General features: G+C 40.8%; 4 protein-coding genes, 1 long non-coding RNA gene and 1 pseudogene across 10 annotated transcripts; 4 read left to right on the top strand and 2 right to left on the bottom strand.

Annotated features, from left to right (window-relative positions):
* Positions 1-1,376: 1,376 nt before the first annotated feature.
* TCEAL3 (transcription elongation factor A like 3) lies at positions 1,377-1,958 on the top strand (the record flags this gene model as incomplete). Its single annotated transcript, XM_045817467.1, is given in 4 exon segments — positions 1,377-1,612; positions 1,614-1,677; positions 1,679-1,894; positions 1,896-1,958. Coding segments are annotated over 4 exon segments (579 nt in total), but the record flags the coding sequence as incomplete, so codon positions are not given.
* Positions 1,959-39,688: 37,730 nt separating this feature from the next.
* On the top strand, positions 39,689-41,745 carry TCEAL1 (transcription elongation factor A like 1). Of its 2 annotated transcripts, none has more exons than XM_045817566.1 (2): positions 39,689-39,812; positions 40,673-41,745. In XM_045817566.1, the coding sequence occupies exons 1-2, from the start codon at positions 39,727-39,729 to the stop codon at positions 41,166-41,168; spliced, it is 582 nt and encodes a 193-aa protein (XP_045673522.1). In that variant the 5' UTR covers positions 39,689-39,726; the 3' UTR covers positions 41,169-41,745. The 2 variants fall into 2 exon arrangements, with proteins under 2 accessions (XP_045673522.1, XP_045673523.1); XM_045817567.1 differs by lacking the exon at positions 39,689-39,812 and adding an exon at positions 40,353-40,456.
* A 14,599-nt stretch (positions 41,746-56,344) lies between these two features.
* On the bottom strand, positions 56,345-67,855 carry MORF4L2 (mortality factor 4 like 2). Of its 2 annotated transcripts, none has more exons than XM_045817656.1 (4): positions 67,754-67,855; positions 66,317-66,388; positions 59,963-60,084; positions 56,345-57,890 (listed from the first exon to the last, which is right to left on the bottom strand). In XM_045817656.1, exon 4 carries the CDS (start codon positions 57,864-57,866, stop codon positions 57,000-57,002), a length of 867 nt encoding a protein of 288 aa, XP_045673612.1. In that variant the 5' UTR covers positions 57,867-57,890; positions 59,963-60,084; positions 66,317-66,388; positions 67,754-67,855; the 3' UTR covers positions 56,345-56,999. The 2 variants fall into 2 exon arrangements, with proteins under 2 accessions (XP_045673612.1, XP_045673611.1); XM_045817655.1 differs by having other exon boundaries at positions 59,963-60,064.
* A 276-nt stretch (positions 67,856-68,131) lies between these two features.
* LOC123804995 lies at positions 68,132-84,610 on the top strand. Of its 4 annotated transcripts, none has more exons than XR_006783266.1 (4): positions 68,132-68,415; positions 73,352-73,507; positions 74,059-74,197; positions 84,017-84,610. It is a non-coding gene; the product is annotated as an uncharacterized LOC123804995 (long non-coding RNA). The 4 variants fall into 4 exon arrangements; XR_006783263.1 differs by having other exon boundaries at positions 74,053-74,197; XR_006783265.1 differs by having other exon boundaries at positions 68,132-68,423; positions 74,053-74,197.
* An 8,752-nt stretch (positions 84,611-93,362) lies between these two features.
* Positions 93,363-94,405, top strand: TMEM31 (transmembrane protein 31). The gene is given in 4 exon segments (XM_045817635.1): positions 93,363-93,451; positions 93,994-94,197; positions 94,199-94,349; positions 94,352-94,405. Coding segments are annotated over 4 exon segments (498 nt in total).
* Positions 94,406-97,326: 2,921 nt separating this feature from the next.
* Positions 97,327-105,431, bottom strand: LOC123805037 (annotated as a pseudogene).
* Between the last annotated feature and the right edge of the window lie 38,748 nt (positions 105,432-144,179).

The following is a 144,179-nucleotide window of genomic DNA, read 5'->3' as shown; positions in this document are numbered from 1 at the left end:
TGCTCATGTGACCCACTGGGCCCCCACCCACCCGTCATCAGGTCCCAGTACCATCAGCTCCAGTTGCCTACACAGTACTAGCTCCCTGAGCTGTGGGGGCAGTGAGCAAGGGACAAGTGGGCTTCCAGCAGTTGGAGGAAGTGCAGGCCTGGCCTGGCACCTACAGGTCATTGTGGAGGTGGGCATAGCCTTTGGTCTGGGCAGGAGTGGGGGTGGATTCAAGATAGACCTGGGAGCAGGGGCAAGGCAAAGGAATTCCAGAGGTGGGGTAGGTAGGGGACACAGGAATAGCCAGGCAGGTGATGAGGAAGGAGCCTATCATAGACCCCACAATCTCCTCAATACCCCACTTCTGCTACCCTCCATACATTTTTAAACCCTCACCCCAGACATGCTTATTGATTTGAGAGAAATGGGAAGGGAGGGAGGGGGAGAGAAGCATCCATGCGAGATAGAGACTTCCATCTGTTGCCCCTGTGTGAGCCCCAACTAGCAGACAACCCACAACCTAGGCACATGCCCTGACCCAGAATCAAACCCTACCTTTTGGTTTACTGGAGGACCCTCCAGCCAAATGAACCACACTGGCTAGGACTAGGGCTCTCCATCAGCTTTTGAACCAGTGTGCGACAGTGAAACATAGGTATATTCTGGACATAATTCCCCTTCATACTTCACCTGTGAGGAAATACTGACCTCCAGGAAAAAAGGGATGAGTTTGGTGTTGGTTGTCTGTAAGGTTGGTGGACACAGGCTCAAATAGTTTGGAAAGCATCCTACTCTGGTGCTAGAGGCCTGAAAACTGATACGGGGATGTGGTGCAGGGCAGGTAGGGGAGAGTAATGTTGGATGTGGAGAGCCCAGGTTCAGGAAAGGGACATCAGTCCACTTAGCACGCAGCTACTGCCCCTATCTCCTGACTGCAGGTCTGAAAGTCTGACCCCAGTGCTCTAAAAGGCTAGAAAAGGAAGAACCTGTCCAGAATCCCTGCAGGTCAGTGAAAACAGAAAGGCACACTGGACATGGACTGGGGGTGATGGTGGAGGGCGCAGGTTGGGCAGAATTTTAGGGTTCCACTGCCCATCATACCTCCACATATAATATACACACACCCTGCCACACTGAAGGTTGGTACAGAAGATGGCAAGGCCTGCCAGAGAAATGGTTGGCTTATGGATGTGGGAGGAACAGTGGAGAAAAATGTGGCAGAAGGTGGGGTCAGAGCAACCCTGACCACCAGCTAGATTCCAGTACTACCTGAGCCTGCACTTCACCCCCAACCCTCAGTCTCCCTTGTCTCCTCTTTCTCGTCTCCCCCACCCAACTCTGCCCCACTCCCCAGAACAGGCAAAAGAGGAGACATCTCAATGTGAAAAAAACTCTACAATAAAAATGAAGGAAAGCTGGAAAATGAAGAAAAGCCAGAAGATGAAGTAGATACAGAAGATGAAGGAAACTCAAATGAGGGAGAAAAGCCAGGAGTTGGGAAGCCAAGGCACAAGGGGAAGCACCAGGAAGAGGGAGAGCCAGATGACAAGATTAAACAAGAAAAGCGGGGCAAATCTGAAAGTGAGGGAAACCCACACAGTGAGGGCAAGCCAGAACCCCAAGCTAGAGAGCCAGCCACAGGCTGCTGAAAAGTGCCCAGCTGAAGATTATGTGCCCCATATAGCAAAGCAAGAAAACAGACAGGGGAATGGATGATTCTCCCAAGGGCTATTAGGAGGACTTACAAGAAAGGCACTTGGGTAGTGAGGAGATGATGACAGAATGTGAAGATGTGTCAAGGGCTCAGGAAGAGCCAAGGAAAAAAGAGAAACACTCGTTGAGTGGTTTTCATTGGATGCAAAGAGATGTACAGGATCCATTTGTACCAAGGGGCTTATGGGGTATCTATCAGGGCAGTGAGGGGCAGAGGCAGGGGCTAAAGGGGCTTACATGATATCCTATATCATTAATGCCCTTGGACATCAATTCTGATTTCTTTGATGGGAATATTCCACCCCTGCTTTCCTGGTGGTCATTTGCCAGGTGATGTGCTCTAACCTTAAACTGATACTTTGCTTTAGGTGTCGCCCTTTATACCAGCAGCCTTTTGATCCAACTATACAGTGCTCTCAGTTTCAGTAGGGGATTTTCACCCTTGTGCATGGAAGAGGTGTTCATGGTACTCTGTAAAACAATAAAGAAAAAAGCTTTTCAGAATCATATATAGTGTCAGCTCATTTTTGTAAAAATATAACTGGTTGCATAATGCATTTGTACGCAGAGAAAACTCTGAAAGTGTGTACACTAAAAAGCAGTCAATAGTTTTTTCTGCATGGTAGCCAGAAAGAGGACTTGCCTGTACTAAAAAATGAGTCCACCTGATGGTTAAGTATCACCATGCCATTCCCCTGCAGGCATGTCCAACACCTTGTCACCTAGTTGTAACCATGTCAAGGGCACCGATGTCCCTTTTCCTGGGTCCTTCATTGTCCTATGCCTCCATCTGTGATCCCTTTGCTTTGCTCACTAATCTCTACTTTTTCCTAAAGGACATGGATTATGTTTGTCATAATAAAAAAAACCCACATATCAATACATGGTAAACAATTTAAATGTTCAGTGAACTTATGAGGGCAATGAAAATACTTAAAAATTCTTGTCAGAATGCAAAATGAGAGGTAGAGCACATTATCTATAGGGCTTATAGCTAGAGGAATCAATCTGGTGGCTATAACAGATCCAATACTGTAAGGGTCAGTCTTGTAGTCTGTGAAATGTAAATAAAATGCCTCACAGACTTTTGAGTGGATCAGATGAGGAGCTGAGTTTGTGAGCTGTGTTGGGCTGGCCCCTTTGCAGTAGTTGGACCCTGGACCCTGGACCCTGCCAGACACTAAGAGGAAAGCTGAAGGTAGATCTAACCTGTGCCCAAGAACAAGTCCAAGTACCTGAGAAGAGGTACCACCCTTATCTGGATACTACCAAATCCACTGGGCACTTCTGTTGGCTGTGCCCTGTACCCTCCGCTGACAGCTATTGATATGATGGATTCCTCATGGTGATAAAGGTCCTTTGATTCCCTACAGTCTTCAAAGTGCCAAAGTCCCTATTTTACTCCTACAGGAGTGTGGATAAAGCCTGCCTCCCAACTTCAGATTTGCACCCACCCAGGTGGTACTGCCCCAGGGCTGCTAGGGACCCACTGTATTACATAGTCATTAATATTTTTAGTTAATTTTATACTTGCTCATAGTTTCCTTTCCCTTCATAAGACTCATATATTTGGAGGCCACTGGGGGGTGGTATCCTGAGACTAATCTATGGACCAGGCAATGAATGGTAATTTGAGCAAATCTGCAGTACCCCAGGGAAACCATATCTAAACTTACATACCTTTCCTAGTGTGTTTACTCTCTAAAAATTCTGGCTGGCTTGCTATACAAAAGTAAGGGACTTGTTCACACATAATCACAGAGGATTATACAACTGAGTTTCAAGCTGAAAATATCCCTTCCCATTCCAAGCCAATTCCAACTGAAAAGGGTATAGTGCTCTTGAAAATATTAAAAACTCCCAATAGGAGGCATTTTTATTTAATCCACCAGTATGTTCCTTTTTCAAAACAGACTTTTTCTTATTCACTCTGATATTCCTTACTTTGTAGTTGACACTATGATTGAATGAGGAGCCCCAAGTTTAAAGGAATACATCATTTATGAATTTAGTAGTGTTAGTATGATAATTCTCTCCAAAATTGATCTATAAACTCAATGCTGTCCCAATAGAAATATCAGCAAAATAGGATTCTAAAAGTTATAGGGAAAAGCAAAGGGAATAGGAAAACCAAAATATTTTGAAAATGAATAACAAAGTTGGAGGACTCATTGCCTAATTTCAAGACTAATTATTAGGCTACAGTAATCAAGCCTGTATAGATATTGGCATAAGGATAGGCATACAGATAGATGCGATAAAACAGTCCAGAAACAGGCCATGTATATAGTCAATTCATTTTTTAAAAGGTCCCAACGTAATTCAGAGAAAGGTACACTTTTCAACAAATGATGTGTGAACAATCGGATGTTGTCTTAATTCAGCCTGCTATAACAAAAATACCACAGACTGGGTGGCTGAAACATTTATCTCTCAAAGTTATAGAGTAGGGTAAGTCCAAAATTAATGTGCCTACCTATGCGGTGTCTAATGAGGACCCAATTCTTGGTTCATAAAGTGATGTTTTCACATGGCAGAAGGGGCAAGGAGCTCTCTGGAGTCTTTTATAATGAAACTAATTCCATTCATTCATAGGGAGGATCTTGATATTTAAAGGCTACCAGGCCAAGTTCCCCTCTAAATAGCCCATACCTATTCAGATAGTGAGTGTACCTACTGGGGGCATCCACTACAGAGGAAACTGAATAACTGGGATAGAAAAATTACCATCTCTGCAAATATCATTCAGTCTTTCCTCCCAGCAATGCCAGTGTTTGCTCAATGAATCCATCCATGTACAAAGTGGACATGGAAGGAGGAATAGAGCTGTGCAAATGCTCAACAATATTTACTCCTCTGCCAACAGCAAAGGCCAATGTTGAGCCCCTAACATGGCACAATTTCTAGGGGTTACCCAGCCATCCACTTGGAAAAGGTTGATTACATTGAACCTCTTCCACCACAGACTGTTTTGTCTTCAAATGGAAATAATTACACTTTTTAAGAGAACAGCATTATTGAGATATAATTCAGTTGCCAAGAAATATGGGCCTTTAAAGTGTACAATTCCATTGTATTTATCATATTCACAGAGTTGTACCATTACCACCATGTAATTTTAGAATATCCCCATTATGTCCCAAAGAAACCCTGTACATTAGCAAACACTTCTTATTCCTCTCCAATGCCACCCTCCCCCTACCCAGTTACTGGCAACCACTAATCTACCTTCTGTCTCTATGGATTTGGCTATTGTGGACATTTCATATAAACAGAATCATGCAATAAGTGATCTTTTGTGACTAGCTTCTTTTCCTCAACAAAATGTTTTGAAGTTTCACCCATGCTGCACCATGTATCAACGCTCCATTCCTTTTTGCTGCCTAATAACATTCCATTAAATGTTATCCATTCATTTATCCATTCATCAGTTGATGAACATTTGGGTTGGCTTCATTTTTGGCTATTATGAATACTGCTATGAACATCTTTGTAAAAAGTTATTGTTTGAACACATTTCAATTATTTGGAGTATATACACCTATAAGTAGAATTGATGGATCATGTAGTAACTCTATGTTTGACATTTTGAGGAATTGCTAAATATTTTTATAAGGGACTGAAACATTTCACATTCCCACCAGCAATGTATGAGGTTCCAATTTCCTCTTACTCTCACCAGGACTTGTTCTTGTCTGTCTTTTTATTTTTTATTTATTTATTTAATTACTTTATTGTTGTTCAATTACATTTTTCTGCATTCTCTCCCCTCTACGGCCCCCACCCCAGCCAAACCCACCTCCCTCCCTTGCTTCCACCTTTGTCTGTCTTTTTAAAATCTGTCAGTGAATGTGAAGTGATATCTCATTGAGATGTGATTTGCATTTTCATAATAGGTAATGATATTGAATATATTTTCATGAGTACAGTGACTATTTGTGTATCTTCTTTAATGATAAATATCTATTCAAAACATTTACCCAGCCCTGGCGAGGTATCTCAGTTGGCTGGAGAACTGTCCCAGTGTGCCAAAATTGTGGGTTTGATTTGCAGTCAGGGTTCATATATAGGAGTCAACCAATGAATTCATAGACAGGTGGAACAAATTGATGTGTTTCTCTCTCACTCTCTTCCTCCCTCCCTCTCTCTTTAAAATAAATAAATAAATTTTAAGCAAACAAAAACCTAAAATATTTGCACATTTTAGAATTAGCATTATGCCCTGGCTGGCATAGCTCCATGGATTGAGCGCGAGCTCCAAACCAAAGTGTCACAAATTCGATTCCCAGTCAGGGTACATGCCTGGGTTGCAGGCCATGACACCCAGCAACCGCCCATTGATGTTTCTCTCTCTCTCTCTATCTCCCTCCCTTCCTTCTCTAAAAATAAATAAACAAAAAATCTTAAAAAAAAGAATTAGCATTAGGTTATTTGCTTTTTTATTGTTGACTCATAAGAGACCATTATATATTCTGAATACAAGCTCTTATCATATATATGATTTGCAAATATTTTCTCCCATTCTGTGGATTTCCTGTTAACTTCCTGGATGGTGTCCTTTGAATCATAAATTTTTTTCACTTTGATTAAGTTCAATTCATCTGTTTTATCTTTCATTGACTATGTGCTTTTGGTGTCATCTCTGAGAAACCATTCACTAACATATGGTAACAAATATTTACTCCTATGTTTATTTCTATGAGTTTTATAGGCTTAGCTCTTACACTCAGAAGTATGATTCACTTTGAGTTTTTACATCATTTGAATAAGGGCCCAAGTTAATTCTTTTGCATGTAAATATCCACTTGATCTAGAACCATTTCTTGAAAAACTATTCTTTCCCCATCAAATTGTCTTGGCACATTTGTTGAAAATGCATGGACCATAAATGTGTGGGTTTAGTTCTAGACTCTCAATTATGTTTTATTGATCTACATGTCTAAGCCTTATGCCAGTACCACACTGTCTTAATTACTGTAGCTTTGTAATCAATTTGGAAATAGAGAACTGTGAGGCCTCCAACTTTCTATTTCTTTTTTTCATGATCATTTTGGCTATTCTGGGTTACTTTGGATGTTCATAAGAATTTTGCTATCAGCTTGTCAAGTTCTGAAAAGATGTCAGCTGGAATTTTGATAGGGATTGCAATGAATCTGCAGGTCGGTTTGGGAAGAATTGCCAATTAAACAATATTAAGTCTTCCAATCCATGAACACAGTATGTCTTTGCATTTATTTATGTTTTTTTAATTATGTTAAATAATGTTTTTTTTTCACTTGTCAGTGTACAAATCTAGCACTTCTTTGGTTAGACTTATTATTCCATATTCTATTCTTTTTTTGATGCTATTGAAACTTGAATCACTTTCTTAATTTTCATTTTCACATAGTCCATTGCTAGTGTCTGGAAATATAACTCATTTTGTATATTGATATTGTATCCTATAACCTTTCTGAATAAACTTATTAGTTTTAAAACTTTTTTTGGTGTGGATACCTTAAAACACTATATAAAAGATCATGTAATCTATGAACAGAAATAGAATCACTTCTTCGTTCCAATTTAGATGCCTTTACTTTTTTTCTTTGTTCCTAATTGCCCTACCTAGACTTCTAGTACAATATTAAATAAAAGTATGGATGTTAAGCACTCTTGTTTTGTTTCCAATCTTAAGAGAAAAGCATTGAATCTTTATCCATGACATATAATGTAAGCTATAGTTACATTTGGGTATATCCTTATCAGGTTGAGAAAGTCCCCATTTTGTCAAATGCTTTCTCTGGGTCTAGTGTGATGCAGATGCCAGCCCGCAGTGTCCACATCATTATTGATGAAATGAGACATTCACATGAACTACTGAGTCCGGTGGAGGAAAAGGAACAGCATGGCTTTTCTCTCAAGAAGAGCAAAAGCTTTGGCCTCCACCATGGTAGCCCTTTATTTCTATCTCTAGGCACATTACACGATGGTCCTCACTTACTATGCACAGGTTTGCTTTAGGTGGTTACCTTTTACGGAAAACAAAGGAGCCAATGCCGCTAGTCACATCACAGAAGAGGGATATTTGCAAATGAAAGGCAAAAGTGGTTGAATCAGTTACACTCATCCTTGGAAAGTTTAGCATGGATTTTAGGAAGTTACTTTGCAGTAAATGTCCTCAATTCAGGGTGAAGGAGTGTTTTAGCAAGAGCAAGACTCAAATCGGCCTAGGCACATTGCAGGCCTGATTCCCCACAGGAGAACCTATCCATGGGCATGGGTCCTGTGCATCTCCGAGTGGGAACTGGGCCCACGCCACAGAGAATGGTCTCCTACACTAGTGAGATGATCAAGTGTTTTTCCTCTACTCTGTTAATATGGCATTTTATGGTTTGACATCTGAATATTGACTGAACTTTCAGATGTTGAACCAGCTTTGCATTCCTGGAGTGAATTTCATTTAATAATGGTATCCTTTATATATGATGCTGGATTATTTTGGCAGTATATTGGAGAGAAATTGTGTGCTTATATCCATAAAGAATATTATTCCATAGGGTTATTTTTGTAGTGTTTTTATATGTTTTTTTTTATATCAGGGTAATGCTCACCTCACAGAATACATTAATAAGTGTTCTCCTACTTTTGGAAGAATATTAAAGATTTGTTTATTTTTTTTCCTTCACGTTTGGTAGAATGAACTAGTAAAACTGTCTAGGCCTTGGCTTTTCTTTCTGAGGTTTTCTTGATTACTACTTCAATGTTTTTACAAAATATAGATCCATTCCAATTATCAACTTCTTTAGTTTCAGTACAGTATGTCTTTTTAGAAAATGTCTATTTCTTCTAGGTTATCTAATTTGTTAACATGTAGTTGTTTATAATATTCCCTTATAATCCTCTTTATTTCTGTAAGTTCAGTAGTGATGTCCCCACTTTTGTTCCTGATTTTAGTAATGAGAGTCTTGTTGTTTTTTCTGAGTTTGTTAACAGTATGTCAATTTTGTTGATCTTTTTAAAAGCATATTTTATTGATTACCTTACAGTTGTCCCAGCTGTTTTCTCTTTGGGCCCCTTACCCAGTAACCCCTTCCCTCCAACAATCCCCTCCTTAGTTCATGTACATAGGTCATACATGTAAGTTCTTTGGATTCTCCCTTTCCCATAATATTTTTAACATCCCCCTATTTTTTTCCTACCAATTATACTTCTTAGTCACTGCACCATTTTCACCATTCTCCCCCTCCCCCTCACAACTTATTACCCTCCCAATGATCCCCATACCTGATTCTGTCCCTGTTCTGGTTGATTAGTTTGTTTTTGTATTTTATGTTCAGTTGTTGACAGTTGCGACTTTATTGTCATTTTAATGTTCATAATTTTTATCTTATTTTTCTTAACTAAGCCCCCTTAACATGTTGTGTAATAATGGTTTGGTGATGAAAACCTCCTTTAGCTTTACCTTCTCTGGGAAGCATTTTATCTGACCTTCCATTCTAAATGATAGCTTTGCTGGATAGAGTAATCCAGGTTGTAGGTCCCTACTTTTCATCAATTTGAACACTTCTTTCCAGGACCTTCTACCCTGTAAAGTTTCTTTTGAGAAATCACCTGACAGTCTTGTGGGAATTGGTTTGTAGGTAAATCTCTGCTTTTCTCTTGAAGCTGGTAAGATTCTCTCTTCATATTTAATCCTTGGAATTTTAAATATCATGTGTCTTGGTGTGGTGCTCTTTGGGTCCAACTTGATTGGGACTCTCTGTTTCCTTGCCTTGCATGCTATTTCCTTTGCCAAATTAGGGAAGTTGTTTGTCATTAACTTTTCAAGTAGATTTCCAATTTCTATATTTTTAAAATTAATTATTTTATTGCTGTTCAAGTACACTTATCTCCACTGTCACCCAACCATGCGTGCCTCCCCACACATCCCTGCCACCCACCCTCAATCCTACCTCCCTTTGGCTTTATCCATGTGTCCTTCATACATGTCCCTTGACAACCCTTCCCCTATTTTCCCCCATTATCCCTCTCCCACCTCCCCTCTGGTCAGTGTAAGTTTCCTCTTTACTCTAATGTCTCTGGTTATATTTTACTTCTTGTTTGTTTTGTTGATTAGGTTGCACTACTAGGTGAGATCATATGATATTTCTCTTTCACCGCCTGGCTTATTTCACTTAGCATAATGCTCTACACATCCATCCATGCTGTCAGGGAGGGTAGGAGCTCCATTCTTTCTGCTGCATAGTATCCCATTGTGTAAATTTACCATAATTTTTTGATCCACTCATTTACTGGTGAGCACTTAGGTTGTTTCCAGCACTTGACTATTGTAAATTGTGCTGCTATGAATAGTGGAGTGCATAGGTTCTTTTGGATTGGTGTTTCGGAATTCTTAGAGTATAATCCCAGCAGTGGAATTGCCAAGTCAAAAGGAAGTTCCATTTTAGTTTTCTGAGGAAATTCCATACTGTTTCCCTAGTGGTTGCACCAGTCTGTGACTCCATCAACAGTGCACTAGGGTTCCCTTTTCTCCACATCCTCTCCACCGCTTGTTGTTTGTTGCTTTCTTTATGATGCCCATTCTCACTGTTGTGAAGTAGTATTTCTTTGTGGTTTTAATTTGCATCTCTCTGATGGCTAGTGATGCTGAACATCCTTTCATATGTCTCTGGGCTCTCTGAATGTCCTCCTTGGAGAAGTGTCTGTTCAAGTCCTTTGCCCATTTTTTAATTGGGTTCTTTGTCACCCTGTAGTGGAGTCGTGTGAGTTCTTTATATATCTTGGAGATCAAACATTTGTCTGAGATGTCATTGGCAAATATGTTTTCCCATACAATTGGTTCTCTTTTCATTTTAATGCTGTTTTCTTTAGCTGTGCAGAAGCTTTTTATTTTGATGAGATCCAATTTGTTTATTCTTTCCTTTATGTACTCTGCTCTAGAGGACAAACCGATGAAAATATTGCTGCATGGAATATCTAAGATTTTCTAGCCTATTTTGTCCTTTATGACTTTTATGGTGTCATGGCATATATTTAAGTCTTTAATCCACCTTGAATTTATTTTTGTGTATGGTGTAAATTGGTGATCGAGTTTCATCTTTTGGCATGTAGCTGTTCAACTCTGCCAACATCATTTGTTGAAGAGGCTATTTTTACTCCATTTTTAGCTTCTGCCCCCTTTGTTGAATATTAATTGAACACAGAGACTTGGGTTTACTTCTGGGCTCTCTATTCTTTTCCACTGGTCTATGTGTCTGCTTTTATGCCAGTACCAGGCTGTTTTGATTACAGTGACTGTGTAATATAGTTTTATATGAAGTATTGTGATCCCTCCTACTTTGTTCTTTTTCTCAAAATTGCCAAAGCTATTTGGGGATATATATGGTTCTCTATCAATTTTTGAAATGTTTGTTCTACATCTGCGAAATATGTCAATGGTACTTTAATGGGGATTGCACTGAATATTATACATTGCTTTGGGTAATATGGACATTGTGAGGATGTTAATTATTCCAGTCCATGAACACAGTACATGCTTCCATTTGTATGTTTCTTAATTCTTTGTTCAGTGTTGTATAGTTTTCTGAGTACATGTCTTTTACCTTATTGGTTAGGTTTATTCCTAGGTACTTTATTTTTCTTGTTGCTATAGCAAATGGAATTATTTCTGTTTATGACCTCTCATTTTTGGTGGATAAAAATGCATTTGATTTCTGAATATTGACTTTGATTCCTACAGTTTTGCAAATTCACTTATTAAGTCGAGTAGTTTTTTGGTGGAGTCTATAGTGTTTTCTCTGTACACTATCATGTTGTCTGCAAACGATGACAGTTTTACTTTCCCCTTTCCAATTTGGATGCCTTTTATTTCTTTTTGTTGTCTGATTGCTGTGGCTAGGACTTCCAATACTATGTCCAACAGAAATGGTGAAAGCAGACATCCTTGTCTTATTCCTGATCTTAGCGGGGAAGCTTTTATTTTTTGTCTGTTGAGTATGATGTTGGCTGTAGGTTTCTCATATGCGGCCTTTATTATGTTGAGGTATGCTACCTGTACTCCCACTTTTCTGAGTGTTTTAAACATACAGTGGGTGCTGTACCTTATCAAATGCTTTTTCTGTATCTGTTGATATGATCATGTAATTTTTGTCTTTCCTTTTGTTTATGTGATATATTGCAATTATTGATTTTCAAATATTGTACCAACCTTGCATTCCTGGGATGAATCCCACTTGTTCATGGTGTATGGTCATTTTAATGTATTGCTGCATCCAGATTGCCAATATTCTGTTCAGATTTTAGCGTCTATGTTCATCAGCAATATTGGCCTGTAGTTTTCTTTCTTTGTTGTGTCTTTATCTGGTTTTGAATTAGGATCATGCTGGCTTCATAAAAAGAGTTTAGGACTCATCCCTCTACTTGGATTTTTTGGAATAATCTGAGAAGGATATGGGTTAGCTCTTCCTTAAATGTTTTGTAACTTTCTTCTGTGAAATCATCTGGTTCCAAGTTTTGTGTACCAGGAGTTTTCTCATTACTTCTTCAGTTCCATCTGCTATTATCGGTCTGCTCAGGCTTTTTGCTTCTTCATTCAGTTTTGGAAGACTATACTTTTTAGAAATGTGTCTATTTCACCCTGGTTTTCAAATTTCTTGGAATATAATTGTTTGTAACAATTTCTTACAATCTTTTGTATTTCTGTGGTATCAGTTGTAATCTTTCCTCTTTCATTTCTGATTTTATTTGGGTCCACTCTCTTTTTTTTCTTGATGAATATGCTTAAAGGCTTGTCGATTTTGTTTATCTTTTCAAAGAACCAGCTCCTGGATTTATTGATCTTTGGGTTGTTGTTTTAGTCTCTATGTCATTTAATTCTGCTCTGATCTTGGTTTAATTTTTTCCTTCTACTCACTCTGGACTTCGTTGTTATTCTTCTGGTTCATGTAGATGTATGGTTAAGTTGTTTATTAGAAGAAATGTTTCTATATTTTTTAGGCAGGCTTTTATCACTATGAACATCCCTCTCAGAACTGCCTTCACTGTGTCCCGTAAGTTTTGAATTGTTGTGAGTTCAGTTTCATTTGTTTCCAGAAACTTTTTGATTTCTACCTTGATCTCATTCTTAACCCATTCATTGCTTACAAGCATGCCATGCAATCTCCATGAACTTGAGTGTTTTTGAATTTTTACCTTGAGGTTTGTTTCTAGTTTGAGGTCATTGTGGTCCAAGAAAATGCTTGACATGACTTCAATTTTCTTGAATTTGTTGAGGCTTGACTTGTGTTCTTTTATGTATTCTATTTTTGAAAATGTTCCACTGCATTTCAAAAGAATGTGCATTTTGTTTCTTTGGGATGAAGGTTCTATATATATCAGTTAAGTCAATTTGTTCTAGGGCATTGTTCAATGACACAATATCCTTGTTGATATTTTGTTTGGAAGATCTATTCATTTTTGACAGTGGGGTGTTAAAAGTCCCCTAGTATAAATGTGTTGCAGTCTATATCTTTCTTGATGTCCTCCAAGATTTTCCTTATATATTTGGTTTCTCATATGTTGGGTGCATATATGTTTACAATGTTTATGTCTTCTTGATGGATTCTTCTCCTGAGTATTATGAAGTGACCTTCAGTGTCTGTTTTTATGGCTTTTATTTTGAAGTCTATTTTCTTATATAAGTATTGCTCCCTAAACTTTATTTCCCTGTCCATTTGCTTGGAATGTTTCTTTTCCAACCCTTCACTTTCTATCTATATAGCTCTATTTTTCTGAGGTGGGTGTCTTGTAGGCAGCATATATACGGGTCATGTTTTCTCATCCATTCAGCTACCCTATGTACTTGGATTGGAGCATGTAATCCATTAATATTTAAAATTAGTATTGATAGGTATTTATTCATTCTTCTTTTGTACCCGTGTTCCTCTCTCTCTCTTTCTTCCTCTTCTTATATCACTCCCTTTAGCATATCTTGCTGTGCTGGTTTTGTGGAGGTGTATTCTTTCAAACTTCTTTTGTCTCAGATACTCCTTATTTCGCCTTCCATTTTAATTGATAGCCTTGCTGGGTAGAGGTGTCTTAGTTGCAGGCCTTTGCTTTTCATTACTTGAAATATTTATTGCCATTATCTCCTGGCTTGCAGTGTTTCTGTTGAGAAATTAGTTTCTAGCCTTATGGAATTCTTTGTATGTTACTTCTTGTTTCTCCCTTGCTGCTTTTAAGAGTCTCTCTTTGTCTTTGAAATTTGGCATTTTAATTATGATGTGTCTTTGAGTAGGGTTCTTTGGGTTCATCTCAGTTGGGACTTTCTGTGTTTCCTAAACTTGCATGGTTTTTCCCCTCCCCAAGTTGGAAAATTTTCTATCATTTTCTTTTTTAGTATATTTTATTGATTATGCTATTACAGTTGTCCCATTCCCCCCCTTATTCCCTTCCTCCCTGCACACCCTCTCCCACCCACATTCCCCCCTTTAGTTCATGCCCATGTGTTGTAAGTTCTTTAGCTTCTACATCTCCCATACTGTTTTTACCCTCCCCCTATTTTCTACCTACCATCTATGCTACTTATTCTCTTTTCCCCCCTATCCTCCTCCCACTCCCCTGTTGCTAACCCTCCATGTGATCTCCATTTCTGTGGTTCTGTTCCTGTTCTAGTTGTTTGCTTAGTTTCTTATGGTTTTTGTTTTAGGTGTGGTTGTTCATAATTGTGAGTTTGCTGTCATTTTACGGTACATGTTTTTTATCTTCTTTTCTTAGATAAGTCCCTGTAACACTTCATATAATAAGGGCCTGGTGATGATGAACTCCTTTACCTTGACCTTATCTGAGAAGCACTTTATCTGCCCTTCCATTCTAAATGAAAGCTTTGCTGGATAGAATCATCTTGGATGTAGGTTGTTGTCTTTCATGACTTGGAATACGTATTTCCAGCCCCTTCTTGCCTGGAAGGTCTCTTTTGAGAAATCAGCTGACAGTCTGATGGGAACTCCTGTGTAGGTAATTTTCTCCTTATCTTTTGCTGCTTCTAGGATTTTCTCCTTCATTTTTACCTTGGCTAATGTAATTATGATGTGCCTTGGTGTGTTCCTCCTTGGGTCCAGCTTCTTTGGGACTCTCTGAGCTTCCTGGAAGTCTATTTCCTTTGCCAGATTGGGGAAGTTCTCCTTTATTATTTGTTCCAATAGCTTTTCCACTTGTTGCTCTTCCTCTTCCCCTTCTGGCACCCTATAATTTGGATGTTGGAACATTTAAAGATGCCCTGGAGGTTCCTAAGCCTCTCCTCATTTTTCTGAATTCTTATCTCTTCATTCTTTTCTGTTTGGTTGTTTCTTTCTTCCTTCTGATCCACTCCATTGATTTGAGTCCCAGTTTTCTTTCCATCACTCTTGGTCCCCTGTGCATTTTCCTTTATTTCACTTAGCATTGCCTTCATTTTTTTCAAATTTGCCACCAAATTCAACCAATTCTGTGATCATCCTGATCACCAGTGCTTTGAACTGTGCATCTGATAGGTTGGCTATCTCTTCATCACTTAGTTGTATTTTTTTCTGGAGCTTTCATATGTTCTTCCGTTTGGGCCATTTTTTTTTGTCTTGATGTGCCTGTTATGTATGAGGGGCAGAGCCTTAGGTGTTCACCAGGGTGGGGCAACCCAATTGCTGGGTTGTGATACTGTATGTGGGGGTGGGGTGGGGTCTGAGAGGGAACAATGGTGCTTGCTCCACTCTGTCAGATTTCAGTCCCTTCTGCCGCTTCTTCCAAGCAAACTGGGCCCTTCTGATAGTAATCCCAAGGTGGGTTGGTTTGTGTACATTCTAGGACCCTGTGGGTCTCTCCAATGAACTCTCCTGTGAGTCTGGGAGTCTCTCCTGGCACCTCAACCCCCAAAGGTCTTTCGAGGCTTTATATCCCCATGCTGGGATCCTGGGTTGCGTGGTCTCTCTCTCCCCCCAGTTTTGCCTGGTTTATCTGTGCACAAATGTGGGACCGCCCAGTAAGCTGCCTTGCATGCTGCGCCCTGTTCCACAATCACCACCTTCATGGGTCCTTTAGCTGCTGCCGTGTGCACCTGGGGTCCACAAGCCACTGCTTTTTTTGCTGAGACCCCACTCCACCCAGCCGCCCAACTCTGCACCTCCTACAGGTCTGGATGAATGTGTCTATTTTAATTCCTTGGTTGTCTGACTTCCATATAGTTCAATTTTCTATCAGTTCTGATTGTTATTTTATTTCTAAATTGTTGTTGTTCTTATTTTGGTTGTGCGAGAAGGCACAGTATGTCTACCTACACCTCCATCTTGGTTGGATGTCCTGTCATTATTTTTTTCAGTCAGGTTTTCTACCACTTGCTATGTTTTTTCTCCTTCTGGTGTTCCTATGATTTAAATGTTGTTGCTTTTCATTTGTCTTGCAGTTCCCTTAAGCTAGCTTCATAGTGTTTTAGTGTTTTTTATGCAGCTTCTCTACCTGGGCATTTCTTTTCACCTTGTCTTCCACCTCACAAATTCAGTCTTATTCTTCATCCAGCCTCCCTGTAATTCCTTCTAGTGTGTGTGTGTGTGTGTGTGTGTGTGTGTGTGTGTGTGTGTGTGTTTATTTCAGAAGTTGTACTCTTCATTCCTTCCTGGTTCTTGCTTATATTCTCTACTTCCTTTTTAATACTGTTGTAGGTCTGAGTTCCTTGTAGTTGTCTGTGAGTTCTTTGAGCATCCTCATAACCATTCTTTTGAATTTTACATCTGATAGTTTGCTTGTCTCCATTTAATTTAACTCTTTTAGTGGGGAGTCTTCCATTCCTTTTGATTGCAGGTTCTTTCTTAATCTTCCTATTTTAGGTGAGTTTTTTGTTTGTTTCTGCAATTTCTGATGCTCCGCTGTGCTAGCTGTCTTTGTAGGGTGAGAATCTATGGTAGTTTTGTGGGGCTCAGTGGTGTGGTCTCTTTGATCTCCTTGTCTGGATGCTCTAGGGTTGCCCTTTCTTCTGTTTGTGTGAGCTTTCTTGTTGTACTTGGGTTTCACCTTTTAATGGCTCCTCTATTGGCAAGTTCTCTCCTCCAGTGTGTTTACTAGTATTCACAACTCCCACCTTATCTTGTTTGTAATCAGAGGCTTTACAGACTATTCTCAATGGATTCCCTTCTTTGCTGAGCTTCAAAGCTTCTAAGACCTTAGCATCTGGGAATTGAAAGGCAGAGCAAGAGAGCATGGGGCAGGAGCAGTGCCTGGGCATGTGCCCATGGAGGGTGCTGCCTGAGGGGACCAGTAACAGAGGGCAAAAACTCCCATAACCAGAGAGAGCAGAGTGGTAACTACCAAATTTTCAATATCTTGCTCTTCCTCTTCTGGCACCCTGTGATGCAAATGTTGGACCTCCTGATTTTGTCCCAGAGGCTGCTACTACCCTCATTTTTGTTTATTCTTTTTTCTTCTTGTTGTTCTGATTGGTTGTTTTTTACTTCCTTATGTTCCAAATCATTGATTTGATTCTTGGCTTCATCCAATCTATTGTCTCTCTGTAAATTGTTGTTTATTTCAATTAGTGAATCCTTTATTTCTGGCTGTATCTTTTTTATAATGATGAGATCCTCACTAAGTTCCTTGACCATCTTTATCACCAGTGTTTTGAACTCTGCATCTGATACATTCCTTATCTCCATTTTGTTTAGCTGTTTTTCTGGAGTTTTGATCTGTTCTTTCATTTGGGCAATGATTCTGTCTCTTTGTTTTGGCAGCCTCCCTATGTTTGTTTCTATGTATTCGGTAGATCTCCTTTGACTCTGTGTCTTACTAGCGTGGCCTAATATAGTAGGTGTCTTCTAGGGTACAGTGGCACAGCCTCCTCTGTCACTCAAGCTGGGTATTTGAGGTGTGCCCTTTGTGTGGACTGAGTATACCTTCCTTTTGTAGTTGAACCTTGGTCCCTGTTGGCAGATCAATGGGAGGGATTTACCCAGGCCAGTCAGGTGTAAGGATTGGCTATGACCACTTACCAGCAACTTCTACCCTCCATGGAAGAACAGCTGTGCAGGAGCAGGATAGCAGGGTGGCAGTGATACAAAGTGATCTGTAGTTGTCCACTGGGTGCGCTGGCCCTGGCATTTCCTAGGTGGTGCAGGGCAATGTCATCCCCACCTGTGTTTTTCCTGGGGCTACCCTGCTTGAGTTATAAAACAATCTGAGATGGCTGCTACTTGTGCTGGGCTTGGAGATTCCAATGCAAAGCCAAGTTGTGAAACTAATCTGGCTGTTGCTAGTGCCTGGCATGGAGCTCAATGAAGCCATCTGTTGCTTTTTTGAGAGGATTTAGGAAGTTGTGAAGCAGAACCCAAGACTAACTATTCATTTGGAAAAGCAGCTTGCGTAGGCCCATAAGTTGGGTGGCAGAGTCTCTGGGGATCTTCAAGGTGGGTCAAACAGTGTTGGCCAGAAAAGGGACAATGGCCTCTGCTTGCCCCAGTGCCAGACACTTCACCTCTCCCAGTATGCCACTGGTGTCCTTTAAGCTGCCACCTCAGCAATGGAGCTCAGAGCGAATGAGTCCATGTGGAGGCTCTTTTAAGAAGAACTGCTTGAGGCTCCAGCAGTTTCTTCCACCAACTCAATCCCTGCTGTTTTTTGCAGCCAGAAGTTGTGGGGACTTACCATCCTGACACTGGAACCCTGGGCTGGGGGGCCTGGTGTGGGGCTGGGCCTCCTCACTCCTGAGCTATCTCTCCTGAATTTTAATCCACCACATGATGGTGAGTGACAAGCTCATTCTGTGTCTGCACCCCTCATACCAGCCTCAATGGATGTGGTTTCTTTAATTCTATAGTTAGCAGTCTTCCATTCAACTCGATTTCTGATAGCTCTGAGTGGTGGTTGCTCTGTATTTTAGTTGTAATTTTGATGTGGTTGGGCAAGGAAGCAAGCCCTATCTGCCTATGCCACCATCTGGACTAGAAGTCATCAATTTTGTTGATCTTTTTAGAGAACCACTTTTGGTTTCATTGATTATCTCCATTGTTTTCCTATAATCTATTATGTTTATTTCCACTCTAATCTTTATTATTTCCTTCATTCTGTTTGCTTTGGTTTCATTTGTTCTACTTTTCCAGTAATTAAATCAAGCCATAAAATAAATCACAAGTTTTTAAAAAGACTGAAATAATACAAAATATGTTCTATAACCAAAATAGCATGCAATTAGAAATCATTAATATAAGGACATTTGGGGAGTTCACACATATGCAGGAAATAAAAAACCTCCTCAATAACCAATGAGTCAAAAAAAGAGCACAAAAGAGAAATTGCACATTAATTAGAGACAAAAGAAAATGAAAACACTACATACCAAAATTTATGGGATGTAGCTATAGTGGAGCTTAGAGGAAAAATTGCAGCAGTAAACAGCCATATTTTAAAAAAGAAACAAAGCACATCAAAACTACAACTGAAGTATAACAATCATCATTCAGAACCATCAGAAATCAAGCTGAATGGAATTCCTACGAGTATCGAATTAAAGAAGAAACCAACTATAGAATTAAAGAATAAACCAAATTGAGACTGGTACGAGAGGGCAGAGACATGGAACGGGCTGGTCCCACTTTTATGTGTGGTGGATAACAACCAAGGTGGATATCTCAGGAGAGAGGGGTCCCAGCTCCACACTAGGCTCCTCAGCCCAGGGTTCCAGTGTCAGGAAGATAAGTGCCCATGACTTCTGGCTGTAAAATCCAGCAGGGATTGAGGCTGTGGAAGCCAGAAACTTCTGGAGTCTCAGGAAGTTCCACTTAAAGGGACCATGCATAGACTTACTTGGACTGACTCCCTCTGAGCTCTACCATGGAGGCTGCAGATTGAAAGGAATCAGAGAGATAAGAGGTGAAACTGAATTGTTCAGCAGCAGGGTGAGAGCTGGGTGGCTACTTTGTTCCATACAGAAGTGCTAGTGGAGGCCATTGTTCCTTTTCTGAGCCCTCCCCCAAGAGGAACCACAGAGCTGTCAGGGAAGTGCCACATCTGTAATTCTATCACCCTGGCTCATACTATTTGGTCCACCTTGGATGTTCCCTGAGGTCCCACCCCACCCAAACTTCAGGCCCACCCAAGCTGTTTTTAGTGGCTTTTCCATACAAATGGCTTGTCTTAACCCATGCATCAGATTTTCATAAATTTTCTCAAACAAGCAGCATCTGACTTCAGCAAGCCCTGTATCTCTAGCTAAGTTGCCCTAGGCCCAACACTCACAGCAGTCAGCCTTGATTCACAGCTTGGCCTTGGCTAGGCACCTCCAAGCCCAGCACAAGTAGCAGCCATCTGCAGATTGCTTTGTAGCTTATGCTATGTGATCGTGGACAGAACACAGTCAGTGGCTTACCTTGAATGTGCCAACAGAGATCAAGGCTGGGTGTATACAGCCCACATGTGGGTGAACCTTGAGTACCTAGCTTGGGTAATATGGTAGGCTGTGCCATTGGACTTTAGAGGACACCTATGACATTAGACCACTCTACCAAGCCTGGAAGATGTAGCAGATCTACCTGATGCAGAGAACTAAACAGGGTTCTCAAAGATGGTGGCCAAGTAGGTGGAAACTGAGCCCACTTCCTCTTGCCCCCACTCAGATTCTTGGCTGAACTTCCAATATATAATGTGAACAATCAATGGAGTCTTAGCTGATATGAAGTTCTGAAGCCAAGGAATACAGAAGATGCTTCACAGTGAGCAGTAAGTATATTTTATAAGTTGAAGGGGAAATCCACCAAGCAGCAGCAGAGAGACTACTCAGAAATCACAGCTTTTTGGATCCCTCCCCTCCCAGGGCAGGGGGCCCTGGTCCCACACAGTGAAGCCCCAGACCCAGGATGGGAGAGACTTAGGAGTTTATATGAAGGGAGAACCACACACAACAAGGAGCGTGTCTATAGCTGCAGCACCAAATGCCAACCTGGAGAATGCCAGAGAAAGGACTCTATCTCCCAAAATAATCTGGGGCCTCAACTGAGTCAGGCAAAGGCAGGCTGAAGCCAGTTGTGACTGAGAGAGACTTTTGGCTTTTTGGAGAGGTGGTATGCATGGAAAAACAGACAGTAATTCGGTACTGCAATGGGTGTGCCACAGAGAGAGTTTTTAAATGGGGAGCTAAAGCGTTGCTTGGCCAAGACCCTATACACAGTTGCCCTGCCAGCAAAAGGACAAGACTGAAAATGCAGTTTGCTCCCAAAGATTGCAGTTGGTCAGGGAGATTAGAAAACTGCAAGTAAGGGATTTCTGGGCCCAAGCCCAGCACTGCTAGAAAGCCAGGGGCTGTGCAAAATGGAGATTTCAGGACTGTGTCTACTGCGAGGGCAGTGGGCTGGGAATTAGACAGGCAAGAGTTGAGTGCATGAGATTACTTACAGCCAGGCAAAACCCCCTTTTCCCAGCAGAGTTCAAGTTTCTGGGAAGGGAAGGACATACCCAACTCCCACCTCTTAGAGAACTGGAAGCACCACATCCAATGGGGAAGCTCTGCAGAATAGGCAGGACAAGCTCAAGAACCACCTGCAGGGAGCATATTTGCAGGAGAAAGACAGGAAGAGAAACCCAAAGGGGCCCATTTTGAATTTCTCTCAGAAAGATAAAATACACTGGTTCCTGGGGCCCTATTTCACTGAGGCCACCAAGGCATGCAGGTCAGAAATCAGTACAGCAAGGGATAATCAGGGCCCTGCCAAGTCATCGCTGTCACACAGAGTTGCCATCAGCACCAAGCAGGAAAGAGCTGATCTTACACAGATTGAGCCCTCCCTTGAAATAGATAGCTAGTTCATCAGAAGCTATACATTATTGGAAATAAGCTGGGACAGGCCAAGACAGGTGGCACAGGGGCAGAAGAACACACACACAATTTTCCCAGAAGACTGAACAGCACCTCTCAGGGGAGACCTAGGGGTCCTACCCTCCAAATCTCAATAGAAGCCCCCTCTAGAGACAGGTGAAAGTGGTAATGTGTGGTGCTGCCAGAAGTTGGACGACCCTGCACTGGACCTTGAGCTGATAAAAAGCCAAAGGCAGATCCAGAAGAAGACAGAAGGCAAACACCAAACTCTGCTGAGATGAATTGCACCTCATTCTTCTTCACTAATTGCATTATTTTTTCTCACATAGATTTTTAATATTTTCTATTCAATTGTATTCCAACTAATTCACTATTTTTGTCTTATTTTTTCTTTTATTAAGATTTTTATTTTTCTAATTTTATTTTTATTTCAAACCTCACATGGTACCCTACCCTTGTCTTACTCCATTTTGTTGTCTTCTTTTCCTTTCTTATTTTACTTTTATTTGAAAAATTTAAATGGACTTTATTGTTACAAGGGGGGATTCCTACTAAGCAGGGCCTAATAAACAGCAATATGTGGTCCCAGGATGTCACAATGGAGAAATCAAGAGGTCGTGATTGCAGGAGAGGTCACTGTAACTGAAGGATGTGATCCAGGGAAGGCCAGCCAGGAATGTAGCAGACATGATCAGGGCAGGTGAGGGTGGCCAGGTCACAGGGTGAGAGACAGGACAGCCCCTTCACTTCTTATAGCTCTCCAGGTAAGACAAAGCCCAGCCAGCCAGCATGAGGATACACAGAAAGTAGAAGGTGAGCCCAGGCACAATCCATGGTCCCAAGCTGCTCCCATGGCACCAGAAGCCACCAGGCCCAGCCTGTTAGGTCCCTCAGCAGTAGCAGCATCAGCACAGACATGACTGCACAGAACAGTCTCTTATTTTAAATTTTATTTCCCCATTTTTATGCCTTGTTCCTATTCCTTACTATTTCTCCTCCCTCTATCCTCTCAAAATCATTTTCCTTTCCTTTAGTCAGCTCACATTATTCTTCCCTTTCTTATAATATTCTTATTTTATTTCCATTTTTATTCATCATCGCTTGTTTCGCATAGATATTGCAGTTATAGCTTTTTTTCTTCAATTTTACACCTATTTGTTCACTATTTTTTTTTATTTCAAATCACATACATTACTCTCCCCATCTTACTCCATTTTGCCTTCTGCCTTCTCTTGCCTATTTGAGATTGGGATTTTATTTTTCCAATTTCTTAGCCTGGATTCTACTCCTTACTCATATTATGTCTCCTCCATCTTCTCAAAATCATGCTTCTTTACTGGAGATATCTCATATTCTCTTTTCTCTTTCTTATCATATTCTTATTCTCTTTCCACCTTTATTATTCTTTGCTCACATGTGGTTGTTATTCACCCTTTTGTGGATTTTCTTCAATTTTGTTCCTATTGGTTCACTATTTTTTCTTACTTTATTTCAAAGCTCATATAATACTCTTCCCTTTCCTTACCCCATTTTGCCATCACCTTTCCAATTTTGATCTGCATTTTAAAAATTGTTTCCTCCCTTTCTTAGACTTTCTATTCTGTACTCTTATTATTCCACACTCTTCCCTCTCAAAATCATTCTCTCTCCTTTAGTCATCTCATATTCTTTTTTCCTATCTTATAATATTCTTAATCTCAACAGATCCAGCCAAGATGGAGGCATAGGCGGAAATGTTTCACTTCCTTGCATAACCAAAAGAAGGATAACAACCAATTTAAAAGCAATTAATAATCAGAACTGCCAGAAAATCAAATTGCATGGAACTCCAATAACCAAGGAGTTAAAGAAATATTCATCCAGATGGGTAGGAGGTACAGAGAGAGGCTGCTGAGCAGAGTAGACAGCAGCAAGGTGGAGGACCATGTGAGCCAGGCTGGACTTGCTGACCAGGAAACTAAAGACTCAAAACCTCAGCTATAAAATACTGTGAGGGTTGTGAAGGCGTGAGAAACTCCCAGTCTCACAGGAGAGTTCATTGGAAGGTGAGGCTAGAGCCAAGGAAGCAAGTGGCATTGTTCCCACTCTGACCTCTCCCCCACAGACAGTGCCATAATGCAGCAAAGAGGGTTGCCCCACCCTGGCAATTACCTAAGGCTCTGCCTCTTATGACATTACAGGTGTGTTAAGAGAAAGAAATATGGCCCAAGTGAGAGAACAGATCAAAACTCCAGAAAAAGAGCTAAGCAATGAGGAGATAGACAACATATCTGATGCACAGTTCAAAACACTGGTAATCAGGATACTCACAGAATTGATTGAGTATGGTTGCAAAATGAAGAAACGAAGGTGACTCAAAATGAAATAAAGCAAAATAAACAGGGAACCAATAGTGAAGGGAAAGAAACCAGGACTCAAATCAAGGATATGGAACAAAAGGAAGAATAAACATCCAACTTGAACAGAATGAAGAAAAAAGAATTTAAAAAAAATGGAGAGGCTTAGGAACCTCTGGGACAACTTTAAGTATTCCAACATGAGGGTGCCAGAAGGAGAAGAGGAAAAGCAAGAAATTGAAAACTTATTTGAAAAAAATAATGAAGGAGAACTTCCCTAGTCTGGCAAAGGAAATAGACTTCTAGGAAGTCCAGGAAGCTCAGAGAGTCCCAAAGCATTCCCTCAATCCTTGAGTTCCAATCCTTGGACTCAAGGAAGCACACACTAAGGCACATCATAATTACATTACCCAAGACTAAAGATAAGTAGAGAATCTTAAAAGCAGCAAAAGGAAGGGAGACACTTACCTACAAAGGAGTGCCCATAAGACTATCAGCTGATTTCTCAAAAGAAACCTTACAGGCAAGAAGAGGCTGGAAAGAAGTATTTGAAGTCATGAAAGGCAAGGGCGTACATCCAAGATTACTCTATCCAGTAAAGCTACCATTTAGAATGGAAAGGCAGATAAAGTGCTTCCTAGATAAGGTCAAGTCAAAGGAGTTCATCATCACCAAGCCCTTATTATATGAAATATTACAGGGGCTTATCTAAGAAATAGAAGATAAAAAACTATGAACACTAAAATGACAGCAAACTCATAACTATCAACAACTGAAACTAAAAACAAAAACTAAGCAACCAACTAAAACAGGAACCGAGTAACAGAAATGGAGATCACATGGAGGGTTTTCAGTGAGGTGGGAGAGGGGGAGAATGAGGGAGAAAATTACGGGAATAAGAAGCATAATTGGTAGGCATAAAATAGGCAGGGGGAGGTTAAAAACAGTACAGGAACTAGAGAAGCCAAAGATCTTATATGTACAACCCATGGACATGAACCAAAGGGGGGGCTGGTGGGAATGCTGGAGAGTGGGGGGTGAAGGGTGGTAGGGGGATAAAGGGGAGAACAAAATTGGGACATCTGTAATAGCATAATCAATAGAATATGATTAAAAATCCTTTTTAAAAAGGCATACAAACTACTGCAAAATTTTAAGAGTCAACAGAGCATTGCTCTAAGGAAGAAGGGAATGGGGATTTGGGGGAGCACCATGAATTCCCCTAAATTCCTTCTAACTATCCCAGAGGAGAATCACTAGGACCTTGGAGCAAGGTACCCGAAGAAATTCAATGGAATTATATATGATGCTTTATATCTTTTCTGGAAGAAATGTGAGGGATGAGATACTTTCATATACTTGAATAAATCAAGTTTTTCCAGGTCTCCAAAAAATATTCTTAATACTTTCCACTTTATTGATCTTTGCTCATTTGCTGATGTGGTAGGGTGCTATTTTTGCTGGTGTGAGTATGCTTTTCTGGGTAGTTTTGCTTTGTTCTGCCAGCACCTGTAAAACAGCATACAAGATGTGGTGGAGGTTATGACTCTCAGTTAACCAGCTGGAATGAAGAACACACCAATGAATGAGCCATCAATTATCAAACCCAAGTTCAACAAGAGAGACTACATACCCTGAATTAAGGGCATTTCTAGAGGATCCATATCAGGATATCAAAGAGACTGCACCACTCAGTACCACAGAACTCCAATCACAGAAGGCTACACCATGAAGACAGGCAGTGAAAGCAGAGCAATTTGAGATGCAGAAACAAACAAAAAGAGTCACCTAAAAATGGGGAGAGAAAGAAACAACCCCCAATTGAAAGGAAAGGAGGAATCCCCAGAAAAAAAAAAAAAACCTAAATGAAATTGAGGCAAGCAATCTATCAGACACCACATTTACAATAATGGTTATAAAGATGCTCAAGGAACTCAGTGAGAACCAAAAGGAACTTTATGGGAGCTACAAGGGACTTAGTGGGATAAACAGCAGTATGAAAAAGGACACAGAATCTATTAATACGACCAGGAGGAAATGAAGAATACAATATCTGAAATGAAGAAAACACTAGAAGGAATTAAAAACAGGCTAGATAAGGCACAGGACCAAATTAGTGAGCTGTAAGAAAAGGTAGAAACAAACACCCAGTCAGAGTAACAACAACAAAAAAAAAACTAAAAAAAGGAATGAGGATAGTTTAAGAGAACTTCAGGACAACACGAAATGTAACAACATTAATATCATAGGAATACCAGAAGGAAAAGAATAGGAACAAAACATAGCAAACCTGTTTGAAAAAGTTATGAAAGAAAACATCCCTAACTTGGTGAGGGAAAATGTCATGCAAGCAAGCACAAAAGGCCCAAATCAAGAGGAATCCAAAGAGTCCCACTCTGAGATACATCATGATTAAAATGGCAAAATTTAAAGACAAAGAGAGAATGTTAAAGGCAGCAAAGGAGAACCAGCTAGTAACATATAAGGACACTACAATAAGGCTATCAGCTGATTTCTCAACAGAAACACTACAAGCCACAAGGGACTGGCATGAAATATTATAAGAAATGGGAAGCAAATACCTGCAACTAAGACTACTCCACCCACCAATGCTCTAATGTATTTATTTTTTTAATTCCTTTTTTTAAAGATTTTATTTATTTTTCAACAGAGGGGAAGGGAGTGGAAATAAAGGGAGAGAAACCTCAGTGTGTGGTTGCCTCTCATGCACCCCCTACAGGGGACATGACCCACATCCCAGGCATGTGTCCTGATTGGGAATTGAACCAGCAACCATTTGGTTTGCAGGATGGCACTCAATCCACTGAGCCACACCAACCAGGGCAGCAATGCTCTAATTTAAATTGGAAGGTGAAGAAAAGAACTTACCAGACAAAAGAAGGTTAAATGAGTACATTTGCATCAAGCCAGTATCACAAAAGATGCTAAAGGGACTATTTTAAGAAAAAAAGAAGAGAGAGGGAAACAGAATACATAGGGAAAAAAAAATATCAACAGACAACTACCTATCAATAATAACCTTAAATGTACGTGGATTAAATGCCACAATCAAAAGGCATAGGCTAGCTGAGTGGAGAAGCAAACATGATTCCAATGTATACTGCCTACAAGAGACTGACCTCAAAACCAAAGCTCTACACAAGCTGAAAATAAAGGGATGGAAAAAAAAAGCCCAAGCAAATGGACAAGAAAATAAAAAGCTAGGGTAACAATACTTATATCACACAAAATAGACCTCGAAACAAAGGCCATAAAAAGAGACAAAGATTACTACATAATAGTTAAAGGAGTGGTCTGACTAGAGGACATAAACCTTATAAATATATACAAACCTGATATAGGAGCACCTAAATACATAAGTAATATCTAGTCTTAGAGGACCTTAAGAAGAAAAGCAACAACAATACAGTCACCATATGGGATTTTAACACCCCACTGTCAACAATAGACGGATCTTCAAAAAAAAAAAAAATCACCAAGGATATTGTGGCACTGAACAAGACACTAGATCAACTGGAATTAACTGATATTTAGAAAATATTTCACCCCAAAGAAGCAAAATATACATTCTTTTCAAATGCACATGGATCATTTTCTAAGATAGACTACATGATAGGCTACCAAACAAACCTTAACAAATTCAGGGAATTTGAAATCATATTAAGCATCTTCTTGGATCACAATGGCTTAAAACTAGAAACAGCCCCGGCTGGAGTAGCTCAGTGGATTGAGCGCGGGCTGTGAACCAAAGTATCACAGGTTCGATTCCCAGTCAGGGCACATGCCTGGGTTGCAGGCCATGGCCCCCAGCAACCACACATTGATGTTTCTCTCTCTCTCTCCCTCTGCTTCTCCCTCTCCCTCTCTCTCTCTCTCTCTTCCTCCCTTCCCTCTCTAAAAATAAATAAAATATTAAAAAAAACTAATTTAAAAATGTTGAAAAAAGAAATTATTATGAAGAAATATATGTCATGAAACAGGACTACCTACATGAAGTAGAAAAATTTCTAAAAAAATATACTGTAATCTTCAAAAACTGAATCAAGAAGAAGTTGAAAACCTGAAGATACTGATAACAACTAGTAAAACTGAAGAAGTAATCAAAAAACTCCCGGCACACAAAAGCCCTGGACCATAAGGCTTCACAGGAGAGTTTTGCCAAACATTTAAGGAAGAACCAACTGCTATCCTCCAGGAAACATCATTTTAAAAAACCATGAATAGGGAAGACACCCAAATTCTTTTAATGGAGCCAGTATTATCCTAATTCCAAAACCAAGTAAAGACACAAGAAATAAAGAAAATGACAAGCCAATATTTCTGATGAACATAGATGCTAAAATCCTCAAAATACTGGCAATCCAGATTCAGAAATACATTAAAAGATCATAAACCATGATCAAGTGGGATTCTTCCCAGGGATACAAGGATGGTACCATATTCACAAATCAAAAAATGTAATATACCCCATAAATCAAATGAAGGACAAAAATCACACAATCATATCAATAGATGCTGAAAATGCATTTGAAGAAATCCAGCACCCATTTATGATAAAAAAAAAACCACTTAGCAAAGTGGGAATAGAGGGAGCATATCCCAACATAGTAAATGCCGTATACAAGAAACTTACAGCCAACATTATACTCAAAAGGCAAAAAGTAAAAGCTTTCCCCTTAAGATCAAGAATAAGACAAGGGTGTCTGCTTTCCCCATTCTTACCCAACAGAGTACTGAAACCAAAGCTCTACACAGGCTGAAAATAAAAGGATGGAAAAAATAGCCCAAGCAAATCAGACAAGGAAAATAATTAAAAGGCATCCAAACTGGAAAGGAGTAAAACTGTCATTATTCACAGATGACAAGATATGGAACATAGAATAACCTATAGTCTCTACCAAAAAAATACTTGACCTAGTAAGTGAATTTGGCAAAATAGTGGGATGCAAAGTCAATATTCAGAAATCAATGGCATTTTTGTACACCAAAAATGAAATATCAGAGATAAACTAGGAAAACAATCTCATTTTATATAGCAAGAAGAAAAATAAAATGTGTAGGAATAAACCTCACCAAGGAGGTAAATGACCTGTACTCAGAAAACTATACAACACTGAAGAAAGAAACTGAGGAAGATACAAATAAATGGAAGCATATACTGTGTTCATGGATTGGAAGAATTAACATCACTAAAATGTTCATACTACCCGAATTATATTTCACAGACCTAGAACAAATATTTCAAAAATGTATATAGAACCAAAAAAGATCTGAATAACTTCAGTATTCAAGAAAGAAAAAAATTAGGAGGGATAACAATACCTATTATCAAACTATACTACATGGCCACTATAATCAAAACAGTCTGGTACTGGCATTAAGAATAGATATATAGATCAATGAAAGAGAACAGAGAACCCTGAGATAAACCCAAAATTTGACAAAGAGGGCATGAGCATACAAGGAGTAAGATAATGTCTTCAATAAATGATGTTGGGAGAACTGGCTAGTACATGCAAAAAATTGAAACTAGACCACCAACTTACATCACACAGCAGAAAAACTCAAAATGGACAAAAGACTTAAATATAAGTCATGACACAAAAAAAAAATCCTAGAGGAAAACTTAAGTAGGAAATTTTCAGATATCCCATGTAGCAATATGTTTGCTGATATATCCCCTGGGCAAGGGAAATAAAGGAAAAAATAGGCAAACGGGACTACATCAAATGAAAAAGTTTCTGAATGGCTAAAGAAAACATCAGCCATGTGAAAATGGAATGGACTGTATGGGAGAACATATTTTCCAATGATACACTGGACAAGGGTTTGATCTCCAAAATATATAAAGAACTCATATAACTCAACACCAGAAAGACAAACAATCCAATTCAATAATTGGAAAAGGATCTGAATAGACACTTCTCCAAGGAAGACATACAGATGGCTCATAGACATATGAAATGATACTCAACATTTAGCCATCAGAGAGATGAAAATTCAAATCACAAGGAAATGTTACCTCTCAGTTGTCAGAAGATGAAAAATCAGCAAACACCAGATGCTGACGTGTATTTTGAGAAAAGGGAGCTATAGAGCACTCTTGATGGGAATGCAGACTAGAGCAGTCCCTATTGAAAACAGTATGGAATTTCCTCAAAAAACTAAAAATGGAACTACCTTTTGATCTGGCAATTCTGCTGCTTGGAATATACCCTAAAAATCCTGGATCACCAATTCAAAAGAACTTATGCATCACTATGTTCACAGTAGCACTATTTACAATAGCCAAGTGCTGGAAACAGGCTAAGTGCCCATCACTAAATGAATGGATCAATAACTATGGTACATTTACACAATGGAATACTACACAGCAGAAAGGAAGAAGGACTCTTACCTTTTGCAACAGCATGGTTGGAACTGGAGACTATTATGTTCAGTGAAATAAGCCAGTCAGTAAAAGACAAATAACATATGTACTCACCTATAAGAGGAATCTAATGAACAAAATAAATGACCAAACAAAATATTACCACAGGCATGGGAAAATGGAACAGACTAAAAGTGACCAGAGGGGAGGAGGAGGAGGTTAATGGCAGAAAGAAAAGGAAGGGACTAGACAAAGCTCATGTATGAATGACCTATGGACATGGACAAAAGTGTGGGAATGGACTGTGAGAGTGAGGGGTGGGATAAGCAAAAGAGGGCAAGGGGGGAAAAGTCGTACATCTGGAACAAAATAATAATAAAAATGATTTTAAAATAAAAGTTAAAGAAAAAGATACAAGACAAATGTGTACACTTTTATCACTCTTTTCCAACACAGTACTGGAAGTTCTAGCCACAGCAATTAGATAAGAAAAAGAAATAAAAGGAGTCCAAATTGGAAAGGAAGAAATAAAACTATCATTATACATAGATGACATCATAGTGTACATAGAAAACCCTATAGCCTCTATGAAGAACTACTCAACCTAATAAGTGAGTTCAGGAAAGTAGCAGGATACAAAGTCAATATTCAGATATCAAATAGTCTCTTCAGCAAATGGTGTTGGGAGATCAAGACAACCATATGCAAAAAAATGAAAATCGACCACCTACTTACATCATACACAAAAATAAACTGAAGATGGATAAAAAACTTAAATATAAGTTGTGATACCATAAAAGTCCTAAAGGAGAACATAGGCAGGGAAATTTTACATATTCTATGCTGCAATATTTTCACCAATATGTCCCCTAAAACAGAGCTTTTTAACCTTTTGGTGTCTCTGGCCACACTGAAAGACGAAGATTTGTCTTCGGGCCATACATTAAATACATTGCGGCATGTAATCACAAAAAACAAATCTCATAATGTTTTATGTAAATTTAAGATTTTATGTTGGGCTACCTTCATAGCCATCCTGGGTTGCATGTGGCCTGCAGGCCATGGGTTGGACACCCCTGCCCTAAAGCAAGGGATATAAAGGAAAGAATAAACAAATGGAACTTCATCAAAATAAAAAACCTTCTGCATGGCTAAAGGAAACATCAGCAAAATGAAAAGGGAACCAACCTTATGGGAAAATATTTGCCAACAATACCTCAAACAATGGTTTGATTCCAAAATATCTAAAGAACTCACACAAGTCCACACCAGAAGACAAATAATCCAAATAAAACATGGGCAAAGGACCTAAACAGACACTTCTCCAAGGAGAACATACAGAGGACCCAGAAACATATGAAAGGATGCTCAGCATCACTAGCCATCAGAGAGATGCAAATTAAAAGCACAATGAAATACCACTCCACACTGGTCAAAATGGCCATCATAAACAAATCAACAAACAAGCAATGAGGAGGTTGTGGAGAAAAGGGAACCCTAGTGCACTGTGGGTGGAATGCAAACTGGTGTAGCCACTGTGGAAAACAGTATGAAATTTCCTAAAATAACTACAAATAGAACTGCCTTTTGCTGTGATTATACCCTAAGAACCCTGAAACACCAATTCAAAAGAACCTATGCAACCCAATGTTCATAGCAGCATTATTTACAATAGCCAAGTGCTGGAAACAGCCTAAGTGCCCACCAGTAAATGAGTGGATCAAAAACCTACGGTACATTTACCCAATGGAATACTATGCAGCAGAAAGAAAAAAGGAATTCCTAACCTTCATGACAGCATGAATGGAACTGTAGAGTATTATGTTAAGTGAAATAAGCCAGGTGGTGAAAGACAAATACCATGTAATCTCACTTATAAGTGCAACCTAATCAACAAAACAAACAAGCAAGCAAAATAGAATCAGAGACATGGAAATAAAGAACAAAATGACAGTGACCAGATGGGCGGTGGGCAGGAGATAATAGGGGAAATAAGAGGAAGGGTCAAGCCAGGGAGCATGTATAAATGACCCACAGACATGGACAACAGTGTGGGGATTGACTGTGGAAGCTGGGGCAGGCACATGGGCAGAGCAAGGGAGAGCAATGGGAGAAAATTTGGACAACTCTAATAGAACAGCAATAAAAAAAATAAAATAAAAAACTCTAAAAAAGTAAAACTTTTTATTTGCAAGAATATCATGAGCATGTATGCAGAATGACCTAAGAATCTATAAAAAGCTGTTACAACTATTAATTGAATTTAGCATGGTTTCAGGATAAAAAAGCAATATGTAAAAATCAAGTATATCCCTTATATACTAGCAATAATTAGGAAGTGAAAAATTTTAAATACCATATGCAATGCCAACAAAAAGCCTAAAGTAATTTGGGATGTTTTATGCAATACATGAAGATTATGATATATTGCTAAGAGCAATTATGGAAGAACTAAAAAAATGACAAAGTATACCATGTTCACATATCAGAAGACTCAATACTGTCAAAGTGGCAATTCTCCTCAGATTGATCTGTATATTCAATATAATTTCAAGTAAGACCCCAGATGGCTTTTTGTGTGAAAATTGACAACTTGATTCTAAAATTTCTAAGGACATCCATATGATCTGTAGAAGTTAAAACAATCTTTAAAAAGAACAATATCAGAGGACTAACAATACCTGACTTTGAGCCTTCTATAAAGTTGCAGTAATCAAGACAGCCTGGTATTTGCAAAAGTACATGAGAAAAAAATGTAATGTGTGTGTCTGCCTTTCTTGCTGCCCCATTTATATATTGCATTCCATATGGCCCATAAGCACAAAATTCCAGTGGACCCTAGACATATAGGGAGTTCAGCAAGACGCAAAGCAAGTGAATGGTAAGCATATTACTTCTATCAAAAGGACTGCCGACAGCCAGGAGAGGCCACCCTTTTAGCTCCATTCAGGACTTACTTCCAACACAGAGTCTTATATTTAAAAAGACAAATGACCACGAAACCGAATCACATCCTTTCTTAACATGTGTTACTTCTCTGTATCTGCCAATCACTTACATTGAAAATGATGACAAAGAAAGGAAAGCTATAACAATCACAGTTCCTTTTCCTTTCAGTCCTGTATTATGTGTTCATGTACACATATCAAGAAATGAAATAAAACAGTTGACTTATTTTTGTGCAGCATTTCCACTGTTCTGGTAAGAAGTAAATATGCATATATGAGCTACAAAAATATGAATTATGCAATTTTGGTGATTTTGCATGAAGCAAATACTCTTACGCTTGCATTTAAAATTGGCATTGTACAATAAGACTTATTTAATTCATGTTAATAACTTAAAATTTTAATTTTCCTTTTCTTAAAACAACATCAAATAATAAATAAAAAGCACCATGACTATGTCAACATCAATGGCCATAAATCATATTGATAGCCTGTTGCCTTGATATGATGCAATGAAATGGCACTTATCTCTGTGATATTCCTCTCCAAACCCATAACCCTAGTCTAATCAAGAGAAAACCACCAGTCAAATCCCAATAGATAGGCATTTTACAAATACATGACTAGTATACTCAAAATTGTAAAGGTCTTCAAAATCAGAGAAAGTCTGAGACACTGTCACAGCCAAAAGGAGCCTAAGGAGACTTACAACTAAAAGTAACAGGGTATTCTGAATGGCATCCAGAAAAAGAAAATAAAAGGCATTATGTGAAAACAAAAGACATTTGAATAAAACATAGACTTTAGTTAATGACACTGTATCCATATGGATTCATTATTTATAACAAATGAAAGCTGCTACTGGGTATGGATTATATGGAGATTCTTTACTGTATCTTTTCACTTTCTCTGTAAATCTAAAACTGTTCTAAAAAATAAAGTCTATTAAAAAAACATGAAAAGTCAAAAGAGTAAGGAGTAAGAAAAAGTTTATACCTGTATTTTAGTGCCTTTTTAAAAAACATTTTTATATTCTCATCCAAGGATTCATTCACTGAGGGAGGAAGAGAAACATCAATGTGAGACAGAAACATCCATGTAAGGTGAGAGAACCAGGCCAGGGCTATAATGTATTTCACTGTATATAATGTGCACCCACATTTTTGGCCCAAACTTACACAAAAGCAAATCTTTCACTTTAATATTTTAATTCAATTATTTATTTACTTATATTCAGATACCTTTTTTTGTATTGTAAAGGAATTTTAGCATTTATTTTTGAACATATTATGCTACAAGAAACTTTATGTAATAAATAATTATAAAACACAAGAACAGATACCAGGTATAAGAAATTTGGTACAACAAAACCAAATATTGTATTCCAGGGTATTATTTTGCATATAGATATCATTACTGCTTTCTATGGTTACACTTTTAACAAATAAGCATAAATAAAATAATTAAAAACATTACCCTAGCTGGTGTGGCTCAGTGGATTGAGTGCCGGCCTGCAAACCAAAGGGTCGCTGGTTCAATTCCCAGTCAGGGCACATGCCTCAGTTGCAAGCCAGATCCCCAGTAGGGGGTGCACGAGAAGCAACCACATTGATGTTTCTCTCTTTCTCTCCCTCTTTCACGCTCCCTTCCCCTCTCTCTAAAAATAATAAAATAAAAAATAAAAAAGAATTAAAAACATTTATAATGATAGGGAATTAGTACTACCCATGTATAGTATGCATCCTTATTTTTCCCTCAAAAATGTGGGCAAAAAAGTGTGCGCTATGGCAAAATATGGTATTTTAGTACTTTAATGGTACTTTTTTCTGGTTTTTAAAAAGAAAGTATTCTGCAGTAGAGTTCATTTATTTGATTGTTTATTTTTGGTTTTTGAATAAGGGTACTTGCATTATCATTTTACCCTAGGCCATGCAAATTATGTCACCTGCCTTGCCTCTGTCCCAACCTGTCACCCAGACCTCCAACTGGAGTCTGAGACCTTTTGAGAGTCTCTGAAAAGCCAAGAGTAAGGCTGTGTTTCAAAGTTCAGCAGAGAAGGCCACCATATGTTTAGTTCTGTTCTGAGTGCTTCTGGGTCCTGGGAAAGGCAGCAGCACCCCAAGAATGCAAGATCTCCAGTCAGGCCAAATGGTGTTCCCAAGAGAAGCTCCTCATCATGGTAGGCAGGATGGAGTCATAGCATCCTAGAGCTGAAACAGATCTCATTCATTGTTCTACCACAGTCCCTTCCTCTACCTTTTAGGGAGAAGAAGGAGTACACAAAAGCACAGAGAGGGGTAGAAGGCTTCCAGGCCTCCAAAACCCTCCAGCAACAGCCCAAGTCCTGCCCTGTCCAGAGCCTGGTGCTGCCTCCCTTTGGCCCAAATTGACCATGCTTTCCCTGTCCCAGAGTGTTTCCCAGCAAACTGAATTGCTACCCCACCTTTCCACAAAGATCCTTCCTTGTTTCTGGGCATGTACAAGATGTTATGTGTGTAGGCACAAGTAGGATGAGGCCAGAAGCAAAAAAGAGAAGGCTCTAGTCATTGCATTTCCTACTTGACTATTTATTTCCCTTTGAGTGGTGGTGGGGGAGGAGAGCCTGAGAGCCACAGGCTGGACAAGGCCTGCTGCAGCCCACAGCAGCAAGTCTTGAGACCAAAGTACTGCCATGGGTGACATCAGGAAAGAATGCAGAGGAGGCAACAGCACAAGGAACTTCTGGGCTGGAGAGGGCAGAACTCAACTCCAGGCCAAATGGCCCTGCAAAGTGAAACAACCATACTTCCCTGGAGTCTGTGCTGTAGAGGGGCTCAGAGGGAGGGAAGTGCTATGGTCTTGCTGTAGAAGTGCAGCCTCACCAGGGTACAGGGATCTGGGAACCAGAAGCTCACCCTGAATTTCCTGAGATTCCTCAGAGAAAGGCCACACTCCTGGAGACTGTTGTCATGGCAGCAGCTATCCAAGCTGACAGTCTTGCCCCTGCATCCTGGCTGCCCTGCCTGCCTTCTGCTCCTGCTACATGAAAAGGCCTCTGCTGCCCACCGTGACTACACATAAAGGTGTCTAAAGCCCACTGCCCAGTTTTACAAAGTGGCTAAAGGTTCTATCTCACATCGCACTTCTGGGGTTTAAGTCCCACCTCAGCTGCTTACTATCATCTGTATTTCCATGGGAACAATTTGTAACCTTCCAGAACCTTGGTTATCTTACCTGTAAAGTGGAGTTCCTTAGACTTCAATCCTCACTGGCAAGAGTGAGCCCAGCAACACATCATCACAGGACCTTACATCAGCAGTATCAAATCAAATCCATCAGAAGGATTGTCTTACAGCTCCCACCCCAATTACACACAAACAAGTAGCTGATCATTCCTTTGTAACAAATGGTTGTTACCATGGCAGAACTACCTTCACCTATTCCTTTTTGAGAGCCCTTCCTCTCAAGGGAACCCCAAATCAGCTACTGTAAGGCAGAGACTGAGAGCCAATACCAAGACACTGTCTTCCTCCATTCCTGGTTCCAATTCCTCCTACTTCCTTTGTCTGTCCCCCCACCCACATGTTTACCAGGCTTTCATTAAGGATTAATTTATACTGGTTCGGGAGCCTTCAGGGACAACTGTATTCTATCAGCAACACTAGAAAGTAATTCTATCCTGAGAGAGGAAAGGAAGGGAACTGGCCTGGCAGGGAACACAATCCTGGCTGCCACACTCAACAGGGAAAATATTTTTTTTATTTGAATTCAGAGCTCTTAGCTGAGATCTCACCCAGATCTTTCCTCAGCTTGCTGGATTTACCATCCTATTTAGTACTAATGATGTGTTTTAAATTAGTATTTTGTAGCTAATGTACTGAATGACAGAAACCTGGATTCAAAGAATGAGAGAGAGAATCTAACAAGACAACATTTAACCCAGAAAAATAGAAGCTTCTGCACTTGGGTTAAAACTACAATGACTTATATAAGTGCATTAACAGGAATGTAAGAAACAGACCTGGGGGGGACTCAGTTGACTGCAACTTAAACTGGATTCAACTGTAATATGGCATCCACAACATCTTCTATGATGCTAAGATGCATCTATAGATGGATAATGGCTATTCTAGAATGAAGGATATGATAAGATCACTTCATTCTATACTAGTCAGAATATTCAGTATTTTCAGAGATATTTACAAATTCAGGATCATGTAGGATGGTGAATGACTTTAAAAAATACATCACATCAGAAAAAGGTGAAATAACTGGGGAAGTTTTTTGTTAAGAACATAATTGTTTAAGGATTAAATGAGATAGCATATTAAAGGTAGTTAGTGTAATGCCCAGCATAAGTGCTCAATTAATGTTAATAAAATAAAAGTGTTTTCTATATGCTAGGTACTGTTCCTGGCCCTTTACATATATTGACCCATTTATTCCTCTTACTAATCCTATGAGGTAGGTGCTATTATGCCTCCAACTTTGTAGATAAGGAAGTTGAGTCACCAAAAGGTCAAGTATATTGTCTCACAGACGGGAAGGGAAAAGAAACAGAACATTAACTGTGGTGGTATAAGACCATTGGGAGTAAAAGGCACTTTTGTATTTTATACTTGTTTTGTGCCACTCCAGTCCAGAAGGCAAAACCAGGATCAATGTGTGTAAATTACTGGGAAGAAGATTTCAGCTCAATGACAACAAAAAACCATGTCTGAACTTTCAATAGGGTATCTTTTAAAGTAGTGAGTTCTCCATCACAAGATGTAAGAAAAAAAGGATAGAAATGAAAAAAAAATGCATGAAATTGGGCTCCTTTTAGAAAGAAACCATGCAAATGATGAAGACAAGCTTTGATTAAAAAAATAAAGAAGGTATAGTGAAACTTGGTTTTGAAAAGTAACAGTTATGGCTCTGACTGGTGTGGGTGAGTGGGATGGATGGACATTGTCCCACAAACCAAAAGATAACTGGTTCAATTCCCAGTCAGGGCACATGCCTGGGTTGAAGACCAGGTCCCCCCAGTTGGGGGCACGTGAGAGCAACTGATGGATGTTTCTCTGGCACATCGATGTTTCTCTCCCTCTCTTTTTCCTTCCTTCCATTCTCTATGAAAATAAAGAAATAAAATCTTTTTTAAAAAAGAAAAGTAACAGTAATGGATACGATATAAAGGTTAATATCTTTCTGCTATCTCGGCACAAAGTAAATTCGATGTTGTATAAAAAGTAACACAAGGAAAATTTCACATATGAATGTGTTTGGAAACTTACTAGATAGATGGTCAGCCCAGGTTTAAGAAAAGCAATCCCGAGATCCTTACAGATCTGATTGCCACCTACCCTGAAAGTGTAAAATACAGAGAGGAGAGGTACAATCTGCTCTCTGGAAGAAAGGTATCTGCATGAGAAAGTAGCATTCAGGCTGATGTGAGTAGATGAGATGCAGGAATGAAGGTGAAGATCATAAAACACCATTAGATCCAAAAATACAGACTTCTAGTGACAACTGAGTGTGTTGGCATGATTTTAATTCCACTACTCCATGTGTGGTCAACAGAATTACCACATAGTTTACTATGAATAGCCTCTGTGCTGAATCTATCTTTTTGTGTCAAGCAGTCTTAAGGCCCAAGTACTTGCTGATTTAATGGATATAAACTTTCTCAAGCAGCAACACCAAGAGATGACTGATTAAAAATCTGAGTCATAGCAAAATCTCTTGCTTCTAGTATGAAAAATGACTGAATAGTATATATATATATATATATATATATATATATATATACACACACACACTATATACATATAGTGTATATGTATATGGTATATATAGAGTATGTATGTGCATTATTATATAATACTATATAGTACACACACACATACACATAGTAATGCTATAATCTCCACCAAAAATGCTCCTATTTCAGATAGTAAGTTTCCAGAGTATCTGTCCTTGGACAAAGGTGTAGTTTGATTTATGAAATTCAAAGTATTCAGTCTTTTTGGAGTTACATACTTTACAAACTTAATTCTTTCTAGAGTTCTAGAACTGAATGATTACTAATTTCAACTGGAGCTTCTATTTGCCATATAGGTCTGGTGGCTCACAAAAAAATATAATTCTTAAGTCATGGAAAAGTGAAAGCATATCCCCCATGAAAGTGACAAGAGATGCAAACAATGTTTACAGAGCCTTACATGCACACGATGGAGTTATGGATGTGGATTTAAACTGGGAGAGGAAGCACGTGATATTGAATTATTAAGGAGAAATAGTCAAATTCCAATGCAGGAACTGGACTGTAGGGGAAATAATGGGCCTTGGTGTCTGATGATGGCACAATGATGAAAGAGGTGTTATCAGGGGAAGCTGCTGAGAGGAATAGGTACTAACCCCTAAAACTGGATGCTAACTGTCTCTGGTAATCAGGAAAATGCAAATATAAGCAGAGAGGTGAGTGAGGATGTCTGCTGCGTTGTGGGTCAGGAAATACTGGAGGATTGCTACAGCACGGCTGCGGGTCAAAGCGGTAACTGGGGATCTGAGCTCGGTGGTGACGCGCGGCACTCACGTGACCAGGAGCCTATGTCTGCCCAAGTCCCTCTCGTCCTGGTCCTTTTTGCCAGTCAAGACACCGTCTGCCCTTTGGTCGAGGGGAAAAGCAGAAGGAAGTAAGTCCCCTCGGTCCTCTGAAATCTGTGTGTGTGTTGGTGCTTCCCCGTAACTCCTGGGATCGGGATGGCAGAGAGTCCGGGTCTTTCCCCATGTCAGTTTAGGCCTTTCCCTATGCCAGCCCCGCGACCACACTTCGGTACAGAAAATGGTGGTTTCGGGGCTGGGGTGGGGAGGTGAGTGGGCCAACCCCAGGCGGGAGCAACAGACACTTAGCATTAGTTTCTAAGTAATCTTTTCGCTTCCACGTCCTGCCTCACAGCACAGCGGTGAGGGCTGGTGGGGGGGACATGAAGGACAAAGCTTGAAATGGGTAAAGATAAGGGGGGTGGGGGGGAGGCCTGAAGAGAGAACCAGAGTCGGCGCAGAGGCGGTGTCGCTGGTTGCCAGAAAAAGGGCTTGAGTGTCATTCAGTCCTTCCTCCCTCCCCACTTGCCGCCGCCCCCTACCCTGTCTGGAGTCTGTCTGCAGGCCTGCAGGTTACAGCGGGGCACCTCAAGGAGGGAGCGCCTGGGAGAAAACAACCAGGAGAGGTCCAGTCCGGGAAGGGGTGGGCTGGGGACCGGCAAGGCGTGCGCAGAAGGACACCGAAGGGAGCCTAGTCGGCTGTGCCACTGCTCCGCCCCTGCCGAAGAGGCCTCAGGCAAGGCCTGCTGGGAAAATGGTGGGCTTTAGGGAGGGAGGGGGCTATTGGGGCGGGGTCCCCGGGGACAAGGCCTAGGCCAGTGTAGGTGGGAGGATCTGGACCCCGAATCAGAAGAAGGCAGATTTTAGAACCCAAGGCCGGGGTTTTGGTCCAAGCATCAAATATGCTGACTCAGTTCTGTTTTTCTTGTCTCTTCTGAATAATTGTGCTTAGGAAGACCATTCACAACATGGACAAATCCTGCCCAGCAAAGGAAGAACAGCCACAGAACGTGCACAAGTCGGAGGAGGAGCAGCCTCAGGCGCAGCACTCGCCTGAAGAGCAGTGTCCAGAGGAGCCGTCTTCAGAAGAGCAATCCTCCGAGGAGGAGTTCTTACCCGAGGAACTCCTTCCCGAGCTCCTTCCCGAGATGCTGTTGTCAGAGGAGCGCCCCCCTGAGGAGCGCCTTTCAAGTCAGGACCTGTTCCAGGCGCACCCTCCCATGGAGCAGCCTCCTTGTGGAGTGGGAAAACACAAGCTGGAAGAAGGAAGCTTTAAGGAAAGGCTGGCTCGCTCTCGCCCGCAATTTAAAGGGGACATACATGGCAAAAATTTGAGCAATGAGGAGATGATAAAAGTAGCAGAGGAGATGGAAGAGATGAAAAGAGTACGAAACAAATTGATGATCATGCACTGGAAGGCAAGACGAAACCGTCCTTATCCTATTTGATGTGTCTGGCCTTCATTGCTGGTTTGCCTGATTTCAGTATTGCCACCTGACCTTTGCGTTTTCTCAATCCCTTTTGCCATCTTTTTAATTTTAACTTTTTGGGTGGTTTTACTTAAGGTGTTTCTCTTGTAAGTGATGTAAAATTGGGCTTCCTCCCCGACTCTCCCAATATGCAAGTCTCCCTCTTTCAATCACAGTGTCTCACTTATTTGCATGGAAAGATGGACGTTATATGTTGTGAAGTGAAAAAAGCAATTTTTGAAAAGTATATGTAGTATAACATTTTGTAAAAAAAGTATATTTATATATTAATATGCAAAAACCCCTGAAGGTATGTACTGTAAACGCTTTAAGCAGTGGCTATCTGTGTGGTAAAGTAATAGATGATTTCTGGTTTTTCATTTTTGCTTGTTGGAACTTGTTTTTTTTTTTTTCAGGAGGAACACATTTTATTTGTGTTGCAAAAAGCACCCCCCAATATAATGGGAAAAATGTAAAGGAATTTAAACACTGTCTATCAGCTTATAAAGACAATGTAGCACTTAATAAATACTTGTCAGAACTTTAAAAAAGTAAATCCCATGTTTCTTCAGAATCTCTTAGACAGAAATATATATTTGTTTAAGGACTAATCTTTTCCCATTTAAATAGGAATAATACTTGACTTACAAGGCTGCTGTTGAACCAAATGAGGTAAAGATGCAATGAGCTGTTTTACCCCTACCTACAACATGCAGGACCCCAACCCCTAGAGAGTCCTTTCAAATTCAGTGGCTGAGAACCAAAGGAATGCTCACTTGCAATCAGAAACAATTCCTTTGAGACTCCAGGTGACAACCACATTCTATTCCTATCCTACTATTCCTTTCCCTTGGATACTGCCATGTCTGCTGGGCACAGCTACCCCTTCTCCTGGTCCTGCTCCTTCCATAGTGCCCATCAGAGGACACTCTAGGCGCAAAGCCTCACTGATTGCCTGAGAGTCCCTGCTGGGCCAAAGCTAAATTGTATTTCCTACAAATATTCAGTGAATGCCCTTTATATTGATAAGTATAATAATAATTATATTCCTCCAGGCGGATAGCATCCCAGGGCTACTTAAACTCAATATATGAAATAATTCTTAATAAAATAGTCCTTCCTTTTTTTTTCTGAAAGCCTCCCTTTTCTCCTCTGGACTCAAACATGAGTTCAGTGGGACCTGGGCTAGAAGACAAATTTGTGAGCAAGACACAATGCTGTATACTTGGAAATGGAATCTCCTTCCCAAATAATCTCCAAGGATTTTGGTTTTCATTGCCTAACACTCACTTAGGGTGAGTTCTCTTCTGTCAGGCTTGCCTTATCAATTCAGCTGACGTGCTCAACTTGTCTGCACTAAAGAGGAAGGTAACATTCAAGCTAAGACTTTTCCCTTATACTCTACCCACATCAACAAAAACACTTTGTAAGTCATTAAAGTAGTATATATATGCATATACATATATATATGCATATGTATCAGACATGATTTCTCTGTTAAACTACCTTTATAAAACCTATGGTGTTGTTCTATTGATCCCATTAATTCTATTTTATTTATTTATTTTTAAATACTTTATTTATTTATTTTTACATAGAGGAGAAGGGAGGGAGAAAGACAGGGAGAGAAATATCAATGTGTGAGAGAAACACCAATCTGTTGCCTCTCGCACATGCCCAGTCTGAGGACCAGGCCCACAACCCATGCATGTACCCTGACCAGGAATTGAACCAGGAGCCCTTCATTTTATGGGGCTACACTCAACCAACTGAGCCAAGTTGGTCAGGGCAATCAAGTTAATTCTAGAAACACAGGTGGTGGTTAATAATTTTTTAAAACTATGACTTGGTCATCAACTATAATTCTATTTACTTGACTATGTAAGCTTCACTGAGTATGTTAACTTCTATAGAAGGTATGATCTGCAATTTCAAAGGGATCACAGTAGGAGGAGGGATTGAGTCCTCATGTTTAAATTAAAATTGGTTACATATTTTTTATTTTAAATTGTATTTTATTGATTATGCTTTTATGGTTGTCCCAATTTTTCCCCTTATGCCCCCCTCCACCCAGCAACCAATTCCTTCAGAAAATCCCCACCCCTTTGTTTATGTCTGTGAGCCATTTGTATATGTTCATTGGCTACTCCATTTCTTATACTATCCTTTATATCTCTGTGGCTATTCTTTAACTACCAATTTGTACTTCCTAATTCCCTCACCTCTTAATCCATTCTCCCAAACCGCCCTTCCATCTGGCAACCATCAAAACGCTCTCCATATCCATGATTCTCTGTCTGTTCCTCTTGTTTGCTTAGTTTGTTTTTTAAATTCAACTGTTGACATGTATGTGTTTATTGCCATTTCATTGTTCATAGGTTTGATTTTTTTTCTTAAACAAGGCCCTTTAACATTTCATATATAATGGTTTGGTGATGATGAACTCCTTTAGTTTTTTTTTTTAAGTCCTTTTTTTAAGATTTTATTTATTTATTTTTAGAGGAGAAGGGAAGGAGAAAGAGAAGTAAACACCAATGTATGGCTGCCTCTTGCATACCCCATACCAGGGACCTGGTCTGCAACCCAGGCATGTGCCCTGACTGGGAATTGTACCAGCGACCCTTTGGTTCACAGGCCCACACTCAATCCACTGAGCTACACCAGCCAGGGCAAACTCCTTTAGTTTTATCTTTTCTGGAAAGAGCTTTATCTGCCCTTCAATTCTAAATGACAGCTTTCCTGGGTAGAACAATCTTCACTGTAGGTCTCAGCTTTTCATGACTTTGAATATTTCTTGCCAATCCCTTCTAGCCCGCCAAGTTTCTTTTTTCTTTATATATATTTTTATTTTATTTTTAAGTATATTTTATTGATTATTCTATTACAGTTGTCCTATTTTTTCTCCTGTTTATTCCCCTCTGCCCAGCAACCCCTCTCCCACCAGCATTCCCCCTCTTAGTTCCTGTCCATGGGTCATACATATAAGTTCTTTGGCTTCTCCATTTCCTATACTATTCTTACCCTCCTCCTGTCTATTTTGTACCTACCATTTATGCTTATTCCCTGTACCTTTCTCCCCACCTCCTCCTCCCCCCTCCCTGCTGATAACCCTCAATGTGATCTCCATTTCTGTGATTCTGTTCCTGGTCTGTTTGCTAAGTTTGTATTTTTTTGTTTGTTTTTTAGGTTCAGTTTTTGATAGTTGTGAGATTGTTGTCATTTTACTGCTCATAGATTTGATCTTTTTCTTTTTCTTAGATAAGTTTCTTTAACATTTCACATAATAAGGGCTTGGTGATGAACTCCTTTAACTTGACCTTATCTGGGAAGCACTTTATCAGCCCTTCCATTCTAAATGATAGCTTCGCTGGACAGAGTAATCTTGTATGTAAGTCCTTGTTTTTCATGACTGTGAATACTTCTTTCCAGACCCTTCTTGCCTGTGAGGTTTCTTTTGAGAAATCAGCTGATAGTCTTAATGGGAACTCCTTTGTAAGTAACTGTCTCCTTTTCTCTTGTTGCTTTAAAGATCCTCTCCTTTAATCTTGACTAATGTAATTATGATGTGCCTTGGTGTCTGCTTCCTTGGGTCAAATTCTTTGGGACTCTCAGAACTTCCTCGACTTCCTGGAAGTCTATTTCTTTTGCCAGACTAGGGAAGTTCCCCATTATGTTTTCAAATAGCTTTTCACTGTTTTGCTCTTCCTCTTCCCCTTCTGGCACCCCTATGATTTGGATGTTGTAAAGTTTAAAGTTGTTCTAGAGATTCCTAAACCTCTCCTCATTTTCTCAAATTCTTCTTTCTTATTCTGTTCTGGTTGAATGTTTCTTTCTTTGTTCTGCTCCAAACCGTTGATTTGAGTCCTGGTTTCCTACCCTTCACTGTTGGTTCCCAGTACATTTTCCTTTATTTCACTTTGCATAGCCTTTACTTTTTCCTCTATTTCTCGGCCATACTCAACCATTTCTGTGAGCATCCCGATTACCAGTGTTTTGAACTTTGCATCAGACAGGCTGGCTATCTCTTCATCGCTTAGTTGTTTTTTGGAGATTTTTTTTGTTTGTTTTAGAGAATCTTTTTTATTAAAGATTTTATGTATTTTATTTATTTTTTAAAATATTTTATTTATTTCCAGAGAAGGGAAGGGAGGGAGAAAGAGATGGATTGAAACATCAAAGTGTGGTTGCCTCTCACATGCCCCCTACTGGAGACCTGGCCTGCAACCCAGGCATGTACCCTAGACTGGGAATTGAGCCATTGATCCTTTGGTTCACAGGCTGGTGCTCAATCTACTGAACCACACCAGCCAGGACTATTTATTTTATTTTTAGACAGAGGGGAAGGGAGAGAGAAAGAGAGGAGAGAAACATCAATGTGTGGTTGCCTCTCATGTACACCCTACTGGGGACCTGGCCTGCAACCCAGGCATGTACCCTAGACTGGGAATTGAGCCATTGATCCTTTGGTTCACAGGCTGGTGCTCAATCTACTGAACCACACCAGCCAGGACTATTTATTTTATTTTTAGACAGAGGGGAATGGAGAGAGAAAGAGAGGGAGAGAAACATCAATGTGTGGTTGCCTCTCATGCACACCCTACTGGGAACCTGGCCCAAAAACCAGGAATGTGCCCTGACTGGGAATAGAATCAGTGATCCCATGGATGGCAGGCTGGCAATCAATCCACTAAGCTACAACAGCCAGGGCTGTTTTTCTGGAGTTTTGATCTGCTCTTTCATTTAGACCATATTTCTTTATCTCGGCTCACCTGTTACATTGGAAGGGGCAAAGCCTTAGGTATTCCCCAGGGTAGGGCAACCCACTTCTCTGAGTTGTGGCACCATATGTGGGGGAGGGGCCGGGGGACATTGTCACTTGCTCCGAACTCAACTGGCTTTCAGTCATTTCTCTCACTACTCACAAGCAAACTGGGCCTTTCTGGTGGTGATTCCCAGGTGGTTTGGTTTATGTACATTGTAGGCCCCTGTGGGTCTCTCCAACCAACTCTCCTGTGAGGCTGGGAGTTTCTCCCACCTCTACAACCCCCACAGGTTTTTACAGTCAGAGGCTTTGAGGCTTTATTTCCCTGCACTGGAACCCTGGGTTGTATAGTCTGTCTCACTTCCCAGTTGTTCCAGTTTATCCACACACAATCGTGGGACTGCCAGCCACCACCTCCCCTACCCTAGTCCTCCAGCCACAGCCTTGCCACAGCTCCTCTCTGCCCCAGCTGCCCATCTCTGCTCCTCCTACCAGTCTGGATGAATGTTTCTTCTTTAACTTCTTTGTTGTCAGACTTCCATACGGTTTGATTTTCTGGCAGTTTTGGCTGATTTTTGTTTTCAAATTTGTCATGGTTCTTCTTTTAGTTGTACTACAAAGCAAAGTGTAAATACCTATGCCTCCATCTTGGCTGGAAGTCTGCAAAGTTTCTTTTGAGAAATCAGCTGACAATCATGGGAACTCCCCTGTAGGTAACTAACTACTTTTCTGTTGCTGCTTTTAAGATTGTCTTTATCTTAATCTTTGGCATTTTAATGATGATGTGTCTTGGAGGGGCCTCTTTGCATCCATCTTGTTTGGGATTCTCTGTGCTTCTTGGACTTGCATGTCTATTTTTTTTTCACCAAATTAGGGGAATTCTCTTTCATTTTCTTTTTCAAATAGATTACCAGTTTCTTGCTCTTCCTCTTCTCCTTCTGGCACACCTATGATGCAGATGTTGGTATACTTGAAGTTGTACCAGAGGCTGCTTACACTGTCCTTATTTTATTGGATTCTCTTTTCTTCCCATTTTTCCAATTGTTTGTTTTTTGATTCCTTTTGTAAAGTATATTTTATTGATTATGCTATTGCAGTTTTACCAATTTCTCTCCCTTTATCAGCACTCCACCCTGCACCCCCCACTCTCCAGCATTCCCCCCACTTACTTTATGTCCATGGGTTGTACATGTAAGTTCTTTGAGTTCTCTGTTTCCTATACTATTTTTGACCTCTCCCTGTCTATTTTATGCCTATCAATTACTCTTCTTCCCTGTACCTTCCCATTTTTTCCTTGCCCAACCCCACTGAAATCTCTCCATGTAATGTCCATTTCTCTGATTCTATTCTTGTTCTAGTTGTTTGCTTAGTTTTTGTTTTCATTGATTTTCTTTTCTTTTAGTTTAATTTGTTCATAGTTGTGAGTTTGTCATTTTACTGTTCATATTTTTTATCTTCTTTTTCTTAGATAAGTCCCTTTAACATTTCATATAATAATGGCTTGGTGATGATGAACTGCTTTAACTTGACCTTATTTGGGAAGCACTTTATCTGCCCTTCCATCCTAAATAAGAGCTTTGCTGGATAGAGTATCTTGGATCTAGGTCCTTGCCTTTCATGACTTCAAATACTTCTTTCCAGCCCTTTCTTGCCTGAAAGTTTTCTTTTGAGGAATCAGTTGATAGCTTTATTGCCACTCCTTTGTAGGTAACTCTTTCCTTTCCTCTTGCTGCTTTTAGGATTCTCTATTTATCTTTAATCTTGGGTAACTTGATGATGTGCCTTGGTGTGTTCCTCTTTGGGTCCAACTTCTTTGGGACTCTGCGCTTCCTGGACTTCCTGGAAGTCTATTTCCTTAGCCAGATTGGGGAAGATTTCCTTCATTATTTGTTCAAATAAGTTTTCAATTTCTTGCTGTTGTTCTTCTCCTTCTGGCACCCCTATAATTCGGATATTGGAACGTTTCAGGTTTTCCCAGAAAATCATGAGCCTTTCTTAACTTTGGGGGGACTCTTGTTTCTTCATTCTGTTCCAATTGGATGTTTATTTCTTCCTTTTGTTCCAAATCGTTGCTTTGAGTCCTGGTTTCCTTTCTGTCACTGTTGGTTCCCTGAGTATTTTGCTTTATTTCATTTTGGGTATCTTTCATTTGTTTTTGTTTGTTTGTTTCATTTTTCGACCAGGCTCAATCAATTCTGTGAGCATTTTGATTACCAGGGCTTTAAATTCTCCATCAGATAAGTTGGCTATCTCTTCATTACTTAGCTCTCTCTCCGTAGCTTTGCTCTGTTCTTTCATTTGGGACATATTTCTTTGTCTTGGCACACCAGTCTAGTTGTTCTGTTTGATTGTTTCTTTAATTCCTTGGTTGTCAGAGCTCCTTGCAGTTTGATTTTCTGGCACTTCTGGTTGTTTATTGATTTTATATTGGTTGTTATCCTCCTTTTGGTTGTGTGAGGAAGCAAACGGTTTCTACCTACACCTCCATCTTGGCTGGACATTTTTTGCTTCCTTGTGTTCCATATCATTGCTTTGATTCATGGCTTCATCATTCTACTATTGATTCACTATAAATTGTTCTTAATTTCCATTAGTATATCCTTCATTTCTGCCTGGGTCTTTTTTATGCTGTTGAAGTAATTACTAACTTCCTTGTGCATCCTTATAACCAATGTTTTAAATTGTGCATTTGATCAATTGCTCATCTCCATTTTGTTTAGTTCTTTTCTTAGAGTTTTGATCTGTTCTTTCATTTGGACCATGTTTCTTTGTCTCATTATTGTACCCTCCCTGTATTTGCTTCTATGTATTGGGTAGAGCTGCTTTGACTCTGTGTCTTGGTAGTATTGCCTAATGTAGTAGCTGTCCTATAAGGTCCAGTGGCACAGCCTAAGCTGGGTAGTAAAGGTGGGCCCTCTGTGTTGGCTGAGTACACCCTCCTCTTGTAGTCGAGCCTCAATTACTGTTGTCAGGTCATTTGAAGGGATTTAGCCAGGCCAGTCAGCTTCAAGGACTGACTGTGACCACTGACCACCAACCTTCTCCCTCTATGGAGGATCCACTGTGCAGGAGTAGGGTGGTGGTGTTCTGATGAGGTCTGTAGCTGTCTACTGGGTGTGCAAGTTCTTGGTTTTCCCGGGTAATGCAGGCCAAGGTCAGCTACCATCTGTGTTCTGGCTGGGGCCACCCAGCAGGAACTACAAAGCAATGTATAAATGGGTGCTTTTTGTGCTGCACTTGGAGGTTCCCAGGTGAAGCCAAACTGTATTCCTAAGCCAGCTGCTTCTAGTGCTGGGCCTGAGGACACTTAGCCTGTGGTATGGGGGCTAAGGGCTCACTGAAGCTGTTTGCTGTTTGTTTGAGAGGACTGAGGAAGATGTGAAGCCTGAGCTGAGACCAGACATTCATATGTAAAAACCAGTGTTAACCCCTTGGGTGGGCTGTAAGTTGGGTGGAGCAGAGCCTCAAGGATTCCTCATGGTGGGGGCAAACAGTGTTAGCTGGGTTACTGGAATGTCAGATATGGCACCCGCCTGCCAGCTCTGTGGTTCTGTGGAGGGATGGCTCAGAAAAGGGGCAATGGCGTCTGCTTGCCTTTTTGTCTGGGAGAAAGCTGTCCCCCAGCTCTTGCCCTAATGCCAGACACTTCAGTTCTTCCCTGTATGCCCCTGGTGCCCGCAAGCTACTATTCTGGTGCTGGAGATCAGAGGGAGTGAATCTGAATAAGTCCTTGTGCTGGCCCTTTAACAGGTATGGCTTGGGACTCCAGTAGTTCCTTTCACCAATTCAATCCCTCCTGGTTTTTACAGCCAGAAATTATGGGAGCTTATCTTCCCGGCACTGGAACCCTGGGCTGGGGGGCCTGGTGTGGGGCAGGGACCCCTTGTTCCCAAGATATACCTCCCAAATTTTACCCACCACACATGGGTGTGGGAGCAGCTCATTTTGTGTCTCTGCATCTCTGCATCTCCTACCAGTCTGCATGGATGTCATCTTATTAATTCCATAGTTGTTGGACTTCCATTCAACTTGGTTTCTGACATTTCTGAGTGGTGGTTGTTCTACAGTTTAGTTGTAATTTTGATGTGGTTGTGCAAGGATGTGAGCTGTGTTTATCTATACCTCCATCTGGGCCAGAAGACCCCAACATCGGTTATATATTTTATATATTAAGTTTCTCTTATTAAAAGTGCAGAGACCTGCTCTGGCTGGTGCGGCTCAGTGGTTAAGCGCTGGCTTGTGAATCAAAGGGTCACTGGTTCGATTCCCAGTCTAGGGCACATGCCTGGGTTGCAGGCCAGGTCCCCAGTAGGGAGCGCATGAGAGGCAACCACACATTGATGTTTCTCTCCATCTCTTTCTCCCTCCTTTCCCCTCTCTCTAAAAATAAATAAATGAAATCTTTTTTAAAAAGTGCACAGACTTGGGCTCTACCCCATTCCCACTAAATCTGCTTTTCTGTAAATTAGTACATATGTCACAGAGCCAGTGCTGTATACAATATATTCCTGATTTTACTAAGAATACACTATGGCATAAATAGAAGATGACTGTATCAAATTAAAAGGGTGAAATTACGTCCTGGCTGGCGTAGCTCAGTGGATTGAGCGCGGGCTGCGAACCAAAGTGTCGCAGGTTCGATTCCCTGTCAGGTCACATGACTGGGTTGCAGGCCATGGCCCCCAGCAACCGCACATTGATGTCTCTCTCTCTCTCTCTCTCTCTCTCTCCCTCCCTCCCTTCCCTCTCTAAAAAAATAAATAAAATCTTTAAAAAAAAGGGTGAAATTATTGTGCAAGCATATTTTTCAAGTAAGAATCTAAAATCCTCACCAATTTTACTACCTAAAATTTAGATTTCTTGCAGCAAAACAAGACCATACACAGAATAAAAAGCTAAGAGAGATGAAAAAATAGCAAGATTTATTTTCCATGACAGACATTATGTAATGCCTTGTATTGCTCCCTTCCAGTGTGAGTAAAATGCATTGAAAATAAATTCAAAGTTCTTCTTTGGTAATCAGCCCACAAAATGGTAAGCCAGCATTATGCCCTTGAGCTTGTTTTTTTTTTTTTTTCACTGTGTGATGCCATTTGAGAGGACTTCGTTTTCTCCAGAGCAGTTTTTAAGGTTATGGAAGGTAGGACTGGATTCTGGCAGGAGAGAGATGAAGGTCCATGGGCTCATTGTGGCAGTTTTACAGGATGAGTTCATCTTTCTGGCACTCAGGCAGGATATGGAAAGGTTCAACAAAGCACACTCGTCTCCACATTGTCTGACTTTGGTTTCTTTGCTCCTGTCTGCAGCAGGCACCAGACTCTTCCAGGCTGATGGCTGGCTGTCCTTAACATATTTACCTGGAAGATGATGACTGTCCCCACCTGAATTCAGAGCATTTTGCCTTCCCATACTTCTCTGTTTCTCTTTTGGGGGAATGTTTTGTAGGGGAAGACATAAAGCCCCAAGGATTTCTAACTGGGAACATTGGTTGGGATCATCTTTGAGCCAGAAGATATCTGACCTGGGCCTGATCAGGTAACATGGAGCTGAAGCAGAAGGGGCTGGCCCTTCCCTCAGAGTTCAGTGAAGAAGCCCCCCACACCAAATAGGGATGGATTTCAGACAAGACCTCACCCATCACTCTCCTACCCACCTTGCTCAGACTTCCAGAAGGGCCTTGGATGTGCTCTGGCCTGTTGGGGTGGTTGTGCAGTGACTTTAGCTGTGTATGTACCTGGTGCAGTGCTTGTGATGTCTGCATCAGCCCAAGCCCAGAAGCACAGGAGACTATAGGTAAAGGGAGATTGCAAAAGCATGTGGCCCTTCAACTCAAGAGAAAAGGGTGTCACCACCTGTATGAATACCACCATGTGCTGCAAGTCCAGCTCATGACTTGGGGGCCAGGGCCATGAAGCTGTGAACTGCTGTGAAGATGCTTTTGAAGGTACTGATGGTAGAGGGTCAACAGCATTCAGAGCCTGGTTCTTGGATCCCTTACCCCCTCCCTGTCCAGATAGAAAGCTGGTATCTCCAACACATGTCCAAGGGCCAGTTTGCCTGGCCAACTCCAGAGCAGACAGCATTGAGAATCCTGGACCCTAGAGAGACAGCCCCGTCCAAACCAGGATGCCATGGCTCTAAGGAGACAGTACTTGAGAGTGGGAGCCCTGGTGGTGAGGCAGCAGAGAGGGATCAGGTTTAGGGTCCTTGCAAAATACCCAGAGATTCCTCTCTGCCCAGTTCAGAAACACTAATCAAAATTCAATTACTTTTACAAACAAGGAATAAGATTATACAAATAAGAGACCAGCCCTGTGCTCTAACACAGATTTGTCTGAATAAAATTCTACTTTTTCCCTACTCTACCATACTACCTTCAATTTTTTATTGTAGCTCTCCAGGGCTTAGGCAATGATTAATTTAGATGTGCTAAGTATTAGCTCAACTAACTGTTACCTTCATAATGAATTAGTGAATTAGGAAAAAAGGAAGAGGAGGAAAGAAATGAGAAAAGATCTCTTTAGCTTTTTTTCAATCCTGACCTGAGGACTTTTTTTCATTGCTTTTATTTTTTTAATTCCATTTTATCCATTACCATTTATTCCCCCCCACTCTCTTCCACCTCTGCATATCCTTGTCCCCCCTGCAATCACCACCCAGAGCTGTCAGCCTAGTCTCTACGCTCTTTCATTGCTTTAAAAGAGGGAGGAAGAGAAAAACATCAATGCAAGAGAGAAGCATTCATTGGTTGCCTCCCGTACACAACTGTAGGTGCCCCGACTGGGATTGCATCTGCCACCTAGGTGTGTGCCCTGACCAGGAATTGAACCTGCAACCTTTCCATTATAGGATGCTTCTCCAATTAACTGTACCATACCGGTCAGGGCAAGAGGTCTTTAGTTCTTAATGGTATCTTTGAAGACCTTAAGAGTGTTTGTACCCCAGGTTGAGAACCACAGACCTTAGGAATGTGTTTTTCACCTTTTCCTTTTGGGAATAGAGAATGATCATGTTTGAACATTTATTCTGTGCCAGAAATTTGTCTTAGGAAAGACAGGCCTTATATTTAATGGCTACCTTCTTTACTTTTTGGATGTTTTATGGGGTCATGAGTTATTTCATAATATGCTTCTGTACCAATCCACATACATTCTCCTGAACAGAAAATGGGCTTATGTTGATAATGATATTGATGAAAGTAACAATTATAGCAGCTATTTACTATGGACCCACAATGTCAGCTGGGTGCTAAACCTCATGGGGAAAATATACGGTACTTCAAAACCACCCTTTAGTTTTAGAAGGGAAGCTATTTAGGTATCTAGATGGTTAGATAAAAGCACATCACTTGTGTAGTTTGAAAATCGAGAACCTTGCTAAAACAACAGAGATTGGGTAATAGTTTGGGTATACTTATTATAATTGCTTTATTTTACCACTGGATAGCCTGATTTAGGTACTAATAAAGTACTTTAGGCCTCTCTTAAATGTTCCTATATATGGTGTTTTTTTTTTTTAAGGAAACCATCAACAAGAAGAAATCAGTTAAAATAAAAAGAAACCACCTATGAACTGAAAAATACTGAATCATCAGTCATTGAAATGCTAACATGTGTACTGTATTATTACATTTTTCTCTCCCATTTCCTGTAGAGATTCAGGAGAGGGAGATTTGTGTCAGGGCTAGAAAGGAGAAGCTGCTGGAAGCCAGTGTCTTTTATATTTTTAAAAGGATTATATTCCTTGATGAAATCAAGGCAGATAACCCTGGATGGTAATGGAGGGCACTTGAGGGCATTAAGAGAAGAGAGGTCAGGGTTTGTGGGTCTTTACAGCAGAGATGAGTATTTTTCCATGTCAGGACCCAAGGGAGACTGTGGTGGGCTAAGGGAAGCTGGACACCTAGTCTTGCCAAAGATTTCCCTAACCAGAGGATTGGACAGAGGCAACAGGAACAAGGGAGCTGCAGATACCGTAAATGAGCATCTCATCCCTAGTCAGTGTGGACAAACATCTGATGACAATGGGGAGTTCCTCAGGATTTGGTGCTAGATAACATTATAGGTCATTTGTACAGCTAATGGAGATGGGGATCCCCCATATTGACTTAAACAGATATCCCCCTAACATGCTATGGTTGGATCTCAGGGTCATATTAATGTTCAGTTAAAGACAAATTTAAAATGTGATATTTCTAACACCCATCTGTTTGCTAGCAGGCTATTCAGAGTTTCAATAACAATGGAAACAAACCTTCACAGAGTGTTTCATGAGTGTCACCACCTATTTTACAAGTGTCCTATGAGTTCTTAAGAACTCATCTAGTTGCAGGCCCTAGGTCCCACAGAGGACATAATTCTAAGAGTACACAGCAAAGTATGAAGTATGGTTATTTCAGAAATGTCTGTACTAAAAATGTCTCATTTTTCCTCCTGATCTACTTTTCCTCTGGACTGTGTCTATATAGACTACATCAAAGACTACCTGGCCCTCTGGCTTCCAGTTTGGCCAAAGGGCCAGCAGCAGATAAAAATGAGGGAAGAGTGAGGTTGGATATTTATTCTCCCCACTTCCATCCTGGGTTCTCTCTTTGATTCTTTTTAAGGTCTCTGTGAGCTGACCACATCCTTAAGATCACAGCTGATCACAGCTGCTGTTAGTTGGCCCTTTCTGCACAGCTACCATTCCAGTAAGCCCCCCAACTGCTCCCACTTCCTCTCCCCACCCTGCTTCTTCCTCTCATTCCCATTTGTACCCCTCCCCCACATTCCCTCTTCCTATACCCTCCCTTTACCTAGAGGTAGTAACACCATGTTACAGACTGAACTGTGTCACCTCCAAATTCTTATGTACAAGTCCTAACCCCCAGTACCTCAGAACGTGACTGTAGTTGGAGACAGAAGCTTTACAGAGGTAATTTAGTTCAAATAAGGTCATCTGGGTGGACCCTAATCAAATGACTGGGTTCCTTATAAGAAAAGGAGATTAGGTCAGATAGGTACAGAAGAAAAGACCACGTGAATCACAGGGAGAAGGTGGCCCTATACAAGCCACAAAAAGCTTCAAAAGAAACCATACCTGCTGACACTTTGATCTCACTCAGACTTCTGGAGTCCAGAACTATGAGATCATAAATTTCTGTGTTTAAGCCACCCAGTCTATGGTACTTGAATAAGGCAGCCCTAGAAGACTAATGCACACCATGACACTACTCCTCTGCTGATATCTTGGGGAAAAATTCATTATTAAGCCCCTCATACCATCCATTTTGAGTTCCATTTATTTCCTGCTGGGACTGAACTGATCCAGTTGTATTACATGTGATTCTTATTTCCATATTTGTTCGTATTGTGTTTTCCAAATTTTTTGCAGTAACCATGCCGCAGAAAATACTGTCATGAGAGAGGGGTGGGGAAATGGGCAAAAAGATGATAGGGATTAAGTACAAACTGCTAATTACAAAATAACTCACATGGATATAACATACACTATAGGGAATATTCATTATTGCAATAAATGTACAATGAGAGATGATTACTAAACTTATGGTGATCACTTTTATATGGTATATAAATGGCTAATCACTAGTTGTATACCTGAAAACTAATACTGCATGTCAACTCTAATTGAAAAATGAAGAAATATAAAACATGGTTATGAAACAAAAGTTGGTTTGACTGAGAAATTTCCATATAAGATAGATTTATAAGTACAGACACCCAACATCATCCCTCTCTTCCACAGATCCCCTACTCTAGGATTGCAAGTGCTATATCCAAGGGATTATAAAAACAATGAACAGGACATTAATGCTGAAACTAGGGAAAGCTATTCTCCTTGGCCCAAAATCTACAAGTATTTTTAAAAGATTTTTGTATTGATTTCAGAGAAACAAACATCGATTTCCACTTATGTATTCATTGGTTGATTTTAGTTTGTGCCCTGACTGGGGATTGAACCCACAACTTTGCTGTATTGGAACAACGCTCTAACCAACTGAGCTACTCAGCTAGGGACTACAAGTATTTCTGATGGCTATAATACTGAAGGGGGCTGCACGTGCTTCCTCTGGTGGGAAAGAGCAAAGCGGAAGTGTAAGGTAATGTTATATCCACTAAATATCCCATTATACCAGCCCAACTCATAAGGGACAGGAAGAAGAGAACAAAGATGGCTTTTCTAGGCAGCATTAGAAAGCAATGCCCACAGTGACAAGCCACACTAAGAGGAGAGAGGGGGCAACTGGCCTGACAGGGCACACTCCTGGCTGCCACACCCAACAGAAAAAGGAATTTACAAGGAGTCAGAACACCTCTTTGATAGCACACCGAGGTCTTTCCTGAGCCTGCTGACTTGTCAGCCTCAGTAGAATTAAAGACACACTGCAAATTACTTGCTTTCAAATTTAGAAACAGATTTTATTAAGATCTGAAATACAGTTCCTAAAATATCAACTTCTCCAGAAAACCGTGGCTACACAATAATGCATTGCCTCTAACATGTTAGAACGTGCATTAGACTCAAATACAAAAACCATGAGACAAACCACCATCCTTCAACAATTAGAGCAAAGATAGAATGCCTAAGGAACAACATAGATGGACTTGCAGAGGATGGGCTGTTTTACTTCAAGCACCATTTAAAAAAAAAGAGCACAAATGCATGGGTTTTCGGGTATATACATTAAGTTGAACCTTTGGCACTAGGAATCAGGGCATTTTATCACATAGCATTAACACATAATTAGAAAATTGTGTAGTGTCAAAGGGACAGAACCACCAGCATTTAAGCAATGTTGTCAACTATGCAAGAAAATGTTCTACTGAATGTTTCTTCTTTGCCTAATTACTGCATACACTGGTAGCAACTTTGAAGTGAGGAAATGAGCTTGCACTCCTTATATTCTGTTTCAAATGAAACAGAAAAACTCAAATATAAGCCCTGTTAAACATTAATAATTTTAAGGAACATCAATTATACAAGAAAAAGACTAAACGAAAAGAGTGTTTACAGATACCAGACATAATAGTTGAGTGGTCAGTAGACCCTCACAGGGCTTTGCGGTGGTACTCAGCAGAAGCCACTTTATAATCACTGGCAGTAAACAGAGATGCAGCATTCTTTGCCAGATACTTTAGGAAATCATGCAAATAACCCAACAATAATGCAAGGCTCTTCTCATCAAGGGGCGTATATGCCAGCATTGCCCCAATTCTTACAAATAATCTCAGTAGGTGTGGTGCGCCATAAACCTGGGACATTGGCGCATCAGGGTGAGCCAAGAGGATTTCAGCATATTGGGGCCTCTCAAATTTGTAGAGCAGCTGAGTGCCCAACATCACGTTGAAGTATTCTTTTATTCCTGCAACAACTTCATTCACTGCATATTCCTTATTGTCGACATTTCCTTGTGATCTCTTGCAACTTGCATACTCTTCTAGAATGGCATCTACATTTTTCTTAGCCGGGAGTTGAAACAGCTGCTTCTGTCTGGTAACTAAGTCCCAGTCCTCAACAAGCCATGGTTTTAATTCTTCAGGGATCTTCACTTTAACTTCCATTCTATTCTTAAATGCCTCCTCGCTTTCAACAGTGGGGTCAGCCCGGGCCCTTTTCTTCCTAGGTGGCTGAGGGGCTTCACTGGTACTGCCACCATCTCCATTTCCAGGAGTCTTCTGTTTATTCTTTCTGGTCTTCCTCACAGATCCTGAAGGGGGATTATCTGCAGAGCGACCCCCCCATCTGCCTGGGAGGGCTGGTTCCAGATTTTTCTGCTGTGGACCAGCTGTTTTCTTTCCTGACGAGGCCCCTCTCATCTTACTTCTCTGCATATTGCTTCTAGTTGGTTTTTTGAAGTTGTCTTCTTCTGTAGGTTGTTGTCCACGAGTTTGAGAACCCTGCTTTCTGGAACTCATTCAACCCTGTTTTTATTTCAACCACTGTAACATATAAAGTATTTTACTTGGTTGTTTTCTCTGGTGACTTTTAACACACTATGCTTCATAAAGCACATGCCAGTCTCTTGGAATTTGAATTTCAAATCCTATTTTAAGACCATTTCTAAGTGATTTACTACCTCCTCCCTCTCTCTTTTACCATCACCACCCACTATAACAGACTTGCCCCCAAATTTTTTTTGATACCACTCAAAAGACAGGAATATAATTTTGGAGAAAAAAATAAATTAAATGGGAAAGAAACTACAAAAGGCAGTGGAACTGAAATTCAAGATTTCCCAACAGAAAAAAGACAACATGAAAGAAATAAGAAAGATTTAGTTAACTGGAGGCAAAATGAGCAAGAGTAAAGGTTTTGTATAAGGTCTAGCTAGGTAGGCCTAAACTAGGGTGATGAGAGTCAAGAAAGACTGAATATAGAATTTGATAAATGAAGGAGAGGGAGGAGTCAAAAGTGGCTCTTCAATTTTAAGCCTGAGAAATTAATTGAATTAACAGAAGCACTGACTTTTAATGGTTTGTTTGGAATCAGCAATAAAATAATAAATAGGTAATTCATTTACTCATAAATCTAAGTAATCATAAATTACTGCGTATCTGCTTCAGAACAGGTACTATGCTACATGCTAGGGATTCAAATATTTAAAGTGACAATTATAAAACAACAAGGACATTGGTGAGATTGTACACTGGTGCAACCACTATGGAAAACAGTATGAATGTTCCCAAATAAATTAAAAATAGAACTACCATATGACCCAGCAATTTTAGTTCTGGGTATTTATCTGAAGAAATAAAAAACACTAACTCAAAAAAATATATGCATCCCTGTGTTTATGGCAGTGTTATTTACAATAGCCAAGATATGGAAGCAAACTAGGTGTCTATTGATAGGAAAATGGATAAAGATATGGTACACCTCTACAATGGAGTATTATTCAGCCATAAAAAGAAGTAAAATCTTACCATCTGCAACAGCATGGATAGACCTAGAGATTATTATACTAAGTAAAACAAGTTAGAGAAATACAAATACCATATGATTTCACTTACATGTGGAATCTAAAAAACAAAAGTCAATGAACAAAACAAAGAAACTCATAGATACAGAGAACAAACTGATGGCTGCCACATGGAAGGGGGATGGGGGGATGGGAGGATGGGTGCAAAAGGTGAAGTGGATTAAGAAGTACAAACTGCCAGTTATAAAATTAGTTATGGAAATGTTAAGTATAGCACAAGGAATATAATCAATAACTATGTATGGTGTCAAATGGGAGATAAACTTACCATGATTTCATCATAAGGTATATAATATTTTTAAAAAATTTTTAATTTTGTCTAATGTCTAATGATATTAGACATATCATAATATACCTTATGATATGCTCAAAATAAAACAACAAGGTTAGTATAATAATAGTTATAGACTGAATATTTTGGGAGCAAACAAGAAATGGTACATCATACCACTTTCAGTGATAGCTTGTTGGAGTGGGTAATATTGGTGAGGGAGAAGTCACTGAGTACTCCAGGTTCTGAGAATGGGTGATCATGTCATTAGTATTATCTCCAAATGAGACTGCATTGAGGAAAAAATGGATTAGAGAGGAAAGAATTTCAGTACTGGATCTAAATATTAAACATGAGGTGTACGGTTAAATATATGACCTTAAAGCTCAGGTGAGAGGCCAGACCCAGAAATGGAGATCTGAGTGTAATCATTACATAGACAGTAGTGGAAATTATGAGGCACAAAATCATTCATGGAGAATAGAGGAAGAAAAACTGAACCAAGTATGGGATTCTCAAACAAACTAGGAAAGAATGACATTTAAGGCCCAAGCAGAGAGAGACTACAAATAAAATGAAAATGGTCAAAGTAGCCAGAGGGGAATTAGACAAACATTATTTTAGAAAAGAAGTTGAGTTTCAATAAGGAAAAGAAACAATCTACAGTGTAAAATACAGCAGAGAGATCTAGTAATATAAGACAAAAAAAAGTGTTCTGTGATTCTTATGATGTGACAGATGCAACAATTTCCTAGACTTACGTAATCCTCTTCCTTCTTGCTCTTCCAAGAACTAGTGTTCTCTCAAATGGAATCTTACAGATCTTTCAGGATGGTCTGGAAGGATGAGGTGGGAGATACAACCTAGAAATGAAAGCAGGTATCTGAAATGAAGACAAACTTTTGTGAAATACAAGGAAAAAATAACCTAATTATAAACACACAGTTTACAACTACAGCATCAGAGAAAAAAATGAGTTCTGTTGTTATACTATTTCAATTAGGCTCCACCATATATGAGTTGTGAGGCCTCAGGCAAGCTATGTAAGCTCTGCTAGCCTCTTTTTCTCATTTACAGAATGTGGCAAATTACCCATAGCTTTCACAGGTTTGTTCATGTTAAGAATTTCATAAACACGATGTGGCTAAACAGCTAGCACATGACCTTGCAGGAATACCTGCACATGTGAACAAGGACACAAAAGATGTTCATTGCAGTGGTGTTTTTTAATACTGGAGAACTGGAAACACCTAAGTATTCTTCAATAGGGAAATGACAATATAAATTATGTATGCACACTATGGAAAAACATTCAAATGAATTAAGCAGAAATCCATGTACTGATATGGGAAGATGTTCAATTATACGTTATTAGATAAATAGGCAGACTGCATATAATTTGTACAATAGGATCCCAAAGAGAAAACAGAAAGGAGAGAAATAAACATCAGTCTTGGTTCTAAAGTACAGTGTGATCCAATTTCTGTAGTTTAAACTGACATGTCTAAGTACAAAGAAAAGTATCTTGATGGAGAAATACCAGACTGTTACTGTCAGGGTAATCTCTAAGAATGGTGGACAGTGGACCAGGATTAAACCAGGTTTCCCTGGTACTACAACATTCACTCACAGGAAAAGCCCTTTGGCCAACCCCTAGCCCTTAAGAATGTGTGCAGGTGTCAGGGAAGCCTTGAGGGAGGGCAATAAGAAGTAAACAATGCTAGAAAACTACAGCCCTGTATCACAGAAGTCAGTTATTGGGAAGAGGGACCTGGGTATTAGCATTTCCATTAGGCAAACAATATGCTCTGACTGAAATGACAAAGCTCTGAGCAGAACTTAAAGGGCAATTGTGGTCCTCAGAGAGCATCAAAACTTGTGAATATAGACAATGACCCTCTAGAAATCTGAAGCCTTCTGGCTGAGGGATATATACAGATACATCCTGTGAAGGATCACTGACCAGTGTACTATGACATTTTATTGTAAGCTATTATGGTGACAAAATAACGTTTCTAAAAAAACTGTGATGGAGCCCTGGCTGGTGTGGCTCAGTGGATTGAGTGCCAGCCAGTGAACCAAGAATCGCTGGTTCAATTCCCAGTCAGGGCACATCCCTGGGTTGCAGGCCTGATCCCCACTAGGGGGTGCGCAAGAGGCAACCACACAGTGATATTTCTCTCCCTTCCCCTCTCTAAAGATAAAATCTTTAAAGAAATTGTGATAGGGACACAATGTCTGAGGGCATCATAAAATTTAGTTAATATAGATTAAATCCAGAAACCCCACCTGGGGCTAATAATAAATGTAGTACAGAACATCCACAAAACAAGGGGATAGTTAATCTACAAACTAAATAAAGTTAAGATAGCCTAGTGCCAATCAGACTGTATGATACAAAGTAGACCCAAGCTGAACACAATTTTGGAAGCCACACTAGTTAAAAGGAACTTAAGAATGATAGCTGAACTTGTGTCCTTGGTATAGATTGTGTGTAAAGGAATTCTACCTGGCTCTCATTAAGTGGGTGAGTTTTGTCATTCTCTACAAACACTTCTATCATTCATGTAATGTCCCAAGTTGATTGACACCTGCACCACTAGTCAAGGCTTTGTGGCCGGTGAATAAAGCCAAAGAAAGCCTTTCTAAAGAATTGTGTCAGTACCTTCCTTCACTTTCACCAGAGTATCCTACAGATCAAGCAACTATTACTGACTGGGAGTCAGAAGCCAGTCGTCAAAAGGAAAGGAATATCCATCTTTTTGACGTCTGGTTCCTAGCTGTCATACAAATTTATGGATAACCTTACTCAAGTCACTGCACTCTGTACCTCCCTCCCCAGCTTACACGGCCTCCAGACTGGTGGTTAATTTTCTTGCACATCCTTCATTTAAAATGCTGCCTCTCTCTAGTGCTTTGAGCTGCCTTGAATTTTCGATCTGCTCATCCCCTTCTTCAATTTCAGGCTTTTGTCTACTAGCTTAGTACACCATAACCTCCTTTTTACTCCAATCATGCTTCCTCCCTTCATCTCCCTTCTCTATGTACCATTCAAGTCCCATTTCCTTTAAATCTCCCCTGCTCTAGCCCTCTCCCATCTTCAATACCATATGAAATTAACAGTACTCCAGAGCTTAGTATTTAAATGTTCCATGTGTTAGTTTTGCTTATGAAACTATACCATTAATTTCCATTTGCCATAGATCTTGTGTTAGAAATATTTTGCACTTATATCCCTGGTGAGGTACACTAGAGTGAATCCAAGTGAGGTGATTTAACCAAAGTAGGAAATGCAAGCACTATTTAGGAACAAGTCAAGCCTTCTTCCACTTGTTCTCTATACAAATCAAGCTCTAGGGTACACCAGACATTGTGAAAACACATCTGTTTGCCTGTTTCCTGTCTTTTAACTTTCGTGTAAAGGCTCACTTATACAGGTGAGCTCCTACTGGATATCAAATCTCAGATCTCCCCTTCAAAGAAATATTTTGCCCTGGCTGGTGTGGCTCTGTGGCTGAGTGCCTGCCTGCGAAACAGTGTCGCCCATGCTGATTCCCAGTCTAGGGCAAATGCCTGGGTTGTGGGCCAGGTCCCCCGTAGGGGGCATGTGAGAGGGAACCACACATTGATGTTTCTCTGCCTACCTTCAAGTGTTATTTCCACCCCAATTTATAATTAAACCATTTTGCTCTTTCATATTATTCCTTTAAGATTCCCAGATGGAGATTTAGTGGGTCAAGAGGTAATACAATACCAATTTCCCACCTCATACACTGGTCAGCACTCTTCAGCTGCTCTCATTTAAATGTGAATTTGGTACAGAATGGGTTCAATTTTTCAGCTTGCATTTTATTGATGTTCCAACACTGAAAAAATGTGCCTACTGGCCATTTTTATTTTAGATCTTATTTGAATTGGTTCTTAGTGATTTCAACTTTTATACCTCTGATGTTGATGAAATTTTATGCAATGTTTTTCCCTTTTAAGCCTAAAAACATTAAGATGGCATGCTTTTATGGATTATCTATTCTAGTTCCTTAATCTGCCTAGTATTATGTAAGTTATGGAATGAATCGATATACTTTCCCCCAAATATGGCACCCTTTATTGAGTGCTTTCTTTTACATACCTATGAATACCAAATATATATGTGGGTATTCTTACCATCTCCCCTCCCCAATCCCAGAATGTGTATGCTGTCAAATCTTTTTATGTACACATTTACTCAAATATTTTTAATATACACATGTACCATGCATTTACTTTATCTTGACAAAGGTAACACATTGCTGTGTACCTTTTCTCACTTTATCATGGACCTCCGTCTCCACATACCTAGGCTCATGCTTTTTAATATCTACATCATTCTATAATCTCTAGATACCATAATTTAACCCCTCCCATATTAATGAACATTCAGATCAGTGTACAGATACTAGGGCATTAGGAAGTGGGAACTGTTCAAAGGATTTCCTGGTTTATCTTTGGTACTATTAAGAGGCAAATTAATTTGTAAATAACCACTTTAATTTGAACCCCCAGCAAAAAATGTGAAAGCTCATTCACCTACACCTTCAGCAATACTGGATTAACTTTTATAAAAATTTTTTGGGGGGGGGGGGCTAATCCAGCATGTAATAAGGTATTTTATGTCAATTTATGTGATATTGAGCTTTTCATATTATCTTTGTTATGTGAATATTTTTGTCCCCCTTTCTACTAGGTTTTTTATTCTTAATAATTACTAAGTGTTTTTTGGTATGTTGGAAATACTTTATCCAATTGTCAATGTGTCAACCTTTTCCTTTGTGAACTTTGGCATTTTTGTGATGCCTAGGGAAAATGCTCCCCCCAAAGTGGTCTAAAATAACTTCCTGTATTTCTTGGTATTTTTAGTTTATTCCAAATATGTAACTCATTTTCCTAATATTAATTATTAAAGAGCCCACCCTTTCCCCACTGATTTGATATGCTATTTTATTATATTCTAAATTCCTAGAGGTATATGGGTCTCTTTTAAGGTCCTCTCTTCCCAATGATTTTTGATTATTCAATTTTTAAAGGTATCAATGTTTCCAGGTAATCTGTTCTGTCACAGCAATACATCTGTTCTCACACCAATATCACATTGGTTTACTTATCATAGTTCAAAGCCATAAATGATGCCATAGAGTAATATTTGTAAATGGGTTCCAAAGATCTTCCATGCTGCATTAGTTGAAGTAGCAAAACACTGGAGTCAACCTAAAGGACTATCAATAAGGATTTGGTAAAATAAAATGCGGTTTATCCATAATAGGGAGTATCATGCTAGTTAAAGGAATGCCATTGTGTAAGGAATAGAATTCTATGAATGGACATGAAGACATCCCATACAATTTGATTAAACACACCAAGTTGCAAAATAGTACCTATATAGTGTGATAGCATATTTATGTAAAAAACCACAAAACAATATTTTATGTATTTCCATTCACATTTTTTAAACAGGTACATAACTTAGAGATCTAAAATAAAATAAAGCTGATAATAATGGTTAACTGGGGAAGAGTAAGACAATTGGGGTGGTAAGAAAAGGAAACCTGAGCCTACTCTGTAATATCTAAATTTTTTATATTACAAAGAGATCAATCAATTATATAACAAATTTATACTGAAATATACATATTTAAAACCCACAATGATTTTATGACCTATTCTTATCCACGGATTTCACTACAGCTGGACTTTGCAGCTAATTATCATGGTGTACAGTACTCTTTGTGAGCATACCATTCAAACTGGTTTCCCTCCCTCCTTCTAAAGTCCGGTACATACTCTAAAGCCCAGGTCAAGGTCCTTTTTCTCCTTGAGGCTTTCTCCATTTCAGGTTACCCTGCTCTTGCCTTCTCTGAGCTCCTCCTATTGGCCTAACAGGCCATCTCTCTTCCTTTAGCCCTTCATCACTCTCAAATGGCCTCCTTTAAACGTTTTGTGCCTACCCATCTACTGCACATTTTCCACCAGGTAGCGCCCTCCTCTGCAACCTAGCTTTCAGAAGAGAGAAGAGAGGAGAAAAAAAGGAAAATATAGTGATTCCATGGGAAAATGAAGCTGTTAAGACTGAAAAAACTTCCTTCACCTCCTCATGCCAAGTGATGGGACATCCAGGAATGCAGACTCCAAATGCTAACATTTTTGTGTATGGGTGTGTCACAAATGAGTGTGAACAACATCTCCTACAGTTTGTTGGAATAGATCTTTAAATGCACCTGTATGTCAGTTACATTTATATCAATTCTTTCTTCTGGACCTTGGGACTACTTTATGTGTAACATGTTTTTGAGTCTGAAATGAAGGAGAAATAATATAAAAGCTGCTAGAAGACTGAATATGGTTATGATTTTCTGTTTAAATTTATAGATCCTCAAAATTTCTTTATCAATATACTCAATATTCTTTCTAGATTGTTAGGACAAGTTATAATTTCAGAATTCAGTTCTAGTGGTAACTGCTGCTTCTGGAAAATCAGGAGAGAAACCAAGAGTATTAATTTTTTCACAATTAAAAAAAGAAGTGTCCACTGCTTTTATTAGTGTACCAGAAGGACTGATAGAACCATAATTATTAAAGCAAACACTCATATGTCAAGCACTGCCCTGATACTCTATATGTAATCCCCTTAACAATCCTATGAAGTAGGAACTATTACTATCTTTATATTACTTTTGAGGTAATTTAGAAACAAAGCGAGTAAATATTTCGCCTAGGATCACACAGTTAAGTGGCAGAGCCAGGATTTAAATTGGGAAGTCTAGTATTTGCATTTAACCACTAAATTCTGCTGCCACAAGGTAAGAAAAAAATAATACATGAATATATGGGACTGACTATCAGGGATCAATTGTAGTATCTTTCATTAAGGAATATAAGATTACACAGTCCTTTGCTTTTTGGGCACTTTCTGTACTGGAAGCACCAATGGACTCAGGTCCATCCTTTTGCTCTTAGAATTTAGAGTGCTTTCCCAGATACACACTTATTAATCTTTAAAATATTCCTGGACAGTAAAGAATGGACAGTAATGTGGAATTATCTTGTTTGAGAACTGAGGCCAGGGCAAGGGAGGTACTTACCCAATATTCTGTAATCAGGATCAGATCTTCTGATCCTTATTATACAGCAAACTTAGCTTTTCTGATAGTGGCCTAGAAGGTCAAACAAGGGGACAGGAAAGAACAGAAAATAAAGGTATGAGATGATGGTCTAGTCCTCCATCAAGCTTTGCATTTTATCACACACAAAGGACACCAAAGCTGATCAAGTACATGTGTTTCTTTTCCCTTTTTTGTGGTTACATTTCCAAATTTACTTTATTGTACATTTACCCTGATTTTTGATAAAGTAATTTGCTTGGCCTTTTTAAAACTTATTAGTGAAAATTTCAAATGGATAAAAATGTAGAGGGAATATCACAAACCCATAAGAACATCATCCAGCTTCAACAATTACCAACTGAAGGCCATCTTGTTTCATCCATAACCCCACCCACTGCTCCCCCTAACTCCTATTTTTTAAAATAACTGACTTTCTGTATTTTACTGTGGAAAATTTCAAACATATACCAAATAATATATAATAATATAAGAAACTCTATATGCCCATCACTCAGCTTATGCAATTATTAACTTAGGACCAATCTTGTTTCACCTATGCCCTTTCCTTACTTTCCCCTATTGCTGAGATTATTTTGAAAAAAATCTTAGTCATCAACGTATTTTGAAGCCAATTCCACACATTTTACTATTTAATCTGTATTCTCCTATGTTTCTATAAGAGAAAGACCATTTGGAAACATAACCACAATACCATTATAACGTCTAAAAAATCGACATCAATTCCTTAAAAACACATCAAATAGCAAATCCATCTTCAAATTTTCTTGATGCATTTTAGGCAGTTTTTCTTTTTCTGTTGTTGTGTTCGAATCAGGATCCAAACAAGGCCTACTCCGCATGTGGTTCATCTCCATCCAGCTCGCTCTCCTCCATATCTTCCTACCCCTCCCCCATTTTTTAAACTTTTCAATATGGAATATTCCAATCCCCGCTATTTGAGGTAATTTCCCAAATAGCATACTATTCCATCAGTAAATATTGATACGCCTCATATCTCTAATTTCTTCTAGGAAAGAAGCTGATGTACAGGAAAAGCACTATAATGAACTAATTTACATAATTTATGTTTTTTCTCATTCTGTTACGCGGGTTTTTCTCGCCGCAATAACAGCTAATATTTTTCAGAGCTAGGCTTCCTATTAAATGCCTTATACGCACTAATATACAGTACACGCCTCTAAAGTAGGCGTCTCTGAGGTAGATACTTATTATTAACACCATCTTACAAACATGGAAACCGAGACACACTGAGAACAGGAGCCAGCCCGAGCTGGGCGTTGGCGTAGGAACCTAAATTCAGCTCTGCCCGATTGTGAAGCCATTAGTTAATCTTTTCTACATACGCGCTGAGAAAAAGAAATCGTCAACCTTTTCTCCCCACCCCCACCCCGAAACCTGAAACGAGAATCCAGTTCATTCCAGCAGCCGACGTGTGATCACTGCCGTCCCTCGAACAGCCATAGTAAAGCCAGGTTTCTCTGGCAACTGATATCCATAGGCAGACACGTCACCCAGGAGGCGGGCTTATGTCCTTCATCCAATCACAATCATCTTGTCTAAGTTTTAGAATGTTCCATAACTGAATGATTGGATGAGGCCCATCACGTCACAATGACATTTCGCCGCAGTAAAGGGGAGGTGCTAACGACCCGCTTCTTCACGGTTAAGGCTTGAAGCAAACCAATCGTCTTCCTCCTTTAGTGCGGACTCTGGCCAATGACTTTCGTTCTCTTAGGATCTTATCCCACCCCCCAAAAGCGCGACAGTCTTTGGGTCATATGTCTATAGGGCAGGGTGTTCACGTGGTCTATTTTTACGACCCAGAGTTCCCCTGAGCAGAGGTTTTTCTTTTTTTTTTTTTCCCTGCAGGGAGGCATTATGGGTTCCCCCCCAACCCCTCACTGGGAAAGGAAGTGTCTACGTGGCCTATAGAAACAGATGGGCGGAAATGAGCTAAATTTCCCGAGAATGGGGAAGTGCGAGGTCAAGTCGGAGGCCAGATCCTTGAACCACTTGCGCAACCCTTGGAGGAAAATAAAGTCGGAGTAGGAGTTTTGGTATGTGGGTGAGTGGCAGTGCCAGGTGCTTTGGGCGCGTGGAGGTGGGGCCAGTGTGGGTGTGCGCGTGCGAGCTTGCGTGGCTTTGGGGTTCGGGGATTTTGCGCCCGGGCGCGCGCACTAACCCTCAGGGCACAGGAGGTGGTGGGTGTGCGCAGGCGTGCGCCGCTGGTGTTGGGGGCGAGGGCGTGCGTTTGCTCGCTCGCTCGCTCTATGGGGAGTGTTCTGTGCTTTTATGTTTGGTATTTGTTCTAATGGAAAGGAAAATAAGCCAAGGTGATCATTTCAGAAATAAAGGGCCTTTGGTAGAAATATTTCCATCTCCTCTACTTAATTTAATTATAGACCCTGAGAATACAGTTTCTTCCCCGCGTTCGTACCCATGCCACAATGTTGTACAAAGCCATAGCCTCCCGATGGTTAAGAGCCAAAACCTCGCATGCACATATTAGCAATTCAAGGAGCAGCTTCTTTCCTGTTCCCTACTATCTTCCCCTTCTTTTCTACAGTGCTCCCCTCACCCCTTGGCCTTCCAGCAAAGTTGTGAGCACTTCTGGCACAAACAGAATTTTGTGCTGAGAATATCTATATATGACAGCCTTCCATTCCACTGTAGTCTTCGAATTCCTGAGGGCCTAAAGCTGGCCTACCTTTTTACCTTGATCTTCAAGCACAGTGTCCTTCACACAACTACGCACGCAGTTAATTTTCCAGAAAGTTCTGAGTGAAGTTTATACCTCTTAAGTCAGCCACCAGATGCCGCCAAATCCCAGCAAAGGATTGGCTGTTAGGTCCCTGGAATGATGGGATTTTTCTCCCCTCTTCTATTTGCCGAATTTTCCAATCTATAGGGAGATCTATATCTATATCTATCTATCTATATAAAATCTTTCATTGCTAGGGAAAATAAAATTAACTCTATAAATATGCATACCAGGCAGGGGACTATGCCCTAGATCCAAATGTTTGTCTTGGTTTCTTTCCTTCGTTAAAAAAAAGAACCCTACCTCCACACCTCTCTTCTTTCTTCCTTGCCATTTTTAGCGGGGCGGGGAAGTAGTGGTGGTGGTGGTGGTGGTGTGGTCAGAATTGATGAATGACCCCAGGCACTGATGCTAATGAAAATCTTAACCCTTTCTGTGCAGCTTTTCAAATGTTCATCACCGCCCCCCCAACAAAAAAAATGGAAAATACAGATGACTGGTCCCTAAAAGCAGATAAGAATTTGGATCCTGGTATTGAAAAGTGATTTTTTTCCTCTTAAAATTTTTATTAGATATATGTGTTTACACCCTATTTTCTGTAGTGATATTGCTAAACTTTATTATGTCTTTGGAATCAGGTACCAGATTTTAAACCCCATAGCACCATTTATAAGCTCTGACACCCTGGGCGACACCCTGGGCAAGTGATTTATGTTCTGTGATCCTTAGTTTTTTGCATGCTTTATGCATTTTAGGTGCTGTGTCATTTTGTTGTTACTCACAAAATTATCATTAGATGGGTACTAATAAATTAAAATTAAATGACAAAAGTTATATATTAGTTATCAATTACATATGCCTGCGTGTGTGAGTGTACAAACACACTGGGGAGGGGCATGGGAATTAGAGCAGTGGTACTTAAAGTGTGCTTTCCAGACACCTCAGTAACATCATTATCACTTTTCAGGAAGTTGTCAGATTTATATTCTTAGGCCCTACCTCAAAAGAAATTCTAGGGGTAAGGTTTGGGCATGCTATAACAAACTGTTCTGGTTATTCTAATGCACACTGGAGTTAAAACCACTGCTTTGGAGGGCAGAGATGCAATACTTTTTTTTTTTTACTCCACCAGAGGGTGCTACTGAATTTAAAGCAAAGTAAAAGATGTATGAGGTTTGTCCAGAAGGTATCCAGCCATGTTCTATGAAAAATACAGACATTTATTGAAGAAGATACCAGATACACTGTGCATAGGATAATGATGCCTCAGTCTCCTTCAAAGTAGGCACCTTGGGACCTCACACAGTTCTCCCAATCACTGTCAGCTGCCCCATCATATTTTCCTGAAACCCATCGATGGTCTGAAATCTCTTCCCTTTCAACGGTGATTTTAGTTTTGGGAAAAGCTAGAAGTCATAGGGCCCAAAATCTGGGCTGTAGGGAGACTGAGTAACCTGGGCAATTTGATGTTTTGCCAAAAAACTGCATGGCACATTATACATGAGCAGGCACATTTTCATGATGAAGCTGCCAATCACCAGTTTCCCATACCTGTGGCTTTCTGAATCATCCAAGTAGTTCCTGTGGAGGAATGTTCAAGCACAATGCAAAACTTGATGCAGATTCATTGCTCTATTCACTCAGTCATTTTGAATGTTATGGTCCTACAGTACATATGCTCACTCAACAGCATCTACTGCCCCTAGTGATTAGTACAGTAAAGTCATCATTGTTCATACAGGTGCATTCCAGTCCACTCTCCTTGGCTGCCAGGTTACATCAGTGTTGCACAAACCATCCTCTTTATATGACTAGACTTTTTCTGGACAGACTTTGCATATGCTTTATTGAGACATCCTGAATATTGTCAGTCCTGTCTGTACAGATTAAAAACTAATGTATAGAGGTGTCAAATTATTTTCTCAGTGCATACAAATATGGACACCAGGATATAAATTGTACCTACATCTAGAGTGCAAGTCCTTGACAGTACTCTGGTTCAGCAATAGTAGCTTATCATTCTGGGCCTCAAAATACATTGCAGATAGCTTGTTCCCTGATTTAGCTAATGTTGACTAGAATGTCAAGAAGAGGGCAGGAAAGCAAACTAAATAAATGGAAATATTTTGATGATTTCATTCCCTCCCTCATCTCCATTCTATATTGCTCTTTCTATCCTGCAGTTATATTTTGTTTAGTTTATATCTGAACCTCTTCTATGTGTGTGGGGATATTTAGAGTGGAGAGGAAACACAGTTTTTGGAAGCCTGTTTGTTACAGGCCACATTCTATATGGCTCCACACCCATTAATCCCAACAATGGGCCCGTAAATTAGCTGACAATTAATCATCATTTTGTACATGATGAAAATGGATTCTAGAGACTGTAATTATTTCTCTTTGGTCATATAACTTGTAAGTAGTGGAGCCTGGATAATTTCTGATATACCTGACAATACCACCCTGCTAAACTTTCTACTGCTTGGTTTTGAATCTAGTATAGTTGCTTACTGTTTATGTGACTTTCAGCAAGTTACTTTTAACTTTCCCAAGCCTTAGTCACTGTATACTAAGTGAGAATAATTATTCCTCCTTTATAGTCTCAGAGCTGCAGTATTCAATATGGTAGCCACTAGACATGTGCTTAATTAAATTTGAGTTAGTTAAAATTAAAAATTCAGTTCCTCAGTCGAACTAACCACATTTCAAGGGCTCAGCAGCTACTTATGGCTAGTATTAGTATTGTTGGGGGCCAAGGCAGGCCTCCCCAAGATATCCCACAATGACATATTGATTATTAAGAATTAAAATCACTTGAGAAGTGGGAGGAGCTCTCTGACTCTCCTCTGTCTCTCTAAAAGCAGGAAATTAATCTCCATGTGATGGGTGCCGTCCACCTGAGGAGTAAGAGACAACCTTATCACAAGAGTTATAAAATCCAGAGTCAAAAAAGCCTATATAAACAAACCTTGTGAAGGTTTTACTAATTTACTACCTATGCCCAAACCTTGCTTAAATTCCTTTCTAATGAGCACTAACTTTGTCGTGTCAATTGTTCACAAATTTATTGCTTCTTTATCTAAAAAAGTATAAAGGTGCCTAGTTTGATTGTTTTTTGAACATCATTTTATGATCTGAGCATCATAATGTGATTCTTCCATGTGCGTGTATTAAATTGTTTTTTCTCCTGTTAATCTAGTCTTGTGTCAGTTTTATTATTTTATTATTGGTCCAGCTATGAGAACTAAAGAAGGGTAAAAGTGGATAATTCTTCCCTTCCCCAATAATACTGTATTAGATACCAATAGATACAGAACACTCCTATGATTACAGAAAATTATAAGGGACAGTGCTGGTTTAGAATATGTAAGCTATATAAAAGGTCCAAAGCATACTGCATATTAATGGCAAGTACCCAAGAAAAGTGATTTCCTGTTCTTTCCTTTCATCATCAGAGCTAAGCATGTTCTCTTGTTTTATTATTGAGGGGATCAGGAGATGGAAGTAACTTACTCAATATACTGTAACAGGGGATGTGTCTGGCATTAGGACCCACACTGAGACCCACATCTGACTTTTGCTCCTATATTCTGTTTAGTAGACTCATCCTTATGCTCTACTGAGTGAGGTGTCAAGGCCAAGGGTGTTAATAATGTGAATTAACTTTGGAGTCAGGGTAGTAGCAGAAAAAGACATAAAAACTGAACATCTTCCATGTGCCAGGAAACACTGCTCAGCTCTTTACATCTATTGTCTTAGTGAATCCTCTGAAACCCAGAGGAGTTCAAAACTCCAAGTTGCCAGCTGGTAAATGTCAGAACAAAGATTCTAACTTTTCTCAGCCTCCAAAGCCCATGTTTTTCTCATTATGCCATGCTACCCTCACACATGTGAATACTCTTCTATCCCTTCCACTTACTGTGGGCTAAAGTTTCAGCACATTCCTGACTCTAAGTGGGTCCTCAGAAAATGGGAGTCACTGTTCTTTTGGAAATTACAGCAGAACCACCATCTTTACAATGTTTCAAATTGAAGGGAAAGATTGCTTAGGTCAACGTTAGTTTGGCTTCAAGGCCCAAAGTTAGACAAAGATTATGGCTCCAGCCTTCCCAGGACACCCAATGGCTCCAAGGTGCCTTTGTGCTGACAAGAAACATGTGCCACCTGGGGGAAGACAATTTGCAAAGTGTCCACTCAAATGGAACAATGAGAAAAATCCTTTTCTTTCTCAGGGATCTTACAGTTTCATCAGGAGAGGTGAAGAATGAATTTCAGCCTCCAGTTGTTCCCTCTCAGTTAGGTAACCTCATACAGGGTGCAACATGCCCTGCCCAACTGTGTCTGCCGATCTTGCTTATCTTGTGGCTAAGAGAGTCTTCCTAGGTCTGGTAAGTAGTAGTCAGCCTGTTCTGGAGGATGGAGAGAGACATTAGTGTCCTTCCATGGCTTCTGGGTATTAGATAAAACTGCTCCATTCTAAGGTCAATTTGATATTTTTTCATTTGGTTCTGACTAACGTATTGGATTTTTTTTCGAGAATATTTGGTTAATTTAAAAGTTAAGAAATCCTAACATTTCAAAGCTAAGCAAAATGCTATTTCTTTAATAACAGTGCTTTTATCTGTATTTATACATGCTTCATTCCATAAGGATTTCATAGGGCAAAAGATAGAAATACTCATGTGAAAGTTTTATATCCTTTTAGGAGTTTCTATTCTCTTCTAGGCCCTTTCTCCACCTGTAATCAACCCCTTTCCCACTCTTCTCCAACTGACCCACCTTCAAATAGGTTACTTCAAATCACTGGGAACCTTAATCTAATGAACGTAGACCTTGGGATGCCAGACTTGCACATAATCCCTTGGTTTCCCCTTCCTGAGTCAATAGTTTAGTATTCAGTTTACCAAATTTTGGTAAATTGTAATTTTGTCAGTCACAGACTTCACTTGGAATGATCATGTCAAATTACCTGTGTTACACATCAACCAACAGAAATGAGGATTGATTTCTACCAGTCTGTGCAGACTCCTGCAATCTGAACATTGCCTAAGAGGATGCCTTAAGCCAGTTCTCCACAGGTAACTTTTCTTATGCTTGTATACCCTGCACCCAAAGTCCCTATTTTACTGGAAGTGATAAAAAGCTATATCTTTTGAATATTTTAACTGTCATTATTCAAGAGGACAAACCAGGAGTACTTAAAGTGCTATATATTTGGTCTAAATTGTTGAAGCTTAATGATAAGTACTTGGAGAGTTCTTCCTATTTTGTGTATTTTTTGAAGGTTTCCACAATAAAATATTTAGAAAAGACAAACATATTTAAAAGTGCTTCATCTTTCCTGGGGAGGAGAATGCACATGGGTTTCTCTTTAGAAGAGCACTTACTAACGAAGGGGTTAGGTGGAATGTACACCTCTTTATTAGGGATGTACCATGGAAAAATCTGAGAAGGGAGGTGTTTTAGATTGAAAAAGTCTCTGTGCCCAAAATTCTGATAAGGTCTCTGAGAAGGGGAATTGCCTCCAGCCTATAGTCCCCCTTCACCAGACCCCTGTGGAAGCCTTGCTGTTTTCAACATAAGAAACATTCAAACCTGTAGAGAATTTCTGTGTTTATTTGAGCCAAACTAATGACAAGTGCCAGGAAGCAAAACCTCAACAAGTTGAGAAACTGTTCCAGAAGATGATAGTTTTGCAGTTTATTTTACACATTACAACCAAAGGAGCAAGGTGTAAGGGGATTACATGAAATCCATTGATGATAGATTAGGAAGGCAGGAGAAAGCCAAGGGAGGAGGTCATCTATGGGGCTGGATAAAAGTAAAATGGTAGACACATGCTTGTTTACATAGGTCAACAATTAATGTGATAACAATAACAATGAGGGTAATTTGTGGTCTCAGGTGCCTGTGCTTTTGAGGGATCTGGAAAAAGGGAAATCACTTTGTTACTGCCTTTGCAGGTATGTTATCCTAGATGCAAAAAAAAAAAAACCCCAAAAAAGCAACACACAACAATCTGGCTCAATTAAGGTAAAGACCTTTGTTAAGGAAAAATACTGCCCTAGGACATGACTACCCATCATGAACTGCTTTTAGTTAGAAAGTTTTTAATTTCATACCATACTATATGGTTACTTTCTGTCACAGTTTGTAAGGCCTGGCCTCCCCTGAGCTTGTTAGGTTAATAAGTGGCCCCTTTTCTTCCACACTGTAGTGAACCACTGATAGTGAAAGAGGTATATCATATTCCTTGGTAGTTGGGGGAGGTTGAAAACCATGGAAACAGGCCTCAATGAATTGGTGAAAACTGTGTTAGTCAGCAGGCAGAGAAATAGGCAAAGAAAACCTGGGGACAAGAAGAAGTTAATAGCGTAACAGGACTTCATTCTCACTCCAGGTGAGTGCTAGAGGGAGCAAACCTGCTGAGGAAGGAAGAGACCAGGAAAAAGAATGTGGCAAAGAGGCCCTCACTTGAGATCTCAAAAGATATTCTTTGAAGGCCTCAGAACCCATCTGATTTGCAGGTTTTAAAACAATAGAAAAGCCATTTTAAGGCAAAGATTGCACACACATGCGTGCACACCACAGTCCTCCATAAAGTACACATTGAAAACTGTCGTTTGATCCTTTTCTGTGATGTTTTTACTTTTTGACTGAGCAAATTGGCATGTTGATACACTGCTGAGAGTGAGAATATATGGTTGGAGAGGTGGAGCATTGCTGAGGGTGTGGGGAACTAGAAGGACATGTTCTTGCAGGGCCCTGAGGTTGAAGTAACATGGTTAGAAACTGGGAATAGAGAAGTGAGCCAGGACAGTTCCTAAAAGGTACAAAGCTGAGATTCACCCAGCAGCTCCCAGGCCAGAGTTGTGGGTAGGATGTCAGACCCAGGGGGATATAGCCAGCTTTCAATAGAGCTGGTCTGTGAAACTTGGCTGAGAGGACAGAGGAAGATTGATGTTTGCTTCAGAGTGAAGCTGTCAGCTGTGCTCACCACCTCACCATGGCCCCAGCTGTAAACAAAAGTCCTGGCCCTTCATGGCACTGTGGAGCAGTCCGGGCTGGTGTAAGTCTCCGAGGACAGATAGACCATTTTTTCATTCAAGCTGACAACCAGAAGATAGAAGAAACAATAGAAGGTGGTTGTGGTGGGAGGCATGCAGGATTGTAAGAGAGTGAGAAGCAGTGACCAGTGAGAAGGAGCTATTGACCTCAAGTCTTAAGACTTTGGGTGTAAGAAGTAGAATCTTTTAGGGAAAGCGACCCCTTTCCTTGTCAGCTTCACAGGTTATCGTGAATTACTAAAGGAGGCCTGCAGGGAATCTGGTGCCTCATTCATTCATTTATTCAATGAGTACCTTACTTATTAATCAGTGCCTGTCATTGTGCTGAGTACCCTGGTGATGCCAAAGTAATCGAAGATAGTTCATAAATTCAAGGAGCTTTTAATGGGTTTGGGTATATGTGTCCAGTTAAGTAACAACACTAAATAGTGTATCTTTAAATGCTAAATGACAAATATGAATTAGGAATCTAGAAACAAGAGAAACTGTATCTGGGTCTGATCAGAAAAGGCAGGATTTCAGAGGGCCTTAGAAAGGTAGACATGATTTGGTTAGGAGTTACGGCATTTGGCATTCTAGGTTGTCACTAAAGCATTAGTGAAAGTGAGAACTGCTTTGGCTAAAGCAAGTTACTGTGCCAGAGACTCTCTTCAACTTCTCACATACTCAAACTTCTCACTGTGGCTGACGCAGCCATCACTTGACTCAGTACCCTTGCTTACTACTGTGTTCCCCTAGTACGTATCACTTTCCCTCTTTTAAACCTCCACCCTTTCACTTAATGACCTGCTCTTGTCTCCCTACAATTTGTTTTCCACGCTGTACTAAGAATGTTCTTAGCACAATGCAAATATGTTATACCACTTCCCTCTTTAAAACTCTCTTATCCCTAATCCCTTCATTCTTTTTTTGCTTCCCTTTATATCCTTCCTGTTTACCTTCCTCTTATTTTTTGTTCAGGTCATATCTTAAATATTTCTGTTTCAGGGAACCCTTGCATAACATCTCCTCCCCCAACTTCTACCACAACTAAGCCAAGTCCCCCTCATATATTTTCATAATACTTCCACATTTTCTCCATTTTACTATTTTCTAATAACTTAGTCCAAATTTGTCTTCCTCACGAGAATATAAGCCCTATAAAGCAGCAGCTGTGTTTGCTCTTCACCATGTTACCCTTGTATTTAGCATAGTACTGGCATATTTTGGTACCTGAGATAAGGCAATATTGGTAGGTGAAAACCAGCCTGAAGAGACTGTTTTTACATCTGTGGGCAGAGAGGATCCTTTAAAAGTTTATGATTATGGGATGAAGAAATCGTTAGACAACACTGATATTTGGAGGGGGGGGGAACAATTCAGTCATAACACAGAGAACTCTAATCTCAGCTTATCTCAAATCCTAGCTTTCCAGTTATGTATGGACTCATGTTCTCTCCTTATCTATTCCTCTCGCCACTCCCCGCCGCCACAAAACACTCATTGATTTTCATAACCAGACAAATTTGACAGTATGGCCAAATGCACTTATTTCCACATATGCAGTTGTTCATTCAGCAGGCATTCATTACCCACCTCCCTCATTTCAAATGTGCTCCTATCCACAGATGAAGATCTTTTTTCCCTGCCTTAATGGAGTTCACAATTGGAAGAACCTCTCTTATTAATCATTCACTTGATGGCTTCACATTTCTGGTGAAAGGCTTTGCCTTATCTGGACTCAATTGGGGAGACTTTGCAAGGCACTAAGAGCCTGCAAATGATCTAGATCTCAGGAGTAGGTTCTCTGTAAAACTGGGAACTCAGTGAGACTCAGAGAATGGATGCTTGTGCTAATCCACTAGACTATTACTCTTCCATGAGGAAGCTAAATGACAGGGTGGAGATTGGAAGGGTGTTCAGGCAGTAGCCATTCCTTAACCTTATGAGCCTTGGCCTAATAAGGTAAATAGGCCTTCAAGGTTCATGCCAGAGTAAAGTAGAATGAAGGAGCTCCAGGAATGACAGGAGCCTAATCTAAATCTAAAAGGAATTAGATTTTCCAGTAAATTTTAAGAACTATCCTGCCCCCTGAGGGGAGGCTGAAACAAAAATGTGGCTCCAAGAAACCTTTCAAAGATAATCAGAGAGCACCCACCCTCATCCTTGGGTAGACATTAATGCCAGGGGATGGTTTCTTTTCATCTTAGATTCAGATCCCAGATGGGTAGGAAGATAGCAGTTGAGGATATCAGAGGCAGCACACCTCTGCCCCCTCCCCAAGGAAGGGTAAAGGGAAGGGTAAAGGGTAATGAGTACTGCAGTCCTAGCTGGTTATCTCTTTGTTAAGGGATAACATCAAACATGGTATCAGTAACACTTTGAAGGTATATTCATTAGTTTTGACCCCCTCTCTCCCCTGAATACTTTACCCTGAACATGAATCCACCACCAGGATATTAGGGAGAAAGATTACCTAATAGCAGATAAGAATGAGATTAATTTTTATGATTAATTGCTCCACTCTGTTAGGCAGCTTTGGGTTAGGAGGGTTCGTACACCTGGGGTTTGAAATCCTGAGAGATGGGACAGGAAGGGTTAACTCCCAAATCAGTAGAGTATATTGATAGTGTTAATGAGAAACCACATTGTGTCCTTCCTTAAAGGAACAACCTGAAGCTTAAGCCAATCAAATTGTGATAACAGCTTCTGTTTCTATTAGGAAAAGGCTAACAAAGTATAAGTCTAAGGGATTCACAAATAAATTCATAAAGGAACTCTGGAGAATTTGAATTTAGAGCTTGACATGACCATTTCACACTTGTAATATCATAACTGTTGCCAAGATTTGAGCTATCATCTTTTATGGGGACTGTGCATATCTAATATGGGCATCAGCCAACAGATTAATATGGCAAAGTTGGGGACTAAATGATCATCACAGGAATAGTTTTCTTAGCTACAGCCTTGAATTTGCCACAACCTTATGTCACAGAAGTCTCAGAAGTGAGCCTTTGTAGCTAATATTATGAGATACTATGGATGGTTTTTCACTTTCTATGTCATTCTTTCCCTTCACAGCTTCAACTAAGTTGTAAAAATAAGGGAGTTACACCTAGGGCCTGGGCTTTACCCAACTTTGTCCTCAGCTTCCACACATTGTCTGATTAGCAGAATAGATTAAAGTATCTGGGAAGGCCCTTCCAGCTCTGTTGAGCAAGGTTTCAGAACTGTAATTGTGACTGTGATTGTGATTGTGATTGTGATTGTAATCCATTGACCCAGTTGCCTTATGGAAATCCCATGAGAGATTAGTTTTGTAAAAGAGCCAATTGTTTGTTTCTCTGTGCAGTCAAAATAGTAAATGTTCTGCTGTGACCAAAGCTCCCAAGCAGTCTTGACCTTGTGATGTGAGGGATTTATAACAATGATTCTCACTGCCTGAAGTAGTTAAGGATTAGTGTTAAATTGTGGACTGAAAAGTCAGCAAGGCATTGTTAGGAACAGTAAGGGGAGGGATGCTAATAGGATTGAAGACTTATGTAGGTTGATAATTTGAAGAGGAACTTCAGATTCCTTTATCATGATAGCACTTCATTTTGGCCTATTCTCAAAAAACAAGGTCTTTCTATAGTATTATCCAAATAATATAGTTGTAATACTCATTGACCTAATAAATGGAGTACCTCTTAAAGTTGTAGATGATGCAGTATTTCTTCAAAATTTTAAAGCAGCAATAAACTCTCCCTTTGTTCCACCCCCACCCCAACCAAAATATTATGGTGAAGTAAACAAATCAGCTTAGAGTTATTCTGCCTGAAGAGTGTGTATAGTGTATGTGTATGTGTATGTCTCAGAGGTGGCTGCCTGTTCTAGGACTCATTGAGGCTGACTTTGAAAATCCCTTGCCCAGTAGATAAGGCATTGAACTGAGAAACAGGAGACTTGGGTTTTGGTTTTGCCACTGTCACTAACTCCTTGTGAGACTTGGATATGTCACTTGGCTCCCATGAACCTCATTGACTCATCTCCTGCATGGATACATGGTTATTTTACTTCTAAGATTTGCTTTGAGGATGACATATCACTTAAGTGCTTTGAAAAGGAAAAGATTACAAGGGTGCTTGTTACCTTCATATTATAGTCTCTCATAACGCAACCCTTGCAAAGTAAATATAGTTGGTGAGAACTAATGCTGTAATTGGGTGGTTAAATTTTTTGAAGAACTACAGTACTCGTCAATTAAAAAATTATGTAGCAAACACTAATTCATTTCATGCTATGAACTTGGTATGGGGAATTCAAAAGTAAATATATTATCATCCTTGACCTCAACTCATGTTTATGTGTTAGGGAAAGAGATGAAAGAACACTATATAATCTTACAAGTACACATACAGAGCTATGTACAGGACATGACTGGAGAACCCAAATTTATCTGGCTATTGGGGTGACAAGGATTTGAGAAAGACTCACAGAAAGTTTAATATCTGGTTAGAGTCTTGACAGATGAGTGGAGTGGAAACAGCCCGAGGAGGGCATTTAAAAGCTAGGGAACAGCATGTTGAAAGTCACTGAGCATTAGACAGGATGAGTTGTTGGGTTCAGGGATGTGTAGGTGGATTACTATCACCAAATGCAGTATGCATTGAGGGGAGCGATGAGAGAAGAAATTGGAGCCACTAGCAGGGGCCAGAGCAGAAAATGTCTTGGAGGTCAATTAAAGGAATGTGGACTTTTTCCTGAAGACAATATGGAGCTATTAAAGGATTTAAAGCAAGGAAGTATCAAAAATAAAGCAAGAAAGTGTCATAAATATAATTATGTTTTAGAAAGGCCAAATTGGCAATAGTAGGGAGGATAGGAAATGAAGCTGGAATCAAAAGCTGAACCCAGATGAGACCAGGGAGGATAGAGAAGGAGGGGCAGATTTCAAAAATATTTGAATGTAGACTCAATAGAATTTGGTGATTGATTTGATCTGAGGGCTGTGGAAGGAGTTGTCAAGGCTGGCTCCCAGTTTTCTGGCCTCGGTGACTGGGTGGGTAGAAGTGCTACTCATCAAGATTGGCAAGATTAGAGGGGGTGGGTGGAGGAGGAGGAGGTTTGAAGGAGGTGATTGTTACTTGCTTGGCTCTAGACATGCTGAGTTTGAGGTACTGTTACCGGAGAAACCCCCAGAAACTCGGTTTTTCTCACCAGTGCAGAAAAGAATTACAGATCAGCAAGTCTATTAGCATGCAAGTGCAAGCAGGGTTTATTGGTGATCTGTTCTCAGAGAATGAAGAGAAGAGAACGGGCCTAGTTGAGGTGGGATAGGGAATGAAAGGCATAGGTTCAGGGCAAAGCAGAATAAGGGCAGCAAAAGTAAGGACAGCCAAGGGCCATGGTGGCAAGTGTGCACATACATGGTCTGAGGCCAGGTGGCCAGAGAGACAGGAGTGCCAAGCCTGAGTCCTTTGTTCTGAAGACTTATATAGTTGGTGGACTGAGGTAAAGAAATTACATATTGATTGACAAGTAAAAGTGGTGCCAACTTTGGGGGTGTGGCATGTTTACCCAAAGGTGTTAATGGGCTTCTGCTTTGGGCACTGTGGGCCCTTTTCCATCTTTCAGGCCTTGGGACAAAAGCACAGTTTCAAAGGCTTTCTTTCCGTGATAGTGGAGACTGATACACACAATTTCAAGAACTGCCCTCCTCCCATGTTAGCATGGTGTTTCCTGTGATGTTGTGACATCTGGCAAGATTGTGGACTGCTGAGTCAGTGGATGAGACATGCCTCCTCCTTCTCCCTGCCTTGGTTTGCTATCTATCCTACCTAACAGTACTTGTAGGATATCCAGGTGGAAATGTTTAACAGAGAATTGGAAAATAGGACTAAAGCTGTGGAGGTTCTGAACTGAAGGTAAAAATTTGAGGATCATATCACAGCCATGGGAAGAGTTGAGAACACACCACACAGTAAGTGCACAAGGAAAGGCGAAAGCCAAAGGTGAAATCCTGGAGAATAAGAGCACCAAGAAACAATGGCCAGACGGGCAAGAGAAGAAACTGGAGAATAAAAACCAAGGGAGAACAGAATTTTAAAGAAGATATGGCAGATCTGACAAATGTTAAAGGAGATTATGAAAGGTTAGGACAGAAAAGTGTTGACTTGATAAAGCAATTAAGGCATTGTGAGGAACATGGGAAAAGCATTTTCAGGAGGGGGCTAGGGAGAAGGCAGAGAATAGATTACATTGTGTTGAGGAGTTAAATGGTAGTCAAGATGCAGAAATGTGTATTAAGATTATCTCTTTTAAGAAACTTGGTGATAAATGGAAGGAGAGCAATAAATCAATAGCTACAGAGAAATTCATGGTCAAATGGAGGGTGGTTTTTATTCTCATTTTGTGTGAGAGAGAACTTTCCCTCTTTCCCTGCCCTTTTCATTCCCAATCCTGTCTGTTCCTCCTGCTGCTTTCTCCCCTCCCCTCCTCTCCCTTCTCCCTCCCTCCCTCCCTCCCTCCCTTCCTTCCTTCCTTCCTTCCTTCCCCCTCCTCCTCCCTCCTCCTCTTTCTTCCTTCTTCTTCCTTCTCCTCCTCCTCCCCCTCCTCCTTCCCCTGCCCCTCCCCCTCCCCCCTCCTCCTCCTCCTTCTCCTTCTTCTTCTCTCTCTCTCTCTCTCTCACATGAGGCTCACAGAGATTAAGCAATATGTCATGGAATATGTCATGGTTACATAGTTTGTAAGCATGTTGTACACCAGCAGGTAGAATCCAGTCACTGGCAATGGAGACACTGAAAATATAAAAGTGTGAACTCAGCAAGATGAGACATACAAAATGGAAATTTGAAGTTCTAACCAGGCCCATGTGCAAGAAATTTGACAGATGTAGAAGAGATACTGTGATGACATGGTCTGGTCATATAATAGCTAATCTGAGTACTTACTGTACTAAGTACTTACAGTGTGCTAAGCACTGAGTTAAGCACTTTACCTACATATTCTCATTTAATTCCCACAACAATCTTATGAGGTAGGTACTGCTATCACCTTCACTTAACATATGTGAAAAAATAAATACAGAAAGGTTCAATGATTTGCTCAAGGTCACATGCTGTATTTTGCTGTGTATAATGTGCACCCATGTTTTTGGCCCAAACTTCCAGGAAAAAAATTTTTCATTTTAATTTTTTACTTCAATTTATTTATTTATTTATTCATATTTAGATAATTGTTTTTTGTACTATAAAGGGTATTATTTTGCATACAGATGTCATTGCTTTCTAGAGTTACACTTTTAATGCAAAGGCATAAATAAGAGTTAAAGACATTTATGTAGATATGGAATCAGTACCACCCATGTATATTGTGCATCTATATTTTCCCTCTAAAGTTTGGACAAAAAAGTGCACATCATACATGGCAAAATACAGTAGTTATTGTGTGCTAGATCCTTCAGAGCCTTCAAATGACCCTTTAGAGGAGGAAACAGGCTGAAGGAGGTAAAGTCATTTGTCCAATAACCCATATCCAGTGGGTGATAGGCAAATACAGGCTCCGTTTGGTACAGAAGCCACCCTCTTAATCACTACATTTTCATGAATAGAAACTATTAAAATAGAGAATATGTGCATATTTTTTCTAGATCCAGCTCTGTGAGGCAAAGCATTACCTGGGCTTAAGTGATAGTAAGAATTGCCCTTGTTTTAGGGAGTTGATAATGAGAGCATGTACTTTCTTGTTAATGCACCACCCAGTATAATGCAGCCAGGGCATTTGTAGAAAGCCACATGGTGAAAGCAGAGACTGAGAAAAACAGTACTCAAGTGGGATGACAATAGCTGAATTCTCATGTGTCTTTTTCAGGTGACTTCATGACAGCAGCCATACTTCATTCTTCTATTGAGAAAATGTTCTGTGAGTGAGAAAGCCCCTGATTCAGCTGTCCTTCCTCCCTGTGGTCTACGATTTTCTAAAATGCTGTTTTGATGTCTTCAGTCCAAGTTTGTAGACTTGTAAATGTTATACTATGTGTGAAGTATAATGGAGCAAGGACTGTGAGGCTGGAAAGAATGGCCTAATTGCCATCCTTTCAGGGATGATTGGCTCTCCCTGTGGAACAGGGAGAGGCAGATGATTGTACTGCCAAAAACCCCTCAACTTTATTTACTCTCTTGTCACTGCCAGAGTTTTCATTTGGTGATTGGTTTTTGAAATATAACTTGATACTAGTCTTCATATTTGGAATATGATTAATGCTTAATCAGATCATTATCATTCTTTGTTCAGCAATGTAATTTACTGTGTTTTGATGTCTTTTTAACTTTGGTTTTGTTATACCCAACGACCAGCCTGTGCATGTGTGTGCATGCTGTCTGATGTTATCAGTTTCCTCCCAAGTCCATTTTCCTGTGACCAATGGGTGAATGGAAAGAGAATAAATAGAAATATGGTATACAATAAACTATGTGAGAATCCATGCTTTTATTCTACATATACATATGCTATGTATCAGGAATTGTGTGGATTAAAAAGTTGTATAAGATGCAATCTCTGCTCTCAAAGGGTTGATTCTGCATTTCTTCCACTCAGCAAACAATTATACTACTTGGGTTCCTAATCCCTTGTTGGTTCTCATGCTTAGCTGTTTTTGTCTTTCATCAGCAGAGCAGCCTGGGAAGAACTTTAATCCCAACAAAGTGAATTTGAATTTAAGATTTTGACAACCAGAAATGATAAGATAATAATAATATTACAACACTGATAATAGCACATTGAAAATGGAGAGGCACATGGAGGCACATATAAAGATTCTCAGGAGGTGATATGTTCTGGATAAAGTTGAGATATTTGCATGGCTCAGTGGAAAGGAAAAAGAACTTCGGGAGTCAACATTTCAACTACAAGAGTATCAGTTCTTTGGTGATAGCTGAGGAAAGAGGCTTATTGTAGAAAGTAAAACAAATAAATTTTATTTCCTACCTTTCTTCCACACAGAAAACTCTGTTTGATTTGACTATGAATTCTAGGAGAGCCAGAAACCCTGCTAGTGGATTGAGGGATGAGAGGAAGACAAACAACTGCTTTTTCAAACAGAGCAAACTGAAGAAATGATAGAGGCACTGATAATCTCAACAGCTGAATAAATAAAGCCCTTTCTCTGGAAAAATATATGTATAAAGTATTTAATTGGCATTAAATATTAATAATGAATCAACAAAAACACTCAAAACACTTTATTTCTGTAGGAATTCTTTTCCTATTAGAAAATATACAGTTTTAAAACTCAAAATCACTTCATATGTGACTCAGGCAGAAAGAAGTGTGGGTCTCTGGAGGGACAAGTACTATAAGAATCAGGGTTAATGGAGTGACCTCCAAGTGGGTCTCCTATCACCTCATGCCAACTCATTGTGGTGAGAAGGGTCCAAGTTCAAGAACTTCATGATTAAATGAATTTACAGGTGACAGACATTTCCAGTGGGACCCAGTGTTCCTCCCCTCCCCAGTACATGTACAGGAAAGGTGAGGAAAATGAAAGCCAATTGTATCTGACTCTGACACCATATGTCTCCCTTCTAAACTCGGGTGCTCTGATAGGGAGGGAGAGTACCTGCCACATGGCATTGCCTCTGAGTAGCTTTGTGAACTCCTTTGGACTATTATGTTGGCTGGTACTTTGGCTTCTTTGGCTCCCAGCACCAGCTGATGCCCAGAGATGAGTCCCAGTTGGGAAGGCCCTATTGCTCAGTGCTGTAGTTGTCTCCAGGCCATTGTTCTTGAGACTTCCAACAGGGCAGTTTTGTGCAGTTGGCCCATCTGGACAAGATCTATAACAAGTAGAGCTCTGTGAAATAAGCTCATCTCCATAGTCCATCCCCCGCTACCCCCACTGTCGGGCTGCAGCAGCCTGACACCCCAGCCCTGACAGAGAGAATATCAAAGAGATACTCTCTGCTTCTTTCAAAAGGGTATTGCTTGTGGCTTCTCATTGATTGGCACTACCTGGGCAGAAGTTGGAAAACAGGGACTCTCTGCCCCTTAATTAAATCTCTTCCCTTAAGCCAACCCTTTAGTTTTGAATCTCCTTGGCACCAGAATCATTATTAATATGGTCAATAAGATTAACTTCTGGTCCAGCTACCCTGGTCAGCCCAGAATGTTCTTTTCAAAGTCAAGACATGAACAAGAGGGGTATCTCAGTGAATAGGAAAACCAGACAAGATCAATAGGAAAAAGGGATGAAAAAGCTGAGTTCTTGGTTTGAATATAGGATTTTCTCTAGTCACTAGATTTATTGACTTTAAATTTGGAACAGTTTTGAGGAAGATAGGAAGGGAGAAAGGAATGGGAGGGATCAAGAGAGGGGGGAATGGAGGGAGGGAGAAAGGAGGGTGGAGAAAGAGAGAGATTGGACTTACACAGTTATTCTAAGTCCAGGAAAAAAGTCAAGATGTTTAAAGGTCATTTGATCACCTCTTCCTTCCAGCTGTTAGCCATGCATTTGAATCTTCCCTTTTTCAGTTCCTCACAGTTGGGTCATTTCAAAGGACTCAGTGTACCAGGTCCCTGCTTCCCCATGTCCATGTGTTATGTTAGGCCTGAAATGGACTCTTCCACAGCCTCTATTCTGACATTTCTGGTGTCTTCAAATGACTGTTACACCTTCTCACTGTAGAAAGACAAATAAAACACAAGAAAGGTTAAATAATTCCAACTCATGGCTCTAACTTCTATTACTACCTTGAGGTGAATGTTTGTCCAGAGTAGGGGTCCCTTGTCTGCCTAGTTCTTCCCAGGTGCCTCAAAGCCCACTTTATCCTGCACAAGGTTGCATGATACAATTATTTGCTTACTAGAAAGAGGTGAAAGACAAAGTTGTAAATGAGGGATCCTGGGATATAGAGACTTTTGAGAAAAGGAAACCAAAGCCAACAAAAGACTCTCTGATGATAGTTTCTGTATTCTTCTCCTCCTGGGTCCTACTACCTTGGATTTCACTTTTCTTGAATATTTCATAGCATCATCAAGTTCCTTGAAGAGTAAGCATTTTTTTTTCTTTTTATATTCTCCAACAGGTAAACATACCCTGTCACCATGCTAGTTAGTTAGGTAATAAAACCCATTCTGAGACTAGGAAGTTCAGGTTGGTCTGAGAGGGTGGTCTTTCTAAGTTCAAAATTCCTGACCCTCTTCTGACAGTGTTGAGCCTCTTAGAAGACCTGAAGACCTCTGTTGGGTTGTATAGCAATGTCCTACTCCAATGCAGCCCATGACTATTTCAGCCTTGCTGAGAGGTGGGGAACCTGCCATCTTGCCTTCCTACCACAGTCAAGGAACCTGACTGGGTCACACAGGGCAGCACCTGTGGATGGGAAATACTCCTTATTTAAGCCTGTGGTAGGAGGGACAGAGGGCACTGTAAAGGCCAGGCTCTAGGTGGGAGGTGGCAGGGCGAAGAGTGGTGCAGATTAAGATGACAAATGCCAGAATCTAGTAGCAGTGGTCTGAATAGTCTCCATTGGAGAAATGGAAAACAGACTCCAGCAAGGGAAGAAGGCCATCCTGGCCCCTTGAACATAGTCAAACCTTACTCTCATTAGAAAAGGAATAGATAGCATGGAGAAAATCTGGATAAGGGTAGACAAACCATCTTGTGCAGCCACTATTGGCATTATGTAGTGTAGAACCACATAGTTTTGGGATCAGCTGATGAAGTTCTGAGTGGGAGATCAGGAAGGAACTATTTAATTTCCCAGTGAAATCTAATGGAGGGGGGAAGCCCACCCAGAAGGAAGTAAGAAGCCAACAGCTGAACTCTGTAGCTCCAACCTTATTCAGAGTACCTGGTGAATATCTTCTGACATAGCACTTTATAGACAATCCAGTAGAAGATGTTGAAGGTGAGGAAAGTGAAAGGGAAGACAAACCGAGAGATGGTGTTAATCCTCTTGACTTGGTCCACATAGAGTTCCCTTATGGCTTCTCTCTGCCTTTAGAAGAGGGGATGGTGGCTGGGGGCTGTAAATGCCAGAACTTTCCATTAGACCTTCATACCTTGCCTGCAGGCAGTGGCCTGGGCCATATCCACAAAAACAGAAGTGACTCTCTTGGATGATATCTTCCTCCTGGAATTACATGGAGGAAAAGGCAGAATTTGAAGTCATAGTTTTAAGGTAGAAGGATAGAGACCAGGCCACACAAATATCTCATAGGTGAGGCTATATAGATGAGGTGTCTGGGTACAAGTGCCTTTTGCATGCATTTTTATGGCCACAAAACTACTCATGAGTTACATGTATGCTAATTAGCTATATATGATATGTATGGTATATTACAATTCCATTTCCATTTGCAGATAAGCCCCAAACTGCTTTTTTAAAATGCAAAACATCACTTAGAGCTATCTAAAACCCAATGAAGTGCCAAACCATTCTTGGAGGAACATTTCAATGTCAAGTTATCTCTGACTGATAATAAATAGAATAAACAGAACAATGAAACCTTTAGAAAGGCACAGCTGAGGTCTTTAGACTTGATGAGCTTGAATTCAATGACTTTCAAGAGCTTCAGAATTAATTCTTTATGTACATGGTATCCTTTAAATAATTATTTTTCTTGACTCAAAGCTGAAAATTCCCAAAGTTTTAAATAATGGAGTGGATTATCCAAATTAGGGTAAAAATAATTACTCTATTGCAGATACCTGTGTTTTTCTGCAAATCAGCTGATTTCAACATAGGGGTCAGTATATCTAGGACAGGGGTGTCAAACTCATTTTCACCAGGGGCCACATCAGCCTCATGGTTGCCTTCAAAGAGCAAAAATAATTTTTGTCCCAAAATAATTTTAGGACTGTATAAATGTAACTATTTAACTGTTAAGGAGTTGAAATTACATTCGGCCCTTTGAAGGCAGCCGTGAGGCTGACGTGGGCCCCAGTGAAAAGAAGTTTGACACTCTTGATCTAGGGTAACATTTGTTACCCAATACACATTTCCTTTTATCTATGCTGCATGCATTGTGGAAGTAAATTTTATATAAGCACTAAGGAATGTAGTAGATTATGAAAAATTTATTTATTTAATTGTCAGCTGACAACTTTAAGTAGCTATAACACAGCTGAGAACCAGGAAGTAAGGACAGAAGTATAAAGTTGGTGGGGGGAGAGACCTTCTGAGTGATTAATAGAGTTTTATTCATATATAAGAGCCCTTTAGGTCACCACTCATATCCTATTTACTCAGTTTATATACAACTCAAACATGCCTAAATCTGTCTACTTCTAAAGGACACACAGCCTCACAACTTGGAAATTAGCAGAAGACAAGTAAATATATGCCAGAACCTAGAAATACTTCATTCAAAGATGATTACACTTTTTAAGAGTATTAATGTTTATAAGAATAAAACCTTCAGCTATCTAAGAAATCACCTGAAGTGAAATGCCCCCTTAAGAGATGATGCCAACTATCTTCTTGGTTTTCCCAGGAATAAAGAAGGCGTCCTGAGACTAGGGACTTTCAGTGCTGAAACAGAACAAGACATATGCACATTGAATGAATGTGACATAGATAAACATAAAATGTGAATAAAGTGGATTTTTATACGTGCTGTGCAGTTAGAAAAACATTATAGGATCTTTATAATGGGGCCTCTGCAGCTGTGGTAACACATTGTAAAGTGGCTTCACAGATAAGATGATCTGGTGGGTCCCAGTGCCCTATGATTATTACATCACTAGAAGGTCTAGCCTATCACCAGGCATCAGGGGAAGGCAAGCTCAGGCCAGAGATTCAATAACAGATCCTAACTCTTTTCCTGCTTCTACTGGGCTCATGGTAAAAATTTGGGAAAGAACATTGGTCTTGTTCACTGCTCTGTCCCGAGTGCCTGGCACAGGATCTGGCATCTAATAGACAACCAGTGGATATCAGTTGAATAAATGAATGGTCTCTTGCCCTGGCTGGTGCGGGTCAGTGTATTGAGTGCCAGTCTGCAAACCAAAAGGCCAATTTGATTCCCAGTCAGGGTACATGCCTAGGTTGCGGGCCAGGTCCCCAGTTAGGGGCATGTGAGAGGCAACCAATCAATGTATCTCTAGTACATTGATGTTTCCCTCCCTCTGTTTCTCCTTCCCTTCCACTCCCTCTCAAAAATAAATAAAATCTTTAAAAAAAAATAAATGGTCTGATGAGCCACATGCTTCAGAATATAGGACAGGGAATGGCTTTTTTACATGAAGCTAGTATTCTCTCAAGAGCTCAAACTGAAGAATCTGACTTTGGAACTGATTCTTCAGGAAAAACAGTAACTTGGCAGAAAAAACAATTACTTCTTGTCCCACTCTGGCACAATGTCCTGATGAAAGAGTGGTACCTTTGGCATAGGGAAGAATCTCTCTTAAGTCTGCCCAGCAGAGAGCTTTGCTCCTTGATTTTGCTAAATTTTGTGGAGGTAGTTGTATGTATGTAGGACAGAGGCAATTCACAATTGTAGTTGTTCTTTGACCCTCAGTTGTTGTAGTGGGGCAGCCTTAGCTGTCCGCTCAAAGTTATTTACATAACCTCAGTTACCAAAGTTCCTGGCTCATCTCACCTTTATTTTCAAATTCATTTCCACATTATTCCTACATGAGAGATTGTGCTGAACCCATTTTAGAAATGAAGAACCAGAGGCAAACAAAATATCTTCCAAGTAATTGAAAAATAAGCGGGTAAATAAAATGATTTTCTATTTTGCTTTCTAGTTCAGGTCCCTCAGATTTCCCATTCCCCACTGTTCATCTTGATCCCCTCAGCTAGAGGATACAAGCACAAAATATATTTGTTTGCAAAAAGCTCTGAAAGAGGAAGTTAAATACAACTGCTGTTTGTGCTCCTATAGGTCTAATTCTTTCCCTTTTATCCAATCACAATAAATCTAAAGATAATTATTTGGAAGTATTTCCCAGGCTGAAAAAATGCTATTTACACAGGAGAAAAAAATGTGGCTAATAGAGTAAGGTGCTTATGGCCTACATTTTTTTAATGCATTGTACCATTTGTAGTTGGGAGAGCAAAGAGGAGTGGCCTGAAATCTAAGGGGTCCTGGACTTGGGTATTAGATATTTAGGCCAAATTTTGAGGGTGGGTGTGTGTGTGTGTGTGTGTGTGTGTAAGGACAATGGAGATTTAAACACCATATTATGGCTTCCATGGTTGTTGAGATAGAACATTTTTGCTGTAGCTCTATATAAGGGAGGAAGTGTGGGGAACTAGAGAGGGAAGATATTCCAAAACCAAGCTGTGGAGGGAATGCACAGTGTGGGAGGTGAGGTGTGGAGATGGAAAGAGTGATAGGTATTAAATAATAGGTAATGAAATGAAGAGATTGGAGAATGGAGGAGGGTGCTAGGCAAGCAGCATTCTGGGGCCAAACCCCTGAGAGGCAGTATTTTGAAATTTCTTCCATTTCTCAAAGTATTCTATTGATAATGTCAAGGCTTTCTCTCTGCCCAGCTTGAAAGAGAGCCCTCACCAGTCAGCCTGCCAAGGTTGGTGAACTGGGTTTTGTGGTGCCATGTCCAGAGTTTGGTGCTAGGGCCCATTGAGGTTATAAAAACAAGAGAGACAGACCCTTCCCTGTGACACTTAGATGAGCTGTGAAGACAAATCATAAATATATGGGGGAAAAGGTAAACTACTTCAGAAAGTTACATGGAAGAAGACTACAATGCAGTGAAGACATGTAGTTGAGGAGAGTCTAGAGAAAAACAGTGTTAAGCCTGGATCCAGCTGAACAAGGGGCAGGCTCCTAGAACACTACTAACTTGCATTTGGCTAAGGGTTCCCTGAAAAGCATATGGATTATCTTCCCTCCCTTAAAAGGGCTCCTCCCAAACTAAAGACTGCTGCTTCTCCCACAGAGCCCAGAGACAGGTTTTTGAAATGGATTAACTCTGCATCAACTTTTCCAGCCTGCTCAGTGGCTTCCAAGATCCCTGCTACCACTCCACTGGGATAGCAATGGCTTTAGGAAACTCTAAGTGGGACATGGACTAATGATACTGGTTTGGATTTTCAGGTTTTATTTACATTAATAAGAAGCCCAGCTCACTTTCAGGCAGGATCCAGGAGCCTAAGCAGGGCCCAGGCTGCTGTTACAATTTTGTCATAATTCAGCATTGATTATGACAATCTCCATTATGAGATCAGGATCAAACTATATACAACAAGTGGGGACGGGTAGGCTGTGGGCAGTTGGGAGAGGGAAAGGTGCAGGGGAGGTGGTGGCGCTACTGGCAATTTGGAGTAGCTCTACATTAGCTGCTGCAGTCTTCTGTTGCTGGGACACCCACACAGTCAATTTAGCTGGCAAAAGGACTCTGGAACTGTTCATCAGCCTGCTCTTTTTTTCCAAGGTAGGCATTGAGAAGGCATCAAGGTAAAGGTAAGATTTGGGTACCTGCAGGCAGGTTTAACATAGATAAAGAAGGGGTAGGGACAGTTAGTTTAGAAAAGAATGCATCCTCTTGCCCTTGTGCCAAGTCTGTATATTTTTTCTATACATCAACATGGGATAACAAGGGCTGAAATGAGTAGGTCTATTGAAGAATGGGTCCTATTTAAGGAGATGCAGTTATGGATCATTTCCACTAGAGGAAGAACTTACCAGGGCCCAACTAAAGGATTAAAGCCAGGCAAGAATTGTCCTCAAAACCACGAATGAGACAGGAGCCTTACTCTCAGCAGAAAGGGATCTTAGCAAGAGACAGTTTGCAAGATATTTTTAGTACAGACATATGGCAGAGGTAATTCAGCAGCAGCTGAGGTGGGAGGTGGGGTGTTAGGAGAAAAAGAGCGTTAGTGTTAGAGTGTCCCCAAATAGGGGTCTCAGATCATCATTTTTCTCCCCTGCCCTTTTTCACATACCCCAGATATCACATGCGTTTGTCCCTTTAGCTTTAAGGCCTCTATATTAGGCATAAAGCAAGGAGTCAGAGCTCAAGACACACCAGAACTCTGTCTTGTGATTAAGAGGCCAGTGTACAGCTCAGCAAAGTTTTGCTCATAATTAGACACTTGTTTCTGTGAAAGTGGCCCAGGCACCTCTGTTGTCATGACAACGTACCCAGCACTATTGTCTGGGAAATAGGGGTAAACTGCCTCCATTGTCATGACTACAAGATCCCTGCTCAATTTCCCCAGGTGATCACTCTATTGTAGAAGAAATGGGGTGAACAAATAAGAGTGAGGGAGAACAAGTCACACCCAACACCTCTGATGCGCCCAGTGAATATCAAGGCAAAGAAATCCAACAGTTGGAAGAGGAAAGGGATGGTTTTTCAATTCCAGCTTAGCTATGGGGACCCTTTTATAAGGCTCCCCTATAAAGAGACCAATGCTGACTCTTGAATTCTTAATCAGTATATGACAACCTGGGATACCTTTCTCCTAGGTAGGGGGAGAACCAGGAGCAATCACCACTAATTCTCAAAGCAATCTCATATTGACTAACAAGATAATGTTCTAATACTGGCTAACATTTTTTTTTCAGTTCTTATGTTCCAAGCTCTGTGCCCATGCTCTAAGGACCTAGTAGACTTCCCTGTATGGATTAGGGTTCCAATGAAAGATTAAGAAAATGGAATCAAAGGGGTTAAAGTACTTATCTGTGACCATCCTGGGACTAGAATCCAGGGTTACTGATTGCCTGTCAAGTGCTTGCAACTCTAGGTTTGACCTTGATTTGTGGCAAGAGTGGCAGGGAGAAAGGAGTCCTGAAGAGGAAGGAAGTGGTCCCCTCTTTAGTTATACACACCACGTGCTGGTGCCTCTGCTTTGAATTCCTTATGCTGACAGGAAACAAAATTCACAGCAGGATACTCCAGCAGGGCAGCAAACATGAAAAGCAGGTACACAGCCATCCAGATGTCGATTGCCTTCACGTAGGATACCTGCAATATCTATCAAAAGAGCAGTTAACCTTCCTGGAGTCCTCCCATGGCCTATCCAGTGAGTTGTCAACCCTTACCAACTGCCTGTTCTTCAATTTTATCCTGAATTTCATTTTTTTTAAAGAAGCTTTCCATGATATTTCTAATTGTCTGAAGTCCCATGTCAAAGAGATAATCTTTCATCTCTTTGCACTGTCCACCCTCCACTTTCATCTGCCTTTCTTCCCTACACTTCTTTTTCTTTCTTTCTTTTTTCTTTTGTACTTTTGCTTCTGACTCTGCTTCTTATTATTCTTTTCATTCTTATCTTCTTCTGATTCTTTTCTCCAATAAATATCAACGAATGTGAACTCTGCATCTGTTGGCCCTGTTAATCTCCTAGGGTTCGCACAGCCACAGTGGTAATTGGACAGGGTTTGTTATGCCCATATGAGACATGTGAGGACACCTGAAGCCTAGAGAGAAAGTCTTAGGCAAGATTACCCAGTGAGAAGATGTAATCTTGGAATTGGGGGTTCTGAGCTGCAGTCTCAACATCAGACTAGGAGTTTCTTCCTTTCCCTCCCCCATCCCTATTCTTCCCTTGACCCCATGGTTTTTCCTGCTGCTCTTTGTGAGAGGCCCTGCTGAAGAACTGAGCTTTGTGGTGAGCTGGGCCTCATCTCCCACAATGGAGAGCAGAACAGAGAAGGGATCCCAAGGGAGTGTTACCCACCCCTGGCTATGGAAACTTCTCTAATTTCTAGGTACCCTTGGTATGACCTATCCAGTCCCTATTGCTGTCCTCTCACTACCTGCCTTGGTAGCCCTTAAGTACTTTTCTCCCTCATTTTCCTTGTGAATATTGGACACTCACTTCTCCTGGAACAGGGTTGTGGCTGGGTGGAGCCAAGAGAGGGTTTAGAACTCAGGTTTATGAAGTCCTTTAACCTCCTTAACTAGATCGACTCCCTACATAGTTTTAAGTTGCTAAACTCACCCTAGAGGGCTCCCCAGCAGGAGCAGAATTGATGACAGACAACCAGTTTCACAAGCTTTTGCTATGTTGGACAGTGAAGATGCTGCAGACTTCAGGTAAGGAGCAGTTCTCACTGGATAAACCTTCCCCCTGCGTGGTTCTTACCCTAGGAAAACCCCTCCCCCCAAGGGCATTTGGCAATATTTGGAGACAATTTTGTTTGCACAATTTTTGGGGGTGGTGGTGGCTACTAGTATCTAGTGGGTAGAAGCTAGGGACACTGCTAAACATCCTACAATGCACAGGACCCACCTCTAACCCCCATCCCTTCTCACACATACAACAGGAATTATCAGGCCCAAAATGGCAACAGTGCTAAGGTGGATGAAACCCTGCACTCTCTTTTAGGGGAATTCCACTGAGGTGGGTGGTGGTGATGGGTTGCTATGCAACCCTGATTAAGCATCCTTTGGTGTTTCCATTTTGCCACCTACTACTAAGAGGGCATCCTATTTCATTCACCATCTCCCAGTCCCACTGTGTCCCCAGGGATGTCTGGTAACTTCTATAAAGTTTAACAATGAGGTAATGACAAGGGAGGTCCATAAAGGGCTTTGGTCCATCAAAAGAAAAGTACACCATAAGCAGCAGGAAGAAAGTCTTGTTAACAATGAGTGTGTTAATAATAAATCAAATATCTCTGGAATCCATCCATTCAACTATCCTAACGCATCTGAAGGACTGCAAAAGTTTCCTAAGTGGTCTCCCTGTATCTATACTTGACACCTCCAATCTGTTCTCAAAATGGTAGTCATAGTTTTGTTTTCAAAATGTAAATGTGATCATATCACTCCCCTGCTACCAAGCCTTTATTGGTTCTCCAGTAGTACCCTTATAGTACAGTCTATACCCCCCTTAGCATGCCTACTCCTTCAGCCTCATCCCACCTCCCACCCCTTGGAATCTATGACCCTGCCATGATGAACTATTATTTCAGTAGTCTCCTAAGGAGACAATCTCTCTGTGTCTCTCTCCTTTACCTGTATAACTTTTACTGTTCACATTGGATATCACATCCTCTAGGAAGCCTTCCATAATCATTCTAGCCTGGGTTTGTTGCCTCTGTTATATGTGCCCAGGTTACCTGCAATTTCTTAGTATCCATCAAATACAATTGGCCATTTTCTTCACTAGACTGTGAGTGCTCGGATGGTAGGAATGGTTCCTATTGTGTCCACTGTTAAATCCCCAGTGCCTAGCTGAGCACCTGGCACATAGTAAATATTTTTTGAATGGATGGATGTTTGGATGAATGAATGCGTGAGTGGATGGATGGATGGCTTAGCAATGTATCTGTCTCTTCTGGCTTCTGTTTCCTCTTTTTGCCCTCCTCACTACTACTAAGAACTATGGAGCATTTAGATTGCAGTATCTCAAGAGAAATGACAGATTAGGTCTAATCTATCAGTCTCTGGTAGAAAGTTCCATTTAGTTCTTCCATTTTGCATGGAGCCACCTGCAGTTGTATAGATCAAGAATGGCAGAGAGACAGAGATCATTGCATTTGGACGACCCCATAATGGCAAAGAAAAAGATGTAATTTATTGAACCTCTGCCTTATTAGTGTATATTTACAACAATTCCATGTTTTTGCTAGTATAAACAGTGACACAGCAGACTTCTTGGGGTCTAAAGTCAATATGATACTTTAGAATATTTTCTTTTAATAAATTCCAAGGAGTGGGGATACCTGGATCAGCAGGGTTATGATATTTTATTGAGTTGTACACTTGAAACCTATATGGTTTTGTGAACCAATGTCACTTCAATACATTTAATTTAAAAAACTCTCAAAACATGCCCCCCCCGTACCACCTTCATCAGAATCCTCAGTATGGTTGTTTAAATGCAGATCAGAATCTCTGAGAGGGAGAGCCCAGTAATCAACATTTTAATAGGTTCCCAGGGGACTATATATGTATTGCCAGGGTTTCTTTCCCCAGTGAAGGTTATACCAATTTCCACTCCTACCAGTGTTTTTTAAATTCAATGGCCTATTCTCCTCACTCCCTGTACCCCCACATACATAACCACACATACTCATAGGGTGGCACCCAAAGCACATTAGCGCACCATAGGAGGTACCTAGGATATCTTCTCTTCATCCTGTGTCCTCTACCTCAGGATCATAACTCTTGGCTGCCAAATTGCCAGTGTAAATGAGGCAGTATCAGGGTACAGATGCTCTGGGCAGCCCCCCTTTACTTCCTGGCCCATATTTCACACCTGGGAAGACAAACCATTTCACAAGAGTTGGGCAGTGGTGGCAGCAGTAGGAGGTGTGGACAAGAAGTCACCAGTGCCCTGAGGCCTATTCCGTCCTGGTTCAGTGCAGCCATTGACTTCTCCCAGATGTAGATTCCCTACCTTCCCACAAAGTTGGCCCCAAGACAGGTGGAACATTCCTTTTACTCAGTGGCACAGGACCATTTATTCTGCAGCATATGACAGGGATAAGAATACAGGCTTTGGAATTAGACCAATCTGAATTTGAATTCTAAATCAGCCATTTAAAACCTCAGATTTCCTTTTCTGGAAAATGGGACTGATAACCCCTACCATAATGAGATGAGGAATATGAACCACTTAACACCACATCTGACACACAGAGGCTTGCTGCTTGCCCCCTACTCTCTCATATGGAGGTCCTCCTATGACTCAAAGAGAATAAAGACCCTGGGTTTTTACCTGTGTTGTGTAGTACTTGGTAAAATAGCCTAGATCCTTTTCATCTCACAAGATAAACTGGTGTAGAGTCAGCCCCTCAGCCACTTGTACAGTGGGATCATCTTCCAGCCACTCAAACATGAGGCCATTTATGGTATAGCCAACTGAAAGTGACAGAGATGGCAGAAGGCTAGAGTGTGGGTGTTGGATAGAGGTAGGATGAGGGTTAGAACTGGCAGAAAGAACAGATGAGTAAGACCTGGGTTTTAAGAGCTCCCTGCTCATCTTGGAAAGGGAAACATTTCTGAAGAGGGTACTTGGTCAATTGTCTCACAGGCCCACCATAAAGGGGCAAATCAGAAAGATTTCCAGACTCCTTTCCTACCTCATTTTGAAACTTTAGAGAGACCCAAAGAGAAATTATTCTGGCAGACTAGAAAGGTCAAAAAGGTTGAAAAGATGTCAAGGAACCCAGCTGGGAACCTCCTGCATATTTCAAATCCAGGAGAGTAAGCATGTGTACCAAGCACATGTCTAAAGCTGAGCCAACCTCAGAACCAGGGCTTCTGCTAACTCACCCTAGGGAGGAGAGAGCTATTTATACCATGCTAGTCATGTGTGGGATAATGTGTATACCACAGACTCATAGCCAGGACCCTGAACTGGGGAAAATTGAGAGCTAACACCTGAACATGTCAGGTTGCTCATAGAGAGCTAGAAGTTTGTGAGGGCTCCTACCACATCTATGACCATATTCACACCTGTCAGGTAGAAATGGGAGCAGAAACACCAAGGCTCACAGATGTCCAGAGTAGAGCTAGAGTAGCAGTATGACATTGGGCAAATCACTTCCTTTTCTGTAAAATGCTCCACCTACTTTTAAAAGTTGTTATAAGAGGGTAATAAGAACCTGGTCATGAAAGTGGCTTATGAACTGTAGAGAGCTGACTGTATATGGTACATTCTAGCAATCAAAAGTATTACATGTTGGAAACAGCTTAGTGAGCCTTCTTCTCTGAAGACCAAGTGGATGTCTCCTGATCTCACCGTGTCACCACACTCAGGAGATGGCAAAGGGGTGGACATAGGTGATGACTCAACCTTGTCATCCTTTCACTTCTCTACACTTGGTGCAGCCCCTGTAGGCTGGAATCTTTGCCGTAGAATAACCCTGGGCTGATTTAGCCACTCTGGGCACTGATCTATGTCTAAAACTGTCCTTGTCCACCTCTCTACAAGTTATCTGTGTTCATGAGGAATCAAGGTTCAAAGAGTACTCCATCCCTGCTAACTCTGGCGGTTTTATGGTCATCTTGAATGTCTTAACTCAGGGGAAGTTGAGGTAGAAACACTTAAGGCACTGTGAGAGGGAACACATCTTTGGGCAGAGGAAGTGTCCCTAAAATGACCCCCCCACAACCAGCACAATCAAATTTGTATGTAAGGCAGGGGTCTTCCCATTCTCCAGCCCCATGGAACAGCCAGGTCAGCAAATTGTGTGGGGATGGGAAAATAACACTGTGTTGGGTATTAGCAAGTGCTGGCTTTTAGTTTCATTTGTGCCAAGGAATGTGAGTGCTTAGTGATATCCCTTCCTGGTCTGGGATGCCCTTTACCTGTCTGGAATATCTCAGAATGGAGTTAACTAGTTGGGATACCAGGCCTTATTCCATGACTCTCTAGGGACACTTACAACTCTCCAGCTGCATCATTCAGGTCTGGATGTCTTTGGGGGAAGTTCTTGAGGTCCATTCCACAAGACAAAATGAGGGTCAGTCTAGCAGGGACAGTAAGAAAGAAGTGGCATTGGTTTATTGGAGCCAAGCATAACACAGGGGCCCTCCTTTGTCACGTCAGCTTCCCCTTGGCTTCTTCCCCTTGACCCGAACTCTCCCAGCAGGCACACCTGATGCTGTAGAGCACATTACCTTTTTGAAGATGTGTAGTAACTTGTCATTGGCAGACACCTCATGGAAGTTAGCCTCTTTCTCATTGGCAAAGAACAGGTTGGGTTTCCAGATAGAGTCTAGCATGGAAGGGTTGAGGTCTAGTGAATTATCAGGGTATTGTCTGTAGGCCAGGCATAGGTCATTCCACTGCTTCCCCAAGAAGACATTCACCTGGTAGTCTTACAAGGGTGCAGAGATGGGCCCATCAGTGACAGTGGTATTCCAGGGGCCCAGCCAGCCTTACATGGATAGGAGGGTCATGAGGTATAAATGCTTGAAGCACATCTCAGAGGTAATGGGCATTTTCCATGGGAGAAGCAGCCAAACTGGGCTGATACGGAAAAGATAGGAAGGGAAAAGACATTTATTGAGCACTAACTATGCATAGGCTCTCTTCTAAGTGCTTTCTTTATGATCTTCATCTCATTTAAATCTCACACCCACCATGTGAGGAGGGTGCTGTTATGACCCTAATTTTCCAGATGAGGAAATGGAGACAAAAAGAGACCTGCCTAGGGTCACACAGCTATTCAGTGGTAGAGTCAGGATTTGAACACAGGTTTTCTGATTCCAAAGCCTCCCAGGCTACCTCCTAGGCTAGACCATCTACTGCTTAGGCTAGTCTGCCATTAGCACTGAAACCATGGGCTGGGAAAAGTGTTCCTCCCAGTGACCAGTTTCACACACAACATGGACTTAGCCATGACCATGAAACCAGGAGAGGACCAGGAGAAGACAGCAGAAGGAGAAAATGCTTGCAATCTGGAGGGCTTCACCCATTCACACTAGAGTAGAAGTGGGGAACAGAGAGACCTTACCACGGAAGTCTTAAGTGATAGAGCTGAAACTGTTGAGGAAGATATTGCAGGTCACATTTATGGGTGGTCCTAAGGGTAAGTAGTAAAGCACAGCCATATTGTCAGGGCATTCCAGGTGGCTGGGAACAGGTTCTAGGACTCCCTCCTTGAGCGTGAGGCCAGAGAACTGCTGGGAAAGGGCAGTGCCAGCTACACAGGCCCATGGGCAATGGGGAGTAGAGGCTCCTTCTGAGCTGAAAGACTTAGCCTTGTACCTCCAACTTCCTGCCTTTGGGGCAAGCAATAGGAGCTAGATCAGCAGTGTGTCTCCAGAAAGTTGTGGGGGGAAGAGTTTGTAGGATGAATGCTTCTTACCTTTAAAATTGGGGCAAATCCTGGCATCATATCCAGATGTCTGCCCCATAAGCTTGTCAAGGAAATCAGAGGACAACATGGGCTGGGAACACTTTGTCCCAGATTTGATTTCCTCTTTTGCCAAGGCAACCCTGGACAAGAGAGATTTTAAAAAGTCTAAAGCCAATTGTATTCTACCTTTATCACAGAACTTTTCTTTCTCTGTCCCTAACCATGTCTGGCTGGTCTCCCCATCATGCAGGAGGATGGGACAAGGTGAGTCCCTGGGTGTCAATTTGTAAAATGAGAACAGAAACAGCCATAAAACAACATGGCAGATTACCAGTTAGTCCTAGAAAATGGCTTTCATTTATATTACATCCTTTTTTCCTCACCATTCTCAGTGTGATGGGGGTGAGGACTATTATTTCCATTTTACAGATGAGAAAACTGGGGCTTACAAAGGGGGAGGGAGTTGTGTGATTGCAAATTGCTGCAGCTGCTATGGAAAACAGTATGGAATTTTCTCAAAATGTTAAAAGTACAACTACCACATGATCCTCCAATTCCACTTCTGGGTATCTATCAAATGAAAACAAACACTAATTTGAAAAGATATATTCACCCCTATGTTCATTGCAGTATTATTTACAATAGCCAAGATATGGAAGCAACCTAAGTATATATTGAAAAATGAATGAATAAAGGACATGTGGTAGATACATATGGTGAAATATTATGCAGCAACAAAAAAAGAATGTAATCTTGCCACCTGAGACAATATTGATGGACCTAGAGGGGATTGTGCTAAGTGAAATAAGCCAGTCAGATTAAGCAAATACTGTATAATTTCACTTATGCATGGAATCTAATACAAACAAACTGAAAGAGGAATGACTTGCTCAAAGTCTCAGAGATGGTGAGTGACAGGATCAGGACACAAACACAAGGCTGAGGCCTCATGCAGTGTTCTCATTCTCAAGGTGCCTTGAATGTATTCAAAGAAAAGTGACCACACACTGGAAATAATGTGGCTATGGCAACATTTTGCCTATCTGGCCTAGCCAAGGATTGGAGGGGCTCAAGAATAATTGCATCCCTGAGAGTTGGTTTCAGTTCTTTGGCCTTCATGCTGAGCCACTCAGGCTCTAGGACCTAGCTTCTGGAGAGGGGGGGCTTGGCTTCTGGCATTTGATCTAGCAGGAAGCTGTTTTAAGCTGGACCATAGTTCAGGGTTATGGCAACTCCAGATAGGTGAACATGTTTTGGCAGCAAAGTAGGTGAGAAAGCAGGGCTCTAGGAGCATGGAAAAGCCTCCCAGTAGTATGGCCATGCTGAGAAGGTCAACTCCCATCTTTTCCTCTTAACAGGTTGATTTTAAGTAAGGAGCCAGTGTGTTTTGGCCTACGCTAGAAGCCATCTCTTTTTTCCTTTGGCAAGTTTCCCCTTTAAGAGCAGCAAAGCTATTTCCACGTAACTGCTTGTCTGCTTACTATCGAACAGCTAGAGAAGGGATCAGGAGCTCAACAAAGCCTTGAGGGCAGAGGTGGGGCTCAAGGCCTGAGCCCAGGCTGAACTCCTGGCTGGGTACTGTGACTCCTGCTTTCCTGCCATCACCACTGCTCCAGGTCTAGAGCTAGTTCCTGCACTTCTGCACTGTGAGGCTGAAGGCAGGGTGACTGCTGTCCTTTGGGATCTGAGTCTCCTTTGAGCTAGTGGGCTCCTCTTTCTGAGTAAATCTATGCACCCATCAGTGATGGATACAATATTAAATATAGCTAAGGCACCATGCTAAATGCTTTACTCACTGTATCTACTTTAGTTCCCATATCAATTGTCTCAATAAGTGCTATTATTATCTTTTTATATAGATGAGGAGATTAAGGATCAGCAAAGTGAAACAACGTGTTCACCTTGGTCACCAATGATCAAAGAGCTAAGCTAGGACTTCCGGCCAAGATGGAGGCATAAGTAGACACACTGTGTCTCCTTGCACAACCAAAAGAAGGACAACAACAAAGTCAAAAACAAAAAACAACCAGAACTGACAGAAAATTTAACTGACAACCAAGGAGTCAAAGAAGAAATATTCATCCAGACCTGTAGGAGGGGCAGAGATGGGCAGCTGGGCAGAGAGGAGTCTTGGCAAGGCAGTAGCTGGAGGACCGGTTGAGGCGGCAGCTAGTGGACAGGGCAGTCGCATATTTGCATGCAGATAAACCAGGAGGAACAACTGGGGAGCAAGACAGACTGTGCAACCCAGGGTTCCAGCACAGGGAAATAAAGCCTCAAAACCTCTGACTGAAAAAACCTGTGAAAAGGAGACAGTTACCTACAAAGGAGTTCCCATAAGACTATCAACTGATTTCTAAAAAGAAACATTGCAGGCAAGAAGGGGCTGGAAAGAAGCATTTGAAGTCATGAAAGGCAAGGACTCCCATCTAAGATTACTCTATCCAGCAAAGCTATCATTTGAAAGAGAGGGCAGATAAACTGCTTCCCAGATAAGGTCAAATTAAAGGAGTTCATCATCACCAAGCCCTTATTATATGAAATGTTAAAGGGACTTATCTAAGAAAAAGAAGATAAAAAATATGAACAGTAAAATGACAACAAACTCACAGCTATTAACAACCTAAAATAAAAATAAAGGCAAACTAAGCAAACAACTAGAACAGGAACAGAATCACAGAAATGGAGATCACATGGAGGGATATCAGTGGGCGAGTGGGACAGGGAGAGAGGGGTAAAAGATACAGAGAATAAGTAGCATAAATGGTAGGTAGAAAATACACAGGGGGAGGTTAAGAATAGTATAGAAAATGTAGAAGCCAAAGAACTTATATGTACAACCCATGGTCTTGAACTAAAGGGGGGGAATGCAGGTTGGAGGACGGCTGTGCAGGGTGGAGGGGAATAAAGGGGGAAAATGGGATAATTGTAATAGCATAATCAATAAAATATATTTAAAGAAAAGACAGGTGACAGTGAATATTGGGGGGGAGTGTTTGTCTTCATTGGAGAGAGATGGAGATGAAACAGTGAGATAACAGGTTTCATTCCTTATATTTGTAAGTTTAAAATTAAGTAAATGTCAATATGTTTGAGAGCATAGCAAGTCACACATTTTTTGTCACATGGGTGTCAATTGCTGCCAATCTTTCCCATAGCAGTTTAGTCACATATGCTAAGACTTGCTATTGTTCTCTTCTCTCAGAAGAAAGTGTGGGAGGTGAGGTTTGTTACCTCACTGTTTTATTTGCCTTTCTTCCTAGTGAAGATAAATATTTTCCATAATGTTTGTTATCACTTGTCTTCATTTTTGAATAGTCAGCTCATGTACCACTATGCTGTATACTTGAAACTAAACAAAATAACACTGAATGTAAACTGTGATTGAAAAAAATAAAAATAACAAAAATTTTAAAAAGAGCTAAGCTAGTAAAGGTAAAGTCAAGATTCAAACACAGAGCTATTGACTTCAAAACTAAGTCCATCTATAATACCATAATACCATTATGCAAGCAGGCCAGGGTGGGCTGCCAAAGAACCAGAGTAAGGAAAGATCAGCTACACCTTGACCTCCTAAAGTCCTGCCTCCTTGAATCTCTTAAGTGGGAGGAAGCCATTACCCTGGCACAGAGGCCACCTTGGCCCCAATCAGGGGCTGCCAGAGCAGGTGGCATACGGAGACTGAAAATCTGAGGAGGCTAGTGGTGGTACTGGAGCAAGAAGAAGTCCATGGCTTCTTCACAAGGTGTCCATACCAACCACGTGCTACTTTTGGCCATGGGCCACCTGCCTTTTGGCAGGCCACATGGCCCCACACATGGAGCAGCCAGATCCTTGCCCTCCTTCTCAACCCCACTCTCATGTCACTTCTCCTGCTAGCCCCATCCCCAGGACCCTGGCACAGGTTGTGGGCTTAGCTGTTTTGGGCTCCAACCCCTTTATTCTGGGACTACCTTGTCTGTAAACCTGAGAGCAGTGTCACTGTAAGATTTTCACTCTAGAAATTCCTAAATGCTGGCAGACAGGGGAGGTTGCAATGCAGTGGGGTAGGAAGAGAAGTCTGATCTGCTCCTGGGTACCTGAGTTACTTTGGACAGATCACATTCCGTTTCTAGGCCTTAGTTTCCATTTGTACAGTAAAGGACTTAGACTCAGGACTTTCTAAGGGGCTGCCTTGCTTTAATTGCCCAAGTAGGAATACTGCTGCTGAAGCTTGGGCCTTGAGGCAACCTCCCCTCCAGGAGGTCCAACAAGGCCCAGCTGGGGCCCCCTTTGCCTGCATCCTCCTATTAACTCCAGCTGAACTGCCATTCCACTTTGGGTTCCTTTTCACTCTTCAGAGGTTTACCAGCTCCCACATACCGCATCCCTGTCTGCCAGCCAGCCAATGTGTCTGCAAGCAGTAATGCAGGAGGCTCCTCAGTGGCAAGCAGTCCTGGTGTGCTCTTGAATTAAGAGGAGGGGAATGGTACTGCAGTAACCCTCACCCTCCTTCCAGTTTGGGAGGCACTGTTCTTATAACCAGTTCAGCCCAAGCTGCAGCCATCTTTCCTGCTCAGCACACCCTGTCCATCTAGACTGGTTCCTGGTTTAATACAAAAGGGACCACAAAGCATGTCTTGTGCCCAAGGCCAGGAAATGACTGCCAGTTAGTGCCCATTCAGAGACCGTGTGCAGCTATGTACACACAGGCAGGATAACTGCAGAGAGCCAAAATTTGGTCAGGCCAGATTCATTCTGATGTGGTTTGGGGCAAACCCTGATACTCAAAGCCTCTTGGTTGGGCAGCTGGCAGACGTTGGTGTCATTTTTAAAGATCTGAGCAGTCTGTGGCCAAACTGGTAGGGGAATAGAATTGGATAGCCTGTGTTCTGGGGCTTAGCTACCTAGCACTTCCCCAGGCCCAGAAAGATCCCACCCATGCAAAAGTCTTCCCACTAGCTCCAGGGCCTTGACCCACTTCATGTAAAGCTCCTGGGGCCTGAATGAAGGAAGGGGTGTCATACCCTGAAGCCCTCCAGAAGTTTTTTTTTTTTTTTGCAAAATTAGAAGAAACTGTGCCAGATGCCCCTGCTATTCCCTGCCAGAGTTTGCATACATGCAACTCCTTTTCACCTTGCTTCAGCTCACCTGAGGAGAACCTGCCCTGGAAGGGTCCAGAGAAGAAAGGAGAAGGTTGCAGGAACTTGAGTTGTCATTCTGTGTACCCTGGATCCCTTTCTCAGCCTGGCTGAGGTGAGGGGATATCCTGTGGTGTCTGCTGAAAGTACAGATCCTTCCTCCAACTTGTTCAGCTCACAAGAAGCCAGTAGGATCAGGCTAGGAGTTCTCTCTCTCCCTCCCTGCCCCACCCTCTCCCCCTCTCTCATTTACTCTCTTCTCTTTTGCCTTGCTATTACCAGTCAGGAGCCAGAACTCTTCCCCTAGAAATGATCTTGACACAGACAACTCTGTTGTCTTCTGCTCTGGTTTGCCTGGACTCACGGAGTGCCTCAGCCTGCCCATGATGGGAGCTGGGAGAGATTCTCTTTAGGCAGCAACCAGTCGCCAAAACCTGGAGAGCCTTGGAGGGGAGGGAGGAGGAGACAGGAAGGAGGGAGACTGGGAGGAAGTTTTCTTCCTTCCCACCTCCACCCAGATGCACCCTCCAAAAGCAGCAATTTAAAGGCACACTCGCAGGCAGCTGGAGTGGGTTTTGGAGCTCATCAATGTACTAAAGAGGGGCTGGGGCTGATGATGCCACCCAGAGAAGACTTGAGGTGTTCTGTCCAGCTTCTAACTCTCCACCTGGGGGAGTGTGTGCAGCCTGCCCTGCTTTCCACTCACCAGGGTTTCCCTTTTACCCTGGAGCTATGCTGGGGCCCAACTGTGAAGTCCTAATGATTTTTATGAAGGGGAAAAATACCTGAGAGGGTTTAGGCAGAGACACTGGGTATTTGCAAGCTGACAGCTTCAGGTCATGTCTGAGGGGTTAAGAGGTGGTCAAGAGCAGGGTGGTTCCTCAGTCTTCTTGATGGAAGCACAAGGGATGGAGGATACAGAGGAACTTTGAAGTCCTTGTATGTGGTCTGTTTGTTTTCCAGTCTACATTTTTCTGTCTGACTGTCTCATCTCCTTCATCCTTGCAGATGCACATCCTTTTCCTGCTTTCCTCCCTTAAGTCATTTGTGGTGAGCTTGGGAGGCCCTCTGTACCTCCTTTTCCCAACACACTTTCTCTAGCCTCACTCCATTGGGGGAAGGGATAGGTAGGCGTCCCTGGCAAGGCCAGGGTAGGTCTGGTACACAGCAGGCTTTGCAAGCTTTAGAGGACTCAAGGGGAATAAGGGCGATGACCTAGCAGTTGGCAGCCCTGGACAGAGGATAGAGGCAGGGAAGGTGGGTCTTCTCCTCTCTTGCCTCTGCCCATTTGCTTACAGCATCCAGGTGTTTCAGCAGCTCCATATCCTCTCCTGGACACTTTCCCAAACTCCCAGATTCATCATCTAAACTGATCTGGGACTTCCCCAAGTGCCTTGCCCTCCCTCCCTTCCTTTCTCTTTTTCTCCATCCTTTTCCTCCCTCTCTGAAGCTTTCTTTTATCTATCCTCTCTCCATATCTATTTTCCTCCCTGTTTCTTCTCTCTTTCACCTGTGTCTGTCTCCTCTTCCTGTTTTGCTCTCACTTTCTCTCCATCCTACTTTTTCTCTCAACCTCCCTGCCATCTCCATTCTCTCATGTTCTCCTCCTGAATTACAACAGTGAAAAACCAAGGGTTTCCATTTCTTCTTCAATGGAAACTCACACACCTGCTCTACTGAATTCTGAGTGTGCTGGAAGGACACATTTGTGCCACATTACTGGGGTCAATTTCAAAGCTAACTGCAGCACCCCCATCCCCCTGGCCTCACCAGAGGATGGTTTGTGGGGATTGGAAGCTCCTCTATGGACCTATTGAGTACTTAGTAGGATTGATGATGACAAGGCAATGATGGTGGGACTTGTGGCTGTGTTATTATTAAAGAGAAGGAATTTTAAAACCACAAATGAAAGTGAAAGAAGACAATTTTAAAAAAATAACATACTGAGACTTCTGGCTAAGATGGAGGTGTAGGTAGATACACTTTGCCTCCATGCACAACCAAAAGAAGGACAACAAATTCAAAAACAAACAAAAAAACAGCTAGAACTGACAGAAAATTGAATTGTATGGAAGTCTGACAACCAAGGAGTTAAAGAAGAAATATTCATCCAGACTGGTAGCAGGGGCAGAGACAGGCAGCTGGGATGGAGAGGATGCATGGCAAGGTGGTAGCTTGAGGACCAGGTGGGCAAGGCAGTGACTGGCAGTTCCACACTTGTATGTAGATAAACCAGGAGGAACAACTTGGGAGCAAGACAGACTGTGCAATTCAGGGTTCCAGAGTAGGAAAAGAAAGCCTCAAAACCTCTGGCTGTAAAAATCTGTGGGGGTTGTGGTGGTGGGAGAAACTCCCAGCCCCATAGGAGAGTTCCTTGGAGAGACCCCCAGGGTCCTAGAATGTACACAAACCCACCCACCTGAGAATCAGCACCAGAAGGGCCTGATTTGCTTGTCGGTAGTGGGGGAAGTGACTGAAAGCTGGGTGAGAGCTGAACAAGCAGCATTGTTCCCCCTTTGACCCTTCTCCCACATACAGTGCCACAACATAGCAATGTGGATTGCCCAGCCCTGGTGAATACCTAAGGCTCTGCCCCTTACAATGTAACAGGTGTGCAAAGACAGAAATATGGCCCAGATGAAAGAACAGATCAAAATGCCAGAAAAAGAACTAAATAATAAAGACATAGTCAACCTATCAGATGCAGAGTTCAGGATGCTCACAGAAATGGTTGAGTATAATTGCAAAATAGAGGAAAAAGTGAAGGCTATGCAAAGTGAAATAAAGAAAAATATGCAGAGAACCAACAGTGAAGGTAAGGAAACTGGGACTCAAATCAACAATTTTGAGCAGAAGGAAGAAAGAAACATTCAACCAGAGCAGAATTAAGAAACAAGAATTCAAAAAATGAGCAGAGACTTAAGAACCTCCGGGACAACTTTAAGTGTTCCAACACCCAAATACAGAGGTGTTAGAAGGAGAAGAGGAAAAGCAAGGAATTGAAAACTTTTTTAAGCTGTTAATATAATATTTATTTACAGAAACAAACATTGATTCAAAGCACTTAGAAGCACATATGTGCACAGAGGGGAGACACTCGAGGGAATCCTAATATTTTATCATGTCTTGGATTTTATTGACATGGTACCTACATATCTCCACACTCATCCTACCCTCAGCATTTCACATCTATTGTGTCCTTGACTAAAGCCAGAATTGAAAACTTATTTGAAAAAATAATGAAGGAAAACCTCCCTAATCTGGCAAAGGAAATAGACTTCCAGGAAGTCCAGGAAGCTCAGACAGTCCCAAAGAAGTTGCACCCAAGGGAGCACATATGAAGGCACATCATAATTTCATTACCCAAGACTAAAGATAAGGAGAGAATCTTAAAAGTAGCAAGAGAAAAGGAGACAGTTACCTACAAAGAGTTCACATAAGACTATCAGCTGATTTCTCAAAAGAAACCTTACAGGTAAGAAGGGGCTGGAAAAAAGTATTCAAAGTCATGAAAGGCAAGGACCTACATCCAAGATTACTTTGATCCAGCAAAGTGATCATTTCGAAAAGGAGGGGAGATAAAGTGCTTCCCAGATAAGGTCAAATTAAAGGAGTTCATCATCACCAAGCTCTTATTATATGAAATGTTAAAGGGACTTATCTAAGAAAAAGAATATCAAAACTATGAACAGTAAAATGACAACAAACTCACAAGTATCAAAAACTGCACCTAAAAAAAAAACAAACTAAGAAAACAAGTAGAACAGGAACAGAATCACAGAAATGGAGGTCACATGGAGGGTTATCAGCCGGAGGGGAACAGGGGGAAATGGGGTAAAGGGAAAAGGGATTAAGAAACATAAGTGGTAGGTACAAAATACGCAGGAGGAGGTTAAGAATAGTATGGGAAGTGGATAAGCCAAAGAACTTATATGTGTGACCCCTGAACATGAACTAAGGCAGGGAGGGATGCTGGTGGGATGGGGCTGCAGGGCATTAGGGAATAAAGGGGAGAAAAATGGGACAATTTGTAATAGCATAATCAATAAAATATATTTTAAAAAATAAAAATTATATACTGAAATGTTGATGGGGGAGCTGGGCTTCTGGAATTGGGACTGGGAGGATTACATGCCTCAAATAACGCTTATATGGCCAATAAAGTACAAAGTACCATGAAATAATTTTCCCAAAATTATCTTTAGCAGCCTTTTCACCTTCTCTCCCTCCCTCCTTGCTTTATGTTAGCATGATGATCCTCACTTCAAAGGCAGAAACCAAGCCTTACAGACGTTCCTGAGCAAGGCTCCAGGCTAGGGAGGCAAGAGAAGGTGGATGAGGCGTGGTTGGGAAGCATTTGTCTTCTCTGTTTATCTCCCTCCCTCCAACAAAACTAATCATCTTCCAGCACTTGGCTATTGTGAATTGTGCTGCCATGAACATTGGGGTGCATAGGTTCTTTTGAATTGGTGTTTCAGGGTTCTTAAGATATAATCCTAGCAGTGGAATTGCTGGGTCAAAAGGCAGATTTATTTTTAGTTTTCTGAGAAAATTCCATACTGTTTTCTATAGTGGTTGTACCAGTCTGCAATCCCACCAACAGTGCACTAGGGTTCCCTTTTCTCCATAACCTTGCCAACACTTGTTTGTTGCTTTGTTTATGATGGCCATTCTGACTGGTGTAAAGTGGTATCTCATTGAGGTTTTAATTTGCATGTCTCTGATAGCTAGCAATACTGGAATTCTATGTAGCAGAAAAAAAGAAGGAGCTCCTACCCTTTGTGACAGCATGGATGGAACTGGAAAACATTATGCTAAGCAAAATAAGCCAGGCAGTGAAAGACAAATACCATATGATCTCACCTTTAACAGGAACCTAATCAACAAAACAAACAAACAAAAAAAACAAGCAAAATATAATCAAAGACACTGAAATTGAGAACAGGCTGACAGTGTTCAGAGGGGAGAGGGGAGGGAATTTCAGGGGAATTTCAGGGGAAAAGGGGAAGGGTGTAGAAGAGCAAGTATAAAGGACACATGGACAAAAACTAGGGGGGATGGAAATGGGAGGGAGATGGGGAGGGCTGGGTGGGTGGGCTGGGATGGGAGTAAAAGATAGAAAATCGTACTTGAACAACAATTAAAATAAAATTTAAAAAATAGGAAAAAAAAGAAACAACAAGACAATTAACTCCAGAAAAAGCAAAAGATTTCATGAGAAAATATATAATCATATGTACATATTATACCACCTGATTCAGCACTGAACAATATTTATATTTTCATAATAAACACTGATTATTGATTTAACCGAAGAGAGAGAGAGAGAGAGAGAGAGAGAGAGAGAGAGAGAGAGAGAGAGAGAGAGAGAGAGAGATCTCAGACTAGAGACCCAATCCTGGGGGAGCTGTTAATCAATGCCAAGAAGTCCAGTGCCTGGGGAGTCCTAGCTCATGTTAGTTACATTAGTTGAATCTTGGGGTAAAACTGAGTCTACCATAGACTCTAATGACACCAAAGAGCCCTCATTATCCTTCTACTCTGAGAGGATTCTCTTGTCTACATGGAGACTGGAAAAGAGTTCTAGTTATTGTGGAAAAGAAGTGTCTGGCATTCAAGTGCTTCTAACTATCAGAGTTAAAGAAGTGTTTTGGGGAATTCCAAGCTGGTGGGATTCATAACTATTATTAGATACATTTCACTGTCTTTATTTTTTAACTCCTAATTTCAATCTGATCTGCTATGTTAGTCCTTCCTATCCATTTTACAAGTGGGGAAAATGAAAACCCACAACACTGTTCATCTCTGTCTTCTCTGCCTTACATCCTGTACCTCCACTTTCATTCCACCTCTACTTTCCTATATTATGTTTACAAGTTGGGGAAAACCAAGCCAACCAATAAGGGAGACTGAAGCAGAGGTGACACTAGGCTTCTTTATGTAGTTAGTGTCCAGGAAATGTCTAGATCTCTGTTTCATGTCCAATTCCATATTCAGATTCTGGCCTCTCCTCTGCTCTGCACCTACTTAGACCTCTTCTCATGTGCACATTCAGAGTGTCATCTTCCCGAGATGAACTGAAGTCTACTTGATGGCCCATGAGGGTCAGTGTAGGTATCTTATTTGAAGAATTGGGCAATAAAAAGTATAGAATTATTGATTTATCATGGGACTTGATTCTGCCATTCAGTTCCCCTTGGTTTCAGAAGGTGAATGGAGAGAGGAGAAAGAACAAGTGTCCTGTTTTCCTAGGAATCAAAGGCCATTTTGGCAACTTTTGTAGGAAGGAATTATACATTCTCCAGCCTGCATTCCACAGAACTTGGTCATAGAAGAGGCTTTTCCCCCAAAGGTCAAACGAGTTGGCCATGAATCCAGGAGACAAAGCCAGGCAAGCCTACTGCCTGCTCTAACCAAGTGAGAGCAAACAGGATTTTTAAAACATAAGGGTTGGTGAATAGTTAGTCCATGTTCAATACTTCTTTCCAAATCAGACTTTGCTGTGGTTGGTGGTGAAGTTGTCTCCATCCTAGTGAGAAAATCCTTTCAACCACCAGGCAAACTATGAATCAAATGAACGCAGCAGATATTTTTTGAAGGGCATGTGTCTTCTTTACTCTGCTACACTGCTGCTTGCCCCATCATGACCCTCTTCAACCCTGCTCTGTACCTGAGCTGAGTAGAGGGAAAATGCTGTTGACTCTCAAGTTTCCTCTAAAGTCTATACAGAAGCTTGGCCCAGTCTACTATGAACAGAGGTAGCAGCAGCCTTGATACCCTCATAGATGGTTTAGAAGGGCCTAATGGCTTCCATTTGGTGCTTGAAATATACTTATTTGGTGAGGAAGGAGAAAAAGACTAAAATTCAATAGGAGCAACCTTAATAGGACAAAAGAAGAAGAAAGGCTAAACTCACCCTTGAAATCTCATGCACGATTACCAAGTCATAGCATGTTAGAAATGACTACAATATTACAGATCGAATCCACTTCCCTCCTTTTGAAATCTAAAGAAAGAACCAAAAGGATGAAATGACAGGCTGAAAGCAACTCAGATATTTGGTACAGAGCTCAGAGTAGATCTCAGACACTTTGCTCCCCAGCCAGCTGCTCCCTATCACATTGCTGCCTTCCACCATAAGTCCAAACCGGTCTTCTTCTATCCCTATTATTATCTGCTTTGGGCTCTGTGACACTTCACATAGGTCTGCCTCCACCAGACACACATATACACATCTACATTCTGCACTGCACCTGGTAGCCAGGAGTTCTTCCTGCCAAGGCACAGGCCCAGGCAACAAAAGTTCAGCAGTGGGACCAAGGGAGTCCCTTTATATTAAGCCACAAGTCAGTTAAATTATGCACATGCAAGCGGCTTCCTCCACTTTTTACTTAGTAACTCATTCTCCTAAAAAATACTAAAGAAACAGAGGAGAAAAATGAGAGAGGAGGAGAAGAAAGGAGAGAACAAGACAGAGAAACAGAAATGAGTAGATTTTCTTAGAATTTCTTGGCATTTCATTCTCTTTGCCCAAACCATTTCTATAATCCCTACCCTGGGGGACCAACTTCCTTTGTCCCCCTATAAAATGATAATAATAAAAATAATGTTGCCTTGACAGTGTCTTTCTTTACCCAGAGACCTTATCAGCATAGAGGATTGGTGTTAGAACCAAATACCATGTTCTACAGAGGGCTAGGTCTCCTTCAACCACAAGAAGTAAGCCATCTGGAAAGAGGAAGCTGTGTGCTCCAAGAGGCAAATAGGTACATGCCATGGGCAGTCTTGGGTTCTCTTGCTTTGCAAGAGCCCACTCCTAATACAGTTGGTAGAGGGTTCACCATCCTCACACCTATCTGGTCTCTGAAATAATTCAGCACCATCCTCTTCTTTTCAGGTGGAACTTTCACATGTAGAAGTAATTCTTCCTCTACAGTGTTGTTTTATGTGTGTGTCAGGCACCATGTTAGGTTCTTCTAGAGCCATGGTTTCCATCAGCTCAGAAATGGCAAATGGAGAGCCAGCCCTCATAAACAGGGTTTCCAGCACCAAAAAGTCTTTCTACAACACTGAATCCTATGGATAGGCTGAGCAGAGATTAGCTCATGGGAAACATTTGCTAAATGTGTGTTGAATGAATAAAATAATGAGAGAATATATGAACTGAGTCTGAAGAGAAAAGAAGCCCACAGTGAGGACTCCTCAACTCCTGTGCTCCTCTTTCTGCTCCACTGCTCCCATGGACCTTTTTGTTTATTGACCACACCCCTCCAAATAATGCATTTCAAAGGACTTGCCTGGAACCCATTCAAATTTGGTGAGTTAGGACAGCATCTCATCCCCAAAACCTCTTCCAAAAGTAGCTGTGAAAGGGGCAGGCTTTGGTGCTAGACTACCTGGGTTTAAATCCTTGCTCTATTACTTACTAGCTATATGACATTTTACAAGTGACTTAACCACTTGTAAAGCTCCTATTTCCCTATCTGTTAAGTGAGGCAATAAATAAGACCTATGCTATCATGGTGGTCATGAAAATTAAGTGTGATAATAGACATAAAGCTTTAATGTAGGACCAGACACACAGTTAGCGCTTGACAAACTATCATCATTCTTAGCCCTGGAGCACCTTCTTTCTTTTCATCAGCTCTGTGGGCTGAAGCAGTTTTACTGCACTGTGGGTCTTACTACCCCAGCTGTGGGTACCAGAACAGAGGGTGTGGACTTTGGAGGGAGTACCACATAGCACTCACTTAGAGTTAAGAGCAATGCTTACTAGACCAACAGAACTGTAGCAGATGAAACATCCTGGATGAGGGCTTAACTCTGGGAGAAGGGAGATGGTTAAAAATATTGCTCTGGGGGAGGGGAGCAGGACATTTTGGGGACAGACAGAATAAACAGAGGAGATAGACTGAATGAAAAGGAAAGATGGGGAAACAGGAAGAAAAGGTTTGGGAGACACAGGGAGGGGCTGGAGAGCTGAGGAGAAGCTAAATTGCTACTGAAATATTTAAGCACAAATGAGGGGAAATAAAATCAGCATGTTTATTAAAAAGAAAAACAAGGAAGTAAGAAATATCCCTGTTTGTGGAAACCTAATGTAGAAAGGAGTAGATGCTGGAGGGCCTTTGAACGCTGGTTGCCATGGTGATGTATTTGTCTTCTTTTCTATTACCCTGCGAATCTGGCAGTTGATAAGTTTTTCTGCTCTGGTTTCTAAGTCCAGGGCTTATCCCTAGGTGAAGCTTTGTTGTTTCCATGTCCAGTACTTTGGTTATGCTGCAAGACCTGTTGGCTTGTTGTCAGGGCTCCTTTTTGATATGATATCTGTCCAGAAAGAAAAAGGAGAGAGAGAGCATGCTGGGTTGCTAGAAGGAGAAGACTGCAGCTCTTTCCAGATAGGTGAGAAGTCAAGTTTAGTAGGTGGGAAACACTTTGGCCATAGGGATTTGGGTGGGAACATGGGGTACTTTTAGTGACCCCTCCCTTTTCAGAGTGAATCTAGGTGAGCACTTTAACACACTGAGGTGACCAATCATCCTGAGGGATTTCCTGAGACATGGAACATCCAATTATACAATGAGGAGAATCCCAGACAAACCAGAATGGTTGATAATCCTAAGGAAAAACCCATTCAGAAAGTCCAAGATGAGGTAATTCCATGTTCTTTAGAGTCTGACATTAAAATTTCATATTCAGGGACCAAGAAGGCTCTTGAGATAGTCACTATTCAACCCAGGATCATGGGCCATAATTTCATAGCCTGGTTTTTGCCACCAAATCATCTTTCCAAAGCTATAGGATATAAAGAGGTGCTCCAATTTCCAGTAACATCAGAACCACCTGGGGACTTTGTTAAAAATGAAAATTCCTGGGCCTAACCCTAACCTAATTTATCCAAGTCACTGTGGGATGGTACAGCCCAGGCATCTACATTTTATCAAGCTTTCTAGCCAACACTGATGCATGTGGTCTGAGGGCTGGGTGTTGAAACACCTAAGTGGCAGCAGTCAGAGGGTTCTTTTGACTGGTAAAAGCCAGCAAGCATTTAGAGCTCAGAGAACCTGACATTCTGCTGAGGAAAGAGGGCTTGGAAATATCCTGGCCCAGGGGTCGAGACATACCTTAGCCTCCTGCATCCACCTCTCTGTGCCCTTTGCCTGACTGGTGCCTTCTCTTCTTCAAGATCAGGCCTCACCATCTCCTCAGAGTTCTTTCCTGGCCTCTTACTCCATCTTAGAGGTATTCACAATATCTTGCTTTTTAATTTTTCTTTTGTTTATCACATCTGTGTGTGTCCATATATATCCCCTACCTCCCTGCTAGACTGTAAGCTGCCAAGATCAAGGCCCTTGCCTGTTTTTCTGCTTCTGAATACCCTACAGCACCTAGTGCAGATCCAGGCTCAGGATAAGTGGCAGCTAAATATTTTAGAATTAGTGCATGAGTGAATAAGTCAAAAAGTGGATGGGGAAGCACTGGTGGCAGCCTCAGCTTGGACAATACTGAGTGGTAATCCTCCACAGGGCCAGCCCTAGCTGCTTTGTTGGTGAAGTGACTTGCAACACCATCAAGTGGGCTTAAAAGGTGACAAAGCATGGTTCCTTTTTTGCAGGTTCGTATCTGTGCAGAATCCCAAGTCGCTCCCCAAATGTAAAGCAAACAGAGCAGGTGAGGCAGCCAGGCCTGGGGTAAGAGGCTAATAGATGAATATTTCTAGCTGGTTGGCTGGACACCCAGAGGCTGGGGCTGGGGAGGCCCTGGGATTTGCTGCTCCCTTGCCTTGGCCCTGGCCTATCTTATCTCTGGTTCTCTGGGGGTGGACATAGAAAGGGAGTAGAATTTGATGCTCTAAAATACAGTATGTGCAAAAGTAGGTTTACAGTGGTTCATATGGAAAATATAATAGTTAATAAATAATAATACAAAAGTAAACTGTTTCTTGTACTCAGAATTATAACCCTGCTTTTGCTCACCCCAAAATATACATTTTAAGCATAAGGATTATTTCAGGCTGATTATTTTTTAAAAAACAGCAGACATAAGAAAAGCTCTAAAAACTGAGTAGAAGGTACCCTTTTGTAAGAGACATTTACATTAATAAAGGAAATCTCCAATTGCAAAGGTGTCTCCTTCTGTATCAAGAAGAAAAAGATGAGTCTAAATGTCAAGAAACTCATAATGGGGAAGGCAGGGACTTAAATTTGCATAGTAGCCTTATCCTGATCACTGTGCTTTGCCTAATAACCTCCCATAACTACTCCCAAATGTCTTTTTTTCTCTAACTGGAGATGATATTTAAGGTGGTGGCTTGGGTCATTTTGGGGAGTTAGCCAGTTTTTCTGGGTCTCTTTCTAGTTTATAGGAGGTATACATGTTATTAAACTTATATTTGTTTTTCTTCTGATAACATATCTCAACCAAGAATGTAGAAGGGTAGGAGAATTATTTTCTCTTGGTCCGCCCTAGGAAGAGTTGTGGGCTGTTGTCCTTAGAAGCCTGGGAACATTGGTCTCTGTGGCATTGTGCCTAAGGGTGACTTGATAATGAAGAGGACAACATGTGCATTTGCACAAAATCAGATGCAATGTGCAGCTATTTGCATGTATTCTGAAGGGCTGGCTCAGACAACCTGCATACCACTTCTCATCATCAGAATATCATGTGCCCTCTGGAATGAGAAGCCAGGTCCCAGTGACTTGAACACTGGGATAAATGACAGACCTGAAAGGTCACTGTTCAATAGCTCAAACTCTGGAGAAGAACAAGGATCTCTGATGTGAAGCAAATAGCTACCATTTATGGAGACTGAGGCTTTGTCAGTCTAACCAGTTTTCATGGTCACTTATACAGAAGAGGCAGAGCTGGAATTTGAACCCAGGCAGCCTGGCTCCAGAGGCCCTGTCCTGATTTTCCATTTCCCTCGTACAAGTGAAGAACCAGACACAGAGAAGCCAAGCACTGAGCCCACGGTCACACAACCAGCTAATGCCAGAGCTGCAACCAGAAATTCAGTCTCCTCTCTCCCACTGTGTCTCTCTTTCTACCATGGCCCCATCTCTCTGGGTATAAAAGGGATAACTCATCTTACTTTAACCTTTAAAACAGAGTCCCAGTGGGCTAGACAGAGGCTGAGCTTTCTTCATTCCCATGACTGGATTTTCTTTGCTCAGCGCTGGAAGATTCTAAGGCTTGGAAACATGATGAGATCAGGCCTTTGGTTTTGTGCAAAGCTTTTGAGAAGGATGATACAGCTGACCAGCACCGTGGTTACCCTGCAGTGAAGAGCATACACATGCTCTATCACTCTCTTGTCACCTGGGTCTCAAGAATTCCCTCTCACAGGCCCTCCAGGGAAACCACCCACCCCTGCTGCTACTCCAGCTAGTTGTGGGTCCTAAGCCTGGGTAGGTCACTCCCACCCAGGGCTTTTAATGCCTAAACAGAAAAGATGAATAATTCAGTGAAGGGAGCCTAGGAAATGTTATTGTTTCAGACCAGAACCCCTCTACATTGGGAGAGGCAGAGAAAGACTGAATCTTATTTTGGCACAAATTGGGGGTGAGATAACAGGGGTACAGGAGAGGAGGAGGAGGAAGGCTACACAGGAGTCACAAACAGAATTCTGAGGGATCTTTACCCAAGCCACTTTGCCACTTAGGACTTGAGCCTACTTAGGCTGGTGCCAATCCTCATTAAACTGTTGACATTTGCCCCATCAAGCAGTGATGTCTTTATAATTGATGCTGACTTCCAGAGAGCAGTGGAGTCATCTTTAGGCATGGTGGTCTGCTTTCTTTATTCACTGGACTTTAAAAATGATTCATAGTGCTCAGAGGGGAAAGAGGACAGTTGGAGGAAAGGAGTGACATTAATTCCTGGTCCTCATTTAGGTGCCAGGGGAAAAGAAATAAACTCACAGAAGCTCATGCCAGCTTGCACTGCCTCTGAGCACATATCCCTTACCTAGTATGGGTAGTTATCAGAGGGAGAGAGTTTAATTCTTAGACAGCACCTTTGAGGAGAAAACAAATGGTTTTCCTGCAAGGTGATATGTTTCTACTTCCAACAGCACATGAGAGATGCCAAGGTTCTTCCCAGTTGGCAATTTGGGACATGGCACCAGGGCCCTACATCCTTGTCTGAATAGAAGGGAAGGATGCCTTAGTGGGAATTGGCACATGACACAAAGTAAGGTTTCCTATGCTTTCTATGCCAAGGAAACACAGTGCCTTATACTCTAGGGTTCAAGAGTTGAGAAAGAGTGGATTTTAACCCCAGCTCTACTACTTCCTGGGTGTCTCTCCTTAGCAATTTGTATCACCTCCTTGCACCTCAGTATCCTTTTCTCTAAAGTGAGTAATGGTAACAGAACTCCCTCTTGTAATTTCTGTGAGGACCATATGAGAGATAAAAGTGTTCCGTTAACTGTAAAACTTTGTATCTGTGTGAGGAACAGTGATTTATGCTCTCACCTGAGTCCCTGCAGAAAAACTGATTCACCAGTTTGAATGAAGTATGTGGCCAAGGAACTGTAAAAAGCTAACTAGCATTTTGGGGAGCTGAATAGTGACTTTAATCTCAATGGCACTTCCCTAACACTGGAGGTATAGGAAGGCGGGCTTTGTAGCTGAAAGGACCTGGCTTTGGTACCAGGCTCCACCATTTATTAACCATATGTGTTTTGAAAGATTAATGTCCTTGAGCTTTCTTATTCCCATCTATAGAATGAAATTAAATAATAATTTCTACCCCTCAGTGTTATTATAAGGTTTAAATTAGGGTATATATATGAAGTACTTAAAATGGGCCCTGGCATATGTTAGTTGTTCAATAAAGGGAAGCTTTAGATGTCACTATTATTTTACATGATCAGCAGATTCTGAGATTATACATATAGTAGTCTTCATTTAAAAAATATTCCTAGCCCTGGCTGGTGTAGCTCAGTGGATTGAGCGCGGGCTGAGAACCAAAGTGTCGCAGGTTCAATTCCCAGCCAGGATACATTCCTGGCCATGGTTGCAGGCCATGACTCCCAGCAACCACACATTGATGTTTCTCTTTCTCTCGCTCTCTCTCTCTATCTCTATCTCCCTCCCTTCTCTCTCTAGAGATAAATAAATAAAATCTTTAAAAAAAATATTCCTAAGTACCTATTGCATGCCCAACAAGAACTGGAGGTATAAGGTGAGCAAAATCAGGCATGGCAACTGCCTTCGTGGACTTCAGTAACTTTCAATGCATGTTGAGTGAGTGAGTGAAGGAAAGACTCCAACCTAGATCAAAAATCAATAACTAAATTTTTAAGGTCTTGGAGGTTGAGACTGAAGGTGAGATGATTATTTTTCTAGGCTCTGGAACTCAATTGCTCACTAGAGATTGGGAAGAGTATTCAGATGGTATCAGGTACAGCGGGATATACAGAGGAAGAAAGGTAGTGTTTTTAAGGAGAAAGGAGTATCTAGTTCATCTTGCAACAGGGTAAACCAAACCCACTAACAATAAATTGAGAAGGTAACCCTTTACTAGATGTGGACATGAGGAACACTCCCAAGTGCCTCCCCTGAGTCCTTCCTCTACAACTTACTGCCTCCCTTTTAGTAGTTAAAGCATGCATTAGGAAAGGGTTTAAGAATTAATCCATACTGCTTTGGTACAGAGCCAGTGTGAGCAACCATCTTTGGGTCTGATTTCTGAGTCAATGCCCAACTCAGTATATGGGCCAGTGAATCTCTCCCAATCCCATACCTAGCTGCAACCTCAGTTTCTTAAGTAAGATAGTGGCCAAAGTAGTTGCCAGTGGGAGTTACAGAGCCTCTGATATGACTTCAAGGAATGCCCACCTTGACAGTTGTCGGTTCATGCATGGACAGACTGAACCAAATGAGGGCTTTGGCAATGGTGCCTTTGGGAGGCCTGGCAAGACACAGTTGGAGGTTAGGGGAATTGAGTTGTCAGGAACCTTTTCTGATGAGTGTGCCTCCTGTTTCTTTGGAGTGTGGCACTCTGCACCAATGACCAGCTGGTTCCTGGGTGAGGTGACTGTAGATCCCTGCTGACTTTTACTTTTTGTCTCCACTTTCTGCCTTTGGCCAAAAAAAAAAGGAGCATATTATTTGGGGCTGGAAAGAGCTAACAGGTTCTCCCACACACTGAAGGATCCCTTAGACTGCAGAGGCTTGCCTTGGGGGAATGGAGAAAAGAGTGGGAGAGCTGGCCTTCACCAGGACCTTTGAGAATTAATACAAATTGGCATTGGATGTCCTCCCCACCTTTTTGAGAGCGTTCCTGAGAGTGTTCCCTAATAGAAACCTGCCATTGCTCACTCAGTATCCCCTTTCCTCTCTGACACTTGCCCCTCCTTCAATGCCCATGTCACCCCAGGACCAGTTTAAGGTGCACAGTACTGAAATCATCTCAGGCAAAACAGCCAACCTCCGCTCTTCACTAACAACTGGTTTGAGGACTGAGGAAACTTAGAGGCTTACTGGTTGCCATGGTGAAGAGTAGGCCCTGATAGGCTTAAGGAGCTGGGAACTTGAGTTTTTTTGTTGTTGTCATTGTTGGTTTTGATGAATTTGTTCAGTTTTCTTCCCCTACCCACCTTCCCCTCTGTTCCCCTCACACCTACCTCTCACAGTATCAAACCACTACAGCAGAAGGAGATAACTAGGACCAAAATCAGTTTCTGATGTGGGCAATACTAAATATAGGCTACCCTGCTGAGGATAATTGGTATGTACTTTGCAGTGCACATGCCTGGGAGGGCCAAGTTTGGAACTACACCTTTGTGATGTGGCACAGCATCTTGAGGCAGAGGAGGACTGATGGAAGAGGAGGGTTCACTGAAGCTTTCTGAAGCCTCCATAGTTTTTTCCTTTCTAGTAGTCAGGGAACTCCTGTCCTGTGTCTCTCACATCCCAAGGTCCTTTTTGACTGCAGTCCAGGCACCCAGTCCACAAATCTCCCTCCATCAGCTGCCCCTCTTCCCACTGATGACCAAGGTGGAGTATATTTGTGGAGAAAGTGTGGGTTTCAGAAGGACAGTGACATATAATGTTATTATTATTATTTTATAAATAGTTCCCTTCAATTGAATCCATTGTTCTGAAAAGGGAGAGAACTGATTCAGGGAGATTTTGCGGACTAGGTGCCTAGACTCCTGTCAAAAATGAACTTGATTCCTTCTTAATTAGCACCCTGGGGCTGAGGAGCCATACAAAGAGGGAAGGACATGGGAAGAAAACCCAGAGTGCAGCACCAAGGCCAGATCATGGCAAATGGTGATGTTTCAGTGGCTTCTATCTTCTCTTTCATTCTGTGGTAACTGCATGAAACTAGCTTGAGTAGATGAACATCTTAGAGTGAAGGTATCAAATAATATCCCTGTACTCCTAGTCCAATCCTTTCATCCATTCTAGCCTGGGAATAGAGACCATGTTACCTTTTTAACCCACCAAAATTCTCAGTTTCTGAGGTCTTTATTTATCCTTACCTAAGTGTTCTTTTGCATATACTCTCAAGCCCTTGTGTCCATGTTTTAGTCTTCTAGGTAGATGGCATGTTTCCTGAAGGCAGGTTCTGTGTCACAAACTCCACTTGACTCCCTCTTCAGGGCTTTGGATCACAATAGAGGTTTGGTAAGTAGATCTTTACTTGCTGCTCAAGAACTGAGGGTCACAATAAAAGTCCATGTAATGTAAAACCAGCATAATGTAGTGATAGTGAGAATATTGGCTATCACATTGAAAAAAATAAAATTAAATGCTACTCTCATGACATATACAAAACAGACTCTAGAGGCACTAAAGACAGACATAAAAGGCAAAACTATACAACTCAGTAGAAAATGTAGGAGACTATCTTTGCAGCACTGGGGTAGAAAGATTTTTTTAAGATGTGGAAAGCATAAATCATTGGCTAGATTTTATTAAAGTCCATTAAAAGTAAAAATTTATTTTCTATAGAAGAGACAATGGGTAAATCAAAAAGAAAGGTAACAGACTTGGAGAAAATATTTGTACTGTATATGAGCAGAAAAGATTAATACCCAGAATATGTATGGCAAGAAATACACTGGAAATTTGATGGAGAAAACAGCAAATGTACAAATAAGTAACTTACAGAAGGGGAAACTCAATTAGGCAAATCATAATCATCTGAAGCAATGTTCATCCTCATTGTAATTAAGGAAAGGTAAGTTAAAACAGCAGAAGCATACTCTTTTATACTCGTAAGACTAGCAAAACAATAAAAAAGAGTAATAACAAGTATTGGTAACAATGTAAAAACTCAGGGATCTTAGCCCTGGCTGGCGTAGCTCAGTGGATTGAGCACAGGCTGCGAACCAAAGCATTGCAGGTTCGATTCCCAGTCAGGGCACATGCCTGGGTTGCAGGCCATGGCCCCCCAAACCGCATATTGATGTTTCTCTCTCTCTCTTTCTCCCTCCCTTCCCTCTCTAAAAATAAATAAATAAAATCTTTAAAAAATCTTAAAAAAAAAGAAAGTCAGGGATCTTCATACATTGCTAGAAATTATGTAAATGGATACAACCATTTTGGAGAGGAATTTGTAAGTATTTAGACAACTTAAGATAGTACTTATCCTATCACGGCAATTCCATGTCTGGGTATACATCCCCCAAGAACTGTTCTCACAGGTACACAAAGTGACGTATGAAAATGCTCATTGCAAAATTGCAAGAGAGGAATTGGAAACAATTTAAATGTCTATCAACAGAGGAATGGATAAAAAGAAAAATATGCCAATTGTGGAATACTATGCAGTAGTCAAAATGAACACACTAGATCCATAGACATCAACGTAATTAGGTCTCTATAATTGTGATCCTGCATGAAATGATGAAGCAGAAAGGATATACAGAATAATATCATTTATGTATATCAATCACACCAAAGTGGGTATCTACCAGGAAAGGAGAGGGGATTGGGAACTGTTAAAGAGGGAGAGAAATAAAATAAGAGGAATAAAAATAGAAATGAAATAAAGCAAACTGGGTGATGCATAAACTAATGATAGTGTGACTCGTACAGAACTCCAGTCAATGCCATTCTTTGCATCTGAGCCACAACCTCCCTACCCTCCTCAAATAAAAAATAGAAAGAAAGAAATGGGAGAAGGTAATGCCCAAGACTGTTCCTGGCAACCAATACTTACTCAGCAAGTGTGAATTTCCTTTTTCCTGTTTCATCTTTTTTTCTTTTTGAGAGGGAAATGGTGGTGAGTAGGGAGTACAAAAAGCCCCATAAGCCAAACACATGGATACTTAGATGTGTTTGTAGATGCCAATCAGCCCACCTGAAGGGCCTGGAGGATGTGCCCCTGCTGTAAGACACCAAAAAGTGAAATCAGGTCATATGGTTAGAGACCAGCAAGAGACTCCAATATCCTGAGTGTGTCTCATTAGGATGTGAGCTTACTTTGCTCCTCATGTCCCTAGTCCTTCATCTTTTTGCTGAAAACTTCACCCAAGGAGCCCAATCAGTAGGGTTTCCAGCTTAGCAGTCCTAGATCCAATGAGACTAGCTTCCTTGTTTGCTCAAATGTGGGGAGAAGCTTTACCTCTTTTCCTGAATGAACCAACAGTACACCTGCCTAGAGACCCTCTAAATGCTCTTAGAAATGTCTGAATAGCTTAGGAACTCAAGAACCAAGACACCTGACAGCTGATTCAAGGAAAATGCCCTTCCTGCATAGGGACACAAAGAAAGAACCCCAAAGCAGTGATACTGTTGAAGGTACAGCCCACATTCTGATCTGAAGGCTCCCTAGGAGGGAGATTCTCAAAAAGCCTGCTTTTCAATTGCCTCAGCCTTGATTTCTGCTGGAGGCCAATCAGGTGAGCCCTGTAGCCCAACTCAGCCTAAACAGCCAGTTCTGGAGATAGTAACCTTCATGGAATCTGCTGTCAAAGAGAAGTGAGAGAAAGAATGAGAAAAGCCTTGCCCCTAAGGACACAGTTTAGGAAGAGCAATCTGTGAGACCTGAGCCAAGATAAAGGAGGCAACCAGACAGGGATGCCTCAAGTCCCCATGGCTCTGACCTATTTTATAGCTGAGGGATGACATTCCCTTATAGAGGTCGCAAGACAGAACAAGGTCAGTGTTCTAAGAACCAAGCGAGTGGGATAGAGGTAAAGGAACAGGCAAGTAGACATGAGGGCATATGGGGGAAGGGCTTATGAAAGAGCAATTGTTTATTATTTATTTTCCTTCTTTTCTGAACCAAGCTCCCACTTGCTGAGATTCTCACTGGCCCAGTAACAAGATTTAACACTGACCTTGGTTTTTGTGGTGTTAAGGGAGATGGAGGCCTGGTCTTACTAGGCTACAAAGCTGCTTGGCTGTCTGTCAGGGGGAAAAAAGACTCAGGCACAAGGTAAGCATTCATATTTATGCACACATTGCCTTACCTTCATTTTATCTTCAGCTTCATCTCCTCCCCCAACACCCAAGCTGTGGACCTCTCAGTCCTCCTGGCTCATTCCTCTACATCTGTAGTCTATCTGTTTGTCTCTTTGCTTCCAAGGTCAGTCATTTGGGATTTGATGATTTATTAGTTTTAAAAATTTTTATTTAAAGATTTTGCAGGCTGCCTGCCCAGGAGCACAAATGGCATGGGGAATGCCAGTCAGCTTTGAGTATTCTTTCGTCCAGTGTCCTTGGGGGATGAGGGCGGGGGAGGAAAGGCTGGGACCAGGTGATAGAGGAACATTGATTGTTGTGTGCTTCAAACCTCACTTTCTCAGCTTTTGTTACCATCTACCCCTCCCCTTCCTCCCACTGGACTTTTTCTTTTTAATTTTTAATATTTTAATTTTTTGATGAGAGAGAGAGAGATTTGTTTTTCCACCTATTTATGAATTCATTAGCTGATTCCTGTATGTGCCTTGACTGGGAATTGAGCCCATAACCTTGGTATATTGGGACAATGCTTTAACCAACTGAGCTACCTAGCCAGGGCCCCACTGGACTTTTTCTGAAGAGAGAAGTACTGATGTTGGGGCGAGGGTTCAGAGGAAAAGAAAGAATTGCTAAGAGTTATGAAATAATGAAATACTATGTGTCTTTGAGGTTAGTACTATTATCATTCCACAGTTACTGCTACTGATACTGCTGTTGGGGATATAGGAAGGTCCTGGTCCCAGGCTTAGGCTGTGAAACAGCTTATAGTAACAGAGGTTTTTTTTTTTAATGAAAATCTTTTTTTAAAGATATTTTAAATTTTTATTTATTTTTAGAGAGGGAGGGGAGGGAGATAGAGAGAGAGAAACATCAATGTGTGGTTGCTGGGGGTCATGGCCTGCAACCCAGGCATGTATCCTGACTGGGAATCGAACCTGTGACACTTTGGTTCGCAGCCCACGCTCAATCCACTGAGCTATACCAGCCAGGACAGTAACAGAGGTTTTGACTGTCATTTGAAGTTCTAAAATGCTGTCTTGAATTCATGAAGCATAATTTTATTGGGTATTTATTATATGCAAAATAATCTCCTGGGCACTATAAAGGGAGTAATCAGGCTGGTGGGTAAAACAAATGTGTGTCCTAGCACATGTAGCACTTTGTGTACTCTACAGGAACATTCAGAACTTTATCTCATCAGATTCTCAAAACTTTAGGAGATACACAGAGCAATGTCATCTTCATTTTACAGATGAGTAAACTGAGTCATGTAAGTACAGTGTGAGCCTATAAAAGCAGGAGAAGAGTAGGTGGCAACTGCAGACACGTGTGATAATGTGAGGTGGATAGGTTCTAACAACGGATGGTGGGCCATTGGGAAAGAAACACTGTGGGAAGGCTTTGCTTGATGTTTAGCAAGCTCATTCTAGGGAAACAGGGTTCAGTTGCCAGGACAGTATTTTTATGCATAGGTGTCAAAACCTAGGAAACTGACAGAGTCTGAGTGCTGTCCTCAGGTTGAGAAGATGGATAAGGTCCTGCAGGGGAAGTAGATTCAAAAGGAAATGAAGCTGCCACTGAATATCTTTGTTGAATCTGTCTTAGGAAGGTTCTAGAATGAAGTCAGAATTTTATTTGCAATCCAGAAGGCTAGCTACAAAGCTTTGTTCACAGAGTCATGAATAAGCCCGTCTTGCAAAACAGCCAGTATCTTCTCAGCATCTGCCCTCATTAAGGGTGCTCACTGAGCCCCAAGAGCTCTGCAGGTCTCCCAGCCCCCCAGTGCTTTGACCTTGTTCAAAAGCAGAGCTGGAGGGCACATTTTCCAGTTTCACTCACTAACAAGCAGTGTCTTCTATTGCAGCCCTGTTCTGCCCTATTCCTGGAATAATTGAGCACAGAAGTATGCATACGTGAGTGTGTGCATCTATGTGTGGGGGCAGCGCAGGAGGAGCAGTTGTACAGCCTGGGGAGGGAGATGATTCTCTTCCACCTTCCAGTTATGTTACTAGCTGCCTCCTCTTCCATACATTTGAATTTAGCTGTCCTCTCTCCTTTCCTTTCCTGGTGTTCCTAGGATTCCTAGGAAGGGCTCCCTGTTCTGTGTCCTAAGGCCACACTGGCCCAGGGCCTTGCTATGACAAAACACAGATTTCCTTTCAAGTAGATGAAGACCACAGGCACAGGGAAGAAGGTCCTGAGTGGAGAGGGCTAAATGAGAAGGTGAAAGGCAGGGGCGGGGGCTCATCCACACATAGTCACTCTACTAAGGCAGTGTGCATAGTAGTTAGGAACATGGCATTTAGAGCAGACTCTCTAGGTTCAAATACTAGTTCTTATCTAACTATCTGTGTAACCTATCTGTGCCTCAATTTTCTTGACTCTAAAATGGGAATAATAGCAATACCCTTCTTATAGGGGTATGTTACAAATTCAACACATTATTGTCTATAAAGTAGTTAGAACAGTGCTGGACATACACTAAGCATTCAATAACTATGAGCTGTATTTATTATTTTCCCTTCCACATCGTCCACCCACAGTCAAAGCAAGATGAAGTTCATAAACTACCCCTTAGCCAGCCATGTTCTTCCAAGACTGGAGCTTGTCTGCCCTTTGGGAATGTGTTATCTGTTCTACCAACATGCAATTGTTATTGATGTCATTTTAGTCTGTCTTCTTGGAGACAACCAAGAAGATTTGTTCCCAACTCCTAAGCCATCAGGTATCTCTATCAAATGCCTGTCATGACGGGTGGCCATGACAATTGCTGTTCAGTGATCCTTTGACTAAGCCTCAGCCCAGAGTAATTAGACCTGGAGACCTCTGGAAGTGCTACCTGGGTTAGCTCCGACATTGTCATCCCTTAAGGGCTTATGTCCTAGTTATCTACTTCACACACAAGAGAAAATGGTTTAGATTCTGGGGTTAGTTGACCTTGATCATCCTAGTCAAGAACAGTAGGAAATGCCACAGGGAGCCAGGGAGTAGGCCATGGCCTGCAAAGGCTGAGGGAAGGTCTTCCAGGTCCCCAACAAGAGCATTCTCCCTATTGACATTCATTAGTCCAACCTGCCATAGAAGTTTCCTTAGGAGGTTAATCAGCTAAAGGCAATAAGAAAGTCTCAAAGCAATGAAAACTTCAACATAGAGGGAAGGGGAAAATCAGTTGAGACATCCAGGCCAACTCTCAAAAAGAAGAGAATTAAAAATAGTTGAACTCTCCTTTTAAAAAAAAATGGTGGGGGGCAGGAATTGAGGAGGGCACTGGAGCTGGACAGGATGTAAGAAACATTTGTTCTGCCTGCTCCAGGAAGAGGTGAGTGCATCTGAGTTATTTTCTAGATTACTGCCAGGAATGGTCACCTATCATCACAGATCAAGGATCCCCTTGCTACCAGAATTCTCTTGGCAGTGGGTACACCCCTCCACCACCTACCAAGCCTCTACCCACAGCTGTTGCAACTTCTGGTCTCCCCAAAGCCTGGGCATGCCTCTTTGCAGGATTCAGTAGCACCATGTTGGCTGACATTTAAAGAATCCACATTTGGTCCCTACACGCTAAAGTTAGCATTAGGTGGGACACTATGGATGGAAAGCAGCAGCATAGCTCTGGCCCATCCCAGTCACAAAGTAAGCTCACAGGACTCCAGAGGGAGTTGGAGCTGAGGGCTTGAGTTTGGAAGAGTGACATTCTTCACCCCACTAAGCCCTTAAAAGAGGCAGGTCTTCAGTAGAGAAGTGTTTCACATGGGGCTTTGCCATTTGTTTGGGTTAGGGTGAGAATGAAGCATGGACCAGCTCCTGAGGGTGAGATAAGGTGCTGCCAAAAAGATACTCACTGGAGGGTGCCGGGAGGGTAGAAATCCAGAGAAAGTGTTTGCCAAGTCCAGTCAGCCCTTAGGCTCTGAGGATGTGGGACAGAATTAAAGAAAGGAAACTACTGTTTATAAGGTTCATATTATTATGTGTCAGAGTGCCAGGGCTTTCCTGTAATGATAATAACTACTTTTTAATTAGCACAAACTGTGTGTCAGGCACTTTCTATACAGGATTTCACTTAATTATCACAACTACTCTCTGAGTTTGGCATTATTATCTCCACTTTTAATAAGTTTTAAAAGTTTGGTAACAAAAACTCAGAAAAGTTAAGTGACCTGCCGGAAGTTGGACAGCTGGTACAGAACTGAGATTTGAATCTAGTTCTGACTGACTTTAAAGTTAGTGCTCATACTACATAGCCATTCCTCAACATGAACTCCTTAGAATCTTTGTCCCAGAAAATGTCATATGAAAAATTTCTTGATTATATTAATCAGGATAGGTTAGGGTATATATTGTAACAAATAGCTTTCACAGCTCCATGGTTTAATGCAATCAATTATTTTTTTAATCCATGTCACAGTCCAGTGTTGCTTAGAAAGAGTCAGGGTGGGCTAGGCTGGTGGCCTCTGATCTACACAATCATCCAGGGACCTAAGCTTATTTAGCTTATTTAGCTTAGGTGAGGCCACCAAGCTAATAGGTGAGGGAAAAATGAGGATATAGAGGGTGCACACCCTTTCTGAACTGCCTCAGCTTAGAGAGGATGCCTGTTATTTCTGCTCACATTCCAAAGGTAAAGATTGATCATCTCATTGCAAGGGAGTCTGGGAAATGTAATTTCCTGGTGGGCCCTGTAAGAAGAGGAAATGGATTCAGTGGGCATCTGTATAGTTTCTGCCACTTTGATCCCATGCTCTGTAGTGCAATCCCCAAAGTATCAGCTCTGTTGACTGCTAGCTTGTGATCCTGGATGGGTTATCTAGCCTCTCTGTTTCTCCATTTCTTCATATGTAGATTGAAAAGAACAGTAGCATCTACCTTATGTAATGAGGATTACATGAGGATTATATACATGAGAAGCACTTAGCACAGAGTCTAGGATACAGTAAGTGATTGATAAATGGCATCTAGCTGCAAACTCATTTCCCTCCATCTTTTAGAAATCAGAATACTCATTAGCACATTGGAAGTTCTGAGAAGTCTCAAAGTAGAAACACTTTTTATTTTTAACTTTCATTAACCCAGCCTTTCCCAAACATATTTTCCCACAAAGCCCTCTCTTTCACATTATACCTTTCAACATCCAGTGAAACTGGAATCCTCTGAAACAAGCTTTGAGAAACTCCCTTTTTCTTCCAGTGAGGGACTCCAATAAAGTGTGTCAGTACTTTGGATAGGTTTTCATTTGGTTTTATGAATACTTTCTTTCCTATTCATTTGGAGAAGGGATAGAAGGTTTTTTTTTTTTTTTTAAATGCCAGCCTGGCCAGGTGGCTTGGTTAGAGCAAAATCCCATGCATCAAAAGGTTTGACATTTGATCCCCAGTCACCACACATACCTGGGTTGCAAGTTCAATCCTTGGTTGGGGTGCATATGGGAGGCAACCAATGTTTCTCTCTCATATCGCTGTTCTTTTCTTTTTCATCTTTGATTTAATCTTTATTGTATATTTTCCATTACCATTTAGTTCCCTTATATCCCCTTCCCCCAACAATCACCACACTGTTGCCCATGTCCATGAGTCCCTTTTCCTTTTTGCCCAATCTTTCCATCCCCTAACTTCCCTAACCCCTAGCTGTCATCCTGCTCTCTATCTATGAGTCTGTCCCCAGTTTCCTTGTTAGTTTAGTTTGTTCATTACATTCCACACATGAGTAGAAATCATACAGTATTTGTCTTTCTCTGACTGGATTATTTCACTTTGTATAATGTTCTCCAGATCCATCCATACTGTCACAAAGGATAAATTTTTCTTCTTTTTCACAACCAAGTAAAATTCCATTGTGTAAATGTCCCACAGTTGTTTTATCCACTCATCTACTGATGGACACTTGGGCTGCTTGCATACCTTGGCAATTGTAAATAATGCTGCAATGAACATAGAGGTGCTTATGTTCTTTGGAATTAGTGTTTTGGGTTCCTTCGGGTATATTCCTAGAAGTTGGATTGCTGGGTCAAAAAGCAGATCCTTTTTTAATTATTTGAGGTATCTCCATACTGCTTTCAACAGTGGCTGCACCAGTCTGTATTCCCACCAATAGTGTAAAAGGGTTCCGCTTTCGCCACATCCTTGCCAGCACTTGCTGTTTGTTGATTCATGGATGATAGCCATTCTGACAGGTGTGAGGTGATATCTCATTGTGGTTTTAATTTGCATTTCTCTGATGATTAGTGATGATGAGCATCTTTTCTTATGTCTATTGGCCATCCATATGTACTCTTTGGAGAAGTGTCTAGTCAGATCTTTTACCTGCTTTATTTGGGTCATTTGTTTTCTTGCTGTTGAATTTTATAAATTCTATATAAATTTTGGGTATTAACCCCTTTTCAGATATATCAGCAAATATGTTCTTCCATTCTGTGGGTTGTCTTTTAATTTTTGTTGTTGATATCCTTTGCTGTGAAAAATCTTTTTAGTTTGGTATAGTCCTATTTGTTTATTTTTTTCTTTTGTTTCCCTTGCCTGGGAAGATATATCCAATAAAATATTGCTATGAGCAATGTCTGAGATTTTGCTGTCTATGTTTTCTTCTAGGATTTTTATGGTTTCAAACCTAACATTGAACTCTTTGTCCATTTTGAATTCATTTTTGTGTGTGATAAAAAGGTGATCTGGTGCCCTGGTTGGTGTAGCTCAGTGGGTACAGTGTGGGCCTGCAAACCAAAGGGTCACCACTTTGATTCCCAGTCAAGGCACATGCCTGAGTTGTGGGCCAGGTCCCCAGTGGGGGCAGATGAGTGGCAACCACACATTGATGTTTCTCTTCTGTCTTTCTCCATCCCTTCCCCTTTCTCTAAAAATAAACAAATGAAATCTTTAAAAATTTTTTTAAAAAGGTGGCGTGCCTTCATTTTTCTGCATGTATCTGTTCTATTTTCCCAACACCATTTATTAGTCAATGTTTCTCTTTCCCTCATTAATAAACATATCCTCAGATGAAGATTTTAAAAAATTTTAAATGCCAGCCTGCATCAGCTGGCTGCTGGGGACAGGAAAAGAGTCATTGTGTCTTTGTTGGGGTTGGGACTTTCTAAGAAGAATAGCAACAACTGAGCTTGTGCTCTGGTGGCTGTGAGATAAACAAGAGGATAGAAGTCCAGCTAGACCAAGTCAACTTTCCACTCTAACCTTCCAGATCAAAGCCGGGAGGATCAAATCTCAAGAATGCCATGGCTCATTCCAAAGATTGTATTCCCCTCTTAAATCTATGAGTAGAGATGGGAAAATGTTCTCTTATTATCTAATAAAAGCCAACCATGAAGAAATCACTGCACTAGGCAACGGCTTTGTGGGGAGAGGATATCTGATCCCTACAGCCCTTACACATGGGAATATATACAGCATATATTTTGCCCCTGACAGCTACAGTGCCCTTGTGAGAAGGCCCTGTATATGGCCTTGGGCCATTCATAAACAGCCATCTGAAATAGTTTTCCCCCTGCCAGCTTTTTCTCAAGACTCCAGACCCTCCTGCTTGGTACCACCTGTTGTTTCCTCTGTTGCCTGCTTGGCCCAGAGAAGGAGCCCCTTCCATCACACTTGAAAGCAAAAGTGGCTACAAGCAGCTTTAGCTCTACCTTTACTGCTGTAAGCTGTCACCTGTTTACCAAGCCACTCTTAATGAAAGCATAATCTGAACAAAGTACCCTTGAGTAGATGCAGCCTCCAGGCAAATTTCCCTTCTCCCTTAACACACATTTCAGATAGCTGTCCCTAAATGGCTGCTGCATAAAAATGTCTGGAACTTTGTTCATGGTCTCCCTCTCTTTCTTCCTCTTCACCATCCCTTGAGGCTTTATTGATTAGTAATTATCTGAGAGCAGACAAGCTTAGGTCAATGAATGCTCCCACTTCTTCATTAGAAGGCTCTCAGGGTTGGGTCTCATGCCCACATCAGCCAGCATATCCATCTCCCCCCACAAGAGTGCTTCCTTTAGCATCTCAGCACATGCCACCAGATGTGAAGGAGAAAACATGAGGCAAGAGACAGGCTCATCAGAAGAAGCTAAGTTCCTTAGGGCAGAAGTCATACCTTATAGTCCTTCTGAACCTTCTCCTTCACCCCTTGTGTCTAGTCCAAGGTGGGCAGGAGGCTGATAGCGTAAAAATTCACTTTATCCTTTCTGGCTGACTAACAGGCACATTATCTGCTGTCAGCACTAAATAGAAGCTGTGCAGTTGGCAGTTCTGGCTCCTCCTTCATGCTCCCTACAATCCCTGTGCTGAGCTAGCAGCTTCACCAGGCTTCCTCAGCTTTTTCCTGGAAGGGGTTTGAAGAAAGATGTTTGCCTGGTTTTGTTTGGGGCAGATATTGTGGGATGATTCTAGTAACTAGGTGCAGACCCCAAAACAAATCAAGACAAACACATCAACATACAGCATTTCCCCAGTATTTCCCCATTCTCTGTGGAAAATATTTTCTAAGACACACAGTGGATGCCTGAAATTTTGGGCAGTACTGAACCACACACACACACACACACACACTGTTTTTTCTTATACATACATAGCTTTTTACTTAAAGGAAGCACTTGATGACTTCTCTTTGGAATATCCAAATTGCCAGTATTACTAATCCTGTGTCCTGTGTTTGGGGCCATTATTAGAGAAAATTAAGGGCTACTTGAACATAATCACTGTGTGTGATACCTTGAGAGCTGATGTGGCAGATGGCTACTAAGTGACTAAGGGGCCCGGAGCAGCTACAGTGTAGAGACGCTGGACAAACGGATGCTTCACATCCTGGGTGGGACAGAGTAGGTTGGCATGAGATTTCATCATGTACTCAGAACTGTATGCAATTTAAAAATTGGAATTGTTTATTTCTGGAATTTTCCATTTAATATTTTGGACCTTGGATAACTGAAACTGTGGAAAGAGAAACCACAGATAAGGGAGGACTACTGTAGATACCCCAAAACCCAAACCACATCCATACTTACATACAAAAATGCACAAGCACAACTTAATGAGCAAATGCTGTGTGCAAGGTTAATGAGAAAATAATCAAGGTTGGAATGATACACCAATATATCAACTAGGAGTAAGATGCAACCTATTGGAAAATGGAATTTCCTATAGGGGAATTGCCAGGAATCTAATAGAAGCTCCCTTTAGGCACTCTTTTATTTTTATTTGTTTTAAAGATTTTATTTATTTATTTTTAGAGAGGGGGGAAGGGAAGGAGAAAGAGGAGAGAAAGATCACTGTGTGGTTGCCTCTCACATGTCCCCCACTGGGAACCTGGCCCAAAACCCAGGCATGTGCCCTAGACTGGGAATTGAACCAATGACCCTTTGGTTCCCAGATCCGTCCTCAATCCACTGAGCTACACCAGCTAGGGCTCGGCACTTTTAAAAGCAGTATGGCAAACCACAAAGAACAAATCCTGGGTTCTTGGTGGGTTTTTATGCTTACTAGCTGGATAGTCTTTGGGAAGTAATCTAAATTTTCAGAGTCTCAATTTCATTATTTGCAAAATAGTGATAATTATAATCTCTTCCTTGTGGGATAAAAGTGAAGTAATGTATGTCTTACTCATTGAATTGAGGGAGAATGCACACCATGCAGGATTTTAACTTAAGTGATTTTGGAGTTGGTTTAAGGAAGTGGGGTTTTGCGCTGGATTGGATGTTATCAGAAACCAGGAGTAATCCTATAATTGGGTATCTCAATAAATCTTATCTAAAAATATGGAAGATTAGAACAAAGACAAAGATGTAATTAAAGGAACAATAGTCATATTAACCAGAATATGAGAATTATGATCATTTTTATGGTTTAGGTAATGTACATGTTTTGTCTGTGTTCAGACCTGGTTATACAATGTTCTTTTTCAGTCTGACACTCTTCCAGCTGAGCTATTTCAGCTCCCACAGTGGCTCTTTTTGGTCTTCATCCATTATGGTCAAAGAGTGGTCTTTTCTAATTTAACTTTCTGTGAAACCATTTAGCAGAACAGCAAGGCCAGGTTTCAGCTGTCAGGCACTGCTTGTTTTTTTCTTAGTGCTTTCCTTATGGCCAAAGGTGGACAAAGTCAGGCTGTGGGACATAAATCAGTGATGTCCAGATTTTCACCATTGCCAAGATTCTGCTGATCAGGAGGTTGTTTGGAAGAGGTGCTCTATAGTAGGACTAAATTTAGTCTGTTATGCTCATTATGTTGCAGAAGGAGTTGTTGAGTCTTCTGGTGTATCAATGGCTGGGTAGTAAGTAGCATTTGAAATATGAAACAGGATATTATAATGCTGACAATTATCAGAAACAAAATGATGATTTGCCCAGGAAACAAGTGACTACCCTCTGCCTTGAGCTGTTTTACTTATATTATAGTATACACACATAGTAAGGAGTATTTGCTATAGTATAAAATTCCCCTTGACTAGTTGGGAGAAAATAAAGGGAGATGTGATTGCAACAGCCCTGGCTACTAAATTTAGACTAGCTTGTTGGGCTTTTAGAATAGAGGTTATGTTATTTATGACTTTTTCTAGGGTCAAAAACAAGTTTTGGACCATTTTTGACAGCTGTATTATTCCTAATTGTGAGAATCACAGCTGAGACAGTATTCACATGTGAAGAGCCAATCAGTTATTCCTTCTGGAAATTCTCCAAAGTATCTTATATATGCCTCATTTTGGGGGTAATTTAAAAATTATTTATGGAAAAACATGATCTTGTAGAGGGTGGTAATTTCAGACATCCAAAAGTCCTTAAAAATTATCCTGAATACATAGGATAAGTTAATGTGTGACATTGATGTCTGATATCTACATATGAAGTACTACCCTGGGGAGGCACAGGCTATATTAAAAGCAAAAGTGTCATTTGTAACAATAACAGTGAGCCCATTTTGTGTTCCTCTAAGTTAATCAAGTTTTTTTTTTACTAAACAGTTCTTTAAGAAAAATATTTTATTTATTTATTTACTTTTAGAGACAAGGGAAGGGAGGGAGAAAGAAAGTGAGAGAAATGTCAGTGTGCAAGAGATATATCTATCAGTTGCCTCTTGCTGCGCCCCCCTACTGGGGACCTGGCCCTCAACCCATGCATGTGCCCTGACAGGAAATTGAACCGGTGGCCCTTTGGTTCTCAGGCTGGCACTCAATCCACTGAGCCACATCAGCCAGGGAAAGTAAAACAGTTCTTACAAAGAAGGCTGAAGTATCTCTGGAGTCTCTATAGCATATAAAAAATTCCCCAAGAGAAGTAAGCGATTGCAGGTTTTCCCTTCTTCAGGTGAGTGGAGAAACTTGACTGGGTTTTGAGTGTCACACAGCAAATGACAGTGTGAAGGCAAAAGCAATATTTCCTAGAAGGTTAGGCCACTAGCTAAAAAGTGGTATTTTTTGGTCAATAAAAGAGTTTGCACAGCATGGGGGATCATTGAGTTTAGTGGTGATCTAGAACTAAGCTAATTGAAGATTTTATGTGTCTGACATTGCTTGTATAGCTCTTAGACAAGGTGCTATGTCTTAGCTACTGAATATAATAAAATACTGAAATAAGCAATATACCTCTGACCATTTCTGTGTAATTGTTAGTGCCCCTAGTGCCTATCCAGAAACTCTATAAACAAAAAGGGAAAAAAGTTTTTTGAATCTAGAATCCTGAAAAACTCTTTTGGTAGACAGGTATTGTATCAGTCTTTGTGCTTAAATATGACTATGTTTCTTTTAATTTGAAAATTATTAAACCTGGAAAGATCTCTCTCTCTATATATATATCTATATTTTTGTGTGTACACACACACACACACACACATCATTTTTAATTTGTTAACTTATTTTAATACAAAGTTTGGTAGGCAAAGTTTTCGCAACAGTCTGACTTAATTAAAAGTTGGAGACATTTAGACAAACCTAATTATTCTTATTGTCTTTTATAGGGTGAAAGGGCAGAGCTTTATGTTACCTAGTGACCATTTTAAGAAACCCCAAACATTTAGGCATAAAAGATATCTTGATAGTTTTATTATTCTGCATTTGGGAAAGGCAAAATTAAGAATAGTTATTAGTAGGGACAAGATATAAGTCACAAATATCTCAAGCGAGAAATATTTATAATTAACATTGCAAAATTACCCAGCAATAAACAACAATCTATAGTAGGGGATTAACTGTTTTTTAAAGTAAGGAGTGTTTTAAAAAATAATTTTGGAATGTGTCACAAAGCTCTGAGAGTTAATGGAATAATTTGGTGACAAAAAGGAACCTCTACAAATCTGGGCACAGCATAACTTAGTCATTCCGAATTTAAAAAACACCCAAATTGTAATTTTTTAAAATTTTATTTCTTTACTTTTTAGAGACAGCAGAAGGTGGGGAGAAAGAGGAGAGAAACATCAGTGTGCAAGATACATGGATCAGTTGCCTCCCCCCACAATGGGGAACCTGGCCTACAACCCAGGCAGGTGCCCTGACTGGGAACCAAACCGGTGACCTTTTGGGTTTGCAGGCCTGTACTCAATCCACTAAGCTGTATCAGCCAGGGCTCAAATTATAATTTTAGAATTTGCTACATTATTCGTCTAACAAATTGTAGTAAAAGACTTATTAATATACCTTTATATGTATGCAGTTATGTACACACAAATTTATAAATATGAAAACAGATAATACGCTCAAGCTTTTAACTATAGCTTTAAATATAATTAGCTTATTAGTATATTAAATGAAGTATATATCATATTAAATTTATCATATTAATAAACTATGACAACTTTTTAAATAAGCAAACTGAATATTCACTATCTTATATACATATTTCTAATTCTATATAATTATTGTACCCAAGATAATCATTTATATTAATTATCTTTACAAGGTAACCAGCTTTTATTTCTTCAAATATAAGAGAACAGAAAATAAATAATTATTTAGCTATATTTTTCCTCCATAACCAATTATTTCATATCATTTAAACAGTTTTAGGAGGCAAAATATATATAAAATATTATCAAAGTTTTTGCCCATTTTGTTAGTTGATTGCCATTAAAATAATAATAAAATTATTTTTGTATTTGGTTTATTTATTTCTTTTTGGAACTGTCCAGGCATCCAAATATTATTTAAAATTAGCTTAGGTCTAAGATCTTAAAGTTACCAAACAACCTGGAATTCTTATGAGTTATAGCATTTAAAGAATTTCATAAAATTAAACTTTTGGAAAGATATCCATTATTATCATTTTGTTTAGTTGAATGAAATTTTATACATATAATTTTAATTTTAACAAGTTATGGAAACAGTGGTAACATTTAATTCATAAAGCAAATGTAGGAAATTAAGGAAGTTTGAATTATGAGAAATTTAAATTGGGTCTTTTTTTTAAGATTTTATTTATTTATTTTTAGAGGGAAGGGAGGGAGATAGAGAGAGAGAGAGAAACATCAATGTGTGGCTGCTGGGGGTCATAGCCTGCAACCCAGGCATGTACCCTGACTGGGAATTGAACCTGCGATGCTTTGGTTTGTAGCCTGTGCTCAATCCACTGAGCTACGCCAGCCAGGGCTTAAATTGGTTCTTGAACAAACCAAAATAGTATGCTAAAGATGTTGAATCACACCAAAATTCTTCTTTTATCTTGAAACTAAATCCTCTTATATTCCTACAGCTACGGTAACAAGGTTATTCTATTAATATAGTTTCAGTGCATACAAAAAGTAACACAGTTTAATAACTTTAAAAAAATTGTAGACAGCCTTGGCTGCTGTGGCTCTGTGGTTGAGTGTTGGCCTGTGAGCCACAGGGCACATGTCTGGGTTGTGGGCCAGGTCCCCAGTAGGGGGTGTACAAGAGGCAACCACACATTGATGTTTCTCTCCCTCTCTTTCTCCCTCCCTCCCTCTTTTTAAAAACTAAATAACGAAAATCTTTTAAAAATGTGCAGACAAATTTGACTTTATCTTGATTAGATATTCCTAGAGTGTATAAAAAATAACTAAATTATTATTTAATAAGTTAATATTTAAAATTTCACAAGAAAGGAAAAAGAAAATGGAACAGGAAAAAATAAGTTACAGAGAGTCAGCTACAGTCAAATGTTGGATTGGCCAAAAAATTCATTTGTTTTTTTCCATAAGATGGCTGTAGTAGCACTTAGTTTTCTTCATTTTAATTTGAAACAATTTTGTTAGATTGCATTAGGACAGCTGTCATATCAGTGTACATTTAAAAAAACTTATCAAAATTGGTAAATTTTTGTGTAGCCATTTTAATATTGAAGATGGAAGAAAATGCAGCGTTTTTGGCATATTATGCTTTATTATTTTGAGAAAGGTAAAAATCCAACTGAAATAAAAAAAGAGATTTGTGCAGTGTATGGAGAAGGTGCTCTGACTGATTGAATGTGTCAAAAGTGGTTTGTGAAGTTTCGTGGTGGATATTTCTTGATGGACAATGCTCCATGGTTGAGTAGACCAGTTGAAGTTGATAGCAACCAACTCCAGACATTTACTGAGAACAATCAATGTTATACCACGTGGAAAATAGTCGACATACTCAAAATATCCAAATCAATAAAGTTATCAGTGAAAATGGAAAACGTGTCCTCTATTTTATGGAAAAAAACATACAGACTTTTTGCCAGCCCACTATGTAATTATTACTGTAAAGGAGTATTTATGTTTCCTCTTCAAGGAGAAGGAAGAAAGTCCATGTGCAGAATAAACATTTTTTAAAAGAGATTTATTTTCAGACAGGGGAAGGGAGGGAGAAAGATAGGGGAAGGGAGGGAGAAAGACAGAAGACAAACATCAATGTGTGGTTGCCTCACACCCCTTATTGGGAACCTGGCCTGCAATCCAAGCATGTGCTTGAGCTGGGAATCGAAGCAGGAATCCTTTGGTTCACAGACCGACACTAAATCCACTAAGCCACACTAGCTTGGGCGAAAATACAGATTTTTTTAAAAAAGCGAACCAAGAGTGAGTGAGTGAGTGAGTGAGTTAGTTTATTTATTTATTTATTTATTCATATTGTTGTCCAAGTACAGTTGTCTCCATTTCCCCACCACCAATTTCCCCCACCCTCAAGTCTATCCCTCTTTGGCTTTTTCCATGGCTCCTTTATACATGTTCCTTCATGACACTTCCCCTTCTTTCCCCATTATTGCTCTACCCCCACCCCTCTGGTTACTGTCAGTTTGTTCTTTATTTCAATGTTTCTGGTTGTATTTTGCTTGCTTGTTTGTTTTGTTGATTAGGTTCCACTTATAGGTGAGGTGATATGGTATTTGTACTTAACCACCTGGCTTATCTCACTTAGCATAATGCTCTCCAATTCCATCCACGCTGTCATGAAGGGTAGGAGCTCCTTTCTTTCTGTTGCATAGTATTCCACCCTGTAAATGTACCACAGCTTTCTGATCTACTCATTTACTCATGGGCACTTAGGTACCATCTAGCACTTGGCTATTATAAATTGCGCTATTATGAACACTATGGTGCATAGGCTCTTTCAAATTGGTCTTTCAGGATTCATAGGCTATAATCCCAGCAGTGGAATTGTCAGGTCAAAAGGCAGATCCATTTTTAGTTTTCTGAGGAAATTCCATACTGTTTTCCACAGAGGCTGCACTAGTCTGCAGTCCCACAATCAGTGAGTGCACTAGGGTTCCCTTTTCTCCACAACCAAGCACTTGTTTGTTGATTTGTTTATGATAGCCCGTCTGATTGGTGTAGAGTGGTATCTTACTGTGGTTTTAATTTGCATCTCTCTGATGGCTAGTGATGCTGAGCATCCTTTCATATGTCTCTGGCCCTCCTTGGAGAACTGTCTGTTCAGGTCCTTTGCCCATTTGTTAATTGGGTTGTTTGTCTTCCTGGAGTGGAGTTGTGTGAGTTCTTTATATATTTTGAAGATCAAACCCTTGCCTGAGTATCATTGGCAAATATATTTTCCCATACAGTTGGTTCCTTTTTCATTTTCCTGGTGTTTTCTTTAGCCATGCAAAAGCTTTTTATTTTGATGAAGTCCCATTTGTTTATTCTTTCTTTTATGTCTGTTGCTCCAGGGGACTTATTGGTGAAAATATACTGCATGCAATATCTGAGATTTTCCTCCCTATGTTCTCCTCTTGGACTTTTATGGTGTCACAACTTATATTTAAGTCTTTTGTACATCTTGAGTTTATTTTTGTGTATGGTGTAAGTTAGTGGTTGAGTTTAATTTATGTGCATGTAGCTGTCCAGGTCTCCCAACACTGTTGAGGAGGCTATTTTACTCCATTTTATGTTTCTGCCCCTTTGGTTGAAGATTAATTGATCATAGGGACATGAGTATTCTTCTGGGCTCTTCTGTTCCATTGATCTGTGTCTGTTCTTATGCTAGTACCAGAATATATTGATTACAGTGGCCTTGTAATATAGTTTTATATCAGCTATTGTGATCTCTTCTACTTTGTTCTTTTTTAAAGTATATTTTGTTGATTATGCTATTACAGTTTTCCCAATTTTTTCTCCCCTTAATCCCCCCTCCCCGCAGCTCCCCCTGCCCTCCAGCATTGCCCCCCACCTTAGTTCATGTAGATGGGTTGTACAAATAAGTTTTTTGGCTTCTCTGTTTCTTATACTATTCTTATCCTCTCCCTGTCTATTTTATGCCTACCAATTATGCTTCTCATTCCTTGTACATTTACCCCTTCATTCTTCCCTCCATCCTCCCCACTGAAAACTCTCCATGTGATCTCCATTTCTCTGGCTCTGTTCCTGCTATAGTTGTTTGCTCAGTTTTTGTTTTTTAGGTTCAGCTGTTGATAGTTATGAGTTTGTTGTCATTTTACTATTCATAGTTTTTTATCTTCTTCTATTTCTTAGATAAGCCCCTTTAACATTTCATATAATAAGGGCTTGGTGATGATGAACTCCTTTAACTTGACCTTATCTGGGAAGCACTTTATCTTCCCTCCCCTTCTAAATAATAGCTTTGCTGGATAGGGTAATCTTGAATATAGGTTCTTTGCCTTTCATGAATTTACATACTTCTTTCCAGCACCTTCTTGCCTGCAAGGTTTCTTTTGAGAAATCAGCTGATAGTCTTATGGGCATTCCTTTGTAGATAACGCTCTGCTTTCCTCTTGCTACTTTTAAGATTCTCTCTTCTTTAACCTTGGGTAACTTAATTATGATGTGCCTTGGTGTGTTCCTCTTTGGATCCAATTTCTTTGGGATTGTCTGAGCTTCCTGGACTCCTGGAAGTCTATTCCCTTTGCCAGATTGGGGAAGTTTCCTTCATTATTTGTTCAAATAAGTTTTCAATTTCTTGTTCTCCCTCTCCTTCTGGCACCCCTATGATTCAGATGTTAGAGTGCTTAAAGTTGCCCCATTGGTTCCTAAGCCTGTCCACATTTTTTTTTTTGAATTCTTGTGTCTTCATTCTGTCCCAGTTGGATGTTTATTTCTCCCTTTTATTCCAAATCTTTGATTTGAGTGCTGGTTTCCTTTCCTTCACTGTTGGTTCCCTGTATATTTTGCTTTATATCACTTTGGGTAGTCTTCATTCATTCCTTCATTTTGCAATCAAGCTCAATCATTTCTGTGAGCATCCTTATTACCAGTGTTTTCAAATCTGCATTAGATAGATTGTCTATATCCTTGTCCCTTAGCTCTTTTTCTGGAGTTTTGATCTGTTCTTTCACTTGGGCCATTTTTCTTTGTCTCAGCGCATTTGTTATGTTGTAAGGGGGTGAGGCCTAAAGTATTCACTGGGGTGGGGCAACCCTCTTTGCTGCATGGTGTCACTGTCTGTGGGGGAGGGTTCAGAGAGTGAACAATGCTGCTAGCTTGCTCTGTTCTAGCCCCACTTTCCAATGAAGTCTCCTGTGAGAATGGAAGTTTCTCCCACTGTCACCACCCCCGCAGTATTTTACACTTAGCATTGAGTCTTTAGTTTCCTGCTCAGCCAGCTGCACTTCATCCACACAGTCTGCCACCTTGTCATGTGTCCTCTCTGGTAGGCTACCTGTCTCCCATCTCCACCTCTCCTACCAGTCTGGGCAAATGTTTGTTTAACTCTTTGGCTGTCAGAGTTCCATGCAGTTTGATTTTTCTGGCACTTCTGGTTGTTCATTATTTTCAAATTGATCGTTTTCCTTCTTTTGGTTGTGTGAGTAAGTGAAGTGTTTCTACCTGCATCTCCATCTTGGCTGAAACTCCCTACTTTGTCCTTCTTTCTTAAAATTGCTGCAGCTGTTTGGGGTCATTTATGGTTCCATATAAATTTTTGAAATGTTTGTTCTATATCTGTGAAATATGTCATTGGTACTTTAATAGGATTTGCATTGAATCTATAAATTGTTTTGGGTAATATTGACATTTTGATTATGTTAATTCTTCCAGTACATGAACATGGTATATACTTCCATTTATTTGCATCTTCCTTAATTTCTTTCTTCAGTGTTGTGTAGTTTTCTGAATACAGGTCTTTTACCTCCTTGGTTAGGTTTATTCCTAGGTAATTTTTCTTGTTGCTATAGCAAATGGGATTTTCCCCCTAATTTCTGTTTCTGACATTTCATTGTTCATGTACAAAAATTCCTTTATTTCTGAAGATTAACTTTGTATCTTGGCTGTTTTGCCAAACTCATTTATTCAGTTGAGTAGTTTTTTGGTGGAGTCTATAGGATTTTCTATGTACACTATCATGCCATCTGCAAACAATGACATTTTTACTTTCTCCTTTCCAATTTGGATGCTTTTTTA

This window comes from Phyllostomus hastatus, unplaced genomic scaffold, assembly GCF_019186645.2.
Source record: "Phyllostomus hastatus isolate PE091 unplaced genomic scaffold, TTU_PhHast_1.1 phas_scaffold_28, whole genome shotgun sequence".
NCBI classification, from domain to species: Eukaryota; Metazoa; Chordata; class Mammalia; order Chiroptera; family Phyllostomidae; genus Phyllostomus; species Phyllostomus hastatus.
Note: the sequence above shows the minus strand (reverse complement) of the source record. Positions and strands in the feature narration are given on the sequence as shown.

Coding starts and splice junctions, on each gene's coding strand:
- TCEAL1 (XM_045817566.1), top strand. CDS start 39,727: ATGTCTGCCCAAGTCCCTCTCGTCCTGGTCCTTTTTGCCAGTCAAGAC. Junction 39,813..40,672: donor GAGGGGAAAAGCAGAAGGAA/GTAAGTCCCCTC, acceptor AATTGTGCTTAG/GAAGACCATTCACAACATGG.
- MORF4L2 (XM_045817656.1), bottom strand. CDS start 57,866: ATGAGTTCCAGAAAGCAGGGTTCTCAAACTCGTGGACAACAACCTACA.